The 138,448-nt window shown below is 32.5% G+C and overlaps 16 protein-coding genes and 1 non-coding gene across 21 annotated transcripts in view; 7 read left to right on the plus strand and 10 right to left on the minus strand.

The window, feature by feature from the left end:
• The window catches only part of LOC123919808 (transcription initiation factor IIF subunit alpha-like), a 7,442-nt gene extending 5,646 nt beyond the window's left edge, over nt 1-1,796 (minus strand). The window contains exons 1-4 of the mRNA XM_045971814.1: nt 1,417-1,796; nt 1,173-1,331; nt 435-580; nt 1-312 (exon numbers count right to left, since the gene is read on the minus strand). The exon at nt 1-312 is cut by the window's left edge and continues 62 nt beyond it. Coding sequence (XP_045827770.1) covers nt 1-312; nt 435-580; nt 1,173-1,331; nt 1,417-1,587 — 788 coding nt within the window. The 5' untranslated portion in view covers nt 1,588-1,796. The remainder of the gene's footprint in view (nt 313-434; nt 581-1,172; nt 1,332-1,416) is intronic.
• Nucleotides 1,797-3,402: 1,606 nt separating this feature from the next.
• Nucleotides 3,403-6,393, minus strand: LOC123882500 (F-box/kelch-repeat protein At3g06240-like). Its single transcript, XM_045931367.1, has 2 exons — nt 3,964-6,393; nt 3,403-3,737 (listed from the first exon to the last, which is right to left on the minus strand). Exon 1 carries the CDS (start codon nt 5,248-5,250, stop codon nt 3,973-3,975), a length of 1,278 nt encoding a protein of 425 aa, XP_045787323.1. The 5' UTR covers nt 5,251-6,393; the 3' UTR covers nt 3,403-3,737; nt 3,964-3,972.
• Nucleotides 6,394-7,271: 878 nt separating this feature from the next.
• Nucleotides 7,272-10,843, minus strand: LOC123920849 (F-box/kelch-repeat protein At1g51550). The gene is made up of 2 exons (XM_045973176.1): nt 9,602-10,843; nt 7,272-8,552 (listed from the first exon to the last, which is right to left on the minus strand). The coding sequence occupies exons 1-2, from the start codon at nt 10,014-10,016 to the stop codon at nt 7,597-7,599; spliced, it is 1,371 nt and encodes a 456-aa protein (XP_045829132.1). The 5' UTR covers nt 10,017-10,843; the 3' UTR covers nt 7,272-7,596.
• A 142-nt stretch (nt 10,844-10,985) lies between these two features.
• LOC123920850 lies at nt 10,986-16,144 on the minus strand. The gene is made up of 9 exons (XM_045973177.1): nt 15,670-16,144; nt 15,189-15,416; nt 14,975-15,077; nt 13,333-13,412; nt 13,167-13,244; nt 12,952-13,043; nt 12,487-12,598; nt 11,610-11,735; nt 10,986-11,520 (listed from the first exon to the last, which is right to left on the minus strand). Exons 1-9 carry the CDS (start codon nt 15,901-15,903, stop codon nt 11,404-11,406), a joined length of 1,170 nt encoding a protein of 389 aa, XP_045829133.1. The 5' UTR covers nt 15,904-16,144; the 3' UTR covers nt 10,986-11,403.
• Nucleotides 16,145-17,707: 1,563 nt separating this feature from the next.
• Nucleotides 17,708-20,616, plus strand: LOC123921849 (beta-glucuronosyltransferase GlcAT14C-like). The gene is made up of 4 exons (XM_045974546.1): nt 17,708-18,445; nt 18,565-18,640; nt 18,814-18,929; nt 20,005-20,616. Exons 1-4 carry the CDS (start codon nt 17,920-17,922, stop codon nt 20,556-20,558), a joined length of 1,272 nt encoding a protein of 423 aa, XP_045830502.1. The 5' UTR covers nt 17,708-17,919; the 3' UTR covers nt 20,559-20,616.
• Nucleotides 20,617-25,330: 4,714 nt separating this feature from the next.
• Nucleotides 25,331-26,850, minus strand: LOC123920879. The gene is made up of 3 exons (XM_045973209.1): nt 26,813-26,850; nt 25,408-26,116; nt 25,331-25,357 (listed from the first exon to the last, which is right to left on the minus strand). Exons 2-3 carry the CDS (start codon nt 26,059-26,061, stop codon nt 25,331-25,333), a joined length of 681 nt encoding a protein of 226 aa, XP_045829165.1. The 5' UTR covers nt 26,062-26,116; nt 26,813-26,850.
• Nucleotides 26,851-30,448: 3,598 nt separating this feature from the next.
• LOC123920880 lies at nt 30,449-31,012 on the minus strand (the record flags this gene model as incomplete). Its single annotated transcript, XM_045973210.1, has 1 exon — nt 30,449-31,012. A coding segment is annotated over one exon (357 nt), but the record flags the coding sequence as incomplete, so codon positions are not given.
• Nucleotides 31,013-45,615: 14,603 nt separating this feature from the next.
• LOC123923800 (RNA-binding KH domain-containing protein RCF3-like) lies at nt 45,616-47,003 on the plus strand. Its single transcript, XM_045976533.1, has 2 exons — nt 45,616-45,698; nt 46,421-47,003. Exons 1-2 carry the CDS (start codon nt 45,657-45,659, stop codon nt 46,763-46,765), a joined length of 387 nt encoding a protein of 128 aa, XP_045832489.1. The 5' UTR covers nt 45,616-45,656; the 3' UTR covers nt 46,766-47,003.
• A 10,419-nt stretch (nt 47,004-57,422) lies between these two features.
• On the plus strand, nt 57,423-61,685 carry LOC123923799 (KH domain-containing protein HEN4-like). Its single transcript, XM_045976532.1, has 7 exons — nt 57,423-58,016; nt 59,272-59,664; nt 60,020-60,268; nt 60,478-60,876; nt 61,026-61,099; nt 61,229-61,316; nt 61,402-61,685. The coding sequence occupies exons 1-7, from the start codon at nt 57,552-57,554 to the stop codon at nt 61,543-61,545; spliced, it is 1,812 nt and encodes a 603-aa protein (XP_045832488.1). The 5' UTR covers nt 57,423-57,551; the 3' UTR covers nt 61,546-61,685.
• Nucleotides 61,686-68,621: 6,936 nt separating this feature from the next.
• On the plus strand, nt 68,622-75,214 carry LOC123920457 (mannosyl-oligosaccharide 1,2-alpha-mannosidase MNS1). The gene is made up of 14 exons (XM_045972709.1): nt 68,622-69,359; nt 70,492-70,539; nt 70,925-71,113; nt 71,604-71,716; nt 72,146-72,211; nt 72,338-72,509; nt 72,739-72,828; nt 72,930-73,054; nt 73,209-73,274; nt 73,551-73,659; nt 73,760-73,858; nt 74,232-74,312; nt 74,384-74,554; nt 74,676-75,214. Exons 1-14 carry the CDS (start codon nt 69,195-69,197, stop codon nt 74,916-74,918), a joined length of 1,737 nt encoding a protein of 578 aa, XP_045828665.1. The 5' UTR covers nt 68,622-69,194; the 3' UTR covers nt 74,919-75,214.
• Nucleotides 75,215-81,825: 6,611 nt separating this feature from the next.
• On the plus strand, nt 81,826-89,232 carry LOC123923414 (metal tolerance protein C4). Its single transcript, XM_045976103.1, has 13 exons — nt 81,826-82,335; nt 82,420-82,474; nt 83,030-83,162; nt 85,926-85,981; nt 86,311-86,425; nt 86,566-86,623; nt 86,713-86,831; nt 87,596-87,715; nt 87,799-87,900; nt 87,981-88,053; nt 88,271-88,338; nt 88,666-88,726; nt 88,806-89,232. Exons 1-13 carry the CDS (start codon nt 82,110-82,112, stop codon nt 88,934-88,936), a joined length of 1,317 nt encoding a protein of 438 aa, XP_045832059.1. The 5' UTR covers nt 81,826-82,109; the 3' UTR covers nt 88,937-89,232.
• Nucleotides 89,233-89,744: 512 nt separating this feature from the next.
• LOC123921438 (60S ribosomal protein L7-2) lies at nt 89,745-92,071 on the minus strand. Its single transcript, XM_045973980.1, has 7 exons — nt 91,944-92,071; nt 91,596-91,777; nt 91,073-91,170; nt 90,639-90,696; nt 90,442-90,521; nt 90,256-90,358; nt 89,745-90,168 (listed from the first exon to the last, which is right to left on the minus strand). Exons 2-7 carry the CDS (start codon nt 91,773-91,775, stop codon nt 89,953-89,955), a joined length of 735 nt encoding a protein of 244 aa, XP_045829936.1. The 5' UTR covers nt 91,776-91,777; nt 91,944-92,071; the 3' UTR covers nt 89,745-89,952.
• Nucleotides 92,072-93,702: 1,631 nt separating this feature from the next.
• Nucleotides 93,703-95,982, minus strand: LOC123920887. The gene is made up of 3 exons (XM_045973216.1): nt 95,915-95,982; nt 93,986-94,572; nt 93,703-93,769 (listed from the first exon to the last, which is right to left on the minus strand). Exons 2-3 carry the CDS (start codon nt 94,561-94,563, stop codon nt 93,703-93,705), a joined length of 645 nt encoding a protein of 214 aa, XP_045829172.1. The 5' UTR covers nt 94,564-94,572; nt 95,915-95,982.
• Nucleotides 95,983-98,936: 2,954 nt separating this feature from the next.
• On the plus strand, nt 98,937-117,001 carry LOC123921225 (calcium-transporting ATPase 9, plasma membrane-type-like). 5 transcript variants are annotated; one of them, XM_045973675.1, is made up of 36 exons: nt 98,937-99,231; nt 99,475-99,655; nt 100,192-100,319; nt 103,336-103,581; nt 104,935-105,051; nt 105,141-105,180; nt 105,373-105,494; nt 105,581-105,712; nt 105,800-105,889; nt 106,181-106,250; nt 106,459-106,529; nt 106,618-106,701; nt 106,785-106,862; nt 106,942-107,013; nt 107,611-107,694; nt 107,808-107,890; nt 107,984-108,092; nt 108,175-108,230; nt 108,343-108,385; nt 108,487-108,570; nt 109,159-109,296; nt 110,766-110,831; nt 110,937-111,035; nt 111,299-111,409; nt 112,069-112,236; nt 112,587-112,646; nt 112,850-113,014; nt 113,205-113,321; nt 113,434-113,532; nt 113,902-114,039; nt 114,680-114,780; nt 114,930-114,975; nt 115,084-115,215; nt 116,024-116,131; nt 116,211-116,302; nt 116,560-117,001. In XM_045973675.1, the coding sequence occupies exons 4-36, from the start codon at nt 103,372-103,374 to the stop codon at nt 116,666-116,668; spliced, it is 3,294 nt and encodes a 1,097-aa protein (XP_045829631.1). In that variant the 5' UTR covers nt 98,937-99,231; nt 99,475-99,655; nt 100,192-100,319; nt 103,336-103,371; the 3' UTR covers nt 116,669-117,001. The 5 variants fall into 5 exon arrangements, with proteins under 5 accessions (XP_045829631.1, XP_045829630.1, XP_045829628.1 ...); XM_045973672.1 differs by having other exon boundaries at nt 99,042-99,231; nt 100,202-100,319; XM_045973673.1 differs by having other exon boundaries at nt 99,059-99,231; nt 99,481-99,655.
• A 2,045-nt stretch (nt 117,002-119,046) lies between these two features.
• On the minus strand, nt 119,047-119,119 carry TRNAK-UUU. The gene has a single exon. It is a non-coding gene; the product is annotated as a tRNA-Lys (tRNA).
• A 985-nt stretch (nt 119,120-120,104) lies between these two features.
• On the minus strand, nt 120,105-123,883 carry LOC123921907 (protein MANNAN SYNTHESIS-RELATED 1-like). The gene is made up of 6 exons (XM_045974623.1): nt 123,513-123,883; nt 122,655-122,793; nt 122,473-122,543; nt 121,990-122,075; nt 121,023-121,605; nt 120,105-120,651 (listed from the first exon to the last, which is right to left on the minus strand). The coding sequence occupies exons 1-6, from the start codon at nt 123,612-123,614 to the stop codon at nt 120,373-120,375; spliced, it is 1,260 nt and encodes a 419-aa protein (XP_045830579.1). The 5' UTR covers nt 123,615-123,883; the 3' UTR covers nt 120,105-120,372.
• An 8,756-nt stretch (nt 123,884-132,639) lies between these two features.
• Nucleotides 132,640-137,971, plus strand: LOC123919812 (coatomer subunit beta-1-like). Its single transcript, XM_045971817.1, has 4 exons — nt 132,640-134,933; nt 135,246-135,758; nt 137,121-137,206; nt 137,462-137,971. The coding sequence occupies exons 1-4, from the start codon at nt 132,885-132,887 to the stop codon at nt 137,664-137,666; spliced, it is 2,853 nt and encodes a 950-aa protein (XP_045827773.1). The 5' UTR covers nt 132,640-132,884; the 3' UTR covers nt 137,667-137,971.
• The last annotated feature ends 477 nt before the right edge of the window (nt 137,972-138,448 follow it).

The following is a 138,448-nucleotide window of genomic DNA, read 5'->3' on the forward strand; positions in this document are numbered from 1 at the left end:
TCATAGCCATTTTTTTTATTCAGTCCAAGTCTTTTCTTTCTATCTACTTCCTCATCTTCATCTTCCTCTCCTTTATCAGAAGAAGGGCCTTCATCATCCTCATCACCAGTTTTTTTACGGCTTCTCCCACCACCTGCGTTGCTTTCCTTGTCCTCTAACTTCACATGTTCACCAAATGCAGCAGGCCCGTTATTTGCTGCTTTCATCATCCATCTTTGATATCCATCAGCAGTTTTTTTCCTATTTTTCATCTTCTCTTCTGCTTCCTCCAAAGTCAACTGCTTATATTGTGCAACCTTGTTAAAGTTGTACCTAAAAAAAAAACGCACGTCAGGGAAACATCACATCCGCTTACTGTCTTTGAGCAGTAACAAACACTGACAAGAAAATAAAAGCAAAGTTCTTTCCACAAACGTAATCTTCAACAAGCATACCAGGACCCAGCAGGAATAGCAACAAACTCCTTCTTTTCCTTCATTAGCAGGTAATATGTAGCCGATTGTGAACCTTCCAGATGACCCTGAAACTGGGACTGGCCTGTTTCATCCTCCAATAGCCAAGGCTTGTTCTTGTACTTCTCCTATGTAATGTAAAACGAAATCACACATAAACAAAAAAGATAAGAACAAATTGACCTATTATACAGCCCAAAGACAATTATTCACTTTCTTCATGACAAACATATATAATCATCTTTTAATGTCATAACAATCATCAACTAAACAGCTCAATATTTGACCTAACATTACCAGATATCTTGGGTATCCATCCCACCATTAATAAAACACAATTTGCTTATCCACATTGCACCACGTAACAGCATTGTCATATATATATATATATATATATATATATATATATATATATATATATATATATATATATATATATATATATATATATATATATTTCCTTCATACATTACATACTAAAGAAACCCCATACAAGCCAATTTTCTCGCACTCGTGCTGAGGTCCAGTGTGCTAGTTATTAGCATAATAAAACAACTTACAAGAATATATTTATTTTCTTGTTTCCTTAACTAGTGCCTAGTATTTTCCATAAAACGAAGTACATCATCAAGTATTACAACAATTTCACAACTTCTCAATAATGCAATCCATCTAATCTAAATATAATGCAAGAAAGCCACAATTTAAAATTTTGAATACCCTCATAGAATCAGTAACTTGGCGACTCTTCAATCCATCTTTCTGCAAAGACCACTTATTTTCAGCACTTTTCTTCTTTGAAAAATCAGGCAAACCAGCCATAAACCTTCCAATAAAGTAATTTTTATCGTTGGCAGAACTAGCACGAACATTATATTCCTGTCACAAAAATTCATTCATCAAAAAATTGCACGATGCCAAAACCTTATAGAAATTGAAAAATTGAATGAAAATTGAATCTCACTCGAATCAAACGAGTTAGTGTGGCGCCACAGGTGGAACATTTGGCGCGATTTTCAGCCATGGTTTTTCCACAGGTGGAGCACAAAGTCATATGCTTGCAATTGCTTCCATATAGACCCGTGGTTTCTCCACATCCGCTACAACATGATTTCAACTGAAGATCCATTGACATTCGAATGATCGATTCCAATAAACAAAGGGATTTAGTTTCTAGGGTTTGGTGATTGGGATTTCACTCAGTTTTGGGGAAGAAAGTGAAATGCGATGCAATTGTAAATGTTCGATTCGATTGTTCGTTCATAATTTTCGATTTTCATTCATACATAGTTTTGTGTAAGAAACTTCTCATATTGTTGGTCACTGTTTCCGTGTGGCTTGAATTAGTTGAGTGTTTTAATCTCACCCGTTCAAATTTGTAATTGTCACGTGTCATTCATCCATAAAGGTACTGGAGTAAAATGAAGGATAAAGTAATCTATTTTTTTTATAGCAATATACAAAGCAACATAAATTCAAACAAGTATAATATGTGGAAGAGAAACTCACTTTCAAATTTCAATGAGTCGAAACTAAACTTTCAACATGACCCTTGGACTTTGACCACTTTATATACTTGCAATTCCAATTTTCTCTACTTTGTTGTCTCTACGGTTATAGATAAATGTCTCTTTGCGTTTAACATTTGCCAATACCAGTGTATCACACGGATCCATCCATGTAAAGAAATGTTCATAACTAATTTTAAATAATTGAATCCAAGAGTCTTCATGGAAATGGAGAAGAGAAACCAATACAATTTGTGTTTTCTTTTAAGTTGTGAATGTTAAAGTATGATGTTCTTTATGGACAACCAAATATGTCTTTTTTTATAGTATTGATGATTTTTTTTGGGATAGTACTAATTGTCTTTTTTGGTTAGTATTTACCTTAAGATATGTAATTGTCACTTAATTGTTCATTTTGAGTAATTTGAATATTAATTTCTTATCATTATCGATTTTAGTTATGTTTATATGTTGTGCATTTATATATTCATTTTAAATTTCATTTTTAAATAACGTAACGCGACCGCGCGACCGTATCGTATCGGAAATTTTGAAAATTGTCTCGTATCGTCGTATCGGTATCGTATGTATCGCGTCACATAACCGGGCATCATTGGTTTGAATAGAGGAAGCTATCAAAAGCCCATTCAAAACACCAGCTCAAGTACAATCCCAAGCATCAGCTTAAGTACAACATGAAGCAACATGAAGCATCATGTGAAGTACAACATGAAGCACCAATTCAAGTACAACTCCAAACACCAGTTCAATGTGATCATGAAGTTGTGACTAAGAAGAGAAAAATTGAGGGACAATTCAAACAACAGCTCAAGGTAAGCCCAAACCTGTCAATCCCAAACCACCACTAATTATCAAACCCTCTACACATGTTAACACAAATGTGAAGAATGTTCTCAAAATGATTGGTTGGGTTCGAGCGGCATTTCACCGCTAACCACTCATTCGTTGGGTTCCAGAAATAAATCCATTCCATGAATCTTGGGAAGGGTATGAAATATATATCAATCAAGCATAGTAATACATTGCATGCACCAACAAACTTTCGTTCAATCAAGAGTAAAGAGGATTGTCGAAAAAGATGACATTATTGTTTTAGAGTAAGTTACCAATTACCAAACATGAATCCTGTTTCTCCGAATTGTGTTGCCACATTAACATGACATGAATTTCGTGAAGATTTATTAAGATGCATATGAACGAAGAAGTAAGGATTGGAGAAAGAGTAGACAAACACATGTGGAAGTTTTATAATATTAAAGATCCTATACGATTAAGTCCATTTGGTATGCAATTGGAAATTTTCATTGACAATAAGGAGTAAAAATTCTGGAGAATTGGATGCAAATTTGATATTTGAAGATACCACAACCAGTTAATTAAGGTTGTCTCCCTACACAGAATAGACTAAAATTGCACATATATTTGTTGTTTATCAATGAAATTGATTATCAATTATAGTCGCCAAACATTTAATTTGATGTCATAATATTGTATTGTTATTCTCCTCTTGCTCATAAATATCCAAGTTCTATAGCTAGGTCTGAAAATAAAAAGGAATTCAAATATTTGCTAGATAACAACACATTATAACTAATTGAAGAATAAAAATGAATTCAAATATATGGTAGATAACAACACATTACAAGTAATTGAAAAATAAAGTTCCACAGTGAGTGATGCTTCAATTTCAACATCATCAATCAATTGCAGCAGCCCTCTTTGTTGTGTATTTCTCTGGCCATACAATACATAGTGTCTGCAAAATACATAAGATTCATATAAGACAATAAAATTAAAACTCATTATGTCATTATAAAATAAGATTCATACAAGACAATTGCAGCAATCCTATGAATCTTGTATGAATCTTAAGCAAAGAGGCTAAGACATCACATAAAACATTCGCACACACAGTCTATTTTTTATAGCAATATACAAAGCAACATAAATTCAAACAAGTAATATGTGGAAGAGAAACTCACTTTTAAATTTCAATGAGTCGAAACTAAACTTTCAACATAACCCTTGGACTGTGACCACTTTCTATGCGTAGCAATTCCAATTTTCTCTACTTTGTTGTCTCTACGGTTATAGATAAATGCCTCTTTGCCTTTAACATTTGCCAATACCAGCGTATCGCCATTCTCAGAAAGATACAATGGCAACAGATTAATCCATGTATAGAAATGGTCATGACTAATTTTAAATAATTGAATCCAAGAGTCTTGAACTCCAAAATCCTTCATTTGCCATATAACAAAATGGGTTTTCTCAAAATCATGACAAAAACAAAGACAATCCATTAAAACCACAAGCTTTGGGATATAACCCGACACCTTATCAAATCTCTGAGGTAGCGACAATTTAGTGTATGTCTCGGTGGAGAGATCAAGTGAAAGAATCAAACATTGTTGAAAACGAAGAATAGTAGTTTTGATATCGACGCCATCTTGAAGGGCAAACCAGTTAATAGTACCATTGAAATGCACACCATCATTTTTATTGCTATCAGTACCAAGATAAATAAGTGGAAGCACAGGGAGACATTGAATATCTCTCCAAGAATTATTATCCCCCAAGCTGAAAACTTTAACCACACTTTTTGGATTACAACCAGGTTTCATCTCCAAATAGAACGCTACCACCTTATATGTTTGAGTCGAATTATCATAACCAAAAGAGATGTTATAATTAGGATTGGTGTAAATATTGAAAAATATTGCAATTTTTTTAGATTGTTTTCTCATAGCTGGGTTCCAGAAATAAAGATAATGATCACAACGAGGGCATGTGAATTTCATCAATAGCAATCCATTACACGAGCCAACAAACCACCGTACTATATGTGGATCCTCCTTGCCCTTTAGATAGTAAGGATCAGAACAGTGAATGATGGTGTTAAATTTATTTTGGAGTGAACATTGAATGGAGAAAGTTTTCAAATCACTAGTCCAATCCTTTGGATCATCATCATCATGACTAATATCCTTCCTAAAACAGATTAATGCAAGCTGCTGCGAATTTCTCTGTGTTGATTTATTGAGATGCATTTGAATGAAGTAAGGATCAAAGACAAGAGTATTGAAAAACTTGTTAACGCACCTGAGTTGCATAACATATTTCACCGGAAGCCTCGATACAATTTCTAACATAACTTCTTCAGGTAAGATCGATACCAATGCTGAATAATTCTTCTTCTTTTTTTCTTTGTTTACAAAGAAACTGAAAATCGAGTAGCCAAACTCTAATAATCTACCGAAACTCTTCATCGTTAGACCAAAATCCAGTATTGAATTTGAACCCTAGTAGTACTAGTAGAGTGGAGTGGACTAGATAGAGTACTGGCCAACGATTTAAATAGTACAAAGAACCGAAAAAAAACAACCAAATCTTCCTTAAAAAAAAAAAAAAAACTAAATCTTCCTTAAAAAAACTAAATCTTGATAAGGCTGAGCTTCTTGATAAGTTCACTGGGTCCTCTAAGACAGACCCAGTCAGTAAATCTTCCTTACAAAAAAACAACCAAATCTTCCTTAAAAAAAAAAAAACTAAATCTTCCTTAAAAAAGAACCACTAAATCTTTTTTTTTATTTAATAATAAAGCCCCTAAATTTAAAAGATTTAGTGACTTTGTTCATCGCAAAAAGGATAAGGAGGAGATAAAGATGTAGATACATATCCACTTCAAAATTCAATCCATAAACAAAAAAATGAAGAATGAATTTTTTATAGAACAAGAGGAATAAAAAAACATGAAAGATGAACAGAACAATGGAATTTGCAGCTGACGGCTCTTCTAATTAACAACTTTTAGAGTTAAGGTTTACAAATGGGTTGGGCCAAATTTGTAATAATGTTATGAGGTCTCATAGGAGGAGACAAGTTAGTGATAAGAGAGGGATTACAAACTACATGAGCAGAATCAGGATGAACCGAAGTGGCTGCAACAGGAGTTTGTTGCACTGCCATATAACTACGAACAATAATAAGCCTCAAATGTGTATACAGGAAATTTACCACACGAGGTACTTAGAAACTAAAAATTGAGTCCAAACAATTGGAAAACAGCAGCTGCGCCTGCAGCCCTGCACTAAACAACCAATTACCAGAGCTGCAAAAACCTCACAAACCAAACTTTAAGCGTGCAAAATACTAGGAAAACAGCGAAGAAATTCCAAAAGAACGTGAGACCCACAAACTGAAAAGTGGGCCTAACAGAGCCAGAAGAGAGAGGCTGGTCAAGTGGAACCATCTGCGGCGAAAACGGTGGACATTAAGTTTAGTTGATAAAGACACTGCATACACAAGCCTAAACGAGTCACGAGCTTTACCATTACCAGGTCGGGCTAAACAGTCCTATTTAAAAAAGGGACTCTAACTATACTACTTGAGTTAGATCCTATACGGACCGTGGGATGCCCAACCCTAAACGAGCCAAATCTTTATTTTTTTAAAAAAATATACGAAATAATTGAAAAATACTAAAAAAAATTATAAATGATGGAAAAATAAAATGCATCGAAAGAAACACTTAATTAATATATATATGACAATATATACTCTTATAAAAAAAATGACAATATACTTAGTTAAATATAAAAATACACTCAAGAAAATACTATAAACTATTAGTAGTGATGTGTAAAACTTAAACCGTGAATCATCAAATTACGTAGAATTAGAATAAATTTTAGTGTTATTTCATAGGTTTTTTAGGTTCACGTAGCCCGTTTTCATAATGGTTTTTTTTTACCGAACTAAAAAGCCCTAAATAATTCGGGCTCAAATTATTAAGCCCAAGCCTTATGTTTTAGCTAGCTAGCACATTTTGACAAAACCATCCAAAATAATATGAATTGATGAAAATCATTTTTACCTAAATGTATCCAAAGATAAATTTATTTATTTATTTAAGTTCAACTCACTTTTAACTAAAAATAAAATTAATTCTATCAAACTCAACGCATAACTAAACACATTTGCAATTCACTGAGAATGACTAATTCAATTTTCAAGAGTGGAGAGTGGTGAGTGAGTGTTCATGTTAGCAATACAAGTCTAAATTGAAATCTAATAGGAAGTCTATACTTTACACTATCATTGTATATAAATTAAAGAATTAAGGTGATTGTACTCTTATATTATGATATTTGAAAGACTTGAACATAGAAACTCTAATTTTCAAAGTCTATATTGATGAAACAAGCCTATAATGCTAATGAACTGTACCAAACGTTTTTGCAATCTTCAAATCTCTTTCTAATTAAGTAGTTGCAGTTAATACAAAATATTGAAAATGAAAGATTAATATAGTTTCTGTATTTACAATAGCAATACTATAATAGCAGTAAATGACACTAGATAATGGCTATGTAATTGAAAATACATGAGATTCATTGCCTACTTAATTAAGGATCAGAGTTGTTGGAGGCACAACCTTGTGACTGCATACAATCAATCACATCTAAACCTTTCGATTAAGACCAGACAGTCTAAATTTCAAACTCGGTATTTTAGATTTTAAAAACAAACATAATCTACACCAAAACCGAATGGTCCATATGTGGCTAGCTGCATTTAATCGCACTATACACAATCTCAATTCCAATTAGTCCTTAGAGTTGTAGCACAAGCTCCACAAGAAAGAGCTCCTTATCAAAACCGAGTCCAGAAGGTTCAACAGCCTGAACTAAACCATCCACCATTCCACCAAACACATATAAATGACGACCAGAAGGATCTACACAGGCACGATGAAACGATCTAGATTTTGGTTCATATCCATTTGATTTCCAACGTTTCCATATTCTTGTCAACACTCTCTTTGAACTCGCTGTGGTTGAAGGAAAAGAACTAATATCTAATATCCAAAAGTCATTTTTCCTATGTCTTGATGAGTCTTCTCCTCCATAAATTAGCAATCTACCTCCTAAAACCATTGTAGCAGTGTGACCAACTCTAGGAAGTGAAACACCATCTGGTATGTTTTGTAAATCATAAAGGACTTGAATCCATCTCATGTAACCTTGACAAGATTCCAATAACCACAAATCATGAAGCACTTCATAACCTAAACCTCTACCTCCAAATAGTATTGTCCTATTTCTTCCAATGCAAGTCAACGTGTGTCCTGAACGTGGTGGAGGCGATGGATGTATAGCAATCTCATGCCATGTACCGAAACAATGACTATCTGACAGCTCTAAGATCCACGTGTCCCCTAAACGGAGGCCGTGAAGTCCAATTCCTCCATGGATTACCATTCTCTTGTCATCAATGCAACAAGCAGCATGAGCTCCCCTAGGAGGTGGAGCAATATTCCCAACATCTAGCATTTTCCATGAAAATGTTATGCCTTTGTTTTCATTATGTGTAACTTTTCCAATCCATGTATCATTTTGACGGTTTCCATGGTCATTGATACCTCCAAAGAGAACAAGCAAATCACCCATTTCTACACATGTATGACCAAATCTTCCACTTGGTATGCCTGAATGAACTGTCTTCCATTTCAATATTCTCGGGAAATCATTACCGATGTATGCCACCCACGTGTCATCAAGATGTCGTCCTAAAACAAAGCACGGACAAATATATAATATATTAGCATATAACTACTCAAGTTGTATCCTTTGCCGCCTCTTTAGTGAAACATCAGACATTTGATCAATCTAACTATTGAGACGATCATATCTCTTATGTTAGATTAAATCAAAGTCATAACAACTAACAAGGACTTTGAAGTCCAAGAAGACAGTGTATAAATTATTCATATGGTGGCATATTCTCCAAAAAGAAAGGGTCATAATCTAAGTTTCAAGGACCATATAAGAGTCCACAGGTAAACAAATTCTTCCTATGGTAAGATCATCAAGTTGAAGTCTACTAGGCAAGTTGAAATGCTTAAAATCCCAATTTACATCAATTACTGTAACAAGACATCAACAAGAAAAAAACTGATACTCATGCCTACTTGATCTTTCAAATAATATGATATAATGTAACAAACTTGCCGTGAAAATAACCATGAATTCACTTAATGCTCAATCATAACACCTCATCTAGGCAAATGCTAGTAGTTAGTTTATTAGAATAAATGTTAATAGATCAAACTCTGAACCCTGCACTTTTGTTACTCCAGTGTTACGATTGTACAATTTTGGTCCTGATGTTACAATTGCTCGAATCGGATCCTCTATATAGCCAATTGTTACGATCAGGTCCTTCTCTCCATTAACCAGTCTAATTTTAAAATCTAGAAGCCTACATAGCCAATGTGAGTCTAAGCTAGCGTTGACTTAGAAATTAGACGGTTATTAGATAGAAGACCTCATTGTAACAATTGTGATACCCGAGAGACTCAATTCGCACAATTGAAACTAGGATCAAAATTGCACAATTGTGATGTAAAGAGACTAAAAGTGCAAAGTTTTTTTAATAGTAATATTTTTCTGTCTAATTCCTTTCTTATAATATACAAAAATAGATAAGATTATAATATATAATAATCAGGTCCAAAACCAAAAACCATGTGAATCACTTATGAAAATACACAGCACAAAACAACAAAGAAAATAACCAAAAACAGAAAGAAAAAAGAACATAGAAAGAGAAACTAACCTCCATCACAACCACCACCAAACAAAACAAGACAGTCAGAAACAAAGTTGAGAGAGTGAGAAGCTCTTGCTTTAGGGAAATCCAAATCTCCATGAGGGTATGACAATTTATGACAACAAACAGAATCTATCTGATATACTTGCTTATAGAGTTTCATCCATGAAAACTGATTGAAATTATTACAAGACTTGAGTAGTGAATCCACACATGTTGAACCTAAGTCTCTCTTGCATAAAGATTTCCACAGTGTGTCTGATGAAGTTATAGCTTTGAATCTCTTGCAAGTCACTGAAAGAGATAGAATTGCATCTATAGGAAGAAGAAGGATAATAGTAAAGATGTAATCTTGAGGTATGTTGGTTATTGGTGATCCACTATAATTTTGATTATAACTAACACTAGTGGTTTCTTCCATGTCTGGTTTTTTTTGTTTTGTTTTTGAAGCTATCTATGGTTTGATGCTTGATGGAAGAACAAAGTTTATGTCTTTTATGGTTGGCTTGTGTTTGGAAGAAGACAGAGAAAAGGGTTTGTTTTAGGTAGATGCAGTGTGGTAGATTGATAATTGAGAATTGGTAAAAACTGGTTTTTGTTGAGTAATCTGTCGTATTGAAGATAATGGTAAAATTTTTGCTGTATAAAGATTGATTTTTGACAGGTTAGTGGGGTGCCCATTTTTCCTTGTCGTTTTTATGAAATTATTATGAGTCTTGGTTTTTCTTTCAACATGCTTTGGCTTGTTTTTCTAGCATGCTCATTTTTATTAGGATAAGACAAGAGGTTTAACTTTTATTCAAAACAACAAAAATTGAATGAAAGAAGGAAATAAAAATCTCTGACACTGTCAAAAACATCACTGTGCATAGATACATATATAGATACATATAGGATACGGAAGCTTTTGCCTTACCATATACTATTAGATGGTGCAATTAATTAGTATTTAGAGGATGGTTTGTCAAGTTGACTTGTCCAAAAATTTCCATCAATTTAAGAGGTTGAATTAGACCCTACACATTAAGGACATGTTGTTGCTTTTAATTTAGGTTGCCACCTACAATTGATAGAGTTTGGATAGACCAATAATACTAATAATAATTGGAAATTGAATCTGCCTAATAGAGTCAGAACGTGATTAGTGTGTGATAAAAAGAAGGTTTTCTATTATGATAATAATGGACCCTCAACTAAGCAAGTGCATGAAATAATCACTTTATCTTAACAAAGTTTTAATTATGACAAGACACAAAGTGTATCCGTGAGTTAGCTTATCTTGAGAAATTTGGCAACTACGGAATTTTACATCAAATTTTTAACTGGCATTTTATACCACACATGGAAAGTTTATTCAAGCAAAGAAAAATTAAAGAAAAAAAAAAAGAAAGAAAAGAAACACAGTACTTTATTTCTTCAGAGACAGAAATGGATTTGATGCATTCAACAGCCACTACAGTCAATGATCTCAGCAGTTGAAAATCAGACAGTTAATTTGAAGTTTCTGATTTGCTGAAATCATAATGTAAATTAGAAGACTGTGGTGACTGCAGAAATTATTGACAGCAGGGAATCCAGTTTCTCCCATGAGACCCACCAGCCTAAATAAAATATCCTTTGCATGTTGCACATATGATACAATTTCTGGTGCATGTTAGCCACCTTAACAAAAAGTATAAATTAATGCGTCCAAAAAAGTAAAAGATTAGAAGCTTGCGGGGTTCGGAATCTTCAATCTTGTCTACTCCTGTCAAAGAGAGAGGATAACATTACGCGCACGCAACTTCTTATTTTTGCAAATCAACGTCTTATTTGTGCAAATTGCACACTTTTCCTATGTGTATTAATTTCTGAAGAGCAGCTTTAGCTTCTTCTAATGTTTCTACACTCTGCCCTTCGTCAAATGATATCCTCTGAATATTGAACTGCATACAAGACATTAAATGATACTAAGAAAAAGAAAAAAACAGCGACGATATTAGATAGTTAAAATAACAGTTGTAATAAAGCTTACCTGGGCACCTTGACGGACCCTAATATCAGTCCCTTTGCTGTCGATAGATATGAGTGCGGCATCATCTACCTCAACCTCATTAGATAGTAGTTTCTTTAGGGGCTTTGAGAATATAGCATTGAGTTCCTATTGTTTCAAAAATAAAACCAAGCAATGAAATGATATAAATCTGTTAGAGACTCCCTACTTGTGTAGCTCAGTAGGTTAGTCATTTGTTTAGTAACAAAAGCTGTTAGCATCAGTTGTATCAGTTTGTGATGGCTAAATGTTTAGATATAATTAACCGTTTTAACTGTTGTTTCCAACTGTATATTAGACTATTAGAAAGCAAAAACTCAAACACGCAGTTCAATATAATATGAAATACAGAGTTTCTGAGAGATTGTTATTTGGTAAATTTGGTTTATTTTCTCTTGCACTTTTTCACAGTTTCTTCACCCATGCTCAGATTCTTTTTACTCAGAAAGATTTTAGACAATCATATTAACAAGTATCCAAATGACGCAATGACATTGAAAAAGATTTGACTGAAACAACTAGACTCACTCGGACATCAGCCTAAGTTCGGTCTGCAGGTTATTTTCTCGGATGGGAGAAATAACTAATATGGGTTAGGACTCAGAAAAGGAAAAAAGTAACGATTAACTAGTAAACCCATTTATCCATCCTGAGTGACGTATGTGGTGAATGTCCCTTTAGTTATGCATTCATTTCCACTTTCCAGCGCTACTATGCTTAAAAAGTTATTATCTCCCTTACAGAAACCAAACCCATAAAGTTCTTCTAAATGGGGTAAGAAAGAAACAACTTGTAAGTTAGAGGTAAGAAATAGATGTTATTTCCTTTAATTCTTGAGTTAGAATTCAGAAAAATTTACCTTCAGATACTGCTCACCACCATCAACTGCAATCTTATCAGGTTGAAGGGTTTCATATTCCTTTACATCCACCCAAGCAACAGTACCAAAGCCTCCAATGAAATATATGTCACTGACAAAGACAAAAAATGATTGAATTAAGTATGCCTAGACTGCAAGTTTCTGTACCGAATAGCAAGAAGAATTTGTATTCCTAATTCTGTATGGATTCTGGTTCATGAGTGCTGTATTATCTTATAATGAACTATATAATATAATATTTTCTGGGAAGTTTCAAAGGAAAACAAAAATTCTTGCACATGATATTCATGCTTCACCAAACCCCAAAAATGATCGAGTCATGACTAACCAAAAAAATTGGCAAATATAAACCAGGCCAAAGTAAAATGCTCCAAAAAGAGTTTGCATACAAGATGATTTGTTCAACACTAGTTAACATAACTGGAAACTTGGAAAGTAGTCAACCTTATATTCTGCATCCTAAAATAGTAGAAGTTGCCCCACTGTTGAGAAGGACCCTGATGGTGTTTTGCGATGTATTGCTTATGTGCCCATTCCTGCAGGTACAAATTAATATTATGATATGTGCAACAAATCTCAATCAGAAATAGCTACACATGTGGTTGAAGGTAAAAAAAAAGTGCAATAAACCCACAAGAATAAATTAACCAGTCAATAACCTGTTGGTCTTCTGGAAGCGGATAAACATCCCCGAAAATAGTTACTCTTGCATTGGACAAACCACTCCATCCAGGTATCTAATGAACATAACTGTCAATAAACTCAGATGGAGAAAAACAAGAAGCGCAATATAAAAGCTTAGATACGAAATATCAAATGGCAAACCTGAACAACAAGAGTGCATTTTGGGTCAGCCATCAAATTCCTTGTGTGAATTGCAAGAGGAGAAAATGAGAATATTGGATCTGCAAATAAAGAACACAAGACATGTTTTATAGATAAACAAAATGAACAAACAAGTAAACCATAATAGTTTAACAAATCCTACCGATCTATAACCTATCAAATAAGGCAATGATCAGCATGAAACAGAATTCAGAAATGAATCAAATTATCTAGCTTATGTAATGGAGAGGAACATTCAGTACCACCACACTGGCACATCCAGGAGCACTTTAGTGTGCAAGTATCTTGAGGTGGACTGTCAATTTTCATCTATCCCGTATCAGTAATTGTAATTTGGATTGGAATTCTTAGGAGCTTGTGCCTATATTCTAACTAAAGCAGGAAATGATGAAACCCAATATCCCCAGAGGCCCAGATGTTATTCCCATAGACTCATGGCACAAGTTTATACTAGAAACAAAGATAAACCGAATGGAAATAGTGGGATGAGTATTTGTAAAATGAGAGACAGTGGGGAACTATAGAATATGGGAAAGCTGTAACAATATGGATGGCTATCACATGGTTTTTATTTATCTCACAAATCATATGGTATGACCATTTCATGTTAACTTAAAGTTTGATTTCACTTAACTTCTAACATTTTATGCTAATATATATATATATATATATATATATATATATATATATATATATATATATATATATATATATATATATAACTTGTATATGAACTATTCAGCTGGGAACTAATGGCTTTATCAGTTCAATGATGATAGAAACCAACTGATATATAATAAGGAAGTAGGGAAAATCCCTTTGATTACAAGAATGATACCGCAGTACTTCGAGGGTCTGCACCTCCATAATGCCAAACTGGCCCCTTTCCAATCAAATCCCAAGATACCCTCTTTCTCAATCACCCCTTCTATTTATTAAGTATTACCTATTCCTATTCTAATGGCAGTTATTTTCTATAATAACTGCTTATTAGTAATTAAAATTGCCTACTAATGATTAAACTGCCTACTAATATTAATAAACAAGGCCCACTATTATTTCTATCCTAATTAAGGCCCATATCTAACAAATGACTGGTTCGGTTTTTATAATATTTGGCAAAAGATGCAGGGGGAAGAAAGAAAGAGATAGCGGATGAAAGGCTTGGGCAGGCTGGAGTAGTCTGCTTGGGTACAAAATCCCCATTGTATGTTGTTTTATTTTACATTTTAGTTTAAACAGCCCGGTTCTACTACTAAGCTGTTTAGAGTTTGTAAGTCCGCCTAATTTCACCCCAAATCTCCAGCTCTTATTCTCACTGTTTTCTGAGCAAGAAACAAACCTGGATTTGGAATCATCTGTTATCATGCCCAATTTACAACTACTTAATTATATCCATTTCATGAACTTGGTAACCAAATACTAGGATTACGAGAACCAGTTATCAAGAATGTTACATATCCAACACTTTGGACCAGTGGACCACAACTCCCAACTTAATCTCCTATTAACATATTACTCAAACCAAGGATATACAGCCAATAACTAAATCCATACTGCACAAAATATTTATAAATGAATATGAAAATCCAATTAAGCAAATGAAAAATTATCAACTTACGGCCCATTGAATCCGGAGCAAAATCAACCAATGAACCAAATGGGTATCCTTCTCGTCGGTGGTGCATACGAGACATTACAGTGCAAAGATGAGCAAACCTGGCCTTGAATTATACAAGGAAGTAACATTTGAAAGTCAACAAAGGTCATCTATGAATGAAACCAGTGCTACGTTCAGTTCTACAGCAGAATATATACAATAATGACAATGTTACCTGCTCCATCAAATTGCGAACCGCTAAAGCAGGTTTAGGCAAACCATGTGCCGAGGTTGCACTCTGAACACCACCGGAAATCGGAGTTCTGAAAAGTCCAGCCCTAGTACCCCCACCCGACCCACTTCCTCCTGGGGTGGTAATAGTTGACCATGACATTCCCGTTTGTATTGGCTCATGTAAATCTTCATCATCATCATCAGTACTCTGAGAATGGCTTAAATTTTCCTTCAGAATTATAAAAATCCACCCAAGTAAGTCACTCAAATGTCAATGACAAACACATTATTTGATCATCTATAACAATAGACCAATCATCAAAATCAATTCTTGAATTTTTTGAAGTGATAGATACATTCACACACTCAGTATCAATTTTGATCCATACTATTCAAACACGAATTTGATAAAATACAACTATATTAGATTAAATTCTGGAGACAAAATCAATTCTACATCCAAACATACACTAAACATGTACCTGAGGGTGAGAAGGTAAAGCAGAGGCATTGAGTTCATCACCTTCTCCGCTAGGAACTTGAGTGGAAAGAGCAGAGAGACGAAGAGGAATTGCAACCAATGAGTGTGAGTTTGAGAGTTGATTGATTTTGAGGAAGGAAGGTCGCGGTGTTACTCCGCCGTAGACAGAGGCGGAAGGAGAAGTGAGATGGTGGTGGAGGAGTGAATGAGTGTCGGAAAGTGAATGAAACGACATCGTTTGGATTGAATTCTGTTATTTGGAAATTAAGCGCTGAGGTTTTGGGGTTTTGGAGGTGAAACTGAAAGTGAAAACCATTACGGCAGAGAAGAGAAACAAATAATATAATATATAGACTTAAGTAAAAGTTTTGTTTTTTAAATATTCCAAATCTTTCTTTCTGATTTTGATTTTGATAAAGTTAGGGCTATGCATGTATGGTGGTGACTCAGATACAGATTGACATTCAAAGTCACAAAGAAGGAAATTTTTTGGAAATATATATATAGTATTTCTTTATTTTTTTTGACGGAAAATATAGTATATCTTTATTAATATTTTTTTATGAAATATACTGTATTCCTTTATTATTTTTTGATAAAATATATTAGTTTTTTTTTTTAATATATTAGTTACTTCCTCCGTTTCAAATTATTTGTCGTTTTAGAAAAAAAAAACAAAAAATTAAGAAAGTGTATTTTTGCACCTTGTTTTCATATTATAACCTTATTTTAATTCACCAATAATTTTATTAATATGTTATGTACCAAAAAAAAAATTAAATTTTTTTTTCTTTTTCAAATATGTATATATTAAGTCTTTTACGGTTTTCACAACTACTCCTAAATATTTGGAATTTATATGATGATATAATAGACAAAATATGACCTTATATTATCAAAACGACAAGTAATTTGAAACAATTTTTTTTCTAAAACAACAAGTAATTTGAAACGGATGAAGTATCTCAGAATATATTTATTTTTTTATTGGATTTTTATGTTTTAAAAATTGAACTTTTTATATTTCAAAAAAAAAATTGAACCCTTTTTTTAAAGTTATTATATTTGATTTAATGGTGAGAGGTTTGAGTAATATGAATTTTAAGTTGACCTTAATTTGTAACCAAACTTATGGAACCAAACTATGAATATTTTCTCCGTTTATTTAAACATGAATTTTAAGATGAATTTGAAACCAAACTATGAATTTTAAGATGATCCATTTGTTTAAATTAACATTGGAGGTCGAACAATTTGTTACTATGAATTTCAGTTGATTTTACTATTTCTAAATGAATCATTCAAATATTTTGAAATCATTTCAGTTGATTTTACTATTTTTAAATGAATCATTCGAATATTTTGAAATCATTTCAGTTGATTTTGTTGTGATTTTGAATGTGTTACTATTTTGATTTTCCTTAGTGTTTAGGGTTTAGTTAAAGTTGATTTGAATTGAAGTGGTGTATTGTGTTTTTTTGTTTTTTTTTTGCTTTCGCTATCAATTTAATCTGGTTCGGGGGACAGTTCTGACATCAAGTGTTCCAGTCCCCTCCCAATCGCAGTTGCGGAAGATCGAACTGTGGTCCTCCCTACCATGTTCATCGTCAATAGTAGTTTTAGATTAACTTTTAGTTTGAAATTACACTCTGTATTATTTTATTCTCTTTTTAATATAAATAATTAGTTTTCACATAAATTAATTTTGTTTTTATATATTTTTTATTGTAATTTCATAATTTAAGTGTAAAATTGTTTGATTTTCAATTAATTACATATTTAATCAATGATTTGAATATTAATTACATATTCTTTCTAACAGTATTAAATTTGTGTTTGTAATCTATATTCTATATACTCTAAAGATAATATCAATTACTATTAATTAGTAATAATATCAATGATTTGTTCATGTAATACTCTTTTTCCATATAGCTTTTAATTGCTATATTAATTTCCAACCTTACCTTTGTTACCTTCAAGTACAAGTTTCCAAACGTTAGGTACAAGTTTCAACATCCCTCACCTTTTTCTTTCTCAATCACATTCACACCTTTCTACATTGATTTCTCACCTTACTTCTCTCACTTTAATCTCAACATTGATCAAAAACATTATGCTATTATATTATACATAAAAGTTTATCTCTAATCAATGTATATCTTTGTACCATCTTTAATTATATTATAGATAGATTATGCTATTTGATTAATCTTTGATTCTTTCTCTCATCCACAAGACAAACATTCTAATGAGAACATCAACATTTCGTTTATGTCTTCTAATTGTTGTTGTAATATGTTTGTTATTATTTGGAACAATTTCAAGATTGAATATTCCAAATGTTTCTTACTATGCCACAATCACAAATGTACAACAAAACTACATTAATGATCCTAAGAAAATTCTTGTCTCTAAAGGAAAAGGGTACCCTCCTGTTTTTGCATATTGGATTTTCGGCACGAAAGGAGAGAGTAAGAAGATGACAAGGTTGTTAAAAGCTATATATCATCCAAGAAATCAATACTTACTTCAACTTGATGATTGTTCCTCTGACTCTGAAAGAATGGATTTAGCTCTCTATGTTAAATCTAATATTGTTTTTGAGGAATTTGGAAATGTGAATGTTGTTGGAAAGAGTTATGCTATTAATAAGATGGGATCTTCTTCACTTTCTGCTTCTCTTCATGCTATTGCTTTGCTTCTTAAAGTCAATTCAGATTGGGATTGGTTCTTCACATTAAGTGCTTCAGATTATCCTCTCATGACTCAAGATGGTAAGTGTCACTAGCTACTAATGTTTTTTGTTCATCATGATTTTCTTCTTAGGACTTACACAAAATGTGTTTCCTAGAATTGTGATCATCTTCATATTCAAATGAACTAATTTGTGCAGATATCCTTCATGCTTTCATGATCCTACCAACAAATATCAACTTTATTCATTACACTAACAAGACACTAAGGAACGAGTAAGTAATCTCAAAATTAAGGTTTGGTTTATTTCCTCAATTTTAATGCCAACAATTTTTTAATCAAATAGTCATAGTGATAAGATAACTATAGATAGTGTAAAAAATGGAACAATTTTTTTCAAATAACTCAATCATGTATTCTTATAGGTTGTAAAATGAAAATGATGCAGGCAACGAAACATGAACCAAATAGTGGTAGACCCAAGTTTACATGATGAAAAGAGTAGTTCACTTTACTTTGCTGTTGAGGCCAGAGATACCCCTGATGCTTTTAAGATATTTCGAGGTCAGTTTAATTACTTTCAAACTTCCATAAGATATTATTTTTATCAAACTTGAATTTTAGTGCATGTTTGAATAGACGGTGATCGATAAAATTACATTGATCCACCGTAATTTTGGTACAATTTGCACTTTTGAATTTCACAAAATTATAGAACCACGGGGATTTTGTTGAATTTCAATAAATATATCAAACGTATTAATATATTGGGCCTAAACAATTCACTCACTAGTTAGATAAAAATTTGTCTAATTGAACCAAGACATTGAGCTCAAGTGCTTAATAAACTCTCACTATGAGGAATTGTTCGAGAGAACTCGAGTTCGATTTCTAATGAAAAGTTTTTTTAGTCAAAGTTTCTTAACGTCCGAATTCTGAATTATGAAACCCCCTTCTCCTGCGAATCAGAGGGTTAAAAAATTGAGTAATTACAGTTTAGTTTTTACTTCCCGATTTAGACCCTCGAAAAAAAATGGGTAGTTCAAATTTAAACTCGGTTATTTATTTTCTTTTTTTTTGAAAAAGCTAAATTAGCCCACCCAAATTGGCGCCAGAGAGAATCGAATCTCAGACCTCAAGAGGAGCACACTCCCAGGTCCCAAGCCAATACCAATGCACCAACCCAAGTGGGAGTGTCAGGATTTGAACTCCGATCCTTACATAATACATGCAATATCCCTACTAACTGAATTATTATGCTCATAGGGACCAGTTAAATCTAATTTAAAACATGTCTTAAAATACAATTTACACCATCTTCAACAGGCAATCTAGATATTTGCCTCCGTCAATTATGAGTGTATCAACAAAGTTTGTTGCTGTAGCCAATTTTTATTTTATTTTTGAGTTGGAACTTGGAACCTTGTGAATAAACAAAAAGTAATAATTTATACAATGATAGTAATATTAGTAAATGAGGGGTGCAAAACATAAAAAACTGCACACACAAGCCCGCCCCACTCCAGTCTCCACACAACAACATTTTTTTTTGTTATTTACAATTTAAATAGATAATAACTCTAGAAAAAAAAATAATTTTAGAACCATTTTTAATATTTATGTAAAACATTTTTAATAGGTTCACCTTGGATGATTCTTACAAGATCTTTTTTGGAGTATTGTGTAAATGGATGGGACAATTTACCAAGAAAGCTACTAATGTTTTTCAGCAATGTAGCTTATCCTATGGAAACTTATTTCCACACAGTCCTATGTAACTCTCAAGAGTTCAATAACACAATAGTAGACAATAATCTAATTTATAGTCTTTTTGATAATGATCCATCAGAATCTCAATTACTTGATATGTCACACTATGATACAATGATGGAAATTGGTGCTGCATTTGCACGTCCATTTGGTGAAGGTGAACTTGTTCTAGAGAAAATTGATGATTTAGTTCTTAATAGAACTTTTAATGGTTTTGTTCAAGGAGAGTGGTGTTCAAATTCAAATTTAGAGATAAATAAAACTACAAAGGTTTTAGAAATTGAGGAAGGTATGTGTTCAATATCTGGTAATATTGATGTTGTAAAGCCAGGATTGTTTGGAATCAAACTTAGAACTCTATTAGGTGAAATTGTTAGTAGTGGAAGATATAGAACTAGTCAATGTCAATTACAATTGGTGTGACAAAAAATGTACAATGTTGCTTGAATCACTTTGAAGGTGTGAATTCATTTTTAACCAATGCTAACTAAATGGGCTATTTAGGTTTGGAACTGAAGATTAAAAACTGAGTTTTGCTCCTTTTGGTTCTTTTTTCATATGACATGTTTTGTGTTTGACTATATATGTGCAATGTTTGGATTTGTGATATTTGATAGAATTATAATTTACGATGAAACACCGTAACTTCTAAAAGCTATATTTTGGAGTTTCAACAAAATTATCATGTCACTGTAATTTCGACAAACATTTGTATTTGAATTTAATTTAGTGTAAAATTAACGAGATCATAATAACACTGTTGAAATTTAAAGCATATATTTGTCAAACTCACAATGGCTCAATGTGATTATGGCAGTCTAACCATGAATGCAATGTTGCACTATTGACTATAAAGATAAGAAGGATAAAGATGATACATGTACCACAAGTTCATAACTGAATTTGGGAGTTAGCAATTATGGAGAAATCACAACATGTATAAGTATAGGATATTATAGATAACCCTAATCTTCAGATTTGTGAATATAAACTATTTGATCCTTAGATTTTTTATTTTAAATCGGTATGCAATCTTAGGAACGACAAATTTGATGGACAAATCTTACTGTCCACTTGCAGATCCCCATTTAAAGTCGGAGTTTTTTTTTTCCTACTTTGTATAGACTAGCCCATTGAAATTGGCAGAAATCAACTGTAAAACCTTGAGAGGAGCATACTTCAAGCACTCAAATCAACATCAAGCAACTCAATTGGGTTTATTTGATCCTTATATTGTTTTTCTCTAAAGTTCTCCTTTTGGTTTTTTTTAGAGTTCAAGCTCTAGCTTTCACATGCACTATATTATTACTCAAGAGTCAAGACCACACTTAACTTAAGTTGCACAATTGGGGTCATTTGTATTTTCTTTTAAACGAAACAATCAACCACTTGAATTTTTAATAGATTTTTTCTAATTACACCGCCTATTTTCATGATTACACCACCTAAATAGTATCTCAACTACAAAATACTTTGCCAAAACAATGTTACTGAATTAACAATATTTTTTTGAAAAATTAATCACGTTGCACAATTGATAAGCAAGGTGACAAAGAAAAAAGAAGAAAAAAAGAAAGAATATGATATAGAACAATGTCCATTGTCCATGGCAGAATAAAAGGATTTGACAAAAGTATGAGAAAGTAAAAGTTTGGGGGAGATTGTGGAATGAGAGTAATATTTATACTAAAATGATAACTAGTGTTTCAGGGTCCTAGTTAAAAGGAAATCAAAATTAGAAAATTTGTTTTGAAATTTATATTAGTTAATATTTTTAAAATATAAAAAATTATATTTCTACTTTCAAAAAAAATAAAAAATGATATTTCTAATGTAATACTCCCTCCGGTCCTTTTTATAAGGAACACTTAGGGCAAAAAATTTGGTCCTTTTTATAAGAAACTTTGACCAATTTTCAAATGTTTTAAATGTTCAATTTCACTTATGCCCTTATTTATTATGAGAGAGAATTTAAAAATAAGTAAATTAGTTGAATAAAGAGTAATTAAATAAGAGTATATATGGAATAAATTTAAATTTATAAGAGTATTAAATGAAAATAATTATGTTAAATGTGATTCCTTGGTCTGTGTGATTTTTTTCAAATTGTTCCTTATAAAAAGGACCGGAGGGAGTATATACTTCTTTTATCTTCTTAACTAATGTTTCGGAATTCGGAGGACCGGTTATGATCATAACTCATGTATACATATATTTTAAATTGGTCAAAATAATCAATCAAAATTTGTATATATTTATAATACTAAGATATTTTATAAATTATGTGAAATGTCATTTGAGTACAAACATATTTTATTGCCCTCATAATTTTTTTTATTGTCTTAATTGAATACCACTAAATTTATTTATATTTTATAAAAGTCTTAATTGACACGAGATTTTTGTATCATAAATTTATTTTTTGTAAAATTCATTGAAATCTCAATCCAACACATCCCTAAATCTTGCAATTTATTTTTCGATTTTTATTTTGGATTAAATGCTACAAAGGGGTCTCCTCTTCGCTTTTGTAGTACTTCGATGCAATAAAAATTCAAATTTACTAAAAACAAAAAAGATGAATCTGCAAATAAACTCACTTCATCCATGTTAAATGTTAATAGCATAAAACGACAAATTGCATAATCCATAATTTGAAGTTTAATTTGCTGTTTTTTGTTTTGTTTTGCTTAGTTTTTCCTATGCATTTAAAAAAAATCTCAAAACTAACAAAAAAAAAAAATTCTCAAAACTAACAGAATTTATAATCAAATCCTGAACTAATTATTTTTTAATCAGATCATTCCATTACAATGTTTTTTTTTTTCAGATGTGTCAAACTCAAACATATATTTTCCATAAAAAAAAAAAAACTCAAACATATATTTGTGATATATTTATCTTCTACAAAAAAAATATTTGTGATATATATTTGTTTGTCACATGCAGATAGAGATACGACAAAATGCATAAATCTGTATAATACTATAATTTATTACTTTTTTAACGGTAACGTTAGAAAGTTTATAACCATGAATTATTAAACGAATACTAATTAAAGAGATCAATTATGGTTAAGAATGAGACATGACAACTAAACTAACGTGATGATTTTAAAATTAAAATGAAATGAAACATGTGGTTTAAAACATAATATATATTGAGAAAGAGAGAATCTAATACACAAAAACTCAACTCTCTCCCACTCCGTGGAAATTATTCTTTTAGAAACTTCCAACAACAACCACAGAGAAAGTCTTACCTAGGCACAACAATTTAGGCACAATTTTTAGGCACTCACACATCAATAAAAAAAATTAAATGGAAAATATATTTGTCACATCAATTAATATCAATTCAATTCTTTTCTCTTTAATATTTATTCACTTGTTGTTAGTGTGCCTAACAAATAATTATTTATGTTTGTGTCCATATAAGTATTTCTCACAACCACAATGAAGTGCTTTTATATGGACCCCATATCTTGCATCATTACTTTATAGAAACACATTTTTAACCACACATTTATCTCCATTATTACATATTTATTTATTACTATACCTGTTCTTGGTTATGAGTAAAATGACTGAACACCATATATACCAACCTATTTTTGTGGTAGCTCAACCTCTTTGATCGAGTCTTTAATTTTACTATTACATGGTAGAAATTGTGTGGATTAAAAGTTGGGACCAAATGTGTACTAGTAGCATAGTATAGTAAGATAGGTGACGTGTGGTTATAAAATTGGTGCTCATAGTTATCCTAGTAATAATAGAGCATCAATTATGGACTTATGGTTGGTGCATGTTCAAAAGTTAATTAATGTACCTCACAACTAAAACAAGATTTTCTCAACAAAAAAAAACTAAAACAAGATAAAATATTAAAATTTGTTAATTAGCATAACTTAGATATTGATTTTAGTCAAAAATAAAATAAAATATTGATTATAAAATTTGAATCGTAACATCAACTAATGGTCCTTTTGAAGTAGTAGACTGATGACATAATATAAATAAGGATTGAACTTAACTAAATTTTACAAAATTAACTTGAAAAATGAAGAATGTCTCTCTTTTTAAATTTTTATTAGATCTTAGTATATAGAAGTATTTTGGCTTAAATATGTTATTAGTCCTTGTAATTACATCATATTTTGGTTTCAGTCCCCGCAATTTTATTTGTTTGATTTAAGTCCTTGCACTTTAGAAAAAAATTGGTTTTGATCCCTGCTGTGAGTCAAACGTTAAAAAAAAAAAGACAAAACTAACATATTGCCACGTGACACTATTGATGATAATGTAGCTAATCATGATGATGGTGATCTTAATCCTGCTGTTGTTTTTAATGCTGGTGATGATAACCAGCAAGTTAATGCTCAATTAATTGCTGGTGATGCTGTTAATAATGATGAACCTAATGCTCAAATAATTCTTGTTGAAGCTGTTATCAATGATGATCCTAATGCTCAATTAATTGCTGGTGATGCTGTTAATAATGATGAACCTAATGCTCAAATAATTCTTGGTGAAGCTGTTATCAATGATGATCCTAATGCTCAATTAATTGCTGGTGATGCTGTTAATAATGATGAACTAAATGCTCAAATAATTCTTGGTGAAGCTGGTATTAATGATGATCCTAATGCTCAAATTCCTACTGATGCTCAAATAATTCCTGCTTTAGCTAATGTTGATCTTGCTGTTAATGACCATGTTGATGGTCAAATTGTTCATGGTAATGTTGTTAATAACCATGTTAATAATCTGGGACCTATAGCTAATGTAGTGCCTCCTAATCGTCCAAATCAATGGACTGAGAATGAAGAGCAAATGTTGTTGACTGCTGTTGATCAATACGAACATATTGCTGTGTTGACAGTGAGGTTTGAGATGATAAAGAATGATCCAGTATTTTCTGTATTTTTTGCTCACAGAAGTGTAGAAGCTCTTTTGACTAGGTATCGTTTGATGAAAAGGCAGAATAGGGCTTTTCTTCATGTTGTTGCTCTTGGGAATCCACCAGGTGGGAATGGACCTAACCTTGATGAATTGCCAGCAGCAGCAACACCATTTGGTAGTTACTGTGAAGTATTGAGTCGTTCATTCCCACCTGTGAAGCAGTAACTACTATCAAGGTTAGGTCCATTCCCACCTGGTGGATTCCCAAGAGCAACAACATGAAGAAAAGCCCTATTCTGCCTTCTCATCAAACGATACCTAGTCAAAAGAGCTTCTACACTTCTGTGAGCAAAAAATACAGAAAATACTGGATCATTCTTTATCATCTCAAACCTCACTGTCAACACAGCAATATGTTCGTATTGATCAACAGCAGTCAACAACATTTGATCTTCATTCTCAGTCCATTGATTTGGACGATTAGGAGGCACTACATTAGCTATAGGTCCCAGATTATTAACATGGTTATTAACAACATTACCATGAACAATTTGACCATGGTCATTAACAGCAAGATCAACATTAGCTAAAGCAGGAATTATTTGAGCATCAGCAGAAATTTGAGCATTAGGATCATCATTAATACCAGCTTCACCAGGAATTATTTGAGCATTTGGTTCATCATTATTAACAGCATCACCAGCAATTAATTGAGCATTAGGATCATCATTGATAACAGCTTCACCAAGAATTATTTGAGCATTAGGTTCATCATTATTAACAGCATCACCAGCAATTAATTGAGCATTAGGATCATCATTGATAACAGCTTCAACAAGAATTATTTGAGCATTACGTTCATCATTATTAACAGCATCACCAATAATTAATTGAGCATTAGCTTGCTGGTTATCATCACCAGCATTAAAAACAATAGCAGGATTAAGATCACCATCATCATGATTAGCTACATTATCATCAATAGGATTATTAACTACAGCAGCATTTTGAAAATCAAGCATAATTTCGGCGACAAGTCTTTCATTGAATCGTGCAGATCGTCGTGGAGGCTTTGTCCTGAATAAGATGAATTAAGAAATTATAAATAGATCACAGATTGAACAGATTTCACAAAGCGTGTTTAACAAATTAATCAATTATCACTACACTCAAATTAAACCTAATCTAATTAAATTATAAATAAGATGAATTCAGAAATTACAACAAAGAGATTCATATTACAACAAAGAGATTTAACCTTTCATATATGAGAATTTTGAAGAAAAACCTATTTAACACATTATAGGTTACAAGAATTCATAACAAATGCATCACCTACGTTTCATTCAATTAATAATCAACAACTGTATCAATTTTAACATATTGAAGGAAAATTCACCGATTAAAATCACAGAAATTCAATTAAATATGGTTCTGAAATTAATTTAATATCAAAGTTCATTCAGCCTTGCAGAACATAACGCCGTGGTTCTGAAATTAATTTAGTTCAATAATCAATAATTCCATAAATTACAAGAATTCATAACAAATGCATCACCTACGTTGCATTCAATTACTAATAAACAACTGTATCAATTTTAACATATTGAAGGAAAATTCACCGATTAAAATCACAGAAATTCAATTAAATATGGTTCTGAAATCAATTCAATATCAAAGTTCATTCAGCCTTGCAGATCGGAATGCATATCACAGTTCAATAATCAATAATTCCATAAATTACAAGAATTCATAAAAAAATGCATCAACTACCTTTCATTCAATTACTAATCAACAACTGTATCAATTTTAACATATTGAAGAAAAATTCACCGATTAAAATGAAAGAAATTCAATCAAATTTTGTTCTTAATGTCATTACCTTAGCAAAGATTTTGAAAGACCAAGAGAAAGGCGAAAGAAAAGCGAAGCGGGAAACAGAGAGAAAATCGAAGCGGGAACGAGAGAAACGGTTATCGAATGGAAAATGAATAATTTTAATTGAATGTATAGTGGATCGGTTATGTATAGTGAAACTGGGCCGGGTTGGATGGTTAAGGTCCAAAACCCGGCCCAAACTGCTACACAAGCATCTATTCTTTTCAAACTACTACAAAATCTATTTTTAAAAAATAAAAATAAAAACACTTTACTTTACTCATGTTTATTTCAAATTTATCTAAAATTATTTCATCCTTCTAAATGAAAACTTTAATATGAAAAGTTGTTTTCAACAACTTTTTTAAAAATCTATTTTTTATTTAAATCACATGCCATGTGCAAAGTATACTCAATGGAAGAAAATAAACTATGATTGCAAACATAAAAAATATGATGTGGTAAAAATCTATTTAAAATCGTTAAAAGAAATTTTTTTTTTAAGTTTAACGAAACATAACCAATATGATGTGGTAAAAAAAAATAAACCATCAACATCATTGAACAAAAAATAAAATCGAACTCAAATACCAAGTAAACCAAGCTTAATACATAGAATAGAACAACTAAAATTTAAAATTAAAAATAAGAAAAAGATGAAGAGATAAAGAAAAGAAGAAATATAAGATGAAGGAATGAATGTTGAGTTCAAGATGAATGTTAAGAGTATTTATAGACAGATGTACTTGGTGTGGGTAAATTGATCGCATTCGCACCGCGTATAAATAATAAATAAATAATAATAATCAAACAATAAAAAGGGCATGTAATCAAGACTTTTCATTTCCCAACTCTAAAATCATACTGTACTTTTAAATTGCATAGAAACTTGCCTTTTAATTTCCCAATCAGCATTCAAAGGTAATTAAATTTAAATTGCATAAAAACTTGCCTTTTAATTTCCCAATCAACATTCAAAGGTATTTAAATTCGCAGAAAATTATTGGGTCAATTCAATGAGTTTAATTGATATTATTCTCTATAAAAAAAAAAGTTTAATTGATATGTTATGTCGATGTATATCAATTAAAGTTATTTTGCACATGCATCCAATAATATACCTGCACATCATTTATGGTAATTAAAAACATATTATGTGTCACATTCATTAAATGATGTGGCAACGCGTCATTGGATCTATATGTAAAAAATCTTTACACCGACAGTGCACAACAATTAAACTAAAAAAAAAAATTATATGCACCGTCAATGTAAAGTTATTTTGCACATGCATCCAATAATATACTTACACATCATGTATGGTAATTAAAAACACATGATGTGTCACATTCATTAAATGATGTGGCAACGCGTCATTGGTTTGTTGTGCACCGTCGGTGTAATTTTTTTTTTGCACATACATCCAATGACGCGTTGCCACATCGTTTAATGAATGTGACACATCATGTGTTTTTAATTATCATATATGATGTGTCGATATATTATTGGATGCATGTGCAAAATAACTTTAAACTGACGGTGCATATAAAATAAATTCTATTATTATTATTATTATTATTATTATTGTTATTATTATTATTATTTTGTCTAATAACCTACCATTTGTTAAAAATTCTATCTTAAACGTAAATAAGTGGAGTTTTCGGGATTCGAATATCTGTTCCTACAAAATATATGAGATGTCCACCAATCGTTAGTTGGTTCAGTGGTGATTGGCGCTGAACTTGATAGGGAGGACTGCGGTTCGATCCCCCGCAACTGCGATCGGGAGGGGGCTGGAACCACTTGATGCCGGAACTGACCCCCGAACCAAATTCAACTGGTGGTGAATGCCAAAAAAAAAATATATGTGATGTCCCTAAAAAAATACAATTTAAACAAAAAAAATTGAAACGTTTTATTTCAATAAAAAAATATACTAGGGGATACAAAAATATTTTGTTGAAAGTTTTATTTCAACAAAATAATTTCAACAAAAAACGTTTTATTTTGTTTTATTTTGATTTTTTGTTGTTGGTTGATAGGCGAAATGACGAAGTCATTGAAAACTCACACATACAAAGTGAAGTGACTGTGATTCGTATCTCGGTTCTAACATTTGACACTAACAATTTTGACATTTTTGTCAATTGAGCTAGAATTTGTAGACTTTATTTTGATCTTCTAACTATACTTATGTATGTCAAATACATCCTTTTTATTAAATTTTGTAGCACAATTTTTTTAATAATAAAAACATCTTTTAAAATCTCAATTTAATTCACTCCTAAAATTTAAAATCTTAACCCAAAATGACCAATTTTTATTTTTTTAATATATAATTCGTCCTTATAAGTTCGCTTTTTTTAGATTTTCGTCACTGTATATTTTTTTATATAAAAAAATTGTCCGTGAAAGATAATTGTTGTTGCGTATACAGACCCGTATATTTGCACCGGTCTATTAACTTTTATTTGATATTTATGTTTGCCTGTTTCCCAGGTAGTCCATTGGTTGATGAGTCACTTTGTAACCTAGAGGTACTTGGATTGAAACTTGACATTAGCAAAAAAAAAGTTGGTCTTTATATTAAAGTATAAAGTTATTTTGCTAATTTACACTACATGTACAGAGAACAAAAAAATTTCATGTATTTTACTCCGGAACAAAATTTGTAGGTTATGTATTTTAGTGTGGGACAAAAAATTTAGTTTTTTTGTCAAGTGTTTTATCCTCCAATTTGTCCAGTCCAAAGAACAGTTTTAAAATCAAACATCGTACATATGAAATTGTAATGTTCAATCTTTTATTTTTTAGTAGAACAAACGCACCTTAAAAATGTAATTTTCCTTTCATACCTAGTTCGGTGTAGTAATCAATGAACATCAATGAAACTTAGGCTCCATTTGGCAATGACCCTTCAAGATTGAAATATCTTGTATCTTTTTGTTCCTGGACACAAGATTCATAGGGTTTACCTGCATATATAAAACCAATTTCAGTTTTAAGCACAAAGTAGGTACAAACTTTGAAGGCTTAAGTCAATGTCTATCATTAGTTTTTCATAAGAATCGAAAAAAATTGGTTAAAATGGGTGTGGTTAAATTAGAAACACTTCAATTCATCAGAATTTGAATACAATATACTATAATAAAATGAAAGTTAGCTTGTAAATGGTAGCCAATCAAAACAATCAATAGTGGGAGGGAGAATTTGTTCAACCCACCATCATCCAAATACACGGTTAGCTAAGGAGGAAAAAATAGACGTAAACAAAGAAAATACAGTCAGTGAACTCAGAAGATTAGAGATCGAGATGAGGGAGCAAGATTGAGATATACCAATTGAAGGAGGAGTCATCGGCAGTGAAATGATGACTGAACGACGGAGAGAATTAGCGAGTTGAGAGAAGTTTCCGTGACTATCAATTTCCAATTCCTTTGATTTTAGGGTTCTTCGTTTCATATGTGGTGACAATTTCTAAATCCACCAATCTTCTCTTTCGCCAAACCTGATAAAAAAAAAGCGCACGGAGATTGAAGCTATTCAAGAGAAACACGGATCCAACAATATTAGTGAACGCAGGTTGAACACAGATTCTGAGGTAGAGAAAGATTGGTGAATGGGTTCGTGAACAAAATCGGGTTCAATTGAGAAAAGAGTTGGCTTAGATTGTGGATTTGTGTAGTTGGGAACTGAAGAGAGTTTAATGAGATTGAGGGTTTGTGAGATTGAGGGTTAGTTCATCAGAGAGGGAAATTCATAGTTAGCCCATACAAAATTCCAGCTCTCAATAACATCATCGTAACCGGAAATTCCTTTCAAACCAGGATGAACACAGCATACCTCGTCCCTTTTCGCCCACATTGCTTGCATAGCTGCAAGGTCACCATTCCTGAATGAATTATAAAACTTGTTGTTTGCTCCAAGCACTTCTGTCTTGCTATCTTTATGAAGGCTTTTTAGAGTATCTCTTATTTCTGCCGCTTTAGCATAATTCTCCTCAGCAATTGCATTCTGTAACTCCTCCTCTAAAGTTTTTTCATCTAATGCAATGTTCTCGCTACTCAACATACTCTCTGAGTCTTCGCTTTTTTACTCCCTGTCGTGTCCCTGAGAGAAACCAACGACATTTTCATAAAATGAAACATTAAATTTAGTAAAATAGTTAGTACAGAATAGTTAGGGCCATGGATGAAAATATAATCAGACTGCAGCAAAATCAAGACAACAGAAAGAAATAACCAACAATTTCTATGCTCGTTCACTAGACACAAACTATAATAAACCGTTGTTTAGGTCCTTGAACGTGTCAAGGGCTCTCACTATATTGCTTGAATGTATTACAGTTACAAAAACATCCCTGGATTTGTCTGTCCTTAGAGAGTTTGATCCACTAATGTGTCTTTCATTAGTTAGAATAGTCCTTAAATGTCTCCTCTTAATAAGTTTAGTCCACAAAATCAATAACAAAAAACATAATCGATGATGTTTTTGTAATTTCAATTCCAATACATTCAAAGACTATAGTAAACACACTTTACACATTTAGGAACTAAAATGACGATTTACTCAATTATAATATTATACAAAAAGAGCCCTGAATTGATTTTTAAGGGTTGAAGCAAAAGAAACTTACCTAATCTTCTCATTTGAAACTTGAGGCATTGATTAGGAGAAATAGATAGTTGGTTTCCTCTTTCACTTTTTCCAAAAACCAACCTATTTGGCTCAAAGGATGACAGACAAACATGATGTCGCTTGTTAAAACTATTCATGAACAAACCCGGCGAGAAATTAAACTCCTTGAGAGTAGAAGAAAGTCCCTTCATGAAAAAACTCAAAATTAATCAAGATTGAAAGGGAAAACATAACTTCATCTTTATTCCTCAGCATTTCATGAAGTACAATTTCCTTAAGTAAAATTCATAAAAAGGTCACCCTTTTTTCAATCATTCAACGAAATTCTAGGTAAACAAAATACTAACATTCAATCGATTAGAGTTATAAATCATTTCTTCCTCGTGAGCTTAGCTCAATTGGCAGGGACATCGCAGTTTATATGCAGGGGCCGTAGTTCGAACCCCCGGACAACCCACTTATTCACCTTAAATAATGAAATTTCTAGCCACTAGGTTACTGACAAAAAAAAAACTTATAAATCATTCCAAAATTTCCATTTCAAGTAGTTGAATTGAATCTATATTAAATCCAGGAAGTTTTACATCAATTTATCGTTGATCAACACACAAATACTCTAAAGTGGTGATTTTAAAGAACCTATAAAAGAGACTTCTAAATTCCGCTAAAAAAAATAATAAGAAAAAGAAGCAAAGTTTTAAGGTTTAAAACAATGAGAAGCTTACATTGAAGGATAAGGCAGTTCCGGTAGTTGAAAGTTGTTATTGAAAGTTTACAACAAGTAGTAAAGGACTTGCATGAGTTGAACAGAAACACCAGATAACGATGCTTATGCTGAAATTCAGAAAATAAATAAATAAATAAATTAGTGATATTCCTTCACCAGAAATTGCTGTGTACAAATACAAACTCAAATAATCTACGAATACAGCAGCGGCTGCTACTTTAGAAAGTATGAAGGAATATGAAACTGCTAACTGAGTATCAGCAACACAATCCTACTTGTTTCTATTAGCAGTATTATCAAGATTAATTGTGATGCTAACCTCGCTGGCAAGAGAAGGCCGATGGGGTTTGGGAGCTACCTACCTTTCGCGACTCCAACGGGTTCCTGGTGGCTGGCTGCAGCAGCGACTTGGGAAATGGCCGGGTCTGAAGACCCTGCTATATATCAAGCACTTCAGATGGCGTTGGATTGGATTGCAGTACTATCGTAGAGATGATGATTCAGGGAGAAAAGCAAATCCCTAGAACGTGAACATTATAGGGAAAAGATTATCCAATTTAGCAAAATCGGGTTCGATTGAGAAAAGAGTTGGCTTAGATTGTGGATTTGTGTGAAATTTGAGAAGTTGGGAACTGAAGAGAGTTTAATGAGATTGAGGGTTTGTGAGATTGAGGGTTAGTTCATCAGAGAGGAAAGATAATTGTTGGCGAAAACTAATATTTTTATTAATTTAAGTGTTTTATAATATACTGTAATTTTTTTTTCTTAATTTGGTCTATTTAGCGTCTGCCATTATAGACACTAACATATTTTTGTATTTTTAATTTCTTTAGCTTCTAAGTAACGTCTGCTTTGGCAGACGCTATATTTAATGTCTCATTAAAAATTTAAATTAAATTGAAAAAAGATGTAGAGTCCGCCCAACAGACACAATGGGGACGCTTGTAGCGTCCGTGTCGTGGCTGACGCTAAAATTTTTGAAGCTAAAACACACTTTTGTTGTAGTGGCGGAAATTTTTAAGAAAAATGCTAAGGATAGTATAGTCTACTTTTTTTTTTCACCACCAGATTAATCTGGTTCAGGAGTCAGTTTAATATGTTTGGTATAGTCTAATTTTTAGAGAGATCGAGTTTGCTCCAATTACTCATCATTCATTTATTGTTCATTTCTGAGAGTGATAAACACAAGTGTATTAGTGGAACTCACTTTAACAAGTGGATCCGACTAATCTTCTACATGTGTTTATCTCTGTTATAAATAGACAATAAATAGAGGATAGATAAATGGAGCAAATCCAAACTGTCTAGAAATTTCACCCTTAAGGTGGATAAGTGGATGCTTGTGGTTCGAACCCCGACTCTTACACATAAAATACAATGTCCCTGCCAACTGAACTAATCTCACGAGATAAAACTCCTTTTTAGAAATATAAATCAGGTGGCTTTTAGCTTAGAGTGACGGAGCCAGAAAAATATATTCGGATGGGCCATTCAAAAACTATATTGCATACAATTGATGATAAAATAATTATATGTTTTTTATTATATTACATTATATTAAAAGAAAAATAATTGTTCTTAATTGAAATTAGTCTTAATTTTTTTTATAGAAAATTATAATGGAAACTGTGAATTTTTTGTTGATATAAAAGTTGTGTTTTATTCACACAAAAATTAGCTTTGAATTTATCTTTATATTAAGTATTTAAATTAGGTAAATGAGTATTCTTCGAAGAAAAAAAATTCTATCATTTAAAAAATTACAATAACTAATTATTAATTTAAAAATTATCAAGAAAATAAAGTTTCATTTTTAACTAAATACATCCAGTTTATTTACTCACTTTTGCTTATATTTGGGAACGGATAGAGTATATATGAAAAGCAATGTTAAGTAAAAAATAAAGGCTTAAATATCCCATTAGTCCCTGTGTGTTCCCGATTTTTTGGTTTTAGTCCCTGTATGTTTTTTTTTTTTAAAATAGTCTCTGCATGTCCAATTTCTTTTGGTTTTCGTCTCTCCCTTCTTAAAAATGCTAATCTGGCTAACGGCATGACATGTGTCATGTTGACGTGGCAAATGAATGACCAAAACCAAAAAAAATTATAAATAAAGGACCAAAACCAAAAAAACAAAATCCCTAAAATAATTTTTTTTTAAAAAAAAAACAATTTTTAACATTTTTTTTACTTTTAAAAAAACCAATTATTTTTTTCAAATATAAAACAAAATTTAAAATATATATATATATAAGAGTGCTAAAATTTAAAATCCATAAGCCTATAAATTTGTTCACATTGTGCTAAAATTGGTTTAGGACATGCTAAAATATCTGGCTATAATGACAGTGTGCTTAAAATTGCACCTCAACTTAGGCCCCGTTTGAATTAGCTTATTTTTGAACATATGCAAACAGTTTGTGCAATTTTTATGTATTACTCCCTCTGTTTCAAATTACTTGACGTTTTAGGAAAAATAAATTAAGAAAGTGTATTTTTGCACCTTATTTTCCTATTATACCCTTATTTTAATTCACCAATATATTTTTTTTCACACACTTTCTCTTTCCAATAAATTTAATATATTATGAACCAAAAAATATTAATATGTTATGTACAAAAAAAAAAATTAGTTTTTCAAATATATATTAAATCTTTTTCAGTTTCAACAACTACTCCTAAATTTTTGGAATTTACATGAGGGTATAATAGACAAAATATAACCTTAAATTATTAAAACGACGGGTAATTTAAAAAAATAAAATTTTGTAAAACGTTAGGTAAAGTATTATATGTTTGTCAATGTAGTTTACGATAAAATAGTTTATAAAATACAATTTTCATTAGTCAAAACTTATAAAATAGCATAAAACCTAATTTATATTGTATAAGCTCAAAAATAAGTTAAACCAAACGAAGCCTTAATATTGCACAAACTAATAACAAGTGACCATTAAGGCACTAAAAAGTTGTTAATAATATAACTTGTCTTACAAAGAAAAAAAATTGGTTTTTTTTATTTTTAAAATTAAAAAATGTTAAAGTAAAAACAATTTTCTTTTGTTTTTTTTTATTTTAGGAATTTTAAACTTTATTTTTTTGTTTTGGTCCTTCAATAATAACTTATTTTTTTGTTTTGTCCTTCATTTGCCACGTCAGCATGCCACATGTCCTGCTGTTAGCCACATCAGCATTTTTGAGAGGGGAGTGACGAAAATCAAAAGGAATTGAACATGCACGGACTGTTTAAAAAAAAAAACATACAGGGACTAAAACCAAAAAAATGGGAACATACAAGAACTAATGTGATATTTAAGCCAAAAATAAAAGTTGTATTAGGAATGTTGAAATTCATTTTTTAGAAAACAAAAGAGATACAAAATGCAAATAAGCAAGTAATTGTATCCCTACTAACTTGGCTATCAGTTCTATTCATCAAAGTAGCGGGCAAATGAATATATATATTAGAAACGTATAATTTTTTAAAACACTATGGGCACTATAGTAATACTAATTTCCTATTTTTTGGGGTGGGCCATGGCCAGCCAGACCACCCCTAACTCCGCTACTGGTTGGACAAATTCTATGTTTTGGTCCATCTTGGACCTATTATATGACCGGCAATAGCATGTTTTTACCAATTATTTTTAAGAAAGTGTATTTTTAAGAAAGTAGCGGGCAAATGAATATATATAATAGAAACGTGTAATTTTTTAAAACACTATGGACACTATAGTAATTTCCTATTTTTTGGGGTGGGCCATGGCCAGCCAGACCACCCCTAACTCCGCTACTGCTTGGACAAATTTTATGTTTTGGTCCATCTTAGACCTATTATATGACCGGCAATAGCATGTTTTTACCCGTTATTTTTATTTATTTTTTATTTGAAAAAAGAAGTGCAGTGTAGGTGAACAAGTAGAGTATTAGTTCAGATTAAGTCCTTTTTTAATTATACAATGCCACTGATTTTTCTCTTTTCTCCCAGTTTTGTTACTGTGCAGCAATCAATCTCTTAATTTTCTTGCCGTTCAATTTCGTTATGTTAGTGACGTCATAAATGGATCATCTCCTTTTATAGCGAGACACGTGTTCATGTTCATATGTGATTAGTTGGAGGGGAATGGCTTTGTTTTGGGGTGATTGTGTTTTGTATTGGGAGACATTTTGTTTCTTCATCTTTTAAGTGGCATGTCTTATGCCTCTTTATTTAATAAAATTTGTTTGAGCTTTCAAAGAAAATGTACATATTTGAGTAATTTGAGAAAATGGATTTATGGAATGTATTTTTATATATTTTATTTAAGGACTAAGTAAGAGAAAGATGATACTTTATTTAGATGACTGAGTGAGTGTGTGTTTGGTTGCAAAAATTAATTTTGGTTTGTGATTTTGCGTTGAAGGTATAGCTTATCGGTGAATGTGATTGGGTTTGTATATTCTTCCTTGCAGATATGTGATCTAGTGAAGTACATAGTGGAGCATACTCAAAAGGGGTTACTTCACTTTTGCATTAGATCAGGTAATTAAGATTTCTCCTCGCAAATAACTCTTTTAGAACTTTATTTAAACTGCTACATGATTTGATGAATATCATCATGAATGCTTATTGTTTTTCACCCTGTATTTCATGATCTCAAAAGTGTGTTCTCTATTTTGATTCATGCTTACATTTTCTAACTGTCTACTACTAAACTGCTGTAGGACTGCTTGTTTTCAATTCCAGATCTTGACATACCTTCTAATGTCAGCATCCTCATCAGCTGCTACTAGAGTCTAGAACCTATGATTGGGAGTCCAACTGGGGCCACGACAAGTTCCCGTTCATGGCGAATGCATCCGTGGTTTTGTCTTTCAATGCTTTGCGGCATTTGCCTTGGCCTCTTTAGTCTCAGGTTCAATCCTTTGTCTAATGTGGAGTATGCAAACTCTTATGTGGTTATTCAATGTTTTCAGAAAGAATACTTTGTACATAAATGTAAAAGTTCACTATATTATATAGATACTGATGGGATTATTTACAACTTGTATTTGAGCTAGCACTACCATGTCTTATACTTTTTGTATTCAACAATAAGATAATAATAGTTTCACAACAACATATGTATACATGGACACAACATATGAAGTGCAAAGGCATGGTGCATGTTTCACTGCAACATATCTAGCTTATTGTATGTTGTGTGGATTCTTATCTATACCACTGCCACTACATAGACAGGAACAAATCTCCTGTGACATGTTTGAATTTGAAATTCTCTGATAAACATGAATGAGCTTGAATTTCATTAACTGTGTATACATTTGACGACTTAAAAGACCAATCGAATACAAAAATGGATTAGACACTAGAAATAGAACAAAATCAAGGAAGAAGAGGACTGAAGTGATTAGAGACTTATTCAATCATTAGAAACCCATCAAAGAGAAGGATGAGAAGGATGGCGGGGATGATATATTTCCTGCTGCTATATTATTTACAAAATTTTGTGAAGGATGTGTTCCCCATTCTATTTGTTGTGTATCTTCGACATTTCTCTCTTATCTGGTAGAAGTAAGTTCTCTGAAATATTTACGAATGCAAGGATAAAAGAAGTTATCAACATTGAAAATATACAAGGCATGATATGCACTTCAAAGTTTGTGATGGAGAGAAACTGTTTCGAGACGAGGGAAAGAGTGTTGTAGTGTTCATTATCCATGATAAAGTTTTTGAATATAAGTTCCCAACACTCATCAGGTAAATAAACACTAAATTTCATATTGAGGAGGAGAAGGTAGGTAGGTTACGGTCGCCGGCGGCAGCAGGATACACTAGAAATCAAGGAGAAAGAACAAAAACAAGGTAGTATAATCGATCCATGAATCTCAAATGGTTTGTTCGACGGTTTCTAATATAAAAAAGCCAAACTCAAATCTAAATTCAGTCAACTCGAGTTTTTCCAATCAAAGTGGATAATGTTTGGCCGGGTACCCACGGATATGAGTTTTATTATCATGTCTAATTATAAAAAGAGATGTATACATTGAAAGGCACCAGAATTAGACAAAAAAATTATTGCAAATTATTTTATAATTTATTTATGAGAATGAGGTTTTTTTTTTCTAAAAAAAAAAAATTGATATCCGGCCTTGAACTAATTAATCCAAGGGGCAATACCACCGTCCACTTGCAGAGGCCACGTTTAAAGCTAGAGTTTTTTTCTTCCTCCATATGGTTCAACCCATCGAAATTGATAACAGAGGAAATCGAATATGAGACTTTGAGAAAAGCGTACTCCTAGGACTCAAGCCAACACCACTATATAATGAGATATGTTGACTCCAAGAATTACTTCATTCTTATGATAAAAAAAATAAATTACTTCATTAGAATTAATTCAAATCTTAGTGTTTAATTTTAGGCTAAATTGTATTTTTGACCTCATAATTCTTACAAACTTGTAATTTTATCCAGTAACTTTCATAATAACATTTTTGCCCCTATAAGTTTAGCCTCTTTCACAAAATCTCAATTTTTGATCAAGTCGACCCACACGTGGCAATGAAGTTAAGGATCAAACTCAATATCTCCGATGCAATCATCGTTATCCGGTTCACTGGACCGCCTAATTTGATTTCAATTAAGTGGTTTCAACCCTTCCAATCGCAGTTGCGGGGGTCGAACTGTAGTATATCCTACCAAGTTCAGCGTGAGGTACCACTGAACCAACTAACTATCGGATTATCCTTTTTTTATTTGAACAGGAATGCTGACTACACCTTACTGTACAAACCCTCAATTTATAACTGATCTGATTATCATTTTTACATATTTAATTGCAAAAATACACATGTTTGTTATGTTAGTGACGTCATAAATGGATCATCTCCTTTTATAGCGAGACACGTGTTCATGTTCATATGTGATTAGTTGGAGGGGAATTGCTTTGTTTTGGGGTGATTTGTGTTTTGTATCGGGAGACATTTTGTTTCTTCATCTTTTAATTGGCATGTCTTATGCCTCTTTATTTAATAAAATTTGTTTGAGCTTTCAAAGAAAATGTACATATTTGAGTAATTTGAGAAAATGGATTTATCGAATGTATTTTTATATATTTTATTTAAGGACTAAGTAAGAGAAAGATGATACTTTATTTAGATGACTGAGTGAGTGTGTGTTTGGTTGCAAAAATTAATTTTGGTTTGTGATTTTGCGTTGAAGGTGTATAGCTTATCGGTGAATGTGATTGGGTTTGTATATTCTTCCTTGCAGATATGTGATCTAGTGAAGTACATAGTGGAGCATACTCAAAAGGGGTTACTTCACTTTTGCATTAGATCAGGTAATTAAGATTTCTCCTCGCAAATAACTCTTTTAGAACCTTATTTAAACTGCTACATGATTTGATGAATATCATCATGAATGCTTATTGTTTTTCACCCTGTATTTCATGATCTCAAAAGTGTGTTCTCTATTTTGATTCATGCTTACATTTTCTAACTACTACTAAACTGCTGTAGGACTGCTTGTTTTCAATTCCAGATCTTGACATAATCCCTCCGTGCCAAAATATAAGCAAAAGTTGGTCAACAAAAGTGAATGTATTTAGCTCAAATCTTTAACCAAATACATCAAGTTTATTTGACCCACTTTTGCTTATATTTTGGGACGGAGGGAGTACCTTCTAATGTCAGCATCCTCATCAGCTGCTACTAGAGTCTAGAACCTATGATTGGGAGTCCAACTGGGGCCACGACAAGTTCCCGTTCATGGCGAATGCATCCGTGGTTTTGTCTTTCATTGCTTTGCGGCATTTGCCTTGGCCTCTTTAGTCTCAGGTTCAATCCTTTGTCTAATGTGGAGTATGCAAACTCTTATGTGGTTATTCAATGTTTTCGAAAAGAATACTTTGTACATAAATGTAAAAGTTCACTATATTATATAGATACTGATGGGATTATTTACAACTTGTATTTGACACTAGAAATAGAACAAAATCAAGGAAGAAGAGGACTGAAGTGATTAGAGACTTATTCAATCATTAGAAACCCATCAAAGAGAAGTTTCTTTGGTTAAAACTATTTTTTGAAGATTAATTAGTGAAACTCTAAGAATCTAATGAATAGTATAAAAAACTATCCAAATGAGGAATTTTGAATTCGGAGATGAATAGAACTTATCCATTTGAAGAACTCCCACAAATGAGGAATTTTTTGGGTGCAAATTAACTTCCTTATGTTAGAAAGTGTTTGGAATTGACAAGATTGATCAAGAATCAATAATCAATAAAGAATGGAGATGATTTGAATGTTTGAAAGAGTGGTTCATGGAGGCTAGTTTTTTCGTTTCCATTTTGTGTAAAGGGTTTGGGGGGAACATGGTGGAGAGTTTGCAGTAGCCGTGTTCATGTCATCAATTGAATCATGGTTGCTAACCATCTCATTGTCGTCTACACAGAATGCTCCTCCCATTTCAAGATAGTCATCTGAAGGGTGAGTCACTGTGTTGCTGCACCAGCATCTGTTTCTGGCTCCAGAATCCAGATAGTCTATGGTCAAGTTATCCTTTTCTGTTCAGAGGAATTTCTATCATACCACTTTCATTCCCTCTGCTTAAACCATCTATATGTGCATCGTCCAAATGTTTGTTGTATTGCTTAAAACAGCATAATAAAAACCTAATATTGACAATATTAACAATCACTCAACTTTCAGTTTACTAGTACCAAATGATATTTACAATGAAAATACTATATCACACAATGAATGACAATTACTCAAATTTCAGTGTACTAGTACCAAATGATATTTACAATGAAATTACAAATCACACAATGAACGACTCAATACTTCACAGTAACTACTTGAATACGTAACGATATTATGACAATATCAGAAAATGATGCAATATCTCACAAGAGTACTCGACTACCTAACAATATTATATCTAGATATTACCATTCAGAACAGAAAGATGCTGCTGAACAATCAAATGATATTTACAATGAAATTACAAATCACACAATGAATGACTCAACACTTCACAGTAACTACTTGAATACGTAAAGATATTATGACAATATCAGAAAATGATGCAATATCTCACAAGAGTACTCGACTACCTAACAATATTATATCTAGATATTACCATTCAGAGCAGTGAGAAGCTGCTGAACAATCAGGGGAACAATGATCGCTCCAATCCTTGGGGTTAAACGGTCAACTAGCCTGTCAGCCAATGCATCCAAAGTTGCATCATCCCAAGCAGCAGCATTAGGAGCAGGTCCATTCCCATTAGGAGGATTCCCAGCAGCAGCACCATCAAGGTTAGGGCCATTCCCACCAGGTGGATTCCCAGCAGCAGCACCATCATCAAGGTTAGGTCCATTCCCACCTGATTGTTTCAATTATTTGTATTCAATTACACGTTTGGCTCGACGAGCATGCACTCCGCACTACCCTAACTCGTTTCAAACTTAACGCATAATTGCATTGGCCTATAGTAAATCACATTACTACCAAAATACATTGTTGATACTAAAATCACCAACACTTTAACAGTCCTGTGAGCAAAAAAATCAGAAAACTCTTGATCTGCCTTTATCCTTTCAAACCTCTTTTTCAACCCAGCAACATTTCGGTATCAATGTACAACAGTCAATAATAGGAGTAAAATTATTTATAGCTGTGATTATATTTTATAATAATAGTCTTCTCTACGTTCTTTTTTATAAGCAAAATTCATGGTTGAATAATTCATGGTTTATATATTATACACCAAATACATCAATTATTCAATGATCTTAAAAAGATAATTTTCGCTTATAAAAGGGGACAGAGGAACAGAGGGAGTACATCAAGAGTTAGACAAATAATAATTTTTAGTACTCGTGTGTTCCAAACAATGTCTCCTATTTTTATGCACACGTGCAACAAAATTTTGAAAAAATACAAAAAAATATACTATGAAAATAAGTGAGAAACAAAATAAATAAGTAATTATATTTTGATAAAATAATATAACATTGCAAACATTTCTGCGATTATTTAAATATAATAATTTTTTTCGACATTAATTTTGTTAAGATTTGTGGATATTTAAATATATTTGGGGAAATTTAAATATAATAAGTTTTTTTTGACTGATTTAAATATAATAAGTTATTATATAAATAAAAGACACATAAATATTGTAAAAAAAAATAGTATAACAGGAATTTTGTAAAAACAAAATAAAACAATAGGGGTTAAAATATACGATCACTTTGTATTTCAATTATATATAATATATTCAATCTCAATTTCTCAAATGACATGCATGATTCAAAGAATCATATTTAATACGTGAAAAAAAAAGAGAGAAAAAATAGTTGTGTTATTTGTATTGAAATGCATGACTATATTCATATTTAACTAAAGAGAATGAGAGAAAATCAATTAAGTGTGAGTTACCTAATATTTAAAATTTAAAATTAATAAAATATTAATTTTATCATATTTTCTCTAATTAATATTCGTAACACTTAAATTTCTAAATTAAAAATAAAATTATTAATTTTGTTAAAAATTAATACTGAAAGTTTTTTTTGAACAATTAAAAATTAATAAGTTAATACGCATAAGGAAAACTTTACTAGTTTATGAGTTGAATCTACCTTTCGATTATGCATCCATCATTTTCCTATTAAGAATTCATATGCATTTGAAATGTGAAACATGTGATTGGAAAATATCATGAAAATTAAACTTGAAAATATTATAAGAAATAAGTTTCACCAAAATTATTCTAATAGACAAAATTAGAGGATGCCACACTTACAATAGCTCTGCTTTCTCGGCCAATTGCGACGCCGTTTGTAAGTGTAGTGCATAATAATGCAAATGAAACCAAAATACCCTAGAGTTTTGCCTAAATGTAAAAAATTTAAGAAACTATGACTTTATGGAATCCAAATCCCTGAGGATGTCCTACTGAAACATTTAGGGTCTTTTTTTGGAAATGCAGAGGGCATAAGCCCAAAGAAGAAACTACAACAAGACTAAACGCGGAGTAACAACTCCCAAGACATGCATCAGCAAAATAAAACTCCCTAGTAAGATTAGGACAAGAATCAAAGATAGCTATGTTGCCTCCCAATTCGAAAGACATTTTTGCTAACCCATCAACACATAGGTTCTCTTGTCTCAGCTTAAACTCCCGATCAAGATCCAATAATTGACGAATGCTTTGAACAAGCCTACTTCACATAACATTGCCACTACACTAGCACCATTCTGAATGCTCTTATAAACATCTCTTGAGTCAAGACAGACTTTCAACTTGCAAACTGCATCTGTAACAGTATGGATCATTTAAATTCATTTGAATTAACACTTGAATTGAAAGGTTAAAATTCTGCCATGAATCAATTGCCAAACAAAGCAACGAACACGTTCATTAACTTCGAGCTTCCAGACTTTCTTCCAAAGCATGTGATTCGGTACCACCTCATTGTCCTCCGTACGCATTAAATTATAAGCACTTGACACAGTAAAATTACCACATTTATCTCCTGGCCAAGCACATCGATCCTCCATCAAGCCCGGAACAGGCGGAGCCACTGCTCGAATACAATTCGTGATATCTATAGGTAACCAACTCAATTCATTTAAACGCCATTGTCCATTAATATCAACCAAGTCACTAACCTTTGCATCCCTCCATTCTGCAGGAATCACATCTGTCATCTGAGCAAAATTGCCATCTTTGCATCCTTCCAAGCATCCACTTTAGTACCATCTCCAATTATCCAAAATTGCCACTTTGGAAATTCTGGCCAAAGCCTTACCAAAGCTTTCCAAAGTGCAAAATCAGTAGCTTTAATAGACACCATATCATTTCTCATATTATATCTGTCATACTTGCCTCGAACCACATTACACCAAAGCTGTATTAGGGTTTAGTAGATGCTTTGTAATGGTTTCCCTCTACCAACTTCACTAATAGTAACTAATTATATTATCTTCTTGTTCTTTTAGTGATGCCAGTGCTTGATGGTATTGATCTATTGCTTACTCCACTTACTATGTTCTCTAACTGTTAAATCCTTTTTATTCTTTTTGCTAGTTACTTTTCCTTGATTCTATTCGGTGCTTAGACAGTGTACATTTATGTGAAATTAGGACTAATGCACGTCATCCAATTCACTACTTTCAGGATCCTTCAAAGTTCTCTGAGCTACAAATACAAGCTTACCTTAAAACTGTGGCTTTCCATCGCGAGATAAATGAAGTGCAGATTGCTGCTGTGGGAGGAGTAGGTGGTGTACTGACTTCATGGATTGCATCTGAAGTCAACCGAGTGTATATATTCTCATCATCCTTCTCCCGTGACAAACAGTGAGTAATGTTATTTTAAATGATTTGGGCTTTTGGTTAATAAAATGAGAAATTAACGCTTGGCAAGGATACTTCTATAGAGACATCCTTTGAATATGATTGCAAGAATGAATTTGTACGTGGCGGGGATGATATATTTGCCAGTTTAGTAGGAGTAATATCTATGGATCACTCTCATGCTGATGATAATGTGGTGAAAGTGCAACCTTCTGGTTCTGATTCAGATTGTGATTGGGAAGAAGGAACTGTTCAGGATGAGAATACCATTTTTCCTGGACATAATAAACTGGAATTGAAGTCTTCTGTTGCAGGCCGGTGGCTATGATGATGATGATGATGATAATACTAATAATAATGAAAGTGAAGAAGAATGGGAAGGGGATTGTATGCTACTAAAAGTACCTTATTGAGTAAAGCTGAGTCGCAAAAGTTGGCATCAAAAGGGCAATTGGAAGAGGAGTCTGATTTGCAGGAGGCAATTAGGAGAAGTCTTGAGAGTGCAAAGGATGGGAAACATAAACGTGTGTCATCTTTAGACAAGCATTCAAGTGCTTATGAGAATAAGCTGGATACTAATTTAGAATAAGCTGCAACTGTCATGGTGATGGGTGAAGTTCCTAATCCTATTGTTGCAGAGGAATTATTGGATAATCATAATGATGGTAAAAGATCTTTCGGTTGTAACAATTTGTCCAAGGTTGGTGTGACTGAAGGAAAGAAAAATAAATACGTTAATGAATCCGAACCATTGAGTAATTCTACCGACAACACAAATACTGCTATTTTTTCCGTCGAGTCATCCTTGAAGGGAGCTAAAGAAGACCTTGATATGGAGCTAAAATTGCCTTCAGTTAACAGTAATGGAAGCTTGTCTGTGGAAAGGAGTAGTAACCTCTCCCCAAGACTCAATGAACTCCCCACTGTACAATTAGATGAGGTTCGATTGAATGAAGAAATGAAAATTCTTGATCGGGAATATATCAACCTAGAAAATGAGGAAGTTTGAGCGTAATGCAGAATCCATTGACAGTGAAATTATTCACTGAATGTCAGGTGAGAAACTGAAGTTGGTCTATACATAATCTAATCATGAATAACAAGCAGTCCAACAACAATCAAAAAGCACTACGAAAAAGGTCTATGCACAAACCACAAAAGTAGGTTTCTGATGCTTGAATTTTGATCTTTTGGAACTTGAAGTGTTAACTTCATTTTAGAACAAATATTACTTACAATACAAGTTACAAGTTACAAGCATGCATTTGACTAAAAATTTCATTTTGTCTTTGTAATCAATCATAATCAACACAATAGGCAAATATTGGAAGCCGTTTATTTTAAAATCCTAGTCGATTAAACTCAAATATTACAAATGTACTCAAACACGGTAAATATAAAATAATAATAAATTAATTTGAGAATTCTAACTCCAATTCCTCCTCTAAGATGAATCAAATATAATTTTCTTTGTTAGATAGTATAGTAGTAAATAAAAAATTGGAAGTGAAATTCTAACTCTGATTCCTCCTGTAAGTTGAGCTAACTAACTAACCGTGAGAACTGAGAAGTGAAATTATTAAAATAAAATTTGGAGGCTAATAGTTTGGCTATCAACATGATTTATGACATTTATGATGTCATTTGATCTATTTAGCCGACCCTACCTAGTGGGATAAGATTTTGTTGTTGTTGAAAATTGCAGTGGTCATACTCTAGTTCCTGCTGTGAGTTAAGGGATACTAATGTTGACTTGTTGAGGTTTATGGTGGATGCAGATAACAGGAAATTTTAATGCCGTAAAGAAAGTGCTTCTCGCAGTTTCAAATTGTCTTCAGGATAATGTAGGCAATTCTGGTTCTTTTAAATCTATTAGTGGTGCTCCGGTTGAACCTTATCCTCAACGGGGTCCCCATCCTCCTGATCATCATCATCTCAGAGGTTATTCTTCTTTTTCGGGTTCTGAGAGCGCTGGACCTGCTCATAGAATGTTTGTGGAAGAAGAGGTGGTCTATAAGATGTTGTGTCAGCAAGATAAAGTTGGCAGTCTTATTGGGAAAGGTGGTTCTGTGGTGCAGGCTTTACAGAACGAAACCGGTGCTCTATACAAATTAAATAGTTGATGCTGGACCCGATTCAGATGAGCGTGTGGTTGCCATGTCTTATGCCTCTTTATTTAATAAAATTTGTTTGAGCTTTCAAAGAAAATGTAGTACATATTTGAGTAGTTAGTTATCTGTTAGTTTGCACCTTGATTGTACTTGTCCATAAGATACCATATTGCATGAAGAGACCAGCAACTTTGCTAAATTTTGTGTGTAAAGAGTCTTCTTTAACTTTGTTTTGGTAGCGTTAAATTGTTTCGGCTCTTTGACATTGTGTCTTAGAAATGTGTGTAGTCTGTTGCTATGAATGATTGTTGATACTATTGATAGCTGCCTCTCTGGTGTTAAATTATTCTGGAGATCTTTGTTAAAAAATTTAAAATATGATTGTTCTTTTGTTATAATCAAACAGGCAATGTTCATCATAGGATTAAAAGGGGATTTAGGGTTCTTCATCATAAGATTGAGAGAAAAACCTCTATAATAAAAAATCTTTGTATGGAAATAACCCCAAAAGTTTAACCCTCATTCATCATACAACCTCGTGGAACCGGTGAATCCTCAAACGATCGCAGTGGAACAGCTGGAAAGGCACAAACAGTTTCAATCTAGGTGAGCTACATACACAAAAGGAGCAACAATGTAGTTGCAGTGTGAATGGCTAATTAGTCACCATACATTATTCAATACAGTATAAACTTCAATTATTACATTTTAATTTTAATATGATATAGAACACGTTAAAATTTGTACCAAAAAAAAAAGAACACGTTAAAATTAACATAATGATTAAGCAAAAATCAATTGGACAAAAAGAGAAGCATCATGTTATTCTTACCGGGAAGCAAACCAATGCGCAAATGCTTTAGCAAATTATGGTTTGTTCGATGGGCTCGGGAATTTGTTTCTTTGATGCTTGTCCTAGTAAGTAACTTGTTGCTTTTTGATTTAGTAGGGAATACTATCCCTCGTGTAATCTCTTTATAGGTGTTTCCTTTCGGGCTTAGGCCCTCCTTATTATAAAAAAAAATAAATAAAAATTTGGAATATGAATGGAAAAGACGGACCAGAGGAGTAATAACGAGACTGCATTTTTTTGCAAATTATTTGTCTCAATCCTATAATGAAGAACAAGAACCCTAAATCCTCTTTTAATCTTTGAGAAAAAAAAAAGAAGATAAAAACAATTTGCAATGGTTAATATATACTATAGAATATGTATTGTAATAATTATTTTTATCTTTATTCTTACATAAATTTCAAAGAAAAATATATTGATCATATATTACACGTTAAGAGTATGATCAAGATCAAGTTTCTTCCCTCCTATAACAACATTAGTAAACCATGGAAAGCAATGAGTACCATTACTAATCTTACATAGTCCTGATTCTTTTATTATCCAATGACAATCAACTCCACAATCACGATCTCGTGATTCAACATAAATTTCAAAATAGTGAACTTCATTGATCCATGAAAATCTACAAAAATAAGAGGTAAAATCAAATGAAGGGGGAAAAGAGAAGGTGTAAGTTTCTTCAAATTTTAGTGATTTAGACCCAAAATCTTCATTTTTTTCTTTACAATGAACATCAACCTTGTGAGTGGTTATGTTGTTGGTAACGTAAACATTTACTTTGTTGCCAAAGTCAACACTTCTCCCTTCATTGAATTGCAAAGCAAAGAGAATGGTTAGTAACATAGATACTAACAACACAAATTTAGAGATCGTAACCATATTGTTTTTTCAATAAGATTGATTGAGACAATCAATAATATTGAGATATATAATCAGTTTCATGTTATATATACCCCTAACAATTGTAATTTTTTTTGGTAAGGCCTAACAATTGTAATTAATTTTAGTAAAAAAAAAAACAATTGTAATTAATTAATTAATCTCGTGGTCATATATATATGTAAAGAAGATTATATCGTGTTTGACCACAAAAAAAAATTGTATCACAATTCATTAATTTGTATAGTCAACGGAACGTAGTATAATTATTTTTTAATGTTCAACGTTTTTTGTGATATTTTCAAGTTAGAAGGATATTTTATCACTATTTTTTAATGTTCAATGTTTTTGGTTATATTTTTTTTTCAACAACGGTATTCGGCATACAAGACCGCCTAATCTGATCCGGGGTTTGTTTTGATATCAAGTGGTTCTATCCCTCTTTCAATCGCAGTTGCGTGAATCAAACCGTAATCCTCACTATTAATTGTCCAACATCAATTAATCACAACTGAACCAAATAACGATAACTATAATTATATTTTTCTAGTAAAGTAGGATGTTGTATAGTCGATGTAGTATCATTATATTTTAATTTTCAATGTTTCTGGTTATATATTTCACCCAAAAAAAATAATAATTGGTCATATGCCCCGCAAAAATAGTTCAATTGTATTAGGGACATTATTGAAAGAAGATATTTACTTTTCCCATCCTTACTCATTTTAGGGCGCGTCCTACGAAATTACCAATATACTCCCACTGTCCGCTACTTAAGTAGCGGAATCTATGTAGGAGGGTGTTTTTTTTTTCAAAAATCTAATTTTTATAACATTAGCTACTTTTTACACTTTAAATTTCTGCAGATTTTTTGAGTTCAAGTTTTCTCATTTGTTGATGTATTGTTCAAGTACGGTTTCAATTACAATCAAGTTAAATGACGTGGAATGATTAATATCTAAAAAATACCTCCCTAATTAAAAAGTTTTATGTTTGTACCAAAGAAAAAACTTCAATCTCATGATATATATGGTTTTGGGTAGTTGTAGCATATGCATGCAGTAGTCATATATAAAAGGCATTTTGGGAGTGTCTTTAAATTTAATATTAGTTTTCCATATCATTGAATATTTGAATTCAAAGGCTATTTTGAGATGTTTTTTGTGCTACGTACGTACTAAACACTTCAAGACAAATAAAGTAATGTATATTCTTTTTGATAATGATCCATCAAAATCCCAATTACTTGATATGTCATACTATGACACAATGATGGAAAATGTGCTGCATTTGCACGTCCATTAGGTGAAGGTGAACTTGTTCTAGAGAAAATTGATGATTTGGCTCTTAATAGAACTTTTAATGGTTTTGTTCAAATTCAAATTTGGAGATAAATAACACTACAACGGTTTTAGAAATTGAGGAAGGTATGTGTTCAGTATATCTAGTAATATTGATGTTGTTAAGTAGTGGAAGATATAGAACCAGTCAGTCTCAATTATAATTGGCGTGAAAAAAAATGTACAATGTTGCTAGAATCACTTTGAAGATGTGAATTCATTTTTAAGCAATGGTAACTAAAGATAAAAATTAAAGATAGGTTTGGAATTGAAAATTAAAGATGAGTTTGCATCCGTTACACATTAATTTCATTAAGAAACAATTTTGCTCCGTTTGGTTCTTTTTTCCTTTATGACATATGTTTTCCAGCCACCTGATATACCTCCAACTATAATTGTTTTATCTGGTTTTCCTCTATCCCTTGGCCAATATTCCCTTCCTGTCAGTGTTTCTATAGGTATCTTCCACACATGTGTAACCACTGACCACACTAATCTATCATAGCAAAATATCATCTGTCAAATACTGAACTTATTTTCTGGTTGACTTTTTACTACATAAAGTTCCACATCCATGCATACCTACATATTATATCCTATGCATATGCACATGTGTATAACGCACAACTTTAAATAATAAAAAGTCCATATTAATCAAAGCTTTCTATGTTATACTAAACAATAACCTAAGTTGCAAGAAAAAATTAAAGCTTTTTTGCAATCATATATATAATATATGTAAGATGTCTGCACACCTTCAAACTCTGTGTATCTAAAGAAATCTTGTACAGATCGAATAGCTGCTTCTTATGAGGATTGTCTTAGGTTGTTTTCCCGAGCTGTGATAGCCGAAATTCATACACTATCTTCCTTGTATTCATCATTACCACTATCTCCCATTCACATCCACTTTGTGCCCTTCCATGAAGCTTGTGAGTGCATTCACATGACCAAAAGGAGCTTGAATGCAAAGAAATAGCTACAAGATCCATCAAGGTCTCTGCTGGCTGTAATCGTAAAGTAACAGCACTACCAAAGAAATATGTGAGCATACTTGAAGAAATTTGAAACTACTACAGAAAGACACAATTTGTAATCGGGTAAGGTCAGCATTTTTCAAAACATGCAAATCTTGGTCTGCCAAAATGTAATTACGTGAATTCCTCAAAGCAACCAAGGCTGGAGCATTAGGCCTAATTAAGCTATTATTATTCTTTTCCTTATTACTCCAAACTAAATGACATATATTGCCCACAAACTTGACCAACTTATATCATTCTGCTCACACATTTGAAAATTGTATAAGCATACGTTTTCCATTTTCACTTTTGATTTTATAACTTGTGCTATTCAAATGATAGGGAACTTAGATGAAAATGGACACATTGAAGAACTCTACAACGTTGAACCACAAAGATGTGTTTGTTGAAAGTAGAAATGAAAACAAACGTGAACTATATGTTACCTTCATTTTTGTGTCTTAGCTTTTATTTTATGTTTGAGCTTTTGGTTTTAATAACCTTGTGTCACTTTCACTAATTAAATATCATGTTTAGTTGCTTCTGGTTAGGCCTGCATTAATCTTCTCTTAGTCTACTACTACTACTACTACTACTACTACTACTACTACTACGGATTAACAGAGTGAAATATATATGATTGGAAAGCAATTAACACCAAGAAACGTAACTCAACAGCAAAATAAGATGCATGACAAAAAATCAATAAAATGAATGAAGGGCAGATTGATGATATTGCTAACCTATTAAGAGACATGAAGATATATACATATATTATGAAGCTGAACATAAATTGAAATCTTTATCTAAGTGATCTAAAATTATTTGGTGTCAAGGAAAATGCTTCATTGCAAAGATATCTTATACAAACACTTGGTCAATTATCCGCATAGACATTTGTAAGTTGACATTAAAAAAGAAAAGTAAATCACAAAACATAAAACATCTTAAATGTGAAAATAGAACTATCAGCAGAAAGAGCAGCAAACAAGGCATCTTTGTCGGTCCGGGTCTGAACTTTGAACCTTTGATTCATTCCTTAATTTGCTCTTAGTTGAAACCAATGGAACTTCCCAAGCCACCCCAGATGGAAGCTTTATCTTCCTCAATGATGGCCTTCTTAATAGCATTGAGGCAACATTAACATGAACTACTTTAGGACAATGTTTAAAATTGATCTCTCTGAGTTTTTTGCAGTTTCGTAGCACACACTTCACTCCCTTGTCACTGACATGGCGACAATGTTTGAGTGACAGTTTCAAAATCCCAGTACAACTCTTTGTAATAACATAGAGTGTTTTATCGTCAACCGATGAATCTGACAAATTCAAAACCTTCAATTTAGGAACTTGAAAGTTCATCATTATATCTTCGGTGAGAATAGAACAGTCAGTTAGGTTCAAATGTGTAATATTTTCACGACATCCCTTCAAAAGAACATGAAGACTGTCCAGATATATGTTTTTGCAATGACTCAAATCAATGCGCTGCATATCGGGGAAACAATCGCCAATGAGGTACATGTGAGTGGAATGGATAAAATTAGTGTGGGAACATGTGAGAGATTGTAAAGTTGAAGTTATAGAGAAAGCTAGTAAACCAGTAGCGGGAATGGTGGGTGTATTGTCGAGTTTGAGTGATTTGAGTCTAAATGGGAAAGTAGAGAGTTGGAGGAGAATGTAATCGAGGTCGAGACGGTCAGAGAAGTTGAGGGAGGTGAGTTTGGGGAATCTTTCAATGAGATTGAGAGCTTGTTCAGTTGTTAGATTGGGTTTGATAGTGAGAGAGGATCGAAGACGGTTGGTTATGGAGAGAAATTGTTTGGAGACGAGGGAGAGAGAGTTGTAGTGTTGATCATCAATGATTAAGTTTTTGAATACAAGTTCCCAACACTCATCAGGTAAGTAAACACTAAATTTCTTGTTCACGGTTTTAATTCTCTTGATTTGGACATTGATGAGGAGTAACAGAAAATTTGTTGTTCCCTTTCTCTTCATATTGAAGCGAATGGAGAGGAGAGTGAATCAAGGAGGGAAGGAGAGAGGCAGGATGGAGGGAGAATGAATCAAGGAGGGAGAGAGGGAGGGAGGCAGGATGGAGGGAGAATGAATGAAGCAGCTCAGCCTCGGCAGGATGGTTATAGGAATCAAGGAGGGAGAACAAAAACAAGGTATACTCTAATTTTTGTTGGATCTTCAGATATTTATGTGTTGGAATAACATTTCTGTTATTCATTTGACTACAAGCCTTTTATAGTATTTATTTAAACTGAAGAGCCTCTTATGGTCATTTAGCCCATTTGAGTTTCTTATACTCCCTCCGATCTCATATATAATAAGATAAGTTTTGGTTTTTAGGTTCATTGTAAAATGAATGTACCTAGACTAGTTTTCTTATATTTAAATAATAATTTAGTTCCTATTACATGAACAGGGGCGGATCTACAACTAATTCAGTGTATGCACTTGCACCTGCTGGCTTTGTATGATTTACTCTCAAAATTCTGCTTTTGAACTATTTTGCACACACTCAAATATTGAATTTGCACCACCGTTTTCTCACTCCAAACTTTATCGGCTGTCTTTTCATGTTTTTGACTGAATGGTACGGCCAGCTCATGCTTATAGGCTTTTACTTTATATACTTTCATTTTTTTTATATATATATATATGTGTATATTATGAATAGAGTTGTAGGCTTTTACTTTTTATATAAGATTTTATCTTAACTTTTGTAATTAACTTATTATAATTATCCTAAACTTCTCTGAGGCAAAGGTACAAAACCAACTAAGAGGCCAACATATGGTCAGGGTAAATGGAAGTTGTTTGTGGAACTCGCTAGATTTAACATAGGATAATAATCCATAATTCTTCGATTTTAATTATAAGTAAATTAATATGCTTATAATTAAGGTCACAAGGAATAAGTGTTTTTATTTTTGTGCTAGTTCACATGTATTTATATATAATAATTATCAATATTTTTTTCGTTAAAAATTTTGCACCCACTGATTCAGGGTCCTGGATCCGCCACTGTACATGAATGACCAAATAAAATAAGCCTAAGAGCATCCACAATGGAGCTCCCCATTTTTTGGTACTTAATCGGGTCTCACGTATACACATCACTCATTTATAATTTTTTAATAGTAGTACCTAATAAGTACTCAATCCCTCCAACTCAACAATTTTTAAAAAGTTCTAAATAGATTCCACCAATAACTCATCTAACCAATAACCCTACATTATTATAAATGGGTCCCACTAAAAATGATATAGGTACCAAGTCTTATTTTAGAACTAGTACCTATTATGTACTATTATGATTTTGCTTCATATTAAGTACTAGTACTTAAAAAAAAATAAGAACCACCATTGAAGATGGTCTAAAAACCTCAAATAGGCTAAATGAAAATGACCATAAGAGACATGCTTGGTTGTAGTAAAAAAGTGAAATAACTATTTTAAAAAAATATTTAAATAATATTATTTTTCAAATTATTAAATAATGTAATATCTTTTGTGAGGGTGACCAAATGCAACTTATTTGATAAAGTGATCATATAAGAATATTTCCTTCAACGAGATAGATCCTACGAGAACAAATCGGCCTCATCGATTGCGTAAACATCATCATGTCAACTAACTTAGTAGAAAAAATAAGTAATTTTACCAAATGATACAACTCCATAACTATATCAAACTTAATTTTTTTTATACGTACTAACATTAATATCTAATTAGTAATTACTAATTTTGGCTATTTAAAAAAATAATGTTTTTTGAAATACTAGTTGATTAAACTCAAACATTACAAATTTAATAGTTAGAATCCAACACTATAAATACATAAAAAATATAAATTAAATTCAGAATTCTAACTCAAATTCCTAGAGTAAGACAAACCAAATTATTATTTTTTTTTAGATAGTAGTAATAGTAATAAAAAACATTGTCCCACGAGTTTTAGCTCAATTGGTAAAAAATATTTCATTTTATGCAGAAGCTGTTGGACAGGAGTTCGAATTCCGGACACTCCACTTATCCATTTAAAAAAGAAAGTTCTAGTTACACAAAAAAAAGATCAATTTATTTAATTCAGATGTTAAAATAAAAAATATTTAATTCACGAGAACTGAAACACAACAACTACATGATCATTAACCATAGTCATGCATTTCAATACAAATAACAATTTATTCTCATTAGTTAAATATCACTATAGTCATGCATTTCAATACAAATAACACAACTACATGACCTGATATATCTTGTAAAAAAAATATCTCTTTTATTTTTTTCACGTATTAAATACTCTTTCCGTTTCTTTTTATTTGTCGTTTTAGAATAGTAATACCAAATCTCTTATATTCTAAGTTTATTCCGATAAGCTAACTCTAAACCTAATCATTTTTCCGCTCATTTACTCTCTCATTCTAACCCTAATCTCTTATATTCTAAGCTTATTCCGATAAGCTAACCCTAAACCTAATCTTTTTCCGCTCATTTACTCTTTCATTTTAACCCTAATTTAATTCAAATAATGTTAAAAAATACATCAACAAGAATCGAACCCGTGACCTTTAAGAATTATTTGATGCATTTACCACTAGGTTACATCAACCAATCTATTTTATTTTTGTAACACACATTCAATTTCGTTTTATACAAAAAAATTTTTTTATAAATATAATAAGTTATTTGATAAACAATAGATACATGCATATATATATATATATATATATATATATATATATATATATATATATATATATATATATATATATATATATATATATATATATATATATATATATATATATATATATATATATATATATATATATATATATATAAAAGTGGAAATTGTCGGTTTCTTTTTTTTTTTTTTAACACGGAATATTTTTTATTTCAACTTTTTGACCGAAAGATAAAAAAAAATGATATGATTCAACCTCAAACTTATTTAAATGTACCCGATAATAGCGGAGCCCGCGAATTGATGTGTATTCGAATCATAGGAGCTAGTAATTTACTTGACGGATTCAATTTCGGCTAGTGGGATTTAAGTGACGATAATCAGGGAAAAGAGTTGATTGGCTCTGATCGATACCATCTAAAAGTGCTTGCTTCATCCATTCGTTACTGGTTCCACATGGCCTGCTTGACGAACGTCAGCGACGTAGACATCGTAAATTGGTCTGCGATATATATATATATATATATATATATATATATTGAACGTTAGCTTTTATGGTTAATAACAGCATTGCCATGAATGATTTGACCATTAGCTTCATAATCATGGTTATCATCAGCAGCATTAACAACACCTTCAACAGCATTATGAACATCTTGAGCAATATTTAGAACACCATCAACATGATCGGCAATGTTATCGTCACTAGGATTATGAACTCTAACAACAACATTTTGATGATCAAACATAATTTCAGCAACAACTCTATCATTCAATCTTGTAGATCGTCGGGATGCCATTGTCCTGAAAACAATAATTCTATCAAAGTTACAACGATACATAAATTAAAACAATTCAGAAATTATGAATAGATCACTGATTAAGTTACAACAATTCAGAAAGTACAACAATATCAACAGATTTCACCGTTAATATAAGAATATTGAAAAAAAATTATATTTAACAAATTATTAACCGATTAAATCAGAGGAAATTATGAATTAAATAATATTATTTTTCAAATTATTAAATAATGTAATATGGTTTGTGCGAGTGACCAAATACAATTTATTTGATCAAGTGACTATATAAGAATATTTCCTTCAACGAGAAAGATCCTGCGAGAACAAATCGGCCTCATTGATTGCGTAAACATCATCATGGCAACTAACTTAGTAGAAAAAATAACTAATTTTATCAAATGATACAACTCCATAACTATATCAAACTAATTTTTTTATACTAACATTAATATCTAATTAGTAATTACTAATTTTGGCTATTTAAAAAAAGAAAAAAAAAATTTAAATACTAGTTGATTAAACTCAAACATTACAAATTTAATAGTTAGACTCCAACACTATAAATACATAAAAATGATAAATTAAATTCAGAATTCTAATTCCAATTTCTAAAGTAAGACGAACCAAATTATATATTTTCTAGAGTAAAAAAATTCCATTTTATATGTAGAGGCCGTTGGACCGGGGTTCGAACACCGGATATTCCATCCAGTAATCCATTTAAGAATGAAATTTCTAGTTGCTAGACCGACAAAAAAATATAAAAATATTTAATTCACATATTAAAATAAAAATATTTTGTTTCAAAATAAAAAATAATAGATTAGCTAAAAAAAATTAAAAAATAAATATTTAATTCACGTATTGTTTGTGGAATTTGTGGAATTTGGATCCTCTCCAATTATTCTCTCATGTTTTCTCTCCAATTGTTAATCTAATGGTTGATAAATGAGAAAGATGTTTTTTCTCTCTCTTCTCAAGTGTTCTTTTTCATTTGTCAACCATTAGATTAACAATTGGAGAGAAAACATGAGAGAATAATTGGAGAGGATCCAAATCCATTGTTTCTGTACTTGGTAACTAACTAATTAACTAACCTTGAGAACTGAGAAGTGCTTTTGAATGAATGCAGTTGCGAAGTTGGAAGTTGAATTGCAAGCAACCAAACAAAGCAGTGTTGTTTGATTTCTTTAACATAATATGTCAAACAACAACAACAAACGCCGTTATGTTCCTCCGACACAATCCGACACCGTTTTCCGCATCATCTCTTCCGCCGCAAAATCCGATTCTCTACCCTCTCTTTCCGGCGAAGGTGTCAAGATTCTAATTGAAGATTACCCCGGTGATCCCACCTCCGATGACCGCATCATTGTTATCATCTCCACCGCCGCAGAACAACTTCCCGATGAATCAGCTGCTCAGCTTGCTTTGATTAGGGTTTTTGAAAGAATGGTTGAAAATGATAATGAAGAGAATAGTAATAAGAGTTTGAATTCTTCTTCAGTTGGGTGTAGATTGTTAGCACCTAGTTATCAGGTTGGGCGTGTTCTTGGAAGAGGTGGTAAGATTGTGGAAAAGATTAGACAAGAAAGTGGTGCTCAGATTAGGGTTTCGCCTAAAGACCATTCTCCAATGCCTCCACCTGGCGATGAGTTCATTCAGGTTTTCTTAATTAATCTTTATTCTATTTCTTTTAAGCTAATTTATTAATTAATGTACAATTATAGATATAACAATGTTCTAGTATTGAATTAACATTGCTAATCACCAAAATAGACAATAGCATCTATATATATTATATACTATATATGATCTATATGTATTGAATTAACATTGGTGGCTTGACATCTTTTTTATATAGTATGTAAATTGTAGTGGTGTTGTTGATGCTGTATGGTACCGAGTGTTAGGCTGAAATTTATTAGTGGAAATATTTGACAAGATATGATTGAGAATATATATATATATATAGAGAGAGAGAGAGAGAGAGTTGGTGTAGCATCTATTGTAGAAAAGACAGGTTAAATTTTGACTTAGGTCCTTCGGGCATAGTGGCGGAGTTTGTAGATTTAGAAGGAAAGAGGGTATATCAGATGGTGTGGTCCAGTTGCTAGCTAGGCAGTCAATTCCGTAAAAAAAAAAAAAAAAAAGCTAGGTACTGCGATAGCGGCGGAGCGGAGGTGTGTCGCTGTGAATAGGCCTGTAGCGGAGCAGTCAGCTATAGTGGCCGTTGCAGTCGGGATAGAAAAAATTGAAATTACCCCTAAAAATTAAAACATTTTAACCGTAAATTGTGGGTTTTGCTTAATCCTAACCCTTTTCTTCTCTTCTTTCTCTGCATCAATCATTACTCCACCGTTTCTTCAACTTTGTTTCTCCGCATTGACAATTTGAGCATTTCTTCTCTTCTTTCTCTGCGCCACATCTGATTGGAGCCTTTCTTCTCGTTCGTTCTTTACATTAAATTATTTAGATAAATTTAATTTTTTTCAAATAGCAGTTATCTCGCTATCCGGGATTGACTACCTAGGTTGCTAGAGACAGAGGAGTGCTAAGTGCATGTTTGGATTTGCGGTGAGTTTGACAGAATCATCAATCACGGTGAACCATCGTGATTTTGCAAAAACTCAATTTTAGAGCCTTAACAAATCCATGGTATCACCGTGATTTCGGAAAACCCACTGTGATAACAAACATGATGTAAGAAAAGTTACAGGAAAAAATTATTAAAAACAGATTTGGAGGATAATAGTTTGGCTATCAACATGATATATGACATTTATGATGTCATTTGATCTATTTAGCAGACCCTACCTAGTGGGATAAGATTTTGTTGTTGTTGAAAATTGCAGTGGTCATACTCTAGTTCCTGCTGTGAGTTAAGGGATACTAATGTTGAGGTTTATGGTGGATGCAGATAACAGGAAATTTTAATGCAGTAAAGAAAGCGCTTCTCGCAGTTTCAAGTTGTCTTCAGGATAATGTAGGCAATTCTGGTTCTTTTAAATCCACTGGTGGTGCTCCGGTTGAACCTTATCCTCAACGGGGTCCCCATCCTCCTGATCATCATCATCATCCCAGAGGTTATTCTTCTGTTCCGGGTTCTGAAAGCGCTGGACCTGCTCATAGAATGTTTGTGGAAGAGGAGGTTGTCTATAAGATGTTGTGTCAGCAAGATAAAGTTGGCTGTCTTATTGGGAAAGGTGGTTCTGTGGTGCGGGCTTTACAGAACGAGACCGGTGCATCTATCCAAATAGTTGATGCTGGACCTGATTCAGATGAGCGTGTGGTTGTCATATCTGCGCTAGAGGTATGAGGACTTCTCAACTGTCTTTGATAAATAGTTATCTGTTAGTTTGCACCTTAACTGTACTTGTCCATATGATACCATATTGCATGAAGAGACCAGTAACTGTGCTAAATTTTGTGTGTAAAGAGTCTTCTTTAACTTTGTTTTGGTAGCGTTAAATTGTTCCGGCTCTTTGACATTGTGTCTCAGAAAAGTGTGTAGTCTGTCGCTATGAATGATTGTTGATACTAGTCATAGCTGGCTCCCTGGTGTTAAATTATTCTGGGGATCTTTGTTAAAAAATCTAAAATATGATTGTTCTTTTGTTATAATCAAACAGGCAACGTTTGTCTAAAGATGATATAAAATTCTGCAGAATTCTGAGCAAAAGCATTCTCCTGCTCAAGATGCTGTTATCCGTGTTCATTGTCGACTTACAGAGATTGGATTTGAGCAGAGTAATGCAGTTGTTGCTAGGCTCCTTGTGCGTTCACCACAGGTAGGGTGCCTCTTGGGCAAGGGAGGTCATGTTATCTCAGAAATGCGGAGAGTCACGGGTGCCAGTATACGTATCTTTTCGAAGGAACAGATTAAGTACATTTCTCACAACGAAGAAGTTGTACAGGTAATTTGCACTTTACACACTTGCATGTTAACTATATACGTGGTTGGTGCTATGTAAATCAAAACTCAATGGTATGCTGTTAGGATATAGAATAATTGATGATTAGAGTTGTTAGAGAACTTACTTAGTATCTCATTTGCAATGGCAGTTAGTTGATTAAATTGTTAGGTGGTTATTAAGAGTTTGTTATTTTGGTTTAAACCCACCAGGTTATTGGGACCTTACAATCTGTGCAAGATGCTTTGTTTCACATAACCAGCAGAATTCGAGAATCTATTTTCCCAATGAGGAACACTCCAAATTTTAGTGCACCACCACATATGCCACCATTCCTGGAGACGTCCCCGCCTTTACATAGGCCAAGAAATTACATGATGCCATCTGGGCACCCTCATGCGCCTCCTCCTCATGTCGGACCTCCTCCGCCTCCTCATGTTGGACCTCCTCTGCCTCCTCATGGAATTGACCATCCAGCTGGTCCCCCCATGCATGTTGATCATCCACATGCATTTTCGCATGGTATGGGTCGCGGTCCGCCAAACATGGACCGAGTTCCCTATCCTCATGGTTATGAAGGACCCATTTCTCCAAGATCATGGAATCCTCAGGTCAGCTATACTTTAGTGTATATATATGGTCCAAGCATTTTACTTGGAGGGTGGAGTTGTTTCAATTCTTTTTCTCTGACCCCTTCTCCTTGTGCGCACCCTTTGTGCATTCATGAACGATGTAACAATCATTTAGGTTTGTGTTTCAGGTAGTTAACAGAGGAAATCCAGGGGTAACAGCTGATACTTTTAATTTGCCTTCAAGAAATGGGGCTCCTGGAATGTGAGTTTGGGACTTCTTTTATCCCTTTTTAAGTGATCATATATTTTATACAAATTATTGTTAGGTGTTTCATCATAGATCAGAACCGATTTACCTAATATTTCATACTGATATGTCTGTTATTTCCAGGAATGGAACAGTTGAGATCACCATCCCTTATATGTATATAATCCACGTGTACGGGGAGAACAATAGCAACATAAGTCAAATTCGACAGGTCTGTTTATATCTAACTATTGTTACATTTCTTATAGAAATTGCCTTTTAATTGTGTTTTGACTTTGGAGAATCCTGGTCCTCAGATTTCTGGTGCAAATGTGGTTATTCATGATCAAAAACCTGGTGCTACAGAAGGGCTGGTGATAGTATCTGGAACACAGGATCAAATTTACTCGGCTCAATGTCTAATTCATGGTTTTATCTTATGTGGACAGACTGCACCTTGATTAGTGTCTAAACAGAAGGTTTTGAAACTGTTGTATCATATGAGAAGTTGGATATATTTATATTAGGGATGTCTTGCCATTGTGTGAATTGAACTTTTAGTTGACATCAAGTGCAATGGTGTATTTGTTGCTGGTTTTTATATTTCCTGCATAAAATTTGGATTATAATCGCTCCAAAATTTCTGTGTTGAATAACCGGGAAGGTTATGTGAAAATCACTCCATTTCCTTTAAATAAATCTCTATAAAATTGCTGAAACCTTTCCAATCATCCTCTTCTAAATTTTAAGTTGTTTCATTAATAAAATAGAAAAGACCAAATTTCTCAAAATACAACTAAACTGCACTCATTATAACATGTATCTGGATTATCTGCAGCCGCCACACAATTATATAACACTGTATACCAGAGTGCAGAGGAGAATTTTGGCCACTCAATCAAAATCTCCAAAAATAACTAGATGTGTAACATACAAAATCAAATACATAATGCTCATTTGAACATTTTCAGCAAAAAGTGCGCATAACTAGCCCTCCTATAATTTCTCATCTAGGGGAAATCACTCTCTACTATGTCCCTTGTTTCATGGAATTGCCCTTCATTGGAACCCAAATATAAAGGTCTGTCATGATGATTCAGCAGCATCTCTGAGCACTATCTGGCTGGCCTTTGAATTATTATTATTATTCTGAAAATAGAAAAAATTAAATACGTGAAGATAAGTTTCTAAGTTGCATCAAAATAAATTTAATAAATGTGTTAATTCTCAACCTCATTCTTGTTTAATGGGGAATTGTGTACCGGGAAGGTTGCTGCTGCCATTGATAAGTCCCTAAGAGCTCATTCTTGTAGGAAATTTCTTTCGCTGAAAGGTACAATGTTATAGTACTCCCAGTCCTTGAGATGATATAAGAAACTCGTGATACTCCAAAGGAAAGAATGCAAAATCGAGTAGTATCCTATATATACGGTGCTTATGTTGTAATTCATCGTTATATACTAAATTTAAGTCTATTGATTATACACAAATTCAAGTCTTGGTTCTTGAATTTCACAAAATCACCCCATCATCCTCATTCTAATGAAGACATGAGTCAATTTTCATATTATGATGCATTTAGATTATGCATGGTAAATCAAAGAGTTTAATAACCATAAACCATCGGTGTTGGTATGAACATACTTTAATAAATACAAGTATCAAGATACCAATGATAAATTAAAGTCATGAACCTTTTCGATTGTTTCGGACATTAACAAGTAAATTTATAGAGCAACAAAGGAAAAGAGAAAAGAAAAGATAGCAATTGACAAGGGAAATTAACATAGTTCCCGTTTAGTACCTTGTTTGCCCACATAAGTCCACAAGCATTGCAGAGGGTTCTTTGCCCCTCAGGTCCACGTCGCATCATTGCCTCATTGGCGTGCACTTCTCACTGATGCCACAGTGCCTACAACTGACATAAATTGAAAGAAACACCATTTATCAGATGATAAACAAAACAATTTCAGTATATAGGTTGAAATCTTTCCAGATAAGGAAAGTTGAACTCTTGTTGTAAGATGAAACAGTCAACTTACACAGTATCCTGCACCTGCTGTCGGGATCCATTATTGGCTGTCATCAAGCCCTTCACTTGTTCCACAATTTATTTCAGCTGATGCAGACTCATCATGACTGGACTTGGTCGATGTAAACTGGCCTTTATTTCTTTGCATCCTACAGAAGTCACTTGTATTTGTTAGCAAGTGGTGCAAATATAACAAAATAATGTCGTGGATCACGGTCAGGAAGTGGATTTAGGCATATAAAGTAAGCAGACATCACAGGATGTAGATTCAATATTTCCCTCGCCATTTCTTTTATAGTTTTTGGAAACAGATCTAGCATTTTTCAGAAATTACGAAAATGTCAAAACACTTAATTTCATTGTTTCTGTAAATACATTCTTCCTAACTTGCCTTCTATCACAATTGTTCATGACATAAGTCTGCTATCTCCTTGTTAGCAATTTAAAAGGAACATGACATAACCATGTTAAATTTGCCTAAGTTATACTGTACATTATGGCATAAGGGACTTTGTAGATGAAATATATCAGTTATACTGTTATAGATCCATGTCCTTGAGAAATATGAACCGAAAACAACCGTAATGGATCATGGATTTTGAAATAATTTGAACACTATTTGAGGCTTCTTTAAAAACCAAATATATATTTGCCCCCTGGCGACTATGTCTTGTTTTCCACCCTTTCCTTGGTATCGGTAAATAAAACCATTTACAAATATAATTTAAAACAGTGAACTTATGATTTGAACACAAAAGAAATATTCTATGAAAGCTCAACCAAAGAAATAATGATAGTAAGCATCATACCCTTAATGCTACTTCTAATCAATGAAGCTAATCTTTGAGGGACACTGAATTTTTGTGGAGTACCGATAAATCCCTAGTAAAAGCTTCATGAGCCAGATATTCGACTACAAAAGACTATAAATCACACTCCAACCCGATAATGTAGTATTACCCGGTTATTTTCGTCAGGAGAAATTGGCATGGAAGGTACTTTTGGAGGTATTTCACGGCCGCCAAGTAACAGCAGTACAGATTGAACCTGACAATGACACCTAGGATTATTTTCTATAATCAAACCACATGTAGGGAATAGTCCATAATTTAACGATCAATTATAAATACATAAAATTTTCCACTTTAAATGCATTGAAAATTAAGATAAACAAGTCTATAAATGTTGTATTATGAATGGACATGGGACCCCGGAGATTGCTTACTGCGCTAGTTTTCCTTTTGGTGGTTTTTTGGTGCTGTTTTTTGTTGCTGTGCTGCTGTAGCATGGCATTTTGGCGTCTGCAGGTGTTGCCTTTGTGTGTTTTAGGCTGCCTGCCTGTTCTATTTTGTTTAGGGTGGAGTTTTTATAAGCCTTTATATGTTTGATCTTTTTGTTGTAGTGGGGGCAGGCTTTGCCTTGATGGTTTCGGGTCTCTGTAATGTTTCTTTCCTTTTGCTGCTTCTAGTACTCCTTGTTCTAGAGTAAGCTTTAATAATATTTGCTGATTCAAAAAAAAAAAAAGTCTATAAATGTGCTTATGAAGTAGGAAGAGAAGTTAGTCAGCATTACTGGTTTGATCCAATTGATGAACAACAATGACAAGTACAAAAACCAGAAAAGAAAAACCAAACATGGATAAAAGAGACATTCATCAAAACACTTTTTTAGTAAAAACAAAAGCATATTTGCAATGTTTATAAATGTCCTTGCCCAACTCACTATAGCAATATATTTTCCAAGCCCATGTTTGGATAAATAACTTAATTAAGCACTTATAGCATAAGCGCTTATCTATAACAACATATAAAATAAAGTCAAATTGTTCACATACTAAAGAGCTTATGGAAATAAGTTGAAAACGACTAAGGACATGTCATAAGCTTTTTCCATAAGATCTCCCAAATAGTCTTATAAGTACTTATAGCGGTAGATAAGCTCAAATAAGTCGATCCAAACAGACCCTAAAGCAAAGTGAGGATCAATAGATGTGCATCAAATGTGCTACTGGACAATGATACGCTATTTATAACTCAAGAATTACAGTTTTTTATTGTTTAATAATGTGCATTCAAGCAGAGATCCTCTAAACACAATAAACTTGCAACAAGGAGTAATTAAACTGAATATACCTGGATTAATATGCTAGAAAATGATAATGTCAATGGCCTGAATCATGCATGGAAGACTAGACAATAGGGTCAATGTCTTGTTAATATAAGAGTAACAAGCCAAGATAAGTGGATGAACCTTTTGAATAAAAAAAATAAATATATATATTTACAACTTTTCATGAAGCTTATTTCAAGGAAAACATAAAAAGTCATACATAAAATTATTTTACTTTTACTTTTATTAATAAGTTTGAATTTTTTTCTTACTGATTGTTTTGTTAAATTCAACCTCATTCCAGTTTGTATCTTGAAATGGACAAATAATGAGTAGATGTAAAGCGCAAGACAACGTAGTAATCGAGGACATGGGAAGTTTGATCACCTCAGATTGATTGCATGATTCGCATGGTTGTCTAGGAAGAGTAAATGTAATTGTCTCCTTTTACGGTTTAAGATTTTGGTTTAGGGTTTAAATTTAGGGGCGGGTTTTGTGTTCAAAATTTGCGGTTTTGAATTTGGGGTCTTGTATTAAGGGTTTGGAGTGTGGAATTTCGGGTTTAAGGTTTAGATATATGGTTTGGGGTTTCGAGTGCGGGGTTTAAGATTTGGGGTTTAGGGTTTAAGACCTTTACCTATAAAAATATTCGTATAAATATGAGATAGACATTGATATCATCGAAATCATGCATCGATTATAAGTTTGAGGTTTAGGGTTTTGAGTTTGAAGTTTAGTGTTTTGGGTTTAAAATTTAATTTTTGGTGCTTAGGGTTTATAGTTTAGGGTTTGGAGTTTAAAGTGTGGGGTTTTAGGTTTAGGGTTTGCAGTTTGGAATTTGGGGATTAGGGTTCTGAGTTCGAGGGTTTCAAATTTGGGTTTTTCTGTTTTGAATTTGGAGTTTCAGGCATCAATTATGAGTTTAAGATTTAAGGATAAATGTTTGGGGTTTAGGGTTTGGAATTTGAGGTTTGGATTTTGAGGTTTTGTGTTTAGGGTTTACGTTTAGGATTTGCAGTTTGAACATTAGTGTTTTGGGTTTAAGATTTAATTTTTGGTGTTTAGAGTTTAGAGTTTGTTGTTTGTTGTTTGGAGTTTAGAGTGTGGGGTTTAGGGTTAGGGTTTATAGTTTGAAATTTGAGGTTTATGGTTTTGAGTTTGGGGTTTTGTGTTTAGGGTTTGGAATTCGGGGATTTGTGTTTAGGGTTTGGAGTTTGGTGTTTAGGGTTTGAAATTAAGGGTTTAGGGTTTAATAATAGGGTTCTCCAAACCCTAAACCCTAAATTCAAAACCCTAAACCTTAATCCCAAAATTGAAAACTCCAAACCCTAAAGTCTAAACCCTAAACACCAAAAACTAAATCTTAAACCCTTAATTTCAAACCCTAAACCCCAAACTCCAAACCCTGAAGACAAAACCCCAAACTCGAAATAATAAACCCTAAACCAAAACCCTAAACCCTAAACACAAACCCCAAAATTCCAAACCCTAAATCTTAAACCCCAAATTTAAAACTACACACCCTAAACACAAAACCCCGAACTCTAAACCCTAAACACCAAACCCTAAACACAATTCCATAAACCTTAATCCCCAAATTGAAAGTGCAAACCCTAATCCAAGAACCCCACACTCTAAACTCCAAAACCTAAACACTAAAAACTATAAACCCTGAACAAAAAACCCGAAACTCGAAATGCTAAACACTAAAACCAAAACCCTAAACCCCAAATCTTAAACTCCGCACTTGAAATCCTAAATCATATATCTAAACCCTAAACTTCAAACCTGAATTACAAACCCATAATTTCAAACCCTAAACGCCAAACACTAACCCTGAACACAAAACCTTAAACTGCAAACCCTAAACAAAGAACCCTAAATACAAAACTCTAAATCTAAAACCCCAAATTTAAAATTACACATCCTTATCCTAAAACCCCACACTCTAAACTCCAAACCCTAAAGTCTAAACCCTAAACACCAAAAACTAAATCTTAAACCCAAAACACTAAACCTCAAACTCCAAACCCAAACCTCAAACTTAAAATTGATGCATGATTTCGATGATATCAATGTCTGTCTCATATTTATACAAATGTTTTTATGGTAAAAGTCTCAAACCGTAAAACCCAAATCTTTAACCTCGCACTTGAAACCCCCAAACAATATATCTAAACACTTAGCTTCAAACCCTTAATTTCAAACCTTAAACCCCAAACTCCAAACCCTGAACACAAAACCCCAAATTCCAAGCCCTGAACACAAAACCCCATATTCCGAACCCTAAACCTTAAACTTCAAATTTCAAACTACAAACCCTAAACCTAGAACTTCACACTCTAAACTCCAAACCCTAAACAACAAAAACTAAATCTTAAACCCATAACACTAAACCTCAAACTCCAAACCCTAAACCTCATATTCATACGAATATTTTTATGGTAAATGTGTATTTAGCTGGATTTCAGATATTTGCATGTATTTATAAATATCCAAGTATATTATTTTTAAAAAAGATGCATTTTGTAAATTTTTTATAGCTAAATAGAATTTCTTGATCATCTTCTTACAACACTAAATAATATTAACACATAAAAATATCAATACAACATTATCTCTCAAATTGACAACAACATTAATAGTAAAAGACCCTTCAAAAAAAACATTAATAGTAAAAGAATAAAATAAATAAGGAAGTTTAGTTAGGATTTATTTCATGAGAACACTTTATATTTAAATAATAAGATATTTTAGTAATTGGGCAAAGTAAACATTATATTTTGGTAGTAGATGAAGACAAAGAGTTCGGTCACCTGGAACAACTTCACCATGAAGAAAGGAAGATTGCTAAGCGAGAAGACATTTCACTAGGTGAAATGTAAAATGCCCAAAGTCTATAAATAGTTATTCAAAATTCATTTCGAGGCACTCACTTCCCAGTTTACATTCAAAAAGTCGACCAAATTTCACTATTCATTTGAGACGCTTAGCAGCTAAAAAAGATGTTAGGGCAATTTAGTGTTTTAAACATCTTTCTTTCTTATATTAGTATAGATGTTTCAAAAGGCGTCTCATTATAATTTATATATCCTCCTCTCATCAAGAATACTTCCTCTTACTATTAATATCGGTATTGACATGTAAAATGAGACTCTATCTTTATTGATAACTTCCATATTTGAATTGGAATATCTCATTTTATCACATTCTTAGAAAACAATATTTAGTTTGCAAATTGATTAGTCTAGATAAATATTATATCGAATATTTATGTGAAGATTTGACATTATTATCTTCATCAACTTATTCATATATTTTAATTATTAACACATTAAGCATAACTTACACGTCTCCAAAACTCTATATTAATATTGTAACGAAGTGATAAACACCACTTAAAATTCACATAACTGTTTAAAACAGATTCAAGATATACAACTTAAACATATTGAAATTAATAGTTGAATCTCAATGAGAGGTTACATACCGATATTATTGTTGACTTTGGTCAAAATTAATTATTCTTAAAAAAGTGAAAAAAAGTAAATATAGTTGAATATTGATCCAACACGACTCGTTCAGTACAAAACCAAAGTCTAGTCTTTTTCTTCTCTTTCATAGATTGATGCTTCGCATATTTTGAGTTATCATCTTCAAAATTGAACCCATTTTGGCTTTGTTGTCACCATTCAATTTTTTATATATTCAATTCACTATTAGTATTACCACAATAAATTCTTCATTTTCAATATAAAAAAAAAACCCTCCTCAAGAACCTTTGACAACCACATCAGACAAACAATTTCGTAAATTTCAAGGCAAATTACCAAGATCCTTTTTCTTTTAAGGTTGTCGTGTTTTGTAAAATATCAAAAAACATCAACAAACAAACACAAACGTTGTTTGTTTGTTAATTTTGTTAATTCCAATTCCAAAGATTTAATATTAGATCTTTGGTTTTGGGAAATGGCTAGAGGGAATAGATCGTTGAATAGTAGCAGTAGTAAATGGAGATACTGTAATCCAGCTTATTACTTGAAGCGTCCAAAGCGTCTTGCTTTGCTTTTCATTGTTTTTGTTTCAGTTTCTTTTCTTGTTTGGGATCGTCAAACTTTAGTCAGAGAACACCAGGTACCTACTACTTGTTTCGATTATTATTATGGATCTGTTTGATTGTTTTACTTTTTTTTGTTGTATGGTAATTTCAATGCTGTGTTTTTAGATCATGATTACATTCATATATACATGTATTTTACTATTGCTTTTGAAGAAATATCATTTAGAAGAATAAATATGAAACACATACACGGTACACGACATTGACACTAACACGTAGACATTTGGTACTAATAATTTATTTGAGAAAAATATAAGTGATTGAATATAAATATATAATTACTCGATTGGTGTCTTGCCGGTGGCATAGACACCGCCAACAGACATGTCTTTAATCTGAAGTGTCAAGGACTATATAGGTTTGAAACAAAGCATTGGTGTCTTGCCTTAGTGCCATGCTGTTTGTTTGACATGCTATACTCACCTGCTAAGGCTCATTAGGATTAGCTCTTGGCATGGCATGTGTTTGATCTCGCATTGGAATCTCTTAATGTGGGTCCATTATGAAGCTACTGATTGTATCTTGTGCGGTAAATAGCCTTGGGATACGAGAAACGGCAAATCCACTGCAGTTACAAACAGATGCTTAGTTGACGGGTGCTTCACGAATAAATGAGAGAACTTTGGAAAGAAAAAAAATTTGAGATGCATAAGCTAATTTTAACTTATTTGAGAAGCCGTTGTTTAAATTTTTTTGGTTATTGCCGATTATTTAAATAATTCTCATTTATAATGGCTCTTAGTGTGTTAATATATCATGATACTTTTGGAGGATTTTCTGTATATGCAAAATTGAATAAGTTGCGGCAGAGATCAGATTATAGGTTGAAAATATGGTTTGTTCCATTATTAATCGAATCTACAAGATAATGAGTAGTTGTGGAATTTTAGTATTGGACTCTTGTCAAACAACCAAATTGGTATTATTAGTTATTGGAATACTGCAGCGACAGATTCTAATTATTTGACAAAATATATAGGATGTATTGAGGACATGATTTTAGTGAATGACTTAGTTTCATTTTAAGTCTAAGTGTGTAACTTTCTTTTAGAGTGAGGATGAAGTTATTTTTTGGATTTTTTTTGGCACTTGAATAACTTGTTAATTTCATTGGCAGTACATAACTTTTCTGTTCAATAAATACAGGTTGAAATTTCTGAGCTACAGAAAGAAATCTCTGACTTGCAAAATTTGGTAAGAAAATATCATATATGCTTAAATTTTTGCATGTGATGTTTCTTCTGCGACACGTGTTGTGTTTTTAGTTCCTTAAAAACATTCCATTTCATTTTGCCAATAAATAACAATGAAAAGAAGGAATGAGATGGCCTGCATCCATTTGGCACACTCGACAGGACTCCTACTTCGTATTGATTGAAATCCTTCGCTATGAATTGCCGTTCCCCAATCAATCTCGCACAAAGCTAAATCTCATCCTTCTCCATTAGCTCTAATGAACCCTTTTCTTGTGGCTGTGTTGTAGAACATAGTTCTTATTTGAATGATGATAGTTATGGGATTGAAACTATTTTTTTATTATTTTTCTCTTTGGGGGCTAAGCAACTGGAAGTTGTTTCAGGTGGAAGAGTTAAATAAAGTGCACGGTGGCACTGTCGCGAAGATTGACACGAAGGGAAAAACTAACAAGTCTGCTAAAGAGGTCTCGGATGATCCCGTTGATAACCAGAGAAGGGACAAAGTAAAAGAAGCAATGCTTCATGCTTGGAGTTCTTATGAGAAATATGCATGGGGCCAAGATGAACTTCAGGTATGGTGAATCTCTATTACGAACATTCAGCCTTTCACTTTTTATTTTTAATTTAATAATGGTTTTATCGGTATTTTTCATTGTTGGTTTCTTATGATATGTCCAATGTTTCTACTCTAAGGCTATATGTTCAGCTTCTTTTCATAGATATAAATTATAATAAGGTCTTGCCAAATTGGGATTTAATTCACTCATATTTTTGCTCTAATACCAAAACACAACCATTCTGTGAATGGACGCCACTTTTCGAACAAGTTCTGATGCCATCAAATATCCCTGTGTTTTTTTTTCATTGCACGATCCAAATGAGACATTATTATTTGGTGAAACATGTGTTATGTGTTATATGTTCTAGTACTGATTGCATGTTCTTTAATGGTACATGATATATATTGGTTTCATGGCTTGTTTTTGCGCAGAATAATCAGAATATTTGCTCTTCAATTTTACATTTTTTCACAATTAATGTTTTTATTGCTGTTGCTACCAGCCACAATCAAAGAGTGGTGTCAATAGCTTTGGAGGTCTTGGAGCAACTTTAATTGATTCGCTTGATACTCTATACATTATGGGTCTCGATGAACAGTTTCAGAAAGCCCGAGAGTGAGTGTAATCTTTTACCCTGCATATGAAGACATGATTGTTATTGTTTTTGCTTCCATCACACTTCTATATTTGTTTGGAATCAAAATTGATCAAGTTGTTTCAAATGTTTTATTTGGCAAAGATTCTTACATATAGAATAGAAATTCCATTTTATTATGTTTTCTATTTTTCTCTTTCTTTTAATTTCATTGTTGTTCTATATGAGCATTTCATGCTTATGGTTTTTAACTTGTATGGTTTGATTCTGATACATGTATTTATTGTCCTATTTAACTCTTCATTGCATCAAATGTTCATAATTCATATATAAAAGTTATATAAATTTGTTTCAGTTGCTTGATATATTCGTCTATCTAATGTTAAATTGTGATCATCCTAGTTATGCTTTATTACATTTCTTGTGATATTAATACATTATCCTTACAGCTGGGTCGCAAACTCTCTGGATTTTAACAAGGATTATGATGCAAGTGTTTTCGAGACAACCATAAGGTTACTATATAAGGTTTACATAGCAGTTAAAGTCCCTTCCATTTAAAAAATTATAATAAACTTACGTGTTTGACGACTAATATTTTTTCTCATTTTTTTTGTTGGTCTATTTTCACCGCAATCCAGAGTAGTAGGTGGCCTTCTTAGCACATATGATCTTTCAGGGGACAAAATTTTCCTTGACAAAGCTAGAGATATTGCAGATAGATTACTACCTGCATGGAACACACCTACAGGAATTCCTTATAACGTCATCAACTTGTCACAGGGACGCGCACACAATCCTGGTTGGACTGGGGTAAGTAAACCTACCCATGCATTTTCAATCTTACCGAACACTTAAAAGATTTATGATATTACTTTCATGGTCTATAGGCCTTGATGTTAACTACAAGTCATGGTTTACAACTTTTTTATCTATAGAAATGTGGCTTTTATGGGTTTAGTCCTTGATCTTAACAACAGTGTAGGACCTTTCTCTCTTAAGTATTGATAAATGCAATTCCTTTTTGTCTTCATTTTTCAAGGGTGAGAGTATTTTGGCAGATTCTGGCACCGAACAACTAGAATTCATTGCTCTATCTCAAAGAACCGGAGACCCGAAGTATCAGCAGAAGGTTTTTAACTTCAATTCCATATCTTCAGTTTTTTTTTTTTTCGGCGAACTGGTTACATTTTTCTGGGAATGCATCAATTGGTTTGCTCCCTGCTTTTTCAGGTGGAGAATGTAATAACATTTCTTAATAAAACATTTCCTGATGATGGATTACTCCCTATCTATATTAATCCTCATAGCGGAACAACAGGTTATTCTCCCATCACATTTGGCGCCATGGGTGACAGGTATTAACACCAATTTAATGACCATCTTTTTAATGATAGAAGCATAACAAACTTCTGCATTTATTGGTACTTTCAGTATCTGCGCATTGTTTACTTCTAATCATCTTATTCTCTCCGTTAATTTGGTCTAACGTATGAATGGCACCAATTGCAGTTTTTATGAATATTTGCTTAAAGTTTGGGTACAAGGGAATAAGACTTCAGCTGTAAAGCTTTATAGGTGAGAATAATGCACTTTATCACATTCTGTACCCTTTAGGCTGAATTGTTAATTCATGAGTTCATTCTGTAATCCATTTGTCATTCGAATGATAGTTATAATGAATTTTACTTCCTTGGATCAACGAAAGAATTATTTGTTAGTATTTCAACTATCATGCTTAAAGACATTTTCAGCTTTCGTTTTCCAATAAATGTAGAATAAGATGATAATGAATTAGAAATATGAAACTGTTCTTTAACTTTGTTTTTCCTTTTTTTTTAATCTCAAAAACAGAGATATGTGGGAGAAATCAATGAAAGGTCTCTTGAGTTTGATTCGGAAGTCAACGCCATCTTCTTTTACTTATATATGTGAGAAGAGTGGAGGATCTCTCACTGATAAAGTATGATATTGTATTTGCAACGCTGGTATTTTCACATTTAATATTTACCATTGATGTATTGGATGAAAGTGTAATTCTGAATTCAACTGAGTACCCGCAGATGGATGAACTAGCATGCTTTGCTCCAGGGATGCTTGCTCTGGGATCGGCTGGTTATGGTCCTGATGATTCACAAAAGTTTATGTCACTTGCAGAAGAGGTATGCTTTAATAGCCATTTGTAAAACCCTAATGTGCTTGTCCTGTATACTAAAGCTCTGCTTGGATAAACAATTTAATTAAGTGTATAAGCTATTTCTATTACATGATAAAATAAAGTCAGACTTTTTCGTATAAGCTATAAGTGGATTTTATTAGTTATCTTGGAGAACTTATGAAAATAAACTGAAAACAGCTTATGGATATATCATAAGCTATCTCCATAAGCTCTTCCAAACCTTCTCACAAGCGCTTATGATAGTTGATAAACTCAATTAAGTCAATCCAAATTCCAAACAGACTCTATGTTTTTCACATCAACTTACGTTTAATCATCTTTATGAAGCTGTCGCACTCACGAGACTTTATTTGCAGCTTGCTTGGACATGTTACAATTTCTACCAATCAACTCCAACAAAATTGGCTGGAGAGAACTATTTCTTTCATTCTGGGCAGGTTAGTTACTAGTTTATTTAAGATATGCGATTTGAAAAATAGTGATCTGAAATTCACTTCTGAATTTGAAGGACATGAGTGTCGGTACATCATGGAACATCCTGAGGCCAGAGACGGTTGAGTCACTCTTTTACCTTTGGCGCCTAACTGGCAACAAGACATACCAAGACTGGGGTTGGAATATATTTCAAGCTTTCGAGAAGAACTCCCGCATAGAGTCAGGCTATGTTGGACTAAAGGATGTAAGCACACCTCAATTTCACATATAATAATAATAATGTGTTTGTGCTTGTGTTATTGTTGTTTTGTACTCTCTCTGTCCCATATTTAGCTGCTATATCACATGCTGTTCTCACTTCCCAGGTTAACAGTGGTGTTAAAGACAACATGATGCAAAGCTTCTTTCTCGCGGAGACTCTGAAATATCTTTATCTTCTCTTTTCGCCTTCTTCAGTCATTCCATTAGACGAATGGGTATTCAACACAGAAGCACACCCTTTGAGGATTGTGACGAGGGACGAAGGGGGAGTTGTTAAGAAGTTAAATGAGAAGAAGCAAAAACCTTTTCCTAGAATAGGTGGCAGAAAGGAAGGTCGGACAGGTTAGACGATGAACCCGTTTACCGAGATTCAAAGAAGAGGAGTTTGTTCCATTATGGAACTTGTAAGATGTTAGAAGAATTCCTTGATTGGGAAGCAATTGTGAAACTGGTTGCTACAAATGGTGAGTGAGTAATATAGGAAATAGAAATAGGTCTTCATATCTTACAAAATGGATTTACTCAAGGTGACTTGACCTTTCTGTTGATGACTGACACTTTTGAAATTCTGGCTAAAATAGGTTGTGGAACCAAATTTTCTGAGCATTTCATACATGATTCAAGTTTCTGAGGCCTATATCTATCTATCTGTGCATTCAATATCTGAGATATACAAGTAATAGTGTTTTACTTTGATTATTATTCTATAGTGATTCTCAGTTTTCCAATTTTTTCCTCATCAAGAAAAGAAAAGAAAAAACCTTGCATGGTCTTAAGATTTTCAAATTTTGAAATTACTAGTACATTTTACATTACAAAAAAGAATGCAACAAAAACATATCATATGATTAAAAGATACACAAAATTATGCACATAGAGAAATATAACATCCAGTATGCTAAAAACACATTACTTACCAAACATATGTACGATTGACATGTTCAAGATAGATTAGATCAAAATAAAATGAATCTTTAAAAATCAATGACCAAAAATTATCCATTTTAACTTTTTGACCCCTTTTAAATAGAAAAATATAGTTAAACAACTCTTACCAAATAAAAATACAAGTTACGTGTATTTGTACTATTTTTTAAATTTTTAATATTTGTTATACGTTTCGAAAAATCATACGGTTATAGTATTTTTGTCCATAAAAAATTGTTTATATAACATAGCTCCTTCCTTGACATATGACAATGTCCCCACATCACTAGCTACCTACATCCGTTCCCTTTGTGAAGGCATTGTAGTAAACTAGTACAATATACAACTACTGCACACCTCTATTTTTGTTTTTAAGAAGTTAAACTAGCACACTTAAATTGACATTAGAGATAATTGAACATGAGACCTCAAGAAACTATTTTATCATAAACTATAATAGTATTTTTATAAGCTCATTCCAAAAAGAAGACGTCATTTCAAAATTTTCAAATAATCCATATTATAGTATGTCAAATACAACCACCCGAACAAACTAAGATTAAGAAACCGATTGAATGGTATAATATAATAGTACTCAACCAATTTGTTTTTCTTCACCGTTGTTTCAGTCATTCAATGTAACATCAAAATAAGTAGTTGTAGAAGGAAAAGTAATTCGGCTATGGAAGAGTGGTATTTCATGAGTATTATTAGATCAAGAAACCATACTTGTTGGAGAAAATTCAAATGCCCTCTACACGCGTTCCAGAAGTGAAGTGATGATCCTAAAACCTTCCTGGGACTTTGTTGAAGCTTAATGAATGTTTATCTTGCTTGGAAACCTTCTGAAATGTTCTACCCAATTCAAGTTGAAAGTGACAAAAATGGGAGTTGGATGATGGTAATGGAGGTGTTACAGTTACAAACTATTGCATACAGAAGTTTTTTTATGGTGCATGGATGATGATTCAATGGAAAAAGTAGAAGAAAATTGGAGGAAATGCAAGTTTCGAAATTAAGATTTTTTGAAAGTGTAGTAATGGAGTTTTTGTAGATTTTGTGGATATTTGTTGATCTGAGGCTTGAGGGGCTTTTATAGAGGTTGAAATGTGTACTCAGAGGTTAATGGAATTGAATCTAGTTGCATCTCAATGCTGGTTTGTCTCTAAAGTTGCAAAAGTGGTTCAAAAGCATCATGGTTCCAAGGGGAGATGGAGTGAACAAGGAGGCAAATAGGGAGGCTTTCTCAGAGTTTAGGAGGTTGCTTCTGAGCTTTAGGGTGGAGTGTGATCAGAAGAAACAGTCACAAAGCTCAATGCATGAGTTGTTGGACAAAAACAAGCTTTACAAAATGTCAATTGAACTTTTTATGCAAAAAGTGCTCCAAAAAGGACATGTAGTTTTGACAATGCTTCAAACACTTGGATAATGCACTAAAAGTCTGTGTAAAACATCAGTTTTGTTGAGGTTTAGAAGCAACATAGGCCTGCAATTACTGATCACAAGTTTTGAATTTGGTTTGAGCAAGAACTTGACATGGTTTTTTTTGACCCATAAATCAGCTCTAACATGGTCACTTTCCCTCTTCGAAACTTTCTGCTCAAGCCAATTTAATTCCTTCTTTTGGTGCCATTGGAAAGACGGAATTTGCCTCTACAACTTTTATATTGATAACGTGTCCTGAATCCATTGTGATCATAGAGAAAACTGGCCACTAAAATTCAAAGTTAAAGCTGTCTGACACTTAGAAAAAATTCCAAGTGTTTTTGACAGTTTTTACAATTTGACATCTCATGTTTCCTTGTTGTTATAACTTATAAGCCATTGAGGAACTCTTCTGAATCCAAACTCTTACGCAGGATGTAGTATCATATGAAATCTTAAAAGAAAGATCTTGTTTGCTCAAAATGGATGCTTGTATTGGAAGTTATAAGCTTGCAAAGTCATGCACTTGGTAAGGTCAAAAAACTTAGAAACAATTTCGAAGTGTCGAGATTTTCAACAACTTGGAGAATCAACTTGGGTCATCAATTTTAAGCCTTTGAGAGATCCTTTTGACTTCAAATCTTTTTACCACATTGCAATATGCCATGAGAGCTTTCCAAAGAGTCATTGTTTGCAAATTTATGATACTTGAGGAAGAAGTTATGATCTTGATAAGTTGGAGTAATTGGCTGTGGCATCACCCCTAATAGGCCAATAGTTTACATTTTATCATCAAGGCTTTTGAAACATTTATTGCTCAGACAGATGAGATTTAACTTCACTTTTTGGAATGTGTGTTCTTATATTTACCTTGCTAAAATTCTTTTTTTTTTTAATCGACCAAAAAACCATATATTAAAAAGCAGCGATCTAAATAAGCACAAGGTGTGCACAATCTAGATGCTAAAAAATTGTCAAGATACAAATAAAAAGTAAAAGGCTAAACAAATGAAATGAAAAGTTACATATTGGACAAACCCAAACAAAGTAAGGGGTTAAAAATCCAAAAGCTAAACGAACAAATGAAATCTTTGAACTTCACCTTGAACCACCACCAAACATGTAATTTAATATTAAAAATCGTTGAATCTGCATCGAAAGTTCTAAAATTCTAAACAAGAATATGATCAATAAGGGAAGTGTTCGACATGCTAAAACTCTAATCAAATGAAAAATTTTGCCTAACATGGCACTTGTGATTGTTCATCCTTGAGGACATGAATGTTTGAAAGAGAGGATATTGTGACAGGAATTAAGTATCAACTAATAGTTTGTTTTATATTGTTGAATTTAAGGGTTTTTAGGTTAAAGAATATGAGAAAATAATAAGGAATATAAAATATTATTGATGATGATTTCAATAACCCTAATTACAATATTTACATAAATAAAATAGTATGACTACATTGATATTTATAACCAAGTGAATAAACTTAAATATAAACTAAATCCCTTTATTATAGGACTAAGAATAAACAAACCAAATCGAGATATTTTCTCAACAAATAATATTAATAATATTTTCTATTCTAACATATATCATTTTACATTTTTATCCTTTTAGAATTGTATTTAAAGACATTGTGTCGCACTTTGAAAACTAATGAATTAATGAGCAATTATCTTCTTCTCTGAAGGCTCTCTCATTTATTGCTTGCATAATCTCACTTGTGATGGTTTATTTTACTATCGCTATGACACTTAGTTAAGGCTTAACTACACATTTGGTCTTTTACGTTTATTTTAGATTTTAATTTGGTCACTTACGTTTAAAACGTATCAATTTGATCCCTTACGTTTCCACCGTTTGCATTAGTCGATCCTTTTCGTCAATTTGTTGACTAACTCCGTTTGTAATGTCCATGTGGCTAACGGAATGCACACATGAACACACAGTCATCCAATTTTGTACATGTAGACCCCACATGTAAACCCTTAATTAAAAAATATTTAAATTATTAATTTATAAATATTTTTTTCTTTCTATTTTAAGATTGTGTGATCAACGCACATAACCTCCTCATCTTCAACAACCCTTCACTCTCTTCCTTTCACTTTCCAAACCCCAAAACATCATCAACAATGGCAACCACAAAAAACTCATCAAATCATCAACAAAATCAAAACCAACTTGATGAAATCATTAGACTTTTACAAATAAACATGTCCACAATTTGATGAAATCATTTAACAAACACTAACATCAAAACAAATCCAGATCCAGATCCAATCATCAAAACAATAACAACAATATGGGTTTTGTTCATTTTGTGTTTTTTTTTTTTAACAACTTTTTATGTTTTTGTTGACGGCGGATGATGAATTTGATGGATTTGAAAAAGAAAAAAAAAAAAAATCTAATTTCCAGTCTTTTGTTCTTTTTGGGTTTTTTTTTTTTTGGTACAAAGGGCCGAAGTCCAAGTGTTTTCTGAAATTTTTTTTTTCTACCCCAACAATCATCTCTATACCCCAACAATTTTTAAAATATGTCCATTCTACCCTTATCTTACCCAATTATATTTTATTATTTTTTACTTTGTTGTTTTATAACTTTTTCGGTAGACTGTTCCGGTACGTAATTTTCTTTCCGGTATAATAATTTTACCGGCACACTTTAAAAAGTGTTCCGGTTTGAAAAATGTCCAATTGTTTTTACCGGAACACTTTAAAAAAAATGTTCCGGTTTGAAAAATGTGCAAAGTCCTTACTAATACATACCGGAACACACTTTTGAAAAGTGTGCCGGTATTATACAAGTGTTCCGGTATTGTTCACTTTTCCAATATGATTTCATATCTTCTGGCTTGAAGTAGCATTACATATTTCAGACGATCTACTAAGAAATAAGGTATATGCATTTTCCAACCACTTAATTGGCTCTGCATTTATGTCAAACATTGACCAAACATAAAATTAGAATTACAATCATCAGGAAAGTCTCACACCAACAAACCAGAATAAAAAAGACATAAAACACCAATCAAATGTACCACCAAATTATTGTTTAAATTATATTTTTACTTTCCTTTCAATGTTTATTTGTTGCTGATATTACAAACAATGGTTTTCTCGGTATGCACAGGGTTTGAAATCCTATGTTGAGTGTCTCACTCCTATGTCATAATAGATCTGAACACTTGCCTGGGATTAACTTATGTATACAAGTGTAAGGAACTCGAGAAAACTCATCCAAGATGTTTATTAGAAACACTCACTATTCAAGGAACTTGGGGTGAGGTCTTCTTCCACAAACTGATAAATGTAAATTAATAATTTTCACATTTCAAATAACTTTGAAAATTGAAACTCATTATGTCCTTTTTTCAGGAATGAATACGAGAATGTGAGTTTCCAAAAAGTCAAGAATGAACTCTAAAAATAAAACCATACTCACAATTATGGGAACCACTGCTTTTGGAGCTTTGGCAATTGAAAGTCACTTCAAAACAAATCTTTATGCTACAATTTTCAATATCAAAAGAAGCAGGTTACAAATCTTATATACAAAACACAAATATTTTTTTTTACGGTGTCAATAATACACAAATTGAAAAAGAGTGCCTGTACAATTAAAGAAAAAACAATTAAAAAACGCACAGTGAACCTGCACACTTTTTCAAAGTGTGCCGGTATGGAAATTTAAATTGAATTGTCAAAAGCATACCGGTACACTTTTTTGAAGTGTGCCGGTTTGAAATTTTTCTCGGTATATTTTTTTGAAGTGTGCTGGTATGAATATTCATACCGGAACACTCACATGAAAGTATACCGGTATGAATATTCATACCGGAAAACTTGAAAAAAGTGTATCGGTAAAGATTTCAAACCGGCACACTTCAAAAAAGTGTACCGATATGTATTATTTCACTTACTCTCTATTTCGCCTCACTCACACCGGTACACTTTCTCTGAGTAGGGTAGAGAATGGATTTTTTTTTTAGTGTTTTACATTTTATGTGAGGGCATATTTGTCATTTCAATTTCAATTGTTGGGGTAGAGTGATAATTGTTGGGGTAGAAAAAAAAAATTTCGTGTTTTCTATTCAATGGAAATGATGAATATTTGAAGGTGTAGTGTTTTAATTTTTCAGATTTGCTTCAAAGTCATGGGTAATTTGTAAACCATTTAAAAGTTATAAAATTTTAATTTAATTTTAAATTAATTACTGATGTGGTTTCCACATGTACAAAATTGGATGACTGTGTCTCCACGTATGCATTTCCGTTAACCACGTGGATTTTACAAATGGAGTTAGTCAACAAATTGACAGAAAGGACCAACTAATGTAAACGGTGGAAACATAAGGGACCAAATTGATACGTTTTAAACGTAAGGGATCAAATTGAACCTTAAAATAAACGTAAAAGACGAAATGTGACTCTTAGTTAAATATGATTAAAAAAATTCAAGATAAAATTAATGTTAAAAAATATATTTTTTTCATTATTTTAAATTTTGTCAAGTAGTCTGGTAATTAGAAAATTCACCTTAAAAGTGAATAAGTGGAGTGTCTTGGGTTCGAACTCAAACTCGTGCACAATGACTAAGTTCACGGGGATACTTATATATTAGTATATTTAACTAGTCATCCGGACACTTGTCAAATATAATTAAATAATAATAATTTTTGTCAAAAAATAATTTTCTTTTTCTTTTCTTACTTAAGTTAAATTCATGAAATTATGTACTTAAATCCTAGCTTAATTGGCAAAAATGTCAAAATTACTAGTCTCGAATGTCATGATTGGGATTCAAACTCAAATCACTTCATTTTGTGTACGTGAATTTTCAACGGATTTCTCATTTCCTCTTATTAACCAAAAAAATAAAAATCATGAAATTCTTTTTCTCAAAAACAAACCATCATATGAAAAATTTATAACTTCCATTTTCCACTATATAGAAAATTTAGCAATGAATTGTACTGCATTTGAAGTGTGTGATTGTTAGAATATTCTAGAATAGTTACTTTTCCTTCTATCATCTCAATCTTCATTCATGCTACACTTCCACTTCCATCTTCAATCTTCAATGGAACAAAATGTCGTAACCTAATTTCACCACACGAATTTCGTGCGTATTTCTCATATCACTCTTCCATTCTTTCTTCACGAAATTCGTATTAATGTTAACATCCTATAACCTTCTTCGTTCTCACTTTCGTCGTTCTCATCGTCACTGGTTTTGTACCATTGTCGCTCTCAAACCAGAGCCTCAACCACCACCACCAACCACCGCTGTAACCGCCACTAACACTTCCTCCAATTCATTTCCTTCTAGACGCTTCCTTTTGCTTGGATTCGATTCTCGCCGACACTTCCATCACAGTCATCACTATTCTTTCCATCGAAGTACGTTTTTTTTATTATTCTTCTACTCATTTTCTCAATAATCGATTATTTTAGCTTATTTATTATATTTTCTATCTCTTTTAGGTTTCTTTACAAGAGCTAAACCAGCTCAGAGAATTGAATTCAACGATCGCCACAGGTTTTTACTTCTTCAAGTTTTGTTTAGTTTGGCATTATTATTATAATATAACCAATTTAGGCACTGTTTGGATAAACAGCTTATAGAACAAGTGCTTATCATGATAGGTGCTTATGTATAAGCTATTTCTATATCAGAAGATAACATTAAATTGTTTGTGTATAAACTGCAAGCTATTTTAATAAGCTATCTCGGAGAACTTATGAAAATAAGCTGAAAAACAGCTTATGAACAATGTCAAAAGCTGACAGTAAAAGATAAGCTGATTTTGTATAAGCTACGAGCTTTTTCATTATCTATGGAGAACTTATGAAAATAAGCTGAAAAATAACTTATGAACAATGTCATAGGCTGTTTTCATGAGTTCTTCTAGACAGTCTCACAAAACTTTGTCAGTAAATATAAGCCAAACCAAACAGGCCCTTAAATTGCTATGGAAAAATGTTTCATGTCTGTTAGATTATCTTTGTTGTTATTGTTTTTTCTTTTCTTAACATGTGTGATTGTGAGATAATGCTACTTTTCTTAACGTGTGTTTTTGTTTTTTAATTGTAGTCAGAGAGCTGTTAAAACTGCATTGTGGTGTAACTTTCTTGTTTTTTCACTCAAGTTTGGAGTATGGTTAGCTTCCTCTAGCCATGTTATGTTAGCTGAAGTTGTGCATTCAGTTGCCGATTTTGCAAACCAGGTAATTTGTTGATGCTGTGTTTGAATTGGTGAGATGGAGTAGATTAGTAATTGTACTATGTTTGGTAACACTTTTGGAATTGATTCTAGAGGTGTAAAATTGATTTTGACATGTTTGGTTGCTCTAATTTGATTTTGCCTCCACGATTGATTTTAATTTGAAGCTAGAATTTGGAGCTTTTGATTATAGAATTGATTTTTAGACTCAGATTTATTGTTCAACTCACTTTTACATGAATGTATTCAAACATAAAATCACTTTACCTTCAACTCATTTTTTAACCAGAATCAACCCATTCAAAATCATTTTTTTTCCACCACTGAAACACACTAAGGGTTTGTTTGGTTCGGGGGTTTTGGAGGAGAGGGGAGGGGAAGGAATATTTTAAATTTTGTGTTTGGTTCAATTTTTATGAGGGAAGACGAGGGGAGGGGAGGGGAGGGGAGCAAAATCCCTTCAAGGAGCACTTTTTGCTTCCCCCCAAATTGGGGAGATTTGGAGGGGAGGGAGGGGAGCTGTTTATATTATCATTAGTTTTACAAAATTAACCTCAATTTTATTTTGAAATTCCAAAATTGTCCTTATTTTTATTTACTAATTTTTACAAATTAGTGACTCGTATTTCTCAGCCTCTCGCGTTTCTGCTTCATTGTTCATAACTTCTATTTTATACTGCCATCAAATTCTTTTTCTGGTGTAACGTCACTTTATGGTTAGCATGCTATATTTTGCTCTTTCGTAGTTCACTTTATGCTTTCTGTTCACATCACATTATATATATAAATAATAGATACACATATTTATGTAAATTTTTTTTTTTCACGTATTTTATTGAATTAGATGTATCATTCAGGGTAAAAAGGTAAATTAGTGTTAAAATCCCTCCCCTCCCCTTGTGAACCAAACATATATTTAATTAAAATTCCCTACCTCCCCTACCCTCCTCTCTTTTGAACCAAACATATATTTAATTAAAATTTCTCCGTCCCTTCCCCTTCCCTCCCCGCGTTCAGATCCTCTCCATTTTCTAAGGAAATGGGGATCAACATTTCTCTATCCAATTGAATGACATGTGGCACTCAACTAAATCAATGGCTTAGATATAATGTTCAACCTTGTATAAAAATATTCCTTTTTCATTTTTATTTAAAAAAGAAACAGAAGTCACAAACTCACATTCTCCCCCTAATCGACCCAAATCATCCAACTTCGGCTGTCGGGACATCTCACCTCTGCGTCACCGTTTGCCTTCGCGCCGCCCCGTCGATGCTTCTCCGTCGTTCATCCCCTGCTTCCATATTCTCTGTCTCGCCGTTGTTCTGTGTGGTCGTCCCCTACCTCCATATTTTGTCTCGCAGTCGTTGCCTCAAAATTCTGTTTTTTGTGTATATGATTTCAAATTGGTTGATGATGCCCAATTGGTTTATTATCTAAATCATTTAGGTTTTATGTAATTACACACTGCCATTAACAAATTGAGGTAGTGATGTTGATTTTGGTTTGCTGTACTTACACACTGCCATTGTTGAGTTGTGTGTGTGTAATTCATAGCTGGCTTAGTTGTTAGTTGTTAGAAAGTTAGTTACAACTTCCTTGTTAGTTAGTTAGTTGCTATGTGTGTTACTTGCTTTACAAGCTAGTTGTATTTCTCTCATATAAATAAGGGACTTTGTAATGTGTGATTCACAACTAATGAAAATCATATTACAAGCCATTCTATCCTTTGTTTCAGTTTAGAATTTCATAAATCCATTATTCAATTTTGTGTTCATCTTCCTACCAAGCCTTTAAGCTCTAGCTGCGTCTATGTTCTATATACTGCAGAACTATGATAGTGAATGTGTGTGCTAACAGCCATTACCATGATGTTTTTCTGTTATGCAAGCAACTCACTCAATTTGATGTGTTTGAAATGGAAATTGAACAAGCAAAAAAGGGAATACATAGTATTTGGTTGGATAAATTGAAAGTGGAAATTATAATTACTGATAGAAAAATCCAAGCTTCTATTTCAATTGTAATTATATATGCATTGCATAATTCATTAATTTGAACCAATTGTTAAAAAGAGGGATTGAAAAAGCACATCAGTAAGGTGTTGTTGGTAAGGAGTGGAAGAGTCTGTAAAGAGGAATGGAAAGGGAGGATCAAGAGAAGGGTGGAGACGTGGTTGTAAGCTTGTGGCTTTAGTGGTTACCGATTTTTCCTTCCCTCCAAAACTGATTCACTTCAATGATCTTTATTGAATTATTATTTTATCTTTTATATTTATTTATAGAATTGTAAACCTTTAAAGGCAAAAATGAATTTAAGCCATTGATTTAGTTTAGTGCCACATGTCATTCAATTGGGCAGAGGAATGTTGATCCCCATTTCCTTAAGAAATGGAGAGGATCTGAACGCTTACCCTCCCCTCCATTAACATCCCTCCCCTCCCCTCCCCTCTTCCTCGGTTGAACCAAACAGACCCTAATATTATGTCCCTTTGTTTGGATTTGTTTAAAATGGGATTTGAATGTAACATGGAGTGCATTTAACTTCATTCCATTCAATACCTCATTTCCTCTCTTTTTTGGCACTCCAATTCGGGGTTATGAGATGGAACATATCCTCTTCTGCATTCCATCATAAAATAACCAACGACTGGTGATTTTATTCCGTTGTTCAGCATCTCATTTCATTATGTTTGACTCCCCAATTTAATATCCAAAAACGGCAATAATGTAAATGAGAAACTAATATGCTACATGTCTTATTTTGTAGGCACTACTTGCTTATGGTCTGTCTAGCTCTAGGCGTGCACCAGATGCTATTCATCCGTGAGTTACACAATATTCGTTACATTTTGTCAACCCCTTTCCTACCAATAAAAAAAATGTTCGTTATGCAATCAGTGCCAGGCTGTTTTCAATTGTTAGATATGCATTTACATGTGGTGTGATTCATGAACTATTATACATGTAATGGATGAATGTATAGATAGTTAAGCCCTATCTCCATGAAATTGTGCTTCAATTACTAATTGTATGATAATAAGTTATTCTATCCATTTCTATTTCATCGTATGAATCGGGATATGGCTTGTATCTTTGCATGGGTTTGAAATTTAATTGGTGTGGCGTAATGGTGATGTTTTCTATTTCTACAGTTATGGTTATTCCAAGGAAAGATTTGTTTGGTCATTGATATCTGCTGTTGGGATATTCTGTCTTGGTTCTGGTGCTACAGTCGTTAATGGAGTTCAAAACTTGTGGGTTGCACAGGTATTCAATCAAACTGAATATTTTAAATGAAAACATTCAAATTCTTTCATCATAACCTCTTTTCATTTTTCTCATTGTAATTATTGGTCTGTGAATTGTCTCTTATTTAATTTATTGACATTTGAGAAATTCTTTTTCAGCCCCCTGAAAATATGCAATTAGCAGCTATGGTGTTGTGTGGTTCATTCATCATTGAAGGTACTATTGTCTGCACTTGCAATCCAGTGCAGTCTAATCTCCTTTATCTGTTTTACTCCTTTCATTTTTTAATGGGTATTTTTTGTTAGGGGCCTCTCTTATTGTTGCCATTCAAGCTGTCAAGGAAGGTGCAAATGCTGAGGGAATGAAATTAAGAGACTATATTTGGCGGGGACATGATCCTACATCTGTTGCAGTAATGACAGAGGTGAGTTCGGATTCTCAACAGTGCTTCTCCCTCTGCTGCAGCAAAAAATGTGTAAGAGGAGAGAGAAGATAGATGGTAGATGGGGAGATGGTGAAGAGAGAGGGAGATAAAAATCATGAGGGACAGAGAGGTTGGTAAGTAGGCATGTAGAGGACGGTGTGTTGCATTGGATTCAAATCCATCAGAGGGGGGAAGGGTTTTGTATAAAGTAAATCACTTTTCACTTCCAACATATTCGGCTATTTTTCTGTCGGGAACTGTTAAGTATATCTCACTAAATGGAACTTCAGTTTATATACACCCCCCAAGGGCCAGATAAATAAAATGTATATTTAGTCATTCTGTGTCTGAAAAAGGAAAGGGAGAGAATGACTTTAAACTTTCACTTCTCACTCCAACATATTCAGATATATTTTTTCGTCGGAAACTGTTAAGTAAAGCTAGACCCATTTTTCAAGTTATCTCACTAAATGGAATTTCAACACTCCCCAAGGGCCATGATAAAGAAAATGTAGTTTTTGTCATTTTGCATCTGAAAAAGGAAGGGTAGAGAGTGACTTTAGTCTGCTTTTTTTTTTTTTTTTATAAGCAGTGACTTTAGTCTTTAACTTTCATTGCTAATGCTAAGAGTTATTTATTAGTCTCTACTGGGTTATGCGACAATATTTTGTTTGCCTTGGTTGTTTTTTTTTTTCAAATTCTTTTAGTAATGGAGTAAGATTCTTCCCTTGTTTTTGTTCTTATAAATAGTTGCAATTATGCAGGATGGTGCTGCAGTAACTGGCCTTGCTATTGCTGGGGCATCATTGGTGGCAGTGCATTATACCGGAAATGCCATTTATGATCCCATAGGCTCAATCTTGGTTGGCAACTTACTTGGAATGGTAAAGAGGGTCCACAAGACAGCAAATGTTCCCAGCCATCTGGTATCTATTTTGTTTAATATTATGCCGATTTAACCGTGCAGGTAGCCATATTTCTTATCCAGAGAAACCGACATGCTTTGATTGGTAGAGCTATGGACAACCAAGATATGGAAAAAGTACTCCAGTTTTTGAAAAATGACCCGGTACAAGCATTCTCATTTCTACTAAAACTGCATTATAACTTTTTTCCATTCATTTTACTAAGGTGCCTTTTATGCTTTAGGTTGTAGATGCTCTCTATGATTGCAAAAGCGAAGTTATTGGGCCCGGATTCTTCAGATTTAAGGCAGAAATAGGTTATTCTTCGCATCATTATTCTTGACTTTTCTCTCTAGTTTAGCCTGTGGATGCACTTCTATACTGCACCTCTGCTTTGAATAATTCTTTTAAAAAAACTATAGGAACAAACAGACAGACCCCTGAGTTGGAGTATTGTATATAATAAATTCAAATTTCACTGTCCAGATCCATAAACATTTTGAATTTTTAATCTGATAAGTCTTAATGGAACAGATTTTAACGGAGAGATGGTGGTGCAAAACTATCTTCAAAGGACTGGACGTGAGGAATGGGCAAAACAGGTTGATACTCATCTTTATAGTATTCATCCAAAAGCTTAGACAATATGCTGTTCTGTTGTTGTCTCTATTGTTATTCACAGATGTTTTAATTGCATGGCACCAATTGAAAATATGTGGTTTGTATCCTACATTTAACTATCCTAGGGAATCACATCACTTCACATTTAAAATAATATTGGCCAGCTCTTGATGCATAACTAGTTTAGGTTAGGCGTTAGCCCCTTTCATGATCATTCTACCTGCTTCACCTGCCAATTTAAAGTTTTATCTTATAAGGATCTAGTTGATCTAGTATTACCTCTCAGTTTAATTTTTTGTTATTGACAGTTCCGTGAAGCTGGAAAGCTGAGGGACGATACTGCCTTGACGAAGATTATGTCAAGTTATGGTATGCTGCAGTAAAACTGACCTTTTTAATCTTGCTGATTAAGAAATAATTACATGCTTAAATTTGTGAGTTGTGGCAGGTGAGGAAGTAGTTACAGCATTAGGAAGTGAAGTTGATAGGTTAGAGAAGGAGATCCAGAATCTTGTTCCTGGTATCCGGCATGTCGATATTGAGGCCCACAATCCAACAGAGTCATCCTTATCAAGTTAAAATTTTCAAAAATTAAAGATCTCACTTTCCTTCATTTATCTTGTCAGAGCATGTATGAATGTATATTTGGCTTCATTCCTTATTATCACGAGTTCTTTTCGGTATTCTTTCTTAAAGAATATGAAGTTTCAAGTAACATGGCTCAAGTTGAGTCGACAGCTCTTGATAGATTAGTGCAAAACATGTATTCATTTTTTCCTCCTAACCCAAATATGTACTTGGGGTTTGTGAAACAATTTCTGTACAACCTCGAGCTTTAAAGAGTAAAAGTCATGGATGAGAGTTAATTTTGTTAACGCTAAGCTCAAAATAAATGTGTTTGTATTTCGCAATATTCACAGTTGTACTGCACGATTTGGCTGCGACTAACTACAACTTATGGTGACTCGCTGCAATCCCCAAATAATGCACTAAGTAGAATCTGTGACTTATCATGTGTAGCAAACACCATACATAATTCATCATGGTTGAATGTAAATTAAGTCTTTTAAATTCTACCCTAGCCTTTACTTTAGAAATAGGATGACTGAAAAAATATTTGTAAAACAATCCACGACATTCAAAGTTTACGTAAGACTGTAGAAACTCTGAAAATGTACTTGTTGTAAAACATACAGTAAGCTTTAAATCAGCAGCATATGAAACTAAAAGACAAAATCAATTGTCATGTAGTGGTTTAATTGGCTAATACCCTGCAAGTACTGCAAGCACGTGTATTCAACTATTGGATTTCATGTGATTTTTTCCCTTAATCAAAGGGAACTTCATTTACACTTCCACGAATATGACAAATATGAGATCAAGTATGTGACAAACAAAACACCGAACAGATTGCTAATCATTAAAATAAAAATATAAGAGTCTCATAAAATGACAACAAAATTCAAAATTAGCAAAACAATGTATAAAAGTCGATTGTGCTATTTCCAAAATTTCAGATACGCAAATGATCTTTTGATCTAAAACCAAAAAAGATATACTGATTGCCCTAATAAATGATTAAACACTGCAACAGTTTAATTCATTCTCCTGATGAGCTCATTGATGTAATTCTCCCGATTACCAGCATCGCCTCCTTCAACATAGTGGTTCCTCTTCTTCTTTAAGCCTCCCAAAGGAGCCTTGAGCTTGAATGGCCAGAGGAAGTTATTTGCCTCCTTAAAATGCGGTCCAACAGTCAAAATCTCGTGGATAAGATCTTCAATGCATAGGATACCATGCTTTCCCAGTCCCTAAGGGTCATCCAAGCAAGTCAGCAGCATATAGTGAATAAACTCAAATAGTAATGTCTTTTAATTTAGAAAAGTAAATTACCATACCTGCTCAATAATGGAGTTGTCGGTGAGAGGAGTACGCTGCCTGTCTAGCTTTCCATAACCTCTCTTATAAATGAGTTCCCTTACACTCTTCAAATTAGGGTACCTAGATAACAAAATTAAAAGCCTCTTCAGTGTTTAAAATAAAGAACCTGTGCATTTAAATCAACAGTAAGGAAGTTAACATACCCATAAGTAACATAAGGCTCAACCCTGTGCAACATGTTCATTGTTGCTTTGTTAACTTTAAGGAAAACACCATTGAAAACCTGTTGAGCAAAAACACAAGGATCACAAAACTAATTTTGTACAAACAAAAATATCTAGTATACAGTTGTTTTAAAATGTTATGCAACGCATCATAAACTCGTCAAAGGAAGCATTACTTGTCTCAATCGAAATAGTTGCAGGATCTTTCTTGTCTTGGGGTCCATGGCATTAATACTGAAAGTTTAAAGTTAACAAGAGTTAGGACGATCGGAACACCAAAACATCTAAGGAGACAACTTCAATAAACTTTTCCATAACAGAGAAGAAATACTAAACAACATTATTAAAAAACTGAGTGACCAGTAAAGAACATTATACAGATATATGTGATTTTTATTGGTTGATTAAAAATGACATTTACATATCAATCGTTTCAAAAAATGAGTGACCAGTAAACTGGCATAACTTCATCGCAAACACCACTAAACTAGTAAACTTACAAATCCTTATTGATTTTTGTCAAGAACAATAAACTTATTTTAACTCAACTAGCATCTAATCCAATCTGAATCAACGTAAAAACAAATAAACACAAACATAAAATGCATACCCACGAATGCGAATAATAAACAAGAGCTTAGCCTCTGGATCAACATAAAATCCACCTCTTAGCTTTGCTTCTCGTTTCAATCGAATCAACTCCTTATCCTATACAATAAAACACAACCACAACAGGGTTACTTAATGAGAAAAACAGAACCTTTCCCTATAAATCAGAGCAACAACAAAGGAACCGATCAATTACAAGTAACCCACCAAATTGATCCCTGACTTTTTTCTAGTATAGGTCCCTAGAAACCAAACAAAAACTAGTAAACCACCAAATTGGTCAATGACTTTGTAGGACACTCTCAAATAGGTCCTTGAATGGATTTTTCAAAAATGTCCCCGACTCTAATTAAACCATCAAAAGTCTCTATATTTTAACAACTTCCTACCTAACTTTATTCACTTACTATAAATTCATATTCTCAAAATATTCATAATATTCATAATGCCGGTAACCTACGGACTAATTTGGCGGTTTACTCGATCAAAATCATAGTAGAGAAATGCCATGGCATAACAAGTACCTGTTGCTCATACTCCTGAGAATACTGTTTAGTTCTGCTATAGATCAATTTACGATTCTCTGCTCTTTTCTTCTTGGCAGCTTCAAAATCTTGCTTTTTAGCTAAAGCCCATTCATCTTCCCTCTTCTGCTTCTTCAATACAGACTCTGGAACAACGACAGATTTCACCTCTTCACCCATATCTGTTGTAAAAAAATTGCAATTATAACAAAGCTATGATGAATTTGAAGAATCATATTCATAATCATAATCATATCATAATCATAATAATAATAATAATAATAATACTTAGGATTGGGATGATGGTAAACAATGTGAAAGAGTGATTGAGAAATTAGGGTTACATACCAGCGAGGGAGGAGGAAGTGAGTCTGTGTGGAAATGCAAAAAGGTTTTTTCTCAGCGGCAAGTTTGTGAATATATAGGGTTTTGTAGTAGTGACAGTGTTATATATGGGCTTAGTATAAACCCAATTAATTAGACACTTTGTTGTTTTCGTGCAATACTATCAATATCGATGTTGATGGTTTCTCTTATCACCCCCACAAGTTTCTCTTTTCACGCAAAACCACGCAACCAAAGTTTTCTGTGTAATTTTACGTGAGAAGAAAAATTTGAGGGTGTGAAAAGAAACTTTCATCAATGTTTTATAAATTTGATCGAAAATCTGATTGGATTAGATATGTGTCCGTTTCTCAAATAATCAGTTTAAATTCGATCACTTGACTCGGGCTGGTTTTTAAAATAATAAAATCACAGTCACGTACCTTTTAGATTGTCTAGTATATTAATAAGTAAATTTATTGAGTGACAAAGAAAAAGAGAAAAGAAAATATAGCAATTGACAAGAGGAATTAACATATATGTCAAATAGAAAGTATATCATTGCAATCACGGGTGGACAAAGCCCGCAGAGTGAATATCATTATAAGGTATCATTTTGCCCGACTTTTTTTCCTCTTATTTAGAGCTTATGCAAACAATTTATGTAATTTTTATATATTATTATAAGTTTATCAAGGGAGTTTATGATAAAATTGCTTATAAAATTACAATTTTCACTAGTGTGAACTTATAAAATAACATAAAACTTAATTTATATTACATATGCTATTTGCATAAGCTCAAAAAAAGCTAGGCCAAACGGACACTAAGTATGGATACTCAAATCCAAATTAAAATCACAAATCAATAAATAAAAAATCATTTGATATTTTCTTTTTGTATGTATTTTGATGTTCTTCGTGAAAATTTTCGGATTGAATTAGATCAGATTTTGGATTGATTTTTCAAAACCAATACAAATCGAACCAAACCGCATATATATTTTTAAATACTTATTTATCTTTTTACTGGTATGATATATTGCTTTAATCTATTTTTTTTTCTAATACTACTTATTATTTTTTTAATACTACTTATTTTCAATTTAATCTACTTTTTTTAAATATTGTATATTTTTAAAATATAATAGATAGTTTTCATTCCAAAATATTACTCCCTCCGTTTCTTTTTATTTGGTGTTTTAGAAAAAAAACAAACAATTAAGAAAGTGTATTTTTGCACTTTATCTTCCTATTATACCCTTATTTTAATTCATCAATAATTTTTTTTCACATACTTTCTCTTTCCAATAAATTTAATATATTATGTACCAAAAAATTAATATGTTATGTACCAAAAAAAAAAACTTTATTTTTTCAAATATATATATTAAATCTTTTATGGTTTAAACAACTACTCCTAAATATTTGGAATTTATATGAGGGTATAATAGACAAAATATAACCTTAAATTCTCAAAAAGACAAATAATTTGAAAAAAAATTGTCTTTCTAAAACACCAAATAAAAAGGAACGGAGGGAGTAATTTTTAATGTATTATATGTTAGATCTTACATCAAATATATTATTTATTTTGTTTAAAATGGTTTTTCTTTATCCTTACATTGGAAAACAAGCTGACTTTTAATGAGACCAAAAATTGTTGAAAAAATTTATAGGAACTAAAAACAAAATTCTAGGTATTTATAGAGATCGAAAACTTATTTAACCCAAAAATAAAAAGTATGCCATTTGAATATATCCCGAAGGAGACAAGTTTGATTTTATTGACAACTAGAATAGCAAGTTATTATGTCCACATCATCAAATCTACAAAATAAGATGATCCATCTGTTTAAACATTTGTTTAAACATTGCAGGTCCAACAAGAGGTTCAAATAACACAACTATTTTTTCTCTCTTTTTTTTTCACGTATTAAATATGATTCTTTGAATCATGCATGTCATTTGAGATTAGGGATGACAATGGGTAGGGTATGGGTAGGGGACTATAGTCCCCATCCCCATACCCGCAGTTTGAAAAAATACCCGTACTCATCCCCATACCCGCGTGGGTAACAATCTTTATCCCCGTCCCCATAGAACACTTCAGTTACTGTCATATATTCAAATTTGTATTGCTTTACCACATCAATAAGGGCATCATCCTCATCAGGGTTCCATTGTTTTGGACCCTTGGTGGCTTTCCCAACATCAAGATTCTGGTTAACAATGAATCGACGAGAACGAGCCGATCGTTGTCCAACTGGAGGTTTGGCAATAGGAGTGACATCCCTTCGAACAGTAGTAGCAGCCTCTGTGGAATCAGCTTCTGTGGAATCAGCTTCTGGGGAATCAAGAGGTAGACATTTTCCTCTTTTCACCAGATTGTTATACTTTCTGGCAATCTCTTCTTCTGTCATTGATGCCAGTAAGGATCCCATAGGCACATCCAATTTAAGTCTTTTAAAAACTTGATCAGCAGGAGTGTTCTGTAGTCTGCACTCATCTACAGCATAGACTAGTGCAGCCTCATCATCTTGGGTCCATGGTTTACCAGAGTTTATCACATTGACACCTTCCAAATAATAGAGGGCATCTTCATCTATCACAGCTGGTTTCTTTGAGGAAAACTTTCCAGACATAGTTTAAACCTAGGTAACAATTACAATGAATAAAAAGAAAGATTAGACAAATAAAAATATGCTTTTAACTGACAAATAAAAATATATTATGTACATGGTTCATGAAGGGAAAATACAAGTTACAGGTATATTAAGATGTAGATTTATCTGTGTCAAAATCTAAAAGATTCATTAGCCTAACCTTGAGTAACTAACAAACAATGATAGATTTCTTATAAATAAAAAACAATGATAGCCTAACCAATAGTACTGAGTACTCAAACTTTATTTTCCTAAAGATTTAAGTGTGCTTTTGTTTAAGTAACATTTCTCTTTTTAAATTGAGTGTGAGAAAAGTTATATTGACAAGAGAGAACCTATGGTGAGGCCTAATTATTATCACAATTTCTTACAAAGACCTATTAACCAATCATATATACTTTTATTACTATTAGAGAAATTAGGAACAATTACTATAATTCAACTTATTTTATCATAGTGTACTAAACAAAACTAATTAACTGTTGCAAAATAAGAAAATGTAACATTTGAGAAATCAGCAGTTAATATTAACAGAGATAATTGAAATAAAGCAAAACAAAACCTAATTAGCAACATAATTACTATTAATAACATAAAATCAGAGAAATTATGAACATAATTACTATGCTTCAACTGATTTTAACATAGAGTATGCTAAACAACTGATTAATCAATAAACAAAACTAATTAACTGGTGCAAAATAAGAAAATGTAACATTCGAGAAATCAGCAGTTAATATTACCAGAGATAAATGAAATCGAGCAAAACAAAACCTAATTAGCAACATGATTACTATAAGCAACATAAAATTAGGAACATAATTACTATGAATCAACTGATTTTAACATAGAGTATGCTAATCAACTGATTAATCAATAAACAAAACTATTTAACTGTTGCAAAATAAGAAAATGTAACATTCGAGAAATCAGCGGTTAATATCACCAGAGATAAATGAAATCAAGCAAAACAAAACCTAATTTGCAACATAATTACTATTAGTAACATAAAATCAGAGGAATTAGGAACATAATTACTATGATTCAACTGATTTTAACAGAGTATGCTAATCAACTAATTAATCAATAAACAAAATTAATTAACTGTTGCAAAATAAGAAAATGTAACATTCGAGAGAAATCAGTAGTTAATATTACCAGAGATAAATGAAATCGAGCAAAACAAAACCTAATTAGCAACATGATTACTATAAGCAACATAAAATAAGAGAAATTAGGAACATAATTACTATAATTTAACTGATTTTAACATAGAGTATACTAATCAACTAATTAATCAATAAACAAAACTATAATTAGTTAATATTACCAGAGATTTAGCGAACAGATTGAGCGAGCGCGAAGAGAGAGAGAGATTGATCGAGCGCGAAGAAAGAGATCGAGTGCGAAGAAAGAGATCAAGTGCGAAGAAGAGATCGAGTGCGAAGAAAGAGATCGAGTGCGAAGAGAAAGATCGAGAGAAGAGAGAGCGCCAGAGCAAGCAAATACGAGAGCGCCAGAGGAGAATTGAAAAGAATGAAATAAGCGGCAAATTTTGGTATTTATATGAGTTTAACGGAGATTCATCGACATCGACCGGCGGTGTAAAATAATTTTACACGGTCATCTAATAAGAAACCATCGATCTTTTATTTCATATGAAAAAAGTAGAGTGACGTGGTGAAAATTTGTCATTAGTTGACAGCGTAAAATTATTTAACACAGTCCGTGTATATTTATTTATATATATATATATATATATATATATATATATATATATATATGGTAATAAAAAAAATTTAATTTACATGCATCGTCGATGTAACGTTATTTTGTACATGCGTCCAATAATATACTAATATACTGACACATCATGTATGGTAATTAAAAACACATGATGTGGCAACGCGTCATTTGATGTGTGTAAAAAAAATTACACCGACGGTGCACAATAATTAAACTCATAAAAAAAAAAGTTTAATTTTTTTTTTTTTAACAAAGAGAAACTTAATGCATTTCATTATTCAGAATATTGTGAATACAAGGAGGTATAAAATCATAGATATATATAACACTAATGGTGTAAAATAGTTTAATTGAAATGCACTGATTGTGTAAAATAGTTTTACACAATCGTCCAATAAATAACTATCATTTTGACATGTAATGTCAATAAAGTGGGGTGATGTGGCGCAAAACATAGTTGATATTGTTTGACATTATAAAATTATTTACACTGTCGGTGCATATCAATTAAATCATAAAAAAAAAAGTTGTTATTGGTTAAATATAATAATAAGAGTGGAATATCAAATAAGAGGGGAAAAAAGGATATATATATATATATATATATATATATATATATATATATATATATATATATATATATATATATATATATATATATATATATATATATATATATATATATATATATATATATATATATATATATATATATGGATTTTTTAGGGAATTTATTCAAAAAGTTTAAAAGACTATGTAAAATGTACATCGTCAGTGTAAATTAAGTTTACTATATCAATAATTAAAAATAAAGTATTTTTCTAAAACATATTAAGAAAGCAGGTGATGTGTCAAAATATATTAAAATTATTTTATGTATATTCTTGTTACTCATTTTCAAATAAGAAGGAAAAATTACTTTATATAAAATATCAAATAAGATGAAGAAAAAAAAAACACCTAATATCTATCTATCTATATATATAAATTAGACGGCTGCCCGTGCGTTGCACGGGTTCGGCGGAGCATGATTTATATACCAATTATCACCGAATCAATTAATAATTGGTCAAAACTTGTATATTTAGTTTCACAAAACCGTGGTAAAAATCACATTGGGACGTGAGATTTTGATTTGAATGATTAACCTCAATAATGACTATTTTTTTAGCATAAACTCTTCTATGTACAATTGTAGAGATTAATTTTTCGAGTCTTGGAAAATTCAAATGAGTGACAAACTTTCCAAAAGAATTTTAATATTGTTATATGCCCAAATAATCAAGAATCAAACCAAAATTTTGGTTAAATTGGAGACCCATTCTATCTCTTCTAAGTGTTTTCGGGTGAATGACTAATTTGTTCTCGCTAAAAAATTATGTCATAGACTAATTTGAATATAATTGTTTAACATAATTAAATTGGATTGAGTCTCTAACAAATCTCCGTTAATATATATATATTTTCTTTATTAAGCATTTAATATTAATTTTGAGATTTGAATAATTTGAATGAAGATGGTGGGTTCCATGCAATGGCGGATCCACACCGTCCAGTTCGGGCTCTTGTCCCAGCTCTCGTAAAAAACAATTTGGTATTTTAACATTAGTTTAGGGCAAAATTAAAAATTTTAAGGGTTAATTTATGACAAAGTTGATTATTTTTTTTTGTTTAAAATTGAGGTTTTTCAATACAAAACTGAAATTTTTGTTAAAACATAGTTCGGACTTGGTGAATGAAATTCAATAGTCCTAACTATAGCTTCCATCAACTCTCAACAATGCTATTTCATTTTCTTTAAGCAATTACTTTGAGGGTTCCCTTTGTCCCTCAGCTATGCAATCTTTAACTACTACAAAGAGGTTAAGTACGGCACGTGTGGGGATAAAAATCACTACTCATGACTTAAGAAATGCATAAAAATAAAGAAAAAATAAAGAAAAAAAATAAAGAGATAAAAATTGCATAAATAATTTGATTGGCCAAAATATTGTACCTTATTCGACTATTTGTGTAGGTAATGCATAAAACTTTGTCTTCACTCTTCATGCATGATCTTGGCACTCCCTCCTTCAGCTGAACCTCTCTACTTTACAACATGATTTGATGAATTTATTCATAACACACAATTTTTCTACAAAATGGCATGTGTATTATTTGTCCTTTAATTAGTAATGCTATAAATACGACGCACAATCAAAACACCTGATCATCAGGTAATATTACTTTTTGACCAAATTTAACGTCTTAGCAATTACATTAGACTTCAATAAAAAAAATTATGTAGGCACTTCAATATGCTCTAAAGAACCTTACCATAATAAAAATTTGTAAGATCGTAGAGCATATTGAAAAACCTAAAAAAGAATTTTTCGACTTCAATATCTTATACTCGGCTACTTTTATGCTAGCCTGATGACATATCAAATGAGGCTCATTAACTAACATGTAACTTAATTTTAAATGTAAACCCAAATTAACATACTATAAAAGTCGCTAGTTCTTTTTTGGTAAGGTAAAAGTCACTAGTTCAAACAAAAACGTGTGTTGCGTTGCATTGCATGCATGCCAAAATTAAAAACCCCACTCATTAAATAACAAAAGTTGGTTTGGTAAGTGCATTTGGTGTGTGCGCACGATAGCCAGTGCACATTGTAGCATAGGAAGTTTCCACGAAATTGCTTAACTTTTTTTTCCTTTAATTTTACAACACAACATTGACTCAAAAATCTTCTCATGGATTATCATCCAATCCAATATAGAGAATAATCTCTTTCTCTATACATTATTATCCTTTTTTATCATCTTGTCTCATCTCAACTCATCCGATCCAAATCATCTTTCATTTGCAGATTTGTAACTCCACTCTCATGTTCAATCCTACATATTATTTTTCTCAAGGTACTTACACTTCTTCTAGTACTTTATTGTTTCCTATTATTAAATTATTATTATTAAGTCTCCTTCTCATACTAATATAGTGATTCACGAAATATTTGGTCATTATTTTTTACAAGTATTTGATCACATATATATATATATATATATATATATATATATATATATATATATATAACACTTAGTAAGAAAAATAGTATAGAATTATGAAAACCTTTCTGGCATTTATAAAAAAACTTGCTTAAGATGTAGGCAAAGGTTAATTAGAATCTTGCACACCTAGCTAGTATGGTACGGAAGAGTAGTGAAAGGGGATGTGATATTCACAACTTCCTTGGACAGCTGAGTACACGAGGCTCCCATCAAGAATTACTATGTTGGGCCAATTTCATTAGTTTCTTAGCTCAGTTGAAAGAATACACAACAGGTGACATACACAACACATGTGATACATAAAATATATCAATACCAAAGTTTGGTTTTATTGTTTAACAACTATAAATTCTACTTTAAAATAAATATGTGAATTGCTTGTGATTTAAATTTCGGTTTCTTTATATATAATGTGATGTTCTTATTATTTAAGCTAAGTTCATGAAAATAAGATGATCACTTTAACTAATAACAAAATTATAACATATTTACAACTAACATTCGTGTATATATATATATATATATAAATCAATTCATATGAACTGTGATTTTTATGAAAGTTATGTTACATCCTTCAAAATGATTTAATTTTAGTCTTAGATTGATCATTTAATTTATTTATTCTAAGTGATATTTTATTTATTTATTTTTAATAACAAGAATATTATCTACTAGTTAACAAGTAAAATTAACACAAATTTTTTTATAATTGAAAAGTCTAAAATATTTTTAAAAGTAAACATTATATGTTGTTTGTATTTTCTTTTTAATATTCTTCTTTGTCTTTTTTGAATAAATTTTTTTTGGCAGCGCATTACAGCTATATATGCCGGTTGAAAGAAGTTGGACACATGCTTGGGGTATCAGATAGTACACAATTGTGTACTTGCTATATGTTTTCCTGAATCGTGAAGGAATCACACAGATAATTACTTTAGGTAAACCTTTATCACTTGCATTGTTTGTGTCAACATTGGAGTGGTATTATTATCAATTAAATGCAAAACTTTAATATTTAGATACTTTAGTACTTACTCTTAAAATACATGTTCCCATCAACAACAAAAAAAATTAGTGTAAGATTAAAAAAAGAAGATAGGAGTATATGCTAGTATGATCTTTTAAACAAAAAGTTATTACATTTAGAATTTAGTTGCTTAATCAATCAATAGCTTACATAGGTGTTGACTATTAGCTAGTCTAATATGAGATCAAATATATGATTTAAGAAGTTGAATTAGAATTTTGTTTTTTTTTTTTGTAATAAACTACTTATTGGAGTTTAATTATAGTCTTTTAATTTTTGATTCATACTTCCACCGCGGGACAATGTATCATCGTTTTGGTTTACAATTAGCTGGAAATCGAACTCAGGACCTATAACGTACTATATAAATTCATCACTACTAAACCAAACCTAGTGGCTTAACAATGTATCAACGTTAAAATAAAATAACTTTTTCTAATTTATTTTTAAAATTTTATGTTAGTTTCTCATTATTCTATGGATTAATTTTAATGCATCCAAGATATAAAAGTTTTTTCATATACGTTCAATCAAATAACACAGAGTAGATGTTTTTAGATTAAAAAAATAATATTTTAAGAATTAACTTTTAAAACGTGGTATTATGGGGTTAGGATGCTCTCCATTTTCAATTGTTTCCATTTCCTCCATTATTATATAGTTTTGGAAATATAAATACAAAAATATGACATCAAGTAGGTCCAAGTATCATTTATACACACCAAAATATTTAAAAACTTTGGTAATAAAATAAGGAAAATGTTAAATAGTGCACCCGGTGCACTGGTTAAACATACTAAAAAGGAAATTTTATCTTGAAACTTGTGCATTCAATGCATTGAAAGTGTAAAAAGTTGTTTTTATCAACATTAATTTTATATTTTATTTCTTTTTTTGGTATTCTTAACAAGTGCACCGGGTGCACTGTTTAACATGACCCATAAAAAAAATTGAAAACATAAGAAATAGAGAGGATAACAACTCGTATTATTATGGTGTATTTTATGTAGATATACGGTTATAAAATTACTATAATATTCGCAAGACTTGACGCAACCGAAAATTGTTGATATTACGAGACTGAATATTTTTACCAAATGTCTAACCTTACTCTTGTATATGTAAATTTTCAATTAGCTATTGACAAAAAAAAAAAAAAAATTAAATCCATTATGAGGTGTGAAATGAACTGAAATCACACTATTATGGGAGGGAGTGGGTAACTTAGTAAGACAAAATTGAAATTGAAAACGAAAATGATGACGAAGGTGTTTGGACTGAAATTTGACCACCAAGAGTTAACTGAGCGGACCGCTTATTTTGCATCACCACACACACAACACAACTCACTCTTTCATAAGTTTCATAAAATTATAGGTAATATGTAAAAAAAATAAAATTAGAGATGTTTGATAATAATTTTTTTTTACTAATATATAATTTTTTTTTTAAATTAAATATGATTTTATGTAGCGTTTGAGTTTATAATATATAGTTTTTTTTTTTATCTTTTATTCCAAATTTAACCTTATTATTTTAATTTTTTTAATAAAATGCTACCTACTCACATAAAATAATCATGTACTTTTATCTTATTTAATAATTATAATAATTAAATTTATGAAACACTTTAATTTTATTCTACAAATTTTTCAGCTATCAACTGACTTATAACTTAATTTTACTAAACAGAGTCTAATTGTGGTTAAATTTTCGGTAGCGAAGTCTTAACAAGGATAATTCAGCTAACAACTACCGAGAGAAATTATTATTATTATTATTATTATTATTATTATTATTATTATTATTATTATTATTATAAGGACAGATCGATGAAGTTCGAACTCAGACATCACATTTTTCATAATTAAAGCGGGTGAATTTAACCACTAAACTAAACTATTGAACTAAAAAAAGTGAATATACTATAATACACCAATCTTTAATATGTAATGATATTATCAATCGGTCACAATTTCTTTTTGAGTTATGTGTACCGAAGCATTGACCTAATTAGAATACTCTGATAGTATAGTTCACGATCAACCAATTAAAATCATTAGAAACATCACCCTAATGCTAAATATAGAAGAAAAAATTAAATTACATATTTTCTAATCAATAATTAATTTCTTCCCATATTTATTAAAAATTATCATCTCTTGCTAATATTTATACCCCAATTTTTTTCATTATCTCTCTTGCACTACATCAATCCTACCATTCCCTTCCAATCTTCCATTACATCAATTTGTGCAAGGTTAATTTCTACTACATATATATTGGTATCACTCTCTCTTGAAACAATACTACTAAATATATAACAGTACAATTGTTGAGTAGCCATAGTTAAATTATTATTTTTTTGGCTTTATTAGTGAAATATCCTTGGTTAAGATTTCCATATAAAATTAATAATTATATTGTCAGTTAATAGTTTTTTCTGTTGAATATCTCTGTCAATAGTTTTTTTTTTGTTATTTTTAAATCATTTAACAATAATAATATTATACCAACAATGAATTGGTTCAAGTGGTAAGGGTCTTGATCCCCTTAAGCATATGGTCATCGTTCGATTCCTGGCTCATGCGTATGGAGAGAATTTGGTTGGGAGGAGAGAACCCACCTTGTGTACCCCACAGGTTCCCCGACAGAGATTAGTCATCGCTATCGGCGGTGAAAACTTCGTACCAATATCATGTTAAAAAAAAACAATAATATTGTACTATTATTATTATTTTTTAGATTTTAAAAAATAGAATATAGATGGTGGGTCCCATGTATGTAGCCATTGATTGAGTGAGTAGTTATTTTGTGATTCAGAACAGAAAAAAAAATTCTGATTTGTGTGTGTGTTTTGGTTGTGGCTGTGCCCTACCATCTCTGTGTGGCACTGGCCTTTCCATTTTCATTTCCCACCAACGCAGCATCACTGACGGAGACGGTTATTCAAATTTCCAATCATGACTACCTCCAACGGCCACCACACCGTTACTATCTCCGCCGCTCATGACAACAACGATGACGACGAAAATCTCCCTCCTTCCAATAACAACCGCCGTGATGATGATAATGGTGATGGCGACAACGGCGATGAACAAATCGATCCTGATGATCCTTTCGATATTACTCAAACTAAGAATGCTTCTCATGAGACTCTTCGCCGTTGGAGAGTAATACTCTTTCTCTTTCTTTTTCTGTTATTATTATTATGAATCATTGTACATTGCGTTAATTGCTTTCTTGATTTTCCTTTAACCGTGTTTTAATGTATTAATTAATCAATGTGCATTGCTAATTATATGTACTTTCTATATTGAGATGCATCCGTTAATGTATGAGGAAATTGAATTCGTATTTACTATTATTATGAGGATTAGTATGATTATTATCAATGACTTTTTTTTGCCTGAATTTTGCTGCATCAATAAATGTGCATTTCATTCATGCGGATTAGGATCCTATTTGGAGGGAATAAACATGAGGAAATTTCTACCAAAAAAAAAAAACATGAGGAAATAATGTGACGATCTAGACGGTTGAAAAGAGAGGATAATATTGGAGTTTGAAAAATGTAGAAAAGTTGAGATGTGAAAACATGAGAGAAAAAAAAATGTTGAGAGCTAGCTCGGTAGTAAAAACTTAGCTTTATAACCTCCGGGACAGTTGTAAAATGACCATTAGCGCTACGGGAATTAATAAAAAAAAAAAAAGGAGAGAAAAATGGAGAGGATTTTTTATTTATTTATTAATCAATGTGCATTGCTTATAATCTGCAGTTTCTATGTTGAGATGCTTCCATTAATGTAAGAGGAAATTGAACTTGTCTTCTATAAGATTATTACTTCAATATTTGGTACAAAAAATAGAGAGGGATGTATGTGTCGTTTGAACATATCTAGGAGGATAGGTGAGTGAAATTTCTTAGTGTAATGATCATATTGTTGCGACTAATCAGAAACTTGCAATTATATGATGAGTGTTTTGTTTTAAATTTAATTTAAAATGAGGAAAAAAAAATGAATGTACAAGTTGCGACCAGTAATCGACCTGCAAATGCATCAGCTAGGCGTAGAAAATAGAAGACTACAGCAAAATGTAATTAGAAATTAATTAGTTTGATTCGAGGCTTGAGTTAACATGGATACACGTATAATCTTGAGTCTTGACTATGAGCACCAAATTCAAATGGAAAGAATGAGAATTCTGAGATGCTTCTATGGTGTGGGCTTACAGGGTTAGTTTCTATATTTGTTCAAAACTACTGATTCATGTTTTTTTTTAGCTAATTACGAACTCTGCTAATGTAATATTTAAAAGCCTGCAGAAAATTGCATTTCTGGTTCCTGAGCACTGCATTTAATACTCAAATGCAGTAGAGTTTGTCATAGCCAAATCATCTATGCGTCGGTTTTTAGCATTATTTTGATCCTGAATTGTGTTTAACTGATTAATTTTGGTGAGGCATTTTTGCTCGGTAGCATGCTTTTCCAAGGCATCTAAACTGAAGTTTCTCTTATGTACAGCAAGCAGCACTGGTGCTCAATGCGTCCAGGCGATTTAGATATACTCTGGATTTAAAAGGTGAAGAGGAAAAACAGCAAAAGAAGAGCTTAATTAGAGCACATGCACAAGTCATAAGAGTAATGTCTTTGAATGTCAAACATGTTACCCAATTAAATGTTTCTAACCACCTTTTACTATTCTAATCAACGATTAATTGTTCTATCAGGCTGCACTTCTTTTCAGATTGGCCGGCGAACGCGAGCTAGGTATATTTACTTTCTTGTCATATTTTTCTACCCGTCTTCGTCGTTGCTTTCAATTGATTCTTCCATTATTGACCTGTACACATACAAATGTATAAACCGAACTACATGTGGTTAGAGCTTATACAGCTGAATTGTTATCTGCATGTGGAGTTACTTATTACAATCATTCAATTTATATTTTGAATTATCCAGTGATAAGTCCAGAAGCTACACCCCCACCTCAAACTTCAGTCGGTGACTATGGGGTTGAGCTAGAACAACTTGCTTCGATGTCTAAGGATCAGAATATTTCTGCTTTACAGCAATATGGTGGGGTAAGTTGACAACATACTCCTTTTTTGCTCACACAGATGTTGCAATCAGTTACTTTGCTAATATAATTTAATGATATCTTGTTCAGGTTAAAGGCCTATCAAATTTACTAAAATCAAATCCAGATAAAGGAATTAGTGGAGATGATGCTGATCTATTGAAAAGGAAAAATGCATTTGGAACTAATACATATCCTCGAAAAAAAGGGAGAAGTTTCTGGGTATGTTCTTGATGTTTATTTCATTATATTTTTGTTTCCAATGAATTAACTATGATATTGGCATTAATTCTTTGTGATTGATTACAGAGGTTTTTATGGGAAGCTTGGCAAGATCTGACTCTCATAATATTGATTATAGCAGCTGCAGTGTCATTGGTACTTGGAATAAAAACAGAGGTGTGTGATCATCACTCATATTTTCCAATCCTATTACTGCTTACACATTCAATCTTCCTCAATATTCACTCTACGGTTTCTTTGGGCTTTTGGCATTTCTATATTTTGACAGTCTACTTTATGCATTTTATTTGCGAACCCCTCTCTTCTCTTTATATGCCTGTTTCTGCATGGTGCTTGGTTCTGAATCTTCCGATTATTCTTGTCACTTCATTTAGAATTGGACAAATTTGTTGTTTACGTTCTACTGACAAACCAAAGGTTTATCCTTTTTTTCACTTGTAACGGTAGGGTTTGAGTGAAGGATGGTATGATGGAGGAAGCATTGCTTTTGCAGTTTTACTTGTTATTGTAGTAACAGGTACTGTATATAACTTTTAATGATAAATTTACTTCTACCAACATATTTATATGTGTATAAAGGATGGAATGTTGAGATTTGGAAGAACTTCTATTTTCCACTGAACCAATTTGTGTTCTTTGAATTTTCTTTATTAATGACCCTAATACAAACGTTATCAATTTATTTGTAAAACTGACTGCATACCTTTTTACTTTTTGTTGTCCAGCTGTCAGTGATTATCGACAATCTCTGCAATTTCAGAATTTGAATGCAGAGAAACAAAATATACAATTGGAGGTGGGTAGCACATCTTATCAGAACAGAACTTACTAACCTTCGGGAGCCTAAGCTAACATAACTAGCCGATACTTTGAACTTGTTACAGGTCATTAGAGGTGGGAGAACAATTAAAATATCAATATTTGATATTGTTGTTGGTGATGTTATACCCCTTAAAATAGGAGATCAGGTGAGTTTGCATTATCTTTTGAGTTTGTCAGGAAAGTATGTTTTCTTTTTTCATTAACTACTCTACTCTATGGGTATACTCAGGTTCCTGCTGATGGAGTAGTAATCACAAGCCACTCACTTGCAATTGATGAATCCAGTATGACGGGTGAAAGCAAGATTGTATGTATTTTAATACCTTCTATTTACAAAATTAATGGTTTTTAATTCTTATGACTTTAAAGTAAATAGTGTTCTGCAGGTTCATAAGGATCACAAAGCACCCTTTTTTATGTCTGGTTGCAAAGTAGCAGATGGAGTTGGCGTTATGCTGGTATAATATATGATAATACTAGACTATTTTTTTGAGCAATGGCTTTTGTTGATACAAAAAAACATAAAAAGTGCTAAATGATATGAATGTATTTTCGTGAAACAACTCACAATGAAAAAAGTATGTTGTATTTCTCGCTTGCCCATTTAATTTTCATTATTTTTCTTTTCTTTTTCTAACCATCATTGATTATTAGGCATTTTAAAAAAATCTCATTCAAAGAGGTTGCCTAAAATCATATACATTGCTGATAAAAAAATTGTTGATTTTTGGGGTTTTGGAGTTGTTTTGGTGCTAAATGTTTTTTGCTTATTCTGCTTACATATATGTGTGCTGATATTTTCTTTTCCCGTCGTTAACTTTGGCTATATTTACTGTGGGGCCAAGTATTGAGATCTGGCTGATTGTGTTACATTGTTGATTGTTTAGATAAATTAAAACATAAAATTAGTCTTTCATTTGTTTTAATAAATTTTTCAGTGTGTTCTCTATGCAAGTGTACTATTTTTTATTATGGTTCTAGTGGTCTTCAAACCCATGAAACATAATTTACAGAATACCCCCACCATAAGTCACATTTTATACTGCCATCCGTAGGTAACTGGTGTTGGTATTAATACTGAGTGGGGATTGTTGATGGCAAGTATCTCAGAGGACACCGGAGAAGAGACTCCATTACAGGTTCCCCCTGATCCATCCTAATAAAAGAAAAGCAAAGAAAGACTGTTGCTTTAGCAGTATGCTAACAAAACCCATGTGTTAAAACTGAGCTTATTTTTGGTGACACATAATAGGTACGTTTGAATGGAGTGGCAACTTTTATAGGTATAGTTGGGCTTACTGTTGCTGTTTCAGTGCTTGCAGTCCTCTTGGGCAGGTAATCTCAGGTTGTTCTTTTTTGCCAGTTATAACTCATTAAACATGTACCGTGTCATCATTGACAAGCTATGTTATGACTCCGAAATTGTAGATACTTTTCTGGCCACACAAATGATTTAAATGGAAATCCTGAATTTGTTGCCGGAAGGACTAGCATTAGTGATGCAGTTGATGGGGTCATCAAAATTTTTACGATTGCAGTAAGTGCAATTTTTGAACTGTTCTATACATTTATTTGTTCTTCTATTTTTAATAGTTTTAACTAAATTTAGAGCCATACAGGTCACAATTGTAGTTGTTGCAGTGCCTGAGGGTCTACCTTTGGCTGTTACTTTAACGTAAGTACAAGTGGCTAGGTTACTTCATTATACAACATAGATGTAGCAAAACTAAACCATTGTTATTTCTTCTAATCTGTGTAATTTTCTTCCTCTGTTGCTATCATAATAGCCTGGCATACTCAATGCGGAAAATGATGGCAGATAAAGCCTTGGTAAGCATCATTCAATTTCTCCAATACATAAGTTCATATCTTATTGTTTGCAACTTTTGTGCTATTTTTAGTCTTAAAACCTAACAAACATAGATGTGCAGGTACGAAGGCTGTCAGCCTGCGAAACTATGGGCTCTGCTACAACAATTTGCAGTGATAAGACAGGAACATTGACGTTAAATCAGGCAAGTATCATAGTCCAACGCTTGGGTAGTCTAAAAAGAGTTATAACTAGAACTATAATTTACATTTATGCAAATTAAAAGAAGCTTCGAGAGTTGTGGCTATAATCTAGGTGTAGGTGGTTTTGGGTTCATAATACTTTGGTAATCGTTCCTTTCCTCTAACTTTCAGTTTATCGTGTTGCATTGCATGCATAAAAATGCTGATATTTCCATATTCTAAACAGTATACTTCAGAGATAAATCCCTGATTTATTTTTTTTGGGCCCATGAAGCAAAGTAGTTTAATTTCTGTCTCCCTTAAACAATTCCAGGCTGCTGTATTATGGATGGGAGAAGGATACATTATTTATTGTTAAAGCTAATATGGATAAATAGAGATAAGGATACAAATCAGTTGTTCAATAAATGGCTTCATTTGTTAGATAGACCCATTGTGCTTGTATTAGGCATACTCTATCTGATAGTTTATATAGCTTATCAAAAGCTAGTAGTCTATTCTGTTGAACTTCCAAGTATCTGTATTTTCTTTACTTCTTTCAATCCTTGAATTATGGGGATATTGTAGTAATTTACTATATGACGCTCCAGATGACTGTTGTTGAGGCATATGCTGGGAGGAACAAGCTAAATCCACCAGATGACTCTTCACTGTTGCATCCAGAAGCATTATCTCTGATAAATGAAAGCATTGCACAGAATTCAACCGGAAATGTTTTTTTGTCGAAGGTTAGTCTTTATATGCTATTTAAGTTACTGTATTCTTTTATGTTGTGATATTTAGTGCTAAATTAATGATTTTGATAAGTATGTAAGTATTGGGGGAACCCTCCCTTAAAAGCTAGTTATCGAGGGAGTAAATTTAAGCCACTTAAATACTCATCTGAGCGTCCCATACTACCTACCATATGGAACTTGGGTGTCCTATAATACCCAACTCCCTACCATAGCACTGCTCCTAAGAGCAGATGTCCCAGCGGCTGCACAATATGACATTTTACCCAGCCTTTACGGTCAGCCGTTCCATAGGTAGCCCTTTCCAAGCCACTGTCAATCAGCTCTCATACCAATTAATAAGTATCCAAGCACATAGGAAAACCTCTCTTAAAAGCTAGCTATCAAGGAGGAAGAACCAAACCAATTGAATAATCCACCGAAACCCCATACTACTGAATGTGAGACTTAGACATCCCATAATACCCAAGTCCCTATCAGATTTACTCATGGTCTTGATTAAAGTGTTGGTTTGAAGTAATATTGTAATTCTTCAAAAAGACAACTGAGTACAGCTATATGTACTGTGTTCATTTACCTTCTAGACAATCTGAAACAAATTAAGTAGTATTTCAGTAGCATTTGTATGCCTCAGAGATATGAAACCATTCATAGGCCTCCACTTAATAGATTCAGCCTTTTGGAAAGTTGGTCCAAGATATGGCATTAGTGCCACCATGAGTAAGTGGTTAATATTTTAATCCTTGCCACCACAAGTTGTCATAATTTAATTGAATTTCAGCAGTCAGCACACAAGGTGAAATGGTTATGTGCACTGTCCATACTGCAAGTCTAAAGGGCATCTATTATGTGGTGGTGCATGTTAGATATAAGACCAATTCAATGCCTGCTATACACTATAGATAGCAAACAGAAAATTGACTTCATTGATTTTTCGTTTACTGATATGGGTCTGCACTGGTCTTGTTGTGAATGTTGGTTGCATAAAAGCTGAAAGAAAATTTCTTTATTAACCTGTTCTTTCCGTTTGTAATTGTCACCATTGTGATTTTGATTTTAGGAATATTTTGAACTAGAGTTTCGATATTGTTGGTGGTATTCTAGAGGTGGTATATTATAAACTATATTGTTGCAGAATATAGAGTAAGAAAATATTTTTGGGGCTGAATATTCATGTATTTTTCTTATATCAAATGCATCTCATACACATGAATATATATAGCATGAGTAGTGATGGTTACAACTATCAAAGAGTCACCACTACTAGGTGCTTAATCCATAATTAAACACTCCACTAAGCACTAAGTGCTTCTACTAATAACAATGACAATTCACTCATGTAACTCTTCACTTACATTAGATAATTTCCACTACTTTATCATATTCCACCAACATAAAATCAAATCATCACATTAACTAACAGATATCTATCGTTAAATCTGTGGTTTTATTTGGTTTGATAGGATGGTGGAGAGGTAGAGGTGTCAGGATCACCGACGGAGAAGGCCATTCTGTCATGGGCAGTCAAGGTACCTTGACTTTTTTATCCTGTTTTTTTTTTTTTCTTTTCCTGTCAATCTCCCCTATCTTCAATAGTCTGTTGATTTGAAGCTGAAATCATTTACATATTGCAGTTGGGTATGAATTTTGATCTTATCAGATCTAATTCAACAGTTCTTCACGTCTTTCCATTCAATTCTGAGAAAAAAAGAGGTGGTGTTGCTCTGAAGCTGGTAATCATTTGATCAAAATATTTACCAATTCATCATTTCATTCATTGTAGCCTATACTAGTTCGAACATATTCATCCCCTGTGCTTTCAGTTGATAACTTTCACTTTTGAGTTAACTTAAGTTATAAAAGTGAATGGTGTTTACTTTGATATGTTGGAATCATATACTGTGGATAGGTTACATATAGTTCTTATTGATTAATTATTTTAGTTTTCTGTCAACTTTTCATGATAATGAGATACAAATTCCAATATTCATGGCAGGTGGACTCTGGAGTGCATATACACTGGAAAGGAGCTGCAGAAATAGTTCTAGGAGCATGTACCCAATATCTTGATTCAAACGGTCACTTGCAATCCCTTGAAGAAGAGAAGGTTAGGATTTAGGAACAGCAGTTTCAAGTCCGAGTGATAGAAACCCAAATTTAAAAGAAATTGAAAATATATTATTGATTGGAATGAAAAGAACAATTACAGAGAATAATCCCTATAATCCCAGAGCAAATGCTCCTCAGAGAAGAGACGAAACCCTTTCCCTGCCTAAATCCTATGATTTGTCACTGAATAAATTTGAATGATCTATGATAGCCTGCGGTTTCCCTTTTATTCACACAGAATACATAACTACCTTAATAACTACTTATTAATTAATAACTTTACACAATAACTGCCCATAACTGCTATAATAATAATAATAATAATAATAATAATAATAATCTAACAGAGGTCCTAACACCGAGGAAGTTTGCTGATGGAATGAAATTCAGTAAACTGAAAATTGGAGACGAAATTTTATTTTTATTTTGATTAATAGCCACTAGAAATTAAGTAAAACACATGGAATAAGGTTACCACCAAATCACTTTATTATCATCAATATAACTATGGTGCTTTTTCAAGTTACTAATTATGCAATTATATATCGGATAATATAGCAACCGATAATTCTTCTCAAAATATAACAACCGAGAGCAGTCAGCATTCTTTTTTGGGAATGTCAATTAATCACATTTTTTGTTTAAATTCCTTTGCAGAATTTTTTCAAGGAGGCTATTGATGACATGGCTGCTCGCAGCTTGCGTTGTGTTGCCATTGCATACAGATCATATGATTTAGAAAAAGTTCCATCTAATGAGCAGGATTTAGACCAATGGTCCTTACCAGAAGATGAGCTTATTTTACTTGCTATTGTTGGAATCAAGGTAAACTGCAAGTGTACATTTTCATGTTATATTGCATTAACTTGATGTGTATCTCATTAGTCATTACATCCATTTTATCTACAAATAAATCCTGGGTTTGGTTAAAATATTCATAGTTTTATGTTTAAACCCTTATATGTGTATCTCTATGTCTATATGTTCACACACTCAAATATATGCATACGTATGCATGTGTATGTATGTGAAGGAACAAATATTACAAATTATGAACTTCAGAATATTCTTTTTTGCTTTGGAATTGTGTACTGTGGAGTGGAGCTTGCTTGGTCCTTATGCTTATACTGTCCCTAAATTCCTTCATCTGAGTTCTAATTAATCCATGGCTTCAGGATCCTTGTCGCCCTAGTGTCAAAGATGCTGTGAGAGTATGCACTGACGCTGGTGTTAAGGTAATATATGTATCACATGTTTGATGAGTATTGTTTTCATATTGCTTGATCAATTAAATACCTTAATATTTATATCAAAGTTTCATGAAATACCAGTAAACAGCAGTGTTAGAATGTGGATTCTGACTTTATAGTAGCACATGAGTGTTACTCCGAAATTTAATCAAGCCAACCCAACACATAGTACCTTTATGAACTCACAGGTACGCATGGTTACTGGGGACAACCTTCAAACAGCAAAGGCAATAGCTCTGGAGTGTGGGATACTGGCTTCAATTGAAGATGCTGTTGAGCCAAATATAATTGAAGGAAAGGTATTCCGGGAGCTATCTGAAAAAGAAAGGGAACAGGTTGCCAAGAAAATCACGGTATGCTTCTTCCTTTCTTCCTTTGTGATTTCTTTTGTTATCTGCATTAGTTGCTATTATTCGATAGAGCATGTTTATTCCTCTATTCATAGCCTTATTCAAAGTAATGTTGTTTGTGCTGATAACTTCAATTATATTACATCCTAATTCCTATTTAATTTTCTAAAGTGATTTGCATAATATATTATAGGTGATGGGCAGGTCATCTCCTAACGACAAGCTTTTGCTTGTGCAAGCACTACGTAAAGGAGGTGAAGTGGTTGCTGTCACAGGAGATGGCACCAATGATGCCCCTGCACTACACGAGGTCTGTGATTCCTTAGATGCTCTTTTTTGTTTTTGGCAAAATAAATTCCTGTTTACACCCAAAAAGATATCCTTTTTGTAGTTGATTTTGTGCTTTACAATTGTGTTTTTAGGCAGATATTGGTCTTTCTATGGGCATCCAAGGAACTGAAGTTGCAAAAGAAAGCTCAGATATTATAATCTTGGATGATAACTTTGCATCAGTTGTAAAGGTAAGCATTTTGTTTATTGGCTCAACTCTCAAGATGATATCATCTTTTTCTCGTGTCTTTGCCTTGAAAGTGATTTAAAACTCTATTAGAAAGTCATTACTCGTTATTCTTTTTTTTTTGGCATTGCTTTATTTTCTCCTGTTTATATTAATATTTACCTCATTTGGCCCTTTCGGCTTAATAAAGTTTGGCCATGAACTTCCCATGGCCGAGAAACATCCCAATTAACTAGTTCACTGCCGTAGTGGGTAGGATAAGGTTTTAGCTTCAATTTGTCTTATGGAGAAATTTATTTTGCTGTGACGTGAGTGTCCAGTTAATTGATCAATCTGTATATTGTCTAAGATGTCTGTTTCGTTTTTTATGTAGGTTGTCCGCTGGGGCCGCTCTGTATATGCTAATATTCAGAAATTTATCCAGTTCCAGCTTACTGTCAATGTTGCTGCGCTTGTAATAAATGTTGTGGCAGCAATAAGTTCTGGTGATGTTCCTTTAAATGCAGTACAGGTACCCCCTCTTTTGTTCTTTTCGTGATTATTTTTTAGTCACGCCTACATCGATGCTCCAACACCAGAACAGTACATGAACAAGCTTTAAATACCACAAAATTGAGGCATTGTTCAAAACAAAAAACTTTACTAATATCAATTGTTAACACTAAAAATGCCTTTACTTAGCTAGTAAGTGATAAGACAACTTGACTCTGGTGCTTTGATGGGCATAAAATGTAAGAAATGCAAGGTGTACAGCTTGAGTGGGTTGGGTTTGCTTCAAAGATATCTTAGTATAGTAATAGGTGTCACAATGTGTAGAAGTAGCTCTAAAGTCTTATCTGTTTGGGTCAAACCTGAGCACACAGAATTCCAACTGTGTTTGGATTATAGTTCTAAATGTTCTTTGTTGACTACTTTTCTCATGCAGTTCAGGAGAAAAGATGTCAAATTGCTGTATCTATTAATATAATTCTGGCCTAGAATTTCTAAAAGTTAATCGTTATTGGGAACTAAGACTTTTAAATTAAGTAGGGAAGGGCTGATTGAATTCATTAAAAATGGAAAAAAAAAAAAATATATATATATATATATATATATATATATATATATATATATATATATATTGGTTTTAACGCATCTGCTCTTGTGTACAGCTTTTGTGGGTCAACCTTATCATGGACACACTTGGGGCCCTTGCACTGGCTACCGAACCACCAACAGACCACCTAATGCACAGATCACCTGTTGGTCGAAGGTTTGGATTGTCTGGCTTTCTCAATTGGCAATTCAATAGTTATTAATAGTTACTAAATTGAGACTTCCATGCTCACGTTTTCCTCAAAAATGATTTGGGTTTGAAGTTAAAATGCATCCTTTAACAATGATATTTTCTTTGGTTTTCAGGGAACCACTTATAACAAATATCATGTGGAGAAACTTGATCGTACAGGTAACATTGTTTATTCAATGCAGATACTTCCCAAGATAAAAATGGAATTTGGTATATGAGACTCTTCAGGTCCTATTTGTTTAATGGTATTATTATTTGTCATTGCAGGCTCTTTATCAAGTTGTAGTTCTTCTTGTTCTGAACTTCGCCGGCGAAAGTATTCTACCTAAGCAAGATACTAGAGCCCATGACTTTCAAGTGAAGAATACTTTGATATTCAATGCATTCGTCATGTGCCAAGTAAGTGAATTTTTAGATATTTTGTTGTTCTTTGTGTCGGTGGAACATTTATTTTTTTTCCTTTTATTTCCTTGTATGTTTTTATTCTCCATTGTCTGGGTTTGAGTTTATGAACCCTTCTTGTTCTCATGATCACTTTAGTTACTAGGAGGCTAGGAACTCTGAAGTCCTTTCTGTTAGAGATAGGATTACTAATGGGAAAAAGGGTAGCATTGTAAACCCTTACGCTTTGTTTGCCAGTTTGGAGGGGGGAGGGAGGGAAGTAAAGCGAAAGATCTCTCAAAAAATGTGAAAGATCTCTCTATTTTTTCCTCTACTCTCCTCCCCTCCAAACTCCCAAACAAAGCCTTAGTGTTAGTTTGTTTAGGTCTGTTAGGATAGTTAGTTAGGTAGGTTACCCTTTTTCCTATAATAGACTCTTTTAATCCTATTTCTGACAGAAGGGACTTCAGACTCCTAACAGAGGCTCTTAATTAACGGGTCATCAAATTTCATAATAGAATTGTCCTTAACACTATTATCTTGAACAGTATGTATGAAATGATAATGCAGGAGTTTGGTACACTTTGGTGATTATGGGTTTAGAAAATGTGTTTCGACCTTTGAGTTGGATTTGCATGAACTGAAATGTTCAATTATGGAATGTGTGGAATAGTAGATTGCTATTTTTCAACCCTTCTTTTTCCTTTCTTTCTCTCATTTTGAGAGAAACCTTTAGGTGCAATTATACAAATACATTTGCCAGAAGTTCTTAATTTTCTTAATCCATCCTACTCTTGATTAAACAATTTTAAGTTTCAACTTACAGATATTCAATGAGTTCAATGCTCGGAAACCAGATGAAATGAATGTCTTCCGAGGAGTGACTAAGAACCGTCTCTTCATGGGAATTGTTGGAGTAACCTTTATACTTCAGGTGAATGGGCAACATTTTCTTTTTGTTTTCTTAAATCTTATATTAAATATTAACATTTGTTTGCTTTATCACCTGTTAGATAATCATCATCGAGTTCCTTGGAAAATTCGCCTCAACAGTGAGACTTGACTGGAAGCTGTGGCTTGCTTCTTTTTTAATTGGTATTGTCAGGTTAGTTCACCTAACTACATTAGCATTTGATTATGACAGTTTTGGTACTAACAATAAAATCATGCGTTCATACTAAGAGCTCAAGAGATCTATGTTCCACTTTACCATATTACCATTATTACTGGATTCTTTCCATCAACATATTTTAGCTGTCACAAACTATCAAAATTTTTTTGCTCAAGTTTCTCTAAAACTACCGGATCTCTACTACTGCATTTTGAGACTTAGTTGTGACCATTGTTTTTGCTATCTGACAGCTGGCCTCTTGCTATAGCTGGAAAATTAATTCCAGTTCCCAAAACACCGTTGTCGCGTTACTTCTTAAGGCCACTCAGGCGGTTGAGGAGGTCTCGTTCAGCACAATAGGAAGTCATTCACGTATTCATATTAAGCTAACGCCTGACAAGTAACAATACAATATTACTAGCCCCAATTGTTGAAGCTTTACTTCTACAATTTGAATACAATGTATAAATACAAAGGGTTTTAATCATAAAGCAATTGTTATGTGATGCCTTAATCTTTACAGCTTTTCCTTTTTCTTAATATTTCGGGTCAACCGTACATTGTAACATTTCTAGATATTGTTAGAGTTACTTGTCTGTAAATGCTATCATACTGACCTAGCATAAGGTTTGATTCTCAACAGAAAAAAGAGGAAAGAAAGAAAAGCATTGTCATGGTTTTAACTTTTAACTAGCATTCCCTCTTAGTTACAGCATCTTTAACTAATTTTTATAACAAAAAAAGAAGAAAAAAAATGTAGATCTGTTTATTTTATTCAAAGCCAGCAACGTAACTGGATTTTGTTGTTATGCTAAGCTGAAATAATAAGATCAAATTCACTATGAGAAACTAAAAAATTCACCTTGGAAGTTGGAACCAATACATTACTTGTTTGGTGTTTGTCGTGCGTAGTGCTATGAGAAATTCAGAATTGTACCACAACTTGAAACATTTGGTTATACTAGCTCCGTTCCAAAATATATGTCGCTTTTGACTGCTGCACACATGTCGATGCACAATTTTGACTGTTAATATCTTTAATTATATATTATTAAAAATTATAAAAATTTAATATTTAGAAAGTACTCATTGAGACAAATCCAACATCTTATATGCTAATATTTTTCTTTATATATTAGAAAAAAAGTATAGTCAAAGTAGATTAAGTGAATAGTGCACATAGTCAAATTGTGACATATATTTTGGAACGGATGTAGTAACTTATTCTATTTATTTAGTGAAAGTTTAAAACAGAGAGAAAGAAGTTTAAAAAAGTGGCTCTCGTGTATGGAAAAATCAGAAGTGAACTCATCAAAAGGCCAATGTTTGGTCATATTGATCATTAGCATGAGTCATTTGTTGTAGCTGATATTGTTTCTGTGCATTATGAAATGCTCTTTCACCCTTGTTGTTATTGACTGATTATTCCAACACACCCATAAACTGGATCCTTAACACGTAAATTTGATTCCAAATACATGCAATCAGCAGCCTCGGCTCGTAAATGTTCCCGAAGATCCTGGATCATTCAAGACGATATGGCACACTTGTATTAGAAACAATACCAACAAAAAGAAAAACTGTCCTCCCTAATTCATATTGACCATTGAGGCTACTTTTCACCCCCCACGTTTCAAAAAAATCTCGCATGGTTGTTGAAAGTATACTTCTAAATGACATAAATTGTTCACAACAAGTGAATATTCAGATGACACAATGTGTTTTTCCCTTCAACTATGTACCAACCAAACTTAAGTTGATGAGTGGATAATGTTTTTCCCTTTCTATTTTGAAGGCTAATGTGCTCACTCACTGTATAGTCATTAGTTCCCAACATAATTTTGAGTGAGGAAAAAGAAAAGTAATGTTGGCAACCGAATAAAAAACATCAAGGGCAATACAATACATAATCAAAAGTAGCTTACTCTTGTTTAATTATATGAAACTTACTCTTGTTATGATCGAAAGTAGCTTCTTATACTCTTTAATCATGCATATCATATGTCTACTGAGTGGCTTATCAAAAAAAAAAAAAAAAAAAAATATGTCTACTGAGTGAAAAGCAAATGCACATAGACTTGTGTTGTGGAGGTGTTCTTCGATAGGCACAAATGATATAGGCACAAATTTAGATACATACACATAAATTTAAAAATGAAATAGAATTGTCACATTAAATATTATTTTATCTTAAATCTTAAAATTTTATTGTGAGTGTGTCTAAGTTCAATTTATTTGGGTTTGTGCCCATAGTAAAATTTTCCATACTATAAGCACAAGCAAAAATTATATGTGGTAGGCACACTCACACTTTTTTAAAATATAAAGATAAAGTGAAATTGATGTGACAATTTTTTTTTTTTTAATTTGCATGTGTGCCTAAAACTAAAACTTGTATCCAAATTGGTGTGCCTAAGTAAGTGTTTCTCATAAAATAATTATGATAAAATACTTTTTCTTTTAACATTTTTTATATTATGATAAAATAATTTTTGAAAACCAAATTAGACCAAAGCCAGAATAAAAAGTGGACCAACTGAAGTCCACCAAAATTAAGAACCGGATTAAATTTTTACTTTTTCTTATAAAAAAAACAAACTCTTTTTAACAACAAATGGGCTCAAAGAATGTGATTTGCCATTTTTCATTTTGAGATTTTTTTTGTTCTGTTACCATGATTCATTTTCAGATATTTAAACTGGCCCAAAATAACAGAAATACAAAAAATTGCATAAAAACGCCGTCTGTGGGAATCGAACCCACGACCACGTGGTTAAAAGCCACGCGCTCTACCAGCTGAGCTAAGACGGCAAGTTGATAATGATTTATCTTTAACTTACTTATACATCCATTATTCCACTTTATCTTTATGGATGTTGATCAATCATGATAGGGTAGAGAGTCTTGATGAATCAATGTTCAAATCTAATTATGAGAGTTTGTCTACATTGAGAGTTAAACATTACCAAATATTTTATGTATAAAAAAAAGAGGTTTAGCATAAGTAATTGGTGTGTAATTTTCATAATTATTCATTTCCAACCTTATCATACAAGGCAAATGCCATAGGGAGCTTTCAAAATTTTATAATCTTTCATAATGTTCCATATGCTTAAGTGGCATAATGGTACTCATTAAGGATAAAGACCTCCACATATGGACCAAAATATGAGGGGCAAAAATCACACAAGATACCACCAAAATGCAAAATAAAAATATTGGCAAATAGTAGAGAATTAAAATTACACCATCCCAATACTTTAATTCTATTTGACAAAATCTATTTTTGAACTTATAGCAGAACTTTCGTGACGAGTTGAATAGCCATTTTTTTACGAGTTTATAGCTTTTGTTACAAGTTTATTGTGTTTTTTTTATAAACTACTTCAAGTAATGTTTGAGAGATATAAAGTGCTGAATTCGATATCCACCCACGAACATTCTAACAAATATTAACAATTAACTTTGATAGTTTAAAGAAAAACATTACTTCAAAGACTAAAACTATAATCAAGCCTTAAAATTTAGATGTTATATTTGATCCAAATAGAGTCACTACAACATAAATAAATATCATCCTACTTATTGTTTTCTACATAAAAATAAACATCATACTCGGTTATTTTGTATTTGCGCCTTTTTCACTTTTACCGGAGACATTCCTATTCGAGACAGACGAATGCATAAAAATCTTTCAAAGATTTATATTTTACAAGGATACAATCTAGGACACTCTATAAGTCAACCCCATATAGGGATGAATATTTGCCTATTAAAATATAAAACATGCAATAAATAGCCAAAGTCAATGAATGCATTGCATTATCAATTGTTTCACTCATTAAGAACAAGAATTAAGGGGCAGCCATAATTTTACAAGACAAATATGTGAACAGAAAGCCCTGTGTACATACAATGTTAAATGACAAAATTTCAATCTAATGAACACTTCGACTCTCCTTTTTCGCTGAAAATTTCATACAAATCTGCAAACAGAAGACCTTAGGCCCTTAAAAAACTGAAACTCCACAAATGGAATGTTTACATTGGCAACCAACAAACTACTAACAGTAACAAGAATATGCAAAGTGATTTTTCTTCGAGATATAAGGGGATAAGAAACTTGTGGCTGAAGCCGATGAACCTGAAATTTCAGACGGAACCAATATTTGCGTTTTACCAGAACCAATCCTCTTACCAGCTACGTTTGCGTATAATAGACCTGAAATTGCTGGTACGAAAACATCACTCTCGGTACTGATGTAAAAGTCAATCACATTCTCTAATTCAGAATCTTGAGAATCTAGGAACTTTGCCTTCTTATCCGCCGGCATGATGGATTCCTGCAACAATTTTAAAATGAAATGAGAGATATATTACACTTTTAGTATGAAAAATGCATAAAAGATTGTAGGGTGTGGACTATTCCGATGTGAAAAGAAAGTATGTGTGTGCAGGATTTTGATTGCCTGCCATCGCAAACTCACATTCACGGAGCAGCACATTAGTGGTCGTTCGATGAGATCAGTTTGCGTACAAAGTAAGCAGATTTTGATTTTTTTTAAAAAAAAAACTCTAAAATACTGAGCTTCAAATCTGGACTATCCGTTCTCGAATCAACAACCATCGAAGTGCAAACTGCGTGAATGCGTGTGCATGTGTGTGTATGTGTGTGAGAGAGAGAGAGATGAAGAAATAAGAATAAATATCTCACCTTTGTGTAAGTTTTAGGAAACAAGTCCTTAAGAGAATCAAGGCTATCATCCCACCTTGACTGTGTAACATAAATTGTGGTATCCTTATCGATACCAATCTTCCTCAAAAACACGGCAATCTCTTGTGCGTTGAAGCAGCTTTTCTCACCTTCACTACCATCATTTCCTTGGCAACCCTTCTTGTTCAACATCTCAACTCTCAAATCAACAGCTATAAATTGACCATCTGATTTTCGGCTTAAAGTTCTAAGTCTTTCAACCATTGAGTCAACAACGTCATGCATTTCTGGTTGCAACTCCAAACTTCCATACATTGCTAAGCATGCAATAGAATCAGTGTCACCTTTTTTCCCCGACTTTTTCATGTTTATTGAAGGAAAGTAAGTCGCTAGTCTTACGTTTCCCTTTGATCTGTAAATTGGTTCGACGTGTCTAGCTATGTAATCTTCAGTAACCCGATTAGGGACCTTCACAGCAGCAATTGTCTTAGTTGTTACTTCAGAAGGAAGATCCTTTACCACTTTGACCACTCCTTCCATGCTTTTCGTGAACACATCGATATCATAGATGTCCTCAAAATTCCTGAGATATCAATTACATTAGGTACTACCCACAAGTATTTCAGCGAGTATTCAGAGTGGAGATTAATTTCGATACACTATTAGTGTAAAACTTTTTACACTGTCAACCAATCACAAGTCAAATTTTGTATGACTTTTAAGGTAGATATGACTAAAGTTAAATATTTTTAGTGATAGAACAATTATGATCGATTGACAATATATTTTTTTTTACACAGTTGTGTATAAATTAAATCATTCAGAGTAACACTGATTGCAAATTAGGTTCAATTATGAACATCAGATTAAAACATTTTCAAATTAAGCTATATTATTAGAATAAGAGAAGCCGTAATCATCGACACTTTTCTCTTTTATACTGCGAATATTCAGAGTCAGAACTAACCTCTTGTCACCAGGTTGGCTTCCTCTGATGTCAGGGATCACAAGTGTTGCCCCGAGACTTCTAGCCACAAGTACTGCATCTGCTATCTGGACAAGAAGCAAATCAGTGACGAAAGAAGATATAGTGAGACGGAATATGAAGGAAAGTGTGGAAAATAAGAAATGAAAATAACTTCAGCTTTACAATACTTCACTTGCTAAAGGAGCACATCACGCATATCTATAATATTCTAGCGACAAAAATTATCAATCTTATCGTATACTTAGTATGTCTTTGGCTCTACGGTGACAAAAATTTATTTTGAATGACTTGATTTTGCCTAAAATTGAGTTCAGTGCAAAAGCTTCAAGTTTAAATCATTTTTGGAGGAAAAATCAATTCTACTCGAAAACATTTAAACATACAAGTATCTTACATGACTAATACCTACACAAATTCTCATTCTCGTTTCAATAAGTCAAGAACTACGGTTGAATCGTTTACCTGAGATATGTGGTACTCAGGGCCATTTGTTAATGAAAATGTAACAAACCCCTCCGTCTGCTCCACTTCATCTGCACACCATTGCCAAAATATGAATTAACATTGACAGAAAGACCGACGCATATGACCAGTACACGATTTAAGTTCCTTGACAATTTTCAAAACTTAAAATTCTAATTTACCTCCAGATGGCTTAACCCAACACGGTTTTAACTCGTCAGCATCTCCCTTCCAAAGCCCTATATTCTTTCTTACATGTGTAGTATCAATCCTTACACTTTCGTATGCTACATCTTCTGTTGATCCGGGAAATTTATTATCCTTGTAAAACAAAAAGAAAGACAAATAAAATTAATAAATTGAAACTTATATCAAAATATTAGAAGACTAATAAAAATAAATTTGCATCAGAAAATTAATAAACCTCTTTAGCGTCTCAACTCATACAACTGGACTACCCCGAATTCGGCGACACATGAATAACAACAATTGGCTGCTAAACAGCCAAAACATTAGATTTTCTCACCAAATCAGAACAACTTCCTTGTCCGAAAAGTCCAGACATGGAAGCATTATTACATGTTTCTTAATTCATGTCCTCACACAAATCAATCAATAATTTCACTATCCAAAAAACATAATCTATAATCACTGCTCATACATCATCCCTTATAATCATCATTTCAATGAAAAATCATCATGAACCATAAGCAATTAATATCTCCTAGTATATAAACTAAGGATCTAGCATTTCTACAAGCTTCAAGATGCATACACACAAAAAATGGGATTTTTGTTGACCATTGAAAGTTGAAATTCATTTTCTATATAATTCCAGATCCCTCTAAATAAACTCCTGTGAGTAAACTTTGTTCATAACCAAAAAAAAAAAAAAAAATTGAAAGCGAAAAAAAAAAAAAGAAGCTAAAGTAAGAAGACCCTTTGACAGATTCACATAGACAGCATCAAAATGATTCATAAGAACAAAGAAAAAAGTCAAAAAATTGAAACTTTAGATTAAAATGAAAAATGGGTCTTACTTGAATAGAATCAAAATGGTCCCTTTTAATCATATGGATAAGCATGACAAACATTGTGATAGTGAGAATACCAGCAACTACTTGTCTTAAATCAAACCCCATTTCTTCTTTAGGTATTCAGAATCACACAGAAGAAAGAAGAAACAATCTTTGAGTTGAACCAATCAAACTCGGAAAAAAAAAATTGAAACTTGTGAAAGAGTAAAATGAATGAAGATGAAAGACAAACACAAACCAATGTATTATACTGTCTGAGACACTAAGCACCGACACTTTCACTGACAATGATGTGCTTCCTAATATCCTACCTGGATTTTCATTTCCTATAGTATTTTTTTACTCTCATTTTTTACCAGTACTAAATTGAAGGAGAAATAAGAAATGGAAGAAATTTCTCATTTTAGTCTTGGAAAGTGGTTCGTAAAAAAAAATCTTGGAAAATGATGCTCAAATTATTCTGTAATTAATATTAAAAAAATTGATTTTAAATTATTTTTTACTGTTTTTAAAATAAAATGACATCGGTAAAATTGAACAGAAAAAAAAAAGCATAAGCTAAAAACTATAAACTAATTAAATTTCTTTATCGAATTAAACTATAAACTAATAAAAATAAGTTATAAACTATCAAACAAGTTTTTTTTATCCATAAGACCTTATAATTATAAGGTACTCCTTCCTCCTTAATTATACGGTATGAATTTAAAAAAAAAAAAAAAGGTTTATCACTATATATAAGACAATTAACTTGCATTGAAATATGAAAAAATAACATTAAATATAAAGACTAATCAGTAAAAATCTCACACAAGTCAAACAAAATTATTGATCCAACAATTTTTCTTAATAGTTGTATTTTTTTTTTTAAGGTTCTTATATTTATGGACAGATAGAGTATAAAATTTGTACCAAAAAAAAATTATAAGGTATAAATTCAAAATATGATGTTGCTAAAACATAGCCTTACTTAGCTCATGTCGAGAACAATTTTTGGTAGAAACAATTTTTTATCGGAGTTTACTTATCTTATAGTTAAAGTTTAGATTATCGAGCCTTTTTCTATAAGAACTTGAAGTTTAACCCAAAAAAAATATTGTAGCCTTAGAAATCATTCATAGTTTTATTTTATTTTTCATATTAGTATTTCATAAAATCTTGATGAGTGTCATTTTGAGGTTTTCGTAATTCAATTTTTTTTCTTCTTCACATCAACCCTCTATTTCTATGGGATGGGGCAATTATAATGCAGAGTTTAATTACAAAGTAAATAAAATCTAACTATCAATTATTAAAAAAGTATTATTCCATAATATTTGACTGTTTTATATTTGACTTTTGACTTTTAAATTAATTGTATGTACGTATCATTATGCCTCAAAAAAATAATTTATTTTTATAAATTGTTTAGTAGCGAGAAGTTTGAGTATAGTAGACTAGATGTCCTACTAGATTTGATCCCAACTCCATTATAAACAACATAATAAATATTTATTAAATATTTTTTGCAAAACAAAAAATAGTGTTCTTAAAAATATTGATTGCAATTGTTTTTTTTTTTTTCTTTCTTTTCTTGGACACAAAAGTGCTGGAAACAGTATATTCATGAGGTGTATTATTCGGACAAGGGTCATGAGTAGATAGAACAAACACCTAAAATGAGAGGAAAATACAGTTTAGTTTTTTTTGGTACAAAAAATATAGTTTAGTTAAAAATAGAGAATTATTTTTTCTAAACACATAGACACATTATATTTGTACGGTTTCCTGATTTTTATTTTATCTTCTCTTCCCATGTCTTGTTTTCTCTTCTCAAGACCAATATCACACTCATAGGGTAACCAAAAAAAAAAAAACACTCATAGGTAAAATATATAATAAGACAAATGTTAAATAGTGTCTCAGGGGCATTGATTAAGAATTTAAATTTAGAAGTTTTTCTTGAGTATTGTATAGTCAACACATGAAAAGTCTAAATTTTAATTATTTCAATGCATAACTTTTCCTATATAGTCAACACATTATATTATTCGCAATGTTTATTTATTTTTCGTTGTGAATTTTGGGTATGTTCATCTTTGCTTATTTTGTTGTGCTTCTTCGAACTCTTTTTGACTTTGGTGTGCTTTTTTAGGGCTTTGTCTAACATGAACCATTTGATTAAGTGGTGCATGATGCACAAGTCTTCGATATTTTTATAACGAATACGAATTTTATAAAATTTATCGTTGGATAGAAAGTTTATATTGTTTAGATCATTTATAAAATTTTTAATTTTTTTTTAAAATCATTTGATATGTTATTGAGATCCATCAAAATTAACGGTATTCAATAAAAATACATAAACCGTTAATTTTGACGGGTCTTAATAACATATCAAATGATTTTCAATTTTTTTTTAAAAAATTTTATGGATGATCTATACGATATAAACTTTCAATCTAACGGTAAATTTTGTAAAATTCGTATTCGTTATAGCGTTTTGGATGACTTGTGCATGATGCACAACTTGAGTCACTTGTGCACCATAGACTTTGCCGCTTTTTTAGTATTACAGAAAAACTTTTTTTATATGTAATTTGTGGTGAGAATTTTCTATTCTACGATCCAAAAATAATGTTAGCTACTACTAGTACAAACGTAAATGAATCTGATGGATTAATTAAATTAGATATTTGGAGAGCACGTTAAGAAGAAGCCGTTGGAAACAACAAATGATGTCATTCTGTAATTGTTTGTTGTTGTTCTTATGTAAGCAAAGCACGAGATCCAAAACCAATGGAAACAAAGAAAATAATTTACTAGTAGTACTGTACAGTGTATACCATTATTGTCAACTTGAATAGAACAAATTCCTTTTTGATAAAAATGTCTTACCTCATCAAACTTATCCGTAAAGTGGGTGCAATGTAGGTGTTCGCGAGTACGAGTATGGGTCAATTTGTTAATCGGTTCGATGGTAATCGATACTGAATTTAATATAGAGGATCATAGTTCAATTCTCTGCAATTGTGATTAAAAGGTGGCCGGAACAATTTGATGTCATAATTGACCACTAATTAGATTAGTTAGTCCAATAAGTTATCTATTGGCATGGTGACGAAAACCAAAAAAGAACTCTGGTTACGAATTGTTAAATCCAACACTTACTTCAAACACATTGTTTAACGTCCAACACTATATAAAGAGTTTTAAGTCATTTGATAAAAGCACATCAATTCTCAATGCATTTTCAAACAGGGTAATCTCCACTGGATTTTTATTTACAGATTAAATTGACATTCTCATAACTAATAAAAGTAGCCAACTTATATTTTTAAAAGTTTTGACACAAAATAAGTTTCTCCTTGTTTTTTATGCAATAGAAAGAAACAACAAAAAATATGTTGAATTATAATAGCTCGTTGCGATTCTTTTAAGTTATTATGTCAATTATTTATGATATTATTCGGGTGCGTTCATAGAAGAGAAAATCACAATGTATCTTGCAGGCGTACCTTGGAGTGGGAGAGTAGCGTGGGTAAGATAAGTGGCCTCCAAAGAGCAAGCCGACTTATTAAGTAAGCACAACTAATTAGCTAATATGCGTTGGAAAAAGCTTGGTGCCGTAGGCAAGCTCTATTCTTTTTGGCCCGGACCATAGATTCCACATAATGAATAGGCTAGCTCTATCTCTCAATTGTTATAAAATTTTACAGCCCTTATGTTGTTGGTAATGAGTAAATTAATTTACTTCAAAGAAAATAAAAAGGAAATATGAGAAACAACTACTCACTTTTCTTATATGATGTATTACGTATATAAGCACGACAATTATTAATTAATTCCGTAAAGCAATTAAATTAAAATAGTAGTAATAATGTATCCAGAAAAAAAAAAAAAAAGGGTCTTGCTAAATAGTAGTAATAAGGACATGCAATGTTGCATTCAGCATTAGGTACATGTCCTAATCATTTTCTTAAAAAAAGTACATGTCCTAATCCAACAAAGGAGTCACAAGCTTGTATGTTGAAATAAAGATTGAGTGATTGACTATATATATAATGAGTCAAGTTGAATGAATTTTAGATTTTGGATAGTATCTATCTTCCTACTAATCCGCCTCAAAGAGTGCCTTGTAAACCTCCCTGCGCTAAACCATCGGTTTCAAAAAGTCCACAAAACCAACTTTTCATATAATAATCTACCAAAAATAAATTAATTTTATAATCTATCCTAAAACCGAAGGAAAAAAAAAAGGTTTTTTCTAATTAACCCTCACATAAATGGAGGGTAAACGCCCTATGCTGACATGCACCAATTAAATTCAGCCATATCTGTCCAAGTCAAATACAAATAATTTTTTACCAAAAATAATTTTGACTACTTTAATTTTCAAATAATTATATTTTAGGTAACTACTTTTTACTAATTATATTTTAGCTTACACATATTCTTATCATTTACTAAAAAATATTTTTCGAAAATATTATTCATCTTTTCTTACAGATTCATCTTTTCTTTTTTCGTAAGATCAAATTTTTTCGCCGGCGCTTCGCTTGTCGCCGCTGCTTCACTTGTCGTCGTCGCTGCTTCACTTGTGATCCTTGAAGATCGCCGCTTCCTTAGGCTCCGGAATCATTTCTCCATTATCAGTCTCTTCACAATTGTTTTTCAGAATTTTGTTTCGGCTACGTTTGTTCCAGAATCGATTCATCTAGATAACATTGATTTTATTTTTTATTCTCTTGTATGTTTTAATCACTATTTGTCAATTTAACAATTCAAATAGCAATTACAAATCCCTCAAGGAATTAAATCGAAGCGATGACGACAAGTGAAGCGGCGGCGACAAGCGAAGCGCCGACGAAAAAATTTGATCTTAAGAAAAGATGAATACGTAAGAAAAGATGAATAGGATTTGTTAAAAATGTTTTTTAGTAAATGATAAGAATATGTGTAACCTAAAATATAATAATGAAAAGTAGTAACCTAAAGTATAATTATTTGAAAATTAAAGTAGTCAAAATTATATTTTGGTAAAAAATTATTTATGTTTGACTTGGACACATATATATGGCTGAATTTGATTGGTCATGTCAGCATAGGGCATATACCCTCAATTTATGTGAGGGTAGAGAAGTAGTCACAAAAAAAAATGAAGAGTTATACGGTTCATGAAATGTTACCAAAAGAGATTCCATGTCTTCATATGATATGAGGAGTAAGAATTTTAGGGTTTGTTTGGTGCGCATGATAAACATATATCATGTCATGTGTACCAGAGATTCTTCAAGATTTGATTGACATCCGCTGTCAAGCCACCTATCATTTATATTAACTCACCAACTTCAATAGTACTGGACATGAAAATGTGTGATTTTGTCGGGTTGAATTAGACTCAACTCTCAACTCTCAATCTAAAATTATACACTAAAGTAAAAGAGTTTTCATTGATTTTAATGTCTCTTGTAAAGTTGTGTTCATCTCAACCAACATTTTTCAATCATAGTATTCCACTTAAAGTTGGTAGTTTTTTTTTACAATGAAGCTGATGATCGAACCCACAACATCTAGTCCCTCACTACTATATAAATCTAGTGGCTGAAATTCTATCTCCAAACAAACTACATTCCCAATTACATTCTCCATAATCTATATATACTTGTACTATTACTCAAAATTGTTACTTCCATTAATAGTTACGATTCATATATAATTTTAAACGGTTAATCTAGTAAATTTTATGAGTGTGAAAAGAATTTTTATCATCCATACAAGTATTTTCCGTATTTATAATATTTTATAGGTCAACATGTAAATTTTAACATTATACATAGACTCAACATGTCGTTGATTCTTTCTTCTATATATTAATGTATGTGTATGAGAGAGATATATACATGCATACTCCAAAGACGATAGATCCAATGGGAATATACTATTTCAGTCAAAAAAAGAAAAAGGGTAGAACATTATTAACGCAGACAAAAACAAACAACATGTGTAGCACGGCAGAGAAGTTGTGATTTGTTTATGTATAGAGTAAGAGGGAAAAAAATAAACAAAACAGGGTAACCCATTTGGTATCCTTAATGTGATTTGATTTGTAGCTACTTAAGAAAATACAAAACCAAAAAGACAGCATATCAATAAGAATTTGTGGTGCTATTCTGATTCCAAAATTGTAATTAAGCTACTATCTAATTATGTAAATGAGTGACACCACTATGCAGCGATTATCTGTCTGAAACATTCTTCCACATTTTCGTTCTTCCACACAACAAGCCTCCTACACCATTCCCAACCTTCACCCTCTATATCCCAATCCAAACAACTCGTTTCCTCAAGTTAACACTAGTCAATTATCATTTAACTCAAACAATATTCTAAATCTAACACATAAAGACCTCCCTTCCACCATGTATGGCACCAAATTCATTCAAATTCTCCAACTTATTTATACTGTTGTTCTATAAATCCAATATAATAAATCCAATTCATTAAAATTCTCCAACACGAAGTAAAGTCTTAGCCAAAATTACGATATTCCAAGTTCATCAACCACCACAATTTGATGTAGTTATGAGTTGATCTAGTGACTAGAAATTTCATCTTTAAAGTAGATAAGTGGTTGACTAGGGTTCGAACTCCGGCCCCTTCATGCAGTTATAAGTTAGAATGCATAAAATATGTCTATGCAAAGAAATATGCACTGTATTCATGTTTTAATGCAATCTATATTATTTTTAAGAAGCCAAATAATATATTAATAAAAGAAGCACTTTTAATCAAGCACATGATGTACATTCGGAACTGCAAAAAAAAAAAAAAAACAGTATATATCTAGAGCTACACATAATGATGGTAATTTTGTAAAACTTACAACATGATAGAAAGTGCATATTTAGACAAAATCAGATCACACGGAGAAGGAAAAAAAAAAAAACATAATAATGAGGTAAGGTTATAAGAGGTAATGTTTGTCAAAATAGAGTTTCTAGTTAGATAGTCCTTCCGATCCCTAATGTATGAGGAAATTTGTTCTTTAGATTCGTTGAAAATCTAATATATCTAGTTTATATTATAGGTCAAATACATTAGATTCTCAATGAATCTAAAAGCAAATTTCGTCTTATATCAAAGATCGGAAGCAGTATTACTCAAGATTTAGAGTGAGAGAGTCTTGCGTAAGAAGGGGGGGAAAGTAGTTAGCCAAACCAAAGACTCCTCATTCCTCATTGTAAAAAGAGGCCCACACAAAATGTGAAGCAAGCAAACCGAGTTCTAAGGAAAAAAAACAACTGTTCTCCCACTTATTTGCTAAAACCTCCCTATCCATGAAATATAACTTTCAATAATGTAATTAATTATCCGAAGATATTTTTTTGATAGTGCAAAATTTGTGGGTTTTTTACATGACGGTTCAAATTTTAAATATAACAAGTGAATTTATTTTTCCACCTCTTCCATGATTCTTAAAAACTGCTCATGTTTGAATATATCCATCTAAACAAAAAATAAAAAGACACAATTTTATCTAGATTTATCATTTTTTTTATTAACTTTCTAGTTTTCTGAAAATGGAGCCCCCATAATTCAGAATTGACCACGAGATAAGTAAAATTTGATAAGAAGTTGTTTTCACTAGAAATTAAACTTGAATTCTCTTGAACGATTCGTCTTAAATAAACTCATTAACCACATAAGCTCAATATATTGGTCTGAATTTATCAATTTGAACGTAGAAAAAAATAGAATTTAATTTATATGCACCGTCGGTGTAAAGTTATTTTGCACATGCGTCCAATAATAAACCGACACATCATGTATGGTCATTAAAAACACATGATGTGTCACATTCATTAAATGATGTGGCGACGCGTCATTGGATGTATGTGTAAAAATAATTTACACTGACGGTGCACAACAATTAAACTCAAAAAAATATACCTTTTCATCCAAATTGATAAATCTGGACGGACAAAACAAATATATTAATTAAAGAAAATTATAGATAAAATTTATAAAAAGAGACCCGTACAAAAATATTGTCCAAGAAATCTTATCTTAAATAGTACTATGGTAAGGTAACCGCTGTTGTTTCCCTGCATTACTCCGAACCTCCATTATTTATTTATTTATTTGAGAAAAAAAATAAGTAGACAGTGTAAAAATTGTTTACACATGCATTCAATAGAATTTTGTCATGTCATTTATTTATTTAAAATATATAAAATATTAATTTGTCTCTTGCCAACCACTTTCCCACATTTTCTCCATTAGTTGCAACTTTCTTTCAAACTATTTATCTCCACTCCAGCTCTGATGTTTCTGATATTTCATATTCACCCTCCCCCTAATTTTTGTGAACACCACAATAAATACCATATCCCTGAATTTCTACATATCATCTTCTTCTTCAACCTTCTATTCTTCCATCTCAATTCTCTCCCACTATTTTCAATATCCCACCCCCATTAATGGTGGTTGGTCCCTCTATCAAAATTTGTTAACCTAGTGTGCATCTACCCCTTTTTTTTGACAAAAGATGATTTTTTTAAGCAGACTTCAATGGTGGTGGGAAGAAAAAAGGCTGTGCTTAATTGCAATGGAAGAGGATGAGGCATGTGTGAAGAGGAAAAAGTTGGAGTGGTGGAGGTTGCATATCAGAGAACGTGGAAACATAACAATTTTATAATTTTGTTTAAAATATTTTTAAAAATAATAAAATTTGACATGACCTTTAAATGAAATATGATTGGATGTTCGTGTAAAGCACATTTTACAACGGCCGTGCATCTCCATTGCACTCTATTTATTTATAAATAGATGAAATAACAAACTATTAAAAATTTACACATACAAAGTAAAGAGATTGAAGTTCGAACTACTTATATATTTATCAGACGATAATATTTTTTGATAGCATACATCATAGTAAGTGAAGAGACTGAAGTTCGAACCACTTATATTTTTAATTATTTATAAGACGATAATATTTTTTAACTGCAGAACCTACTTGAATTGGTATGGTAGTATTGACTTGAAACACGAGAGTGTGCATATACTTTCTAGGTGAGTAATGCGAGTGGAGATGAAAAATCACCGACAAAAGCCCAATTTGAAATACAGCACCGGCTATTAGGCCCAAGAAGGCCCATCGAAGAATCTGAAAAAAAATGAAAAAAAATGAAAATCGCGATCCGGTTTCAAAGATTGTATTAAATCTGAATTTCGTTGTTTCTTCAAACTCTTCACTCTCTCTCTCTCTCTCTCTCTCTCTCTCTCTCTCTCTCAAATTACACACACTGAGATCTGAATCTCCTTCTCAAATTTTCTCTGCAATTCTTCCCAATTTCGTGATTTCAGATCAGATCTGAAACCCTAACAACAATGGAGAAATCATGCAGTCTCATAGTGCACTTCGACAAAGGAACACCAGCACTAGCAACCGAGATCAAAGAAGCTCTGGAAGGAAACGATATCCCATCAAAGATCGAAGCTCTGAAGAAAGCGATCATGCTTCTCCTTAACGGTGAAACAATTCCTCAACTATTCATCACCGTAATCCGTTACGTTCTCACTTGCGACGATCACACCGTTCAGAAACTTCTCCTTCTTTATCTCGAAATCACCGACAAAACTGATTCGCGAGGTAAAGTTCTTCCTGAAATGATCCTCATTTGTCAGAATCTTCGTAATAATCTTCAATCGCCTAATGAATTCATTCGCGGTGTTACTCTTCGATTTCTTTGCCGTATCAATGAATCTGAGATCGTTGAACCTTTGATCCCTTCGATTTTGTCGAATCTCGAACACCGTCATCCTTTCGTTCGTCGGAATGCGGTTTTGGCTGTTATGTCTGTTTATAAGCTTCCTCATGGGGATCAGTTGCTTGATAGCGCGCCGGAGATAATCGAGAAGTTTCTTGCATCTGAACAGGATGCTTCTAGTAAGCGTAATGCTTTTCTTATGCTGTTTTCTTGTGCTCAGGATCGTGCTGTGAATTATCTATTTATGAATATTGATAGGATTATTGATTGGGGTGAACAGCTTCAAATGGTTGTTTTGGAATTGATTAAGAAAGTTTGTAGGAATAATAAGAATGAAAAGGGGAAATATATTAAGATTATTATAGCTTTGTTGAGTGCAAATTCTACTGCTGTTGTTTATGAATGTGCTGGTACACTTGTTTCACTTAGTTCTGCACCTACTGCAATTAAAGCTGCTGCTAGTACTTATTGTCAGTTATTGCTATCTCAGAGTGATAACAATGTGAAACTCATTGTGCTTGATCGTCTTAACGAGCTTAAGAAAGACAATAGGGAAATTATGGTTGATATGGTTATGGATGTGCTTAGAGCGCTTTCCACTCCTAATCATGATATCAGGAGAAAGACTATCGATATTGCTCTTGAGCTTATAACTCCTAAGAACATCGATCAGGTTGTTATGATGCTTAAGAAGGAAGTTGTTAAAACTCAGAGTGGGGAGCATGAGAAGAATGGGGAGTATAGGCAGATGTTGGTGCAGGCTATTCATACTTGTGCTATTAAGTTTCCGGAGGTTGCTAGCACTGTTGTGCATTTGTTGATGGATTTCTTGGGAGATACCAATGTTGCTTCTGCTATGGATGTGGTTGTTTTCGTGCGGGAGATCATCGAGACTAATCCAAAGCTGCGTGTTTCTATTATCACTAGGCTTTTGGATACTTTCTATCAAATCCGTGCTGCAAGGGTTTGTTCTTGCGCTCTGTGGATAATTGGTGAGTATTGTCTGTCTCTTTCGGAGGTTGAGAGTGGAATTGCAACCATTAAGCAGTGTCTTGGTGACCTTCCCTTTTACACCATCTCTGAGGATGGAGAAGGTCAGGAGACATCAAAAGCCGTGCAGCAGGTGAATGCGACCACTGTGTCTTCCAGGAGACCCGCAATTCTCGCTGATGGGACCTATGCTACCCAGAGTGCTGCTTTGGAGACTGCCATGTCACCTCCTACCCTTGTACAAGGCTCGCTGTCTTCTATTGGGAACTTGAGATCACTGATTCTTTCTGGTGATTTCTTCCTTGGGGCAGTTGTCGCATGTACACTGACAAAGCTTATCTTAAGGTTGGAAGAGGTTCAGACCTCAAAAGCTGAAGTTAACAAGGCAACTTCACAGTCTTTGTTGATCATGGTCTCAATGTTGCAGCTTGGCCAGTCGTCAGTTCTTCCACATCCAATCGATAATGATTCTCATGACAGGATCGTCCTTTGCATTAGATTGCTGTGCAATACTGGTGATGAGATAAGGAAGATATGGCTAGAATCTTGCAGGCAGAGCTTTGTGAAAATGCTGGCTGATAAGCAGCGCCGTGAGACTGAGGAGATTAAGGCAAAGGCTCAAATTTCTAATGCACAGCCTGATGATCTTATTGACTTTTACCATTTGAAGAGCAGAAAGGTATGGTGGTTGTATTTATTTACTTCGTTTGTTAGTAAGAATGGTATAGCTGAATCATTGTTTAGTTAGATTCCTTGAAGTTTTCCTTTATCATGTTTTCATCATCGCTAATGATTGAACTTATTTTTTTTGCACTTGTACCTATATTATCAAGTCGTGATATATTGTGCATTTCTTGAAGTCATATTAAGCTAGGTGTTCTGTCATTTGGTGGGAATTTCTAATGATTTATGATTTAATTATGTGCTTAATATACTTGCTCATCTAGTATTTTGTCAATTGTTCAATCTGTGTATGCTTATAATTCTTCAGGGTATGAGCCAACTTGAGCTGGAAGATGAGGTTCAGGATGATCTCAAACGTGCTACTGGAGAGTTTACAAAGGATGCAGATGATGCAAATAAACTCAATCGCATTCTTCAGCTCACTGGATTCAGTGACCCTGTTTATGCTGAAGCATATGTAACAGTGCATCATTACGACATTGTCCTTGATGTTACTGTCATCAACCGAACCAAGGAAACTCTCCAGAATTTATGTTTGGAGTTGGCAACTATGGGTGATCTCAAGCTTGTTGAGCGCCCACAAAACTATACTCTGGCTCCAGAATCAAGCAAACAGATTAAGGCCAACATCAAAGTTTCTTCAACCGAAACTGGAGTTATATTCGGTAACATAGTTTATGAGACATCTTCAAATGTTCTTGAGAGAACAGTTATTGTTCTAAATGACATCCATATCGATATCATGGACTACATCGCTCCTGCATCTTGTGCTGATGTGGCCTTCAGAACTATGTGGGCTGAGTTTGAGTGGGAAAACAAGGTATATCTCTCTCCTCTCTCTCTCTCTCTCTCTCTCTCTCTCTTTCTCTCTCTCTCTCTCTCTCTCCTTCATTTGGTATTTTTTTTAAACCTAAGGTTGAAAAGAAAACTATAGTTCTACCTTTTATTGCTCATATCAACCCCCAGTCCCCTCTTTTCGTTTAAAAATATTGCATGTAAAACAACATCTAGGTTTATTTTCTATCCAGTCATTGCAGATTGATTTAAGACCCTAGGAGTAGCCTAATGGTATTTGTAGTACAAAGTTTGTATAGTTTGTATGAGTTTCTAGGTCCATCTTCTATCCCGTCATTGCATTTAAATAGTAACATGCTGAATCTTTATATTATTGTCTCTGTAGAGTAAATTGACATTTGTGTTGTGTTCCCTATAAGTATGATTTACCCTAAGAGATCATAACAATAATTATGGTAATTTATATGCTGCTCTCCTACTTATCTACATCTCTATTTGGGTGCAAGTGGAGGTAGATCTTACCGGTGTTTGCATTTCATTGAGTTAGGAATGAGATACTGAATCTTGTATTAGTTTTCTAGTTTATATACCTGTTATAATGTGTGATGCTGCTGTTTGGGTTATTGCCTACTTTGAATAGCTACAGGTATGAGTATCATATCCTACAGTTGATACGCTAATTGATATGGATTTCTTTTTTTAAATTTTGGATACAGTCATGCATATTTGGTAATGTGCATTTGTATATTACAATTACAATAGCACATCTTTTATTTTTTTATTTTTTTATTTATTAAATGTATGATTTTACATGCAAAAATATACTAGTAGTTCTTAATCATTGGATGTTACAATTTTTTTCAACCTGTAATGAATCATATTCGACACAGATATCTGTATCTGCAATCAAATGTAAAATTATTTTCTCAGACAATAAAATATGGTATCAAACAGTGTTGCAATAACCCAATTTAGGTCTGTCTTGATGTGACTGGGAAACTGCCATTTGTTTCCTTCTTGGAAACCATAGACATGTGATTCATCCAAAAATGATTGAATCACAGTTATAGTACTACTCATTAGGTTACAAATAATCAGTTTTCTGTCCATACAGGATGACTCTGTTGTCTCAGATCAAGCCACAACCTGCTAAAATAATCAAAGAAAATTGAGATTTATCATAAATTTTATTCTATTAGATTAGGTATATATAGTTGTAGTATAGGAATGACGCTAGTAACCAATAGATGTAACTGGCACCTTTCAGGTCGAGTAGGCCCATCATCAAGAAACAGGAATGTGATAGGGATATGCACTCAGAGTGTGCTTCTGCATTAACTAGTTGTTGCTTATATGATTCTTTTATTAACATTATTTTATGTTATAGGTTGCTGTAAATACTGTATTACAAGATGAGAGGGAGTTTCTGGGCCACATTATCAAGTCTACAAATATGAAGTGCTTGACTCCGCCGTGAGTTCCTTTCACTTTGCTTCTATTGTTGAACCACCAGACATGCTTTACACTTTATGGTTGTAATTGTGTGTGTGTGTGGGCCTGAGAATGTACCAACAGGATTTTGTTTTTCACTAGTAAACATGCCTAAAAAATGTAATATAATTAATTGTCGGATTCGTTAATATTTCTAAATTTCATGCAATTGCTGTCTTGATTTTGATGGTGACCCATGCAATTTGATTAATTTGGATGTTGTTGTCTCTTGTTCAGATCTGCATTGGAAGGCGAGTGTGGTTTCCTAGCTGCAAACCTTTACGCAAAGAGTGTTTTTGGTGAAGATGCATTGGTGAATGTGAGCATTGAAAAGCAATCAGACGGTAAATTGAGCGGATACATCAGAATAAGAAGTAAAACTCAGGGAATTGCTCTGAGTCTTGGAGATAAAATAACTTTGAAACAGAAGGGAACTGCTTAATAGGAGCAATTGCCCACATTTTCTCTGATATGCTTGTATGTCTTCTTGTCAACAACTTGTGTAGCTTCGGGTGGCTGCTAAAACTTCAAGCTTGGTGTTATCATTTGCTTCAAAATCTTGTGACTTTTGTTGGCAGCCAACTCATTAGTATTAATTTTTTCTTTGAAGTTCCATTTTTGTTTGTATTCTTTCCTTGGATATTACTCAACAAAAATCCTTATTGCCCCATATTTTATTTTTCTACACATGGGATTGAACACCATATATATTGATATGATAATCTCAATCAGATGACTATTTTGTTCTGCCTGGTGGGTAATGATCCGCAATAATGTTGTGTGAATGATTAGTATTCTAATAATTTTTCTGTGGTAGGAAAGATAACAATGTATTATAGCTTGTCACTTGTTTGGATACGAATAAAAAATAATATTAAACGAGTAAATAATAAAGCAACTTCATAAATGTTTGAATGCAAGTCAATAGTCAAAGGAATGTATGTGTAATATCACAAATTATGCAGTTATTATTACCAATCAACTTTCTTACCAATCCCATGGTTTTTTCTATGTTGTTAAATTCTTACCAACTTTCCCCTTGAAATTCCTCACATAAAGTACTCCAATAAAATAGAACATTAAAGTGTACTTTCCTGTCATCAATAAGAAAATGTGATGCAAGACTAGCATGTCTTAGACTTCAAATCAAATAAGAAAGCTAGAACAAAATGATGAATAATTAATTAAATAAATAAGCAGGTTGAGAAATTGGTTGAACATACA

Source organism: Trifolium pratense, linkage group LG4 (genome assembly GCF_020283565.1).
Source record: "Trifolium pratense cultivar HEN17-A07 linkage group LG4, ARS_RC_1.1, whole genome shotgun sequence".
Taxonomy (NCBI): domain Eukaryota; kingdom Viridiplantae; phylum Streptophyta; class Magnoliopsida; order Fabales; family Fabaceae; genus Trifolium; species Trifolium pratense.

Bases quoted from the DNA above. Each gene is read 5' to 3' on its own strand.
- LOC123923414 (XM_045976103.1), top strand. From the start codon at position 82,110: ATGTTAACATCCTATAACCTTCTTCGTTCTCACTTTCGTCGTTCTCAT. The intron at 83,163-85,925 runs GTAATTTGTTGA...CTTATTTTGTAG, and splicing joins TTGCCGATTTTGCAAACCAG to GCACTACTTGCTTATGGTCT. The intron at 86,624-86,712 runs GTACTATTGTCT...ATTTTTTGTTAG, and splicing joins TGGTTCATTCATCATTGAAG to GGGCCTCTCTTATTGTTGCC.
- LOC123921225 (XM_045973675.1), top strand. From the start codon at position 103,372: ATGACTACCTCCAACGGCCACCACACCGTTACTATCTCCGCCGCTCAT. The intron at 105,052-105,140 runs GTAATGTCTTTG...TTGTTCTATCAG, and splicing joins CACATGCACAAGTCATAAGA to GCTGCACTTCTTTTCAGATT. The intron at 110,832-110,936 runs GTACCTTGACTT...TACATATTGCAG, and splicing joins TTCTGTCATGGGCAGTCAAG to TTGGGTATGAATTTTGATCT.
- LOC123920849 (XM_045973176.1), bottom strand. From the start codon at position 10,016: ATGGAAGAAACCACTAGTGTTAGTTATAATCAAAATTATAGTGGATCA. The intron at 8,553-9,601 runs GTTAGTTTCTCT...GCTTTGTTTTAG, and splicing joins TGGTGGTGGTTGTGATGGAG to GACGACATCTTGATGACACG.
- LOC123923799 (XM_045976532.1), top strand. From the start codon at position 57,552: ATGTCAAACAACAACAACAAACGCCGTTATGTTCCTCCGACACAATCC. The intron at 58,017-59,271 runs GTTTTCTTAATT...TGGTGGATGCAG, and splicing joins CTGGCGATGAGTTCATTCAG to ATAACAGGAAATTTTAATGC. The intron at 60,877-61,025 runs GTCAGCTATACT...TTTGTGTTTCAG, and splicing joins CAAGATCATGGAATCCTCAG to GTAGTTAACAGAGGAAATCC.
- LOC123920887 (XM_045973216.1), bottom strand. From the start codon at position 94,563: ATGTCTGGAAAGTTTTCCTCAAAGAAACCAGCTGTGATAGATGAAGAT. The intron at 93,770-93,985 runs GTATGGGGATGA...ATGTTTAAACAG, and splicing joins AAAGATTGTTACCCACGCGG to ATGGATCATCTTATTTTGTA.
- LOC123882500 (XM_045931367.1), bottom strand. From the start codon at position 5,250: ATGAAGAGTTTCGGTAGATTATTAGAGTTTGGCTACTCGATTTTCAGT.
- LOC123920850 (XM_045973177.1), bottom strand. From the start codon at position 15,903: ATGTCGTTTCATTCACTTTCCGACACTCATTCACTCCTCCACCACCAT. The intron at 15,417-15,669 runs GTACATGTTTAG...ATAATTCTGAAG, and splicing joins CTTTACCTTCTCACCCTCAG to GAAAATTTAAGCCATTCTCA. The intron at 12,599-12,951 runs GTTGACTACTTT...TGTCTTTGTCAG, and splicing joins TTTAGGATGCAGAATATAAG to TGACATATATTTCATTGGAG.
- LOC123923800 (XM_045976533.1), top strand. From the start codon at position 45,657: ATGCAGAATCCATTGACAGTGAAATTATTCACTGAATGTCAG. The intron at 45,699-46,420 runs GTGAGAAACTGA...TGGTGGATGCAG, and splicing joins AATTATTCACTGAATGTCAG to ATAACAGGAAATTTTAATGC.
- LOC123921907 (XM_045974623.1), bottom strand. From the start codon at position 123,614: ATGGGGTTTGATTTAAGACAAGTAGTTGCTGGTATTCTCACTATCACA. The intron at 122,794-123,512 runs GTAAGACCCATT...TTGTTTTACAAG, and splicing joins ACCATTTTGATTCTATTCAA to GATAATAAATTTCCCGGATC. The intron at 121,606-121,989 runs GTTAGTTCTGAC...TTGATATCTCAG, and splicing joins AGCCAACCTGGTGACAAGAG to GAATTTTGAGGACATCTATG.
- LOC123921849 (XM_045974546.1), top strand. From the start codon at position 17,920: ATGAGAACATCAACATTTCGTTTATGTCTTCTAATTGTTGTTGTAATA. The intron at 18,446-18,564 runs GTAAGTGTCACT...TAATTTGTGCAG, and splicing joins TCCTCTCATGACTCAAGATG to ATATCCTTCATGCTTTCATG. The intron at 18,641-18,813 runs GTAAGTAATCTC...AAAATGATGCAG, and splicing joins AACAAGACACTAAGGAACGA to GCAACGAAACATGAACCAAA.
- LOC123921438 (XM_045973980.1), bottom strand. From the start codon at position 91,775: ATGGGTGAAGAGGTGAAATCTGTCGTTGTTCCAGAGTCTGTATTGAAG. The intron at 90,522-90,638 runs GTAATGCTTCCT...TTTGCTCAACAG, and splicing joins AACTATTTCGATTGAGACAA to GTTTTCAATGGTGTTTTCCT. The intron at 90,169-90,255 runs GTATGGTAATTT...GATGACCCTTAG, and splicing joins ACAACTCCATTATTGAGCAG to GGACTGGGAAAGCATGGTAT.
- LOC123919812 (XM_045971817.1), top strand. From the start codon at position 132,885: ATGGAGAAATCATGCAGTCTCATAGTGCACTTCGACAAAGGAACACCA. The intron at 134,934-135,245 runs GTATGGTGGTTG...ATAATTCTTCAG, and splicing joins ACCATTTGAAGAGCAGAAAG to GGTATGAGCCAACTTGAGCT. The intron at 137,207-137,461 runs GTGAGTTCCTTT...TCTCTTGTTCAG, and splicing joins ATGAAGTGCTTGACTCCGCC to ATCTGCATTGGAAGGCGAGT.
- LOC123920879 (XM_045973209.1), bottom strand. From the start codon at position 26,061: ATGCTTGATTTTCAAAATGCTGCTGTAGTTAATAATCCTATTGATGAT. The intron at 25,358-25,407 runs GTATTTTCTGTA...TCTTTTGACTAG, and splicing joins AGATGATAAAGAATGATCCA to GTATCGTTTGATGAGAAGGC.
- LOC123920457 (XM_045972709.1), top strand. From the start codon at position 69,195: ATGGCTAGAGGGAATAGATCGTTGAATAGTAGCAGTAGTAAATGGAGA. The intron at 72,212-72,337 runs GTTACTATATAA...ACCGCAATCCAG, and splicing joins GTTTTCGAGACAACCATAAG to AGTAGTAGGTGGCCTTCTTA. The intron at 73,859-74,231 runs GTATGCTTTAAT...CTTTATTTGCAG, and splicing joins TTATGTCACTTGCAGAAGAG to CTTGCTTGGACATGTTACAA.